The sequence below is a fragment of the Lepeophtheirus salmonis genome, chromosome 7 (assembly GCF_016086655.4).
Source record: "Lepeophtheirus salmonis chromosome 7, UVic_Lsal_1.4, whole genome shotgun sequence".
NCBI lineage: Eukaryota > Metazoa > Arthropoda > Copepoda > Siphonostomatoida > Caligidae > Lepeophtheirus > Lepeophtheirus salmonis.
The window spans coordinates 22,186,399-22,330,577 of record NC_052137.2 but is presented as its reverse complement, the minus strand read 5'-3'; the positions used below and the strand labels follow the sequence as shown (position 1 = coordinate 22,330,577).

General features: G+C 30.7%; 5 protein-coding genes and 2 long non-coding RNA genes across 9 annotated transcripts; 5 read left to right on the top strand and 2 right to left on the bottom strand.

The window, feature by feature from the left end:
* The first annotated feature begins 21,282 nt into the window (after nt 1-21,282).
* LOC121121267 (uncharacterized) lies at nt 21,283-24,291 on the top strand. The gene is made up of 3 exons (XR_005865377.2): nt 21,283-21,519; nt 23,276-23,353; nt 23,417-24,291. It is a non-coding gene; the product is annotated as an uncharacterized lncRNA (long non-coding RNA).
* Nucleotides 24,016-31,120, bottom strand: INPP5E (Inositol-3-phosphate synthase). 3 transcript variants are annotated; one of them, XR_005865376.2, is made up of 3 exons: nt 31,011-31,025; nt 30,507-30,950; nt 24,016-24,694 (listed from the first exon to the last, which is right to left on the bottom strand). XR_005865376.2 is itself a non-coding variant. In XM_040716163.2 (3 exons), exon 3 carries the CDS (start codon nt 27,487-27,489, stop codon nt 25,693-25,695), a length of 1,797 nt encoding a protein of 598 aa, XP_040572097.1. In that variant the 5' UTR covers nt 27,490-27,528; nt 30,507-30,928; nt 31,011-31,120; the 3' UTR covers nt 25,242-25,692. The 3 variants fall into 3 exon arrangements, 2 of the variants coding, with proteins under 2 accessions (XP_040572097.1, XP_040572096.1); XM_040716163.2 differs by lacking the exon at nt 24,016-24,694 and adding an exon at nt 25,242-27,528 and having other exon boundaries at nt 30,507-30,928; nt 31,011-31,120; XM_040716162.2 differs by lacking the exons at nt 24,016-24,694; nt 31,011-31,025 and adding an exon at nt 25,242-27,528 and having other exon boundaries at nt 30,507-30,931.
* A 256-nt stretch (nt 31,121-31,376) lies between these two features.
* On the top strand, nt 31,377-33,013 carry Mink (Mitotic spindle and nuclear protein). The gene has a single exon (XM_040716559.2). It carries the CDS (start codon nt 31,591-31,593, stop codon nt 32,836-32,838), a length of 1,248 nt encoding a protein of 415 aa, XP_040572493.1. The 5' UTR covers nt 31,377-31,590; the 3' UTR covers nt 32,839-33,013.
* Nucleotides 33,014-53,746: 20,733 nt separating this feature from the next.
* Nucleotides 53,747-58,559, top strand: LOC139905936 (uncharacterized). Its single transcript, XR_011781095.1, has 3 exons — nt 53,747-57,311; nt 57,366-57,551; nt 58,258-58,559. It is a non-coding gene; the product is annotated as an uncharacterized lncRNA (long non-coding RNA).
* Nucleotides 58,560-68,054: 9,495 nt separating this feature from the next.
* LOC121121850 (venom allergen 3 homolog) lies at nt 68,055-76,981 on the top strand. The gene is made up of 4 exons (XM_040716847.2): nt 68,055-68,275; nt 75,466-75,860; nt 75,925-76,141; nt 76,330-76,981. The coding sequence occupies exons 1-3, from the start codon at nt 68,147-68,149 to the stop codon at nt 76,064-76,066; spliced, it is 666 nt and encodes a 221-aa protein (XP_040572781.1). The 5' UTR covers nt 68,055-68,146; the 3' UTR covers nt 76,067-76,141; nt 76,330-76,981.
* Nucleotides 76,982-93,262: 16,281 nt separating this feature from the next.
* On the top strand, nt 93,263-96,360 carry LOC121121269 (uncharacterized). Its single transcript, XM_040716166.2, has 2 exons — nt 93,263-94,762; nt 94,833-96,360. Exons 1-2 carry the CDS (start codon nt 93,684-93,686, stop codon nt 95,554-95,556), a joined length of 1,803 nt encoding a protein of 600 aa, XP_040572100.1. The 5' UTR covers nt 93,263-93,683; the 3' UTR covers nt 95,557-96,360.
* On the bottom strand, nt 95,927-138,462 carry atk (artichoke). Its single transcript, XM_040716164.2, has 6 exons — nt 138,247-138,462; nt 130,081-130,288; nt 124,878-127,184; nt 98,816-98,969; nt 98,607-98,760; nt 95,927-98,550 (listed from the first exon to the last, which is right to left on the bottom strand). Exons 2-6 carry the CDS (start codon nt 130,212-130,214, stop codon nt 96,401-96,403), a joined length of 4,899 nt encoding a protein of 1,632 aa, XP_040572098.1. The 5' UTR covers nt 130,215-130,288; nt 138,247-138,462; the 3' UTR covers nt 95,927-96,400.
* Nucleotides 138,463-144,179: the final 5,717 nt, after the last annotated feature.

Here is a 144,179-nt window from a genome sequence, read left to right as displayed (position 1 = left end):
GTAAATTGCTCTGTTGACCTTGTTCGTAAGGTAAGGAGGCTCATTAAAAGTGGCGAGAACCTCTGCAGGAAGTGGAGGACACAACAATATTATCACTGAAAACTTCTGGAACGATATGAACTTTCAAATTGAAGCCTTGCCAACCATCAGCGCGATGCTTGTTGCAAAGATAGCCTCACTGATTGTTGACCTCCAAGCCTGCGTCCTCCTAATCACCGGACTGCTTACCACTGGGGGAATATGGGGCTTAATGGAGCCCTGCAATGTCCTCTATAAAAGAGTTGGCTCACATTTCCAATGACTACGTCATCAAGGTGTGCCGGGTCTTTAGGCTCAGACTGGAGGCCATAAAAAATAATTTTTGATATTTTAAGGTATAATTATAATAAAATAATCCCCTGATACGATGTAAATGTTGTTCTTGATGAAGTTGATTTAAATCGTACTATCAAAAACGGTAGGATTAGCTAACACACACTGTATAGTGTATACATTCGCAGGTGATTATTTTTAGAGTAAATACAAGGAAAATAGTGTTTGAACCCATTCATTCATTGATTTTCTGAAAAGTTTTGCTTTCAGTCGGCTCACTTCTCAATTTTTTTTAGTTATGCCATTCATTTTTGAGCTAAAAACAAACAATGATGCGGATATATCCATGCAATAATATAATGAATAAGTAAACAAAAAGAAACAACGTAAAAAATGTAATCATTAATAAATTTATTATCACTCATACATTAGGTATAATGGGAAGGTACAACAGTTTCTATACACTCATTGGCATTCAATGGTACGTGGTTCATGAAGTATTTGGGTAAAGCCCGGTATGGACATTGTAAGAATAAGTTATTGTTTAAGAAACTTGCTCCCAAGATGGTGTTAATCTTAGTGAAGAACCTTTTGATTCGACGAGAAAAGTAAATAAAATGAGAAAAAATTGAATAAAAAAGGTATGAGGGGCATTCCACGTCAAGTGTACACACCCTCACGGCAAGACCATCACCGATTTTGATGATTTTTGGTGAGCTGGCTTTTCTATATGAAATAAGAGAGTGTGTAAAATATTAGGGGTCTGTAACTCACCTGGGCCGTTCTAGACCCGCTCAAAGTTGAGCCTGATGCGTTGAACCTGTGTTGTTTAGAAGGCCATAATTCTGCTCATAATAGCTTGATTTCTACAAAAGTTACATTAAAAGATGCACAAGAGCACCAACTTTAACTTATCTTCAATTATAATCCTATTTTAATCACAAATAAAAGTTTGGGGCTCTGGTGCAGCCTTCAAAATGGCGCCCCTACCAAGCAGCATACCCGATTTTGTTTTAATTTTCGTAGAACATTTATCAGTATATGTTTTCAAACATATCTAAAATTCAGAGTGGGATATTAATGGAATCACTTCCAACAAGAGCATTACTTAGATTATTTAGAGCTGTTTTTATAGTATATTGGTATTATTGTTCTATATTTAAACTCGTATTATCTATATTATACATATTTTCTGTTCATTAATAAAATAAAATAAAATTCTCATTTGAGTATAATATGATTGAAAATTTATATATTTTATAAAATATCAATAAAAATAACACTATGATAATGATAAAGTCTATAAGTTAATATTCATAACAAAGAAATTACGTACTCAATGTACTTTAAACCCCCACACAGTTATATTACGCAGTAAATAATTGAAACATCGAAATGCATTATTGTACTTTAATTGATTCGTGCATTTTGAAGAAAACTATTAAGTCAGACACATTCTAAAATTGATATAACCAGCTGATAAAATGGCATCTGCAAATAAAAAAGATTTTCGAAAGTATTGTGCAGATCCTATAAAAGCACAGAAAAATAAGTATTACAGAACAGATCTTCGGGATGTTTCAAAGCCCCTTTTAGTGCAGTTTTCTTCGTTATTAATGACAGGTGATAGCCTTTGCACTGGATGCAGGAAAACACTCAATAAAACAGATTCTCCTATATCACCAACAGAAACAGAAATCAGTGTTTCTCCAATAGCAACAGGAATTGATAACATATTTACTAAGGATGAAATTTCGGCGAAAAATATTGAAATGGATGCTTTAAATCAGTCACTGACTCTTTTAGGGGAAAGTCCATTTGACCAACGAAAAGCTGATAAATCAAAAACCTATGCATTATCAAATCGAAAAAGAGTACAGGAATCCGTAAAAAGAAAACTGGACTTAGTCATTGGTTCTCCTGAAGAAAATAGATCGAATGTTCTATTATGTGAGGAATAATGCATGCCTGAAGGGATTAAAAGCCTAAAAGAAAACTATGAAGTTTCAAATAATAAACAGAAAATTCAGATCTTAACCATTTTCGCCAAGACTATCAGATTAATGATGCAGAATTTCAATTGCTCACAACGAAAGGGAGTTCAGGTTCGATGAAAGAGCATGTTGTCATCTCCTAATCCAAAGGAGGACAAGCCACTAGCACCTGATTTAATAAACAAAGTGGCCGAATTTTATCGTTCTGAGGATTCAAGTAAAGTGTTACCTGGTAAAAAAGATTATGTTGTAATGCGAGAGCGTATTGGCAAGACATAAAGGGTGATTCAAAACGAGCGGTTTATTTCCAGTAGGGATTTTTGGACAGGCGCGCGCGAGCTCTGTCAAATTCAAACGTCATTTTTACTCAGTATTGTTTTAGAATTCATCATGGAAAGATATACTCCACAACAACGTGTACAAATTGGTTCAATTGTAATATGAAAATCAGCGTTCTGTGAAAGAAGTTTTTCGCAAATTACGCCCAACTTATGGTCCACATAATCGACCTTCAGAATCCACAATTCCGAGAATAATCGAAAAATTAGAAAGAGCAGCAAATTGCTGGGATGTCCCGTCATCTGGTAGACCACGTACAGCTGGCACCGTATATGTACGTACGTATGACAGCGACTGTAGCCGAGAGTGTAGCCAACACGTTACTGTCAACGGCGAACGATATCGCGCCATGGTAACAGACTTTTTGGTACCTCAAATTGAAGCACATGGTCTCCACAATATTTGGTTTCAACAAGACGGTGCCTCTTGCCACACAGTGCGCGTAACAATGGACTTATTGGGACATCATTTTGGCCCCGTGAATTGGCCACCAAGATCGTGTGATATCACCCCTTTGGACTTTTTTCTTTGGGGCTACGTAAAAGCAAAAATCTTTGTGGATAAACCAGCGACGATTGAAGCATTGGAAGCAAATATTGAGCGAGTTATTCCTGAGATTCCGGTCACAATGCTCGATCGCGTCATCGAAAATTGGCGCAAAAGAATGGACCATTTAAAGGCAAGTTGTGGCCAACATATGAAGGGGATTTTCTAGAAATAATTGTAAAGGATTGTTTTTTCGGTTTATAATAAAGTTTTGACCATAATATAATATTTTATGTGTTTTATTTCTACAATCCAAAAACCACTTGTTTTGAATCACCCTTTACATACAAAAGCAATTAATTCTGAACGATTTAAGAGAACTATATCAGAGATTTAAAGATACAAGCCCAAATTTTAACATTGGATTTTCAAAATTCGCTTCCCTTCGACAACCAGAATGTGTTGTTCTTGCTGGTACTTGTGATACACACTCTGTATGTGTCTGTACTTTTCATCAAAACATTAAACTTATGATCATAGGATCGAGAATGGCCGAAATAACAACTTACCAAACGTAACGTCATGTTATTGCATCTATTTTATACAACCCTGCATTACCCTCGTGCAACTTTCGTACTTGTGATTCCTGCAAAAGTACTGAGGATCATGAAAGTATATTACTCAACAAATTTGAAAACAACGACATCGACGAGGTACAATTTCATCAGTGGGTATCCACTGATAGATGTGAATTAACTTCTACAGTACTTCCAATACAAGATTTTGTTGAGCGTTTCTTTGAAAAAGCAGTCAAGCTAGCAAAACACGACTTTATTGCAAAGGCCCAAAGCAATTTCTTAACAAAGAAGAAAGAAGAAATTACCGAGGAAGAAGTAGTGGCGATTGGTGACTTTTCATAAATTTAAAGTTTTATCTTGCGGATCAAGCATTTCATTGGAATAAAGCACAGGCAACAATACACCCTTGGGGCTACTACTATAAGAATAACAATATGTAAGCTATGTCACCACTCTTGCACTATTATCTCCGATAACAACCATCACAATGTTGTAGCCGAACATTTATACCAGAAACGACTTGTACATCATTTAAAGGAAAAATAGTCTCATATTAAAAAAATATATTACTTTTCCGACGGGTGTGCGGGCCAATATAAAAACTATAAAGCCTTCTTGAACTTCATGTTCAACCAAGAGGACTTTCAATTGTCTGTTGTGGGGCATTTCTTTGCCACAAGTCACGGTAAGGGACCTTCAGATGGTGTAGGTCGCACTATTAAAAGAGCAGGTACGAAAGAGAGCCTCTGACGTCCTTATAAAAATCAAATTACAAAGCCGAATGATTTATTCAAATATGAAAATGATTGACTCAACCACATTGTTATCTCATAAAATATATAAATTTTGAATTATTTTATACTTAAATAAGAATCTTATTTTATTTTTATTAATCAACAGAAAATATGTATAATATATATAATACGAGTTTAAATATAGAACAATAATACCAATATACAACTATAAAAACAGCTCTATTTACTCTAAATAATGCTCTTGTCCGAAGTGATTCCATTAGGATCCCACCCTGAATTTTGGATATATTTGAAAAGATATACTGATACATGTTCTACAAAAATTAAAACAAAATCGGGGTTGTTTCTTGGTAGGGGCGCCATTTTGAAGTCTGCACCAGAGCCCCAAACTTTTATTTTTGATTAAAATAAGATTATGATTCAATATAAATTAGAGTTTGTGTTCTTGTGTACCGTTTGACGTAATTTTTGTTAAAATCGAGCAACTATGAGCAGAATTCTGGCCTTCTAAACAACACTGGTCCAACGCATTAGGCCCAACTTTGAGCAAGCCTAGAACGGTCCAGCTGAATCACAGAACCTTAATATTTCACACACTCTGTTATTTCATATAGAAAGCCAGCTCACCAAAAATCATCAAAATCGGAGATGATTATGCCGTAAATTGCAAAAAAAAAGTATGTACACTTGACTCATGAATGACGTTGAATGATTTTTCCCCGGTATTTGTTCAATTTTTTTCCTGGTTCAGACGTTAAAATGAACAAAAGGGATGAACAGTACTCATTTTCAAACTCAACTTCCAAGTCTCCAAGATACTTTGAGACAAGTTTTATCAGTTATCATTTTTTTCTACCGCTCTAGGTAGACTTGACCTATGGAAGATGATCTAAATTCATTTCCATACCTCCTTAAGTGTCCAATATATAAAGTCATTCTCTTATATATGTAAGATTTATACTCATTACGTAATAGAATTGAGCATGCTTATCAATCTTATTTTCATCAAAATAGTGTTTCTGATATACCTTGTCTCTATGTATCTTGATTGCCTTTAACTCAAGACTTTTGAAGAAAGCATCATAAGCTTTCCTCAAGTTAATAAAAATGTAAGGATATTTATCATTCCTTAGAAATTTAAACAATACAGGGTACAAACGCCTAACTTTCTTTTTCCAAAAGACAATAAAAAAAGTTTTATACATCAGAAAAGTTTAAATTTTATTTCATAATGATAGGACATATTTAAAGTTTTGTTTTAAACACTTTAATAAATAATAATCAATATAATCGTTGTCCATACTCCGAATAAGCCGAACTTTTTTGTTTCTCTATAAATAACTTTTATATTCAGATGCGATTGAGGGGTAATTATTGTATACAAGAGGTACAAAATTTAATGGGCAACCTATTATTTTTTATAACTGTGGATTATTACTTGGAAAAAGTAATTATTTATTGGTATTTCTGCAATGGTATTAAAAATGTTAGCAATTTAGACAAACTGTACCTATTTAATATTTAGTATAACATTAAATATGATAGCATCAATTTTAGTTATCTAACATTATTATCAGTGGAGTAATTTACTTTCCAAGAATTTTTGCAAATTATTCTTAGTGGAAATGAGTTTAAAAAAATTGTTTTTTGTACATTAAAACTTGAAGCAACTAACTGATTTTATAAGTTGAGCCAATAAAAACTCAGGAGCTAATTTGCAATTAATTAAATTGTATAAAATATTTTGTAAAACCCTTTTTTGCCAATATTTATTTCCATCGGTAAATGCACGTGCCTCATTACTCCAACACATGATAGGAACGGTCTGTATTCCCAAGAAAAATGTAGAATTGTGTAGAATATAAAAATGAATTCATGTTGTTGCATTCTGTACTAAAGCTTATTTTTACTAGACATGAAAATCTGGTGTATTTTTTAGCTTGGACGTTGTTGTTTTTTTTGTTTTTTTTTAAATTTTTAGTATGAAAAAGAAATTTTCCTTTCTTTAGCTGTTGTCAAATTATTGTTTAACTCACTCCTGAGTAGTGAACTTCCTTTTCTTCTACATTCAATTATTTTCAAGACCTGATTGAAAATATATGTATTTCCATAAAAGACGGAGAATAACCTTCTTGATTTGTTGTTGAGTTATAATTGTAAGTCCTTGTCGGAATCAGAGTAGAATTGAGGATCCACATTGGAGTAATACTTAGCAGTTTCATTGTTTATTTCCTTCTCTGCTTAGTTACAGCTAAATCGGACTGATTGTATTAAACATCATGACAGCTAAGATGTTCCTCTCCAAAAAATTATTCAAATTGTAAAGGTTACCATGTTGATTTTCGGTCCTTTTTTTTAATATACCCAAAATACATATGATTTTGTTCACTAATTATTACTAGGGATGTAGCGATACCACAATTTAAGCTGATGCCGATTCAGCTTCCAATATCATCTTTATAGACAATCCCAATACTTATGTATAAATGTATTATATTAAAAAATAATAAAATGATTAATGTGAAGGCCATACTTGGATCTGTTCAAGTTTCAAAAGGTTATTTTTGTGTTTAGAATTTGCAATAACAAAAATAAATATGATTTTAGACCAAGAACGTATCATAAACTGAATTTTGTGTAAAAGTCTATTACTATTGCACTTCTTATGTGTCAAATAATTTTATCCGGAGCCCCTACGTGTAGGAAACCGTAGAATTAAACCGAGGTTATTCGATACTCTGATCCTCATCTTCCTTTATTGGTTGACCATTTGAAACAATAACATTTAAAAAATTAGAAAACTATGCTGTCTGTACATTAGATAAATGGTTATGCAAAGTATCGGTGGAATCGGTAGTATTGAGCCGATTCTAATATTTCAAAAAGCCCTATTCTTGCATTGGTAAACTTTTAATTAATACACAATATACATTATATAGATACAGACTGAAATTCAGAGCTATATTTATAAAACTTGAATTTGAATACTCCTTTTAAAAGAGTTGAGATAATTGAATTTCAATTATCAAAATAAGAAGTCCAAAAAATGAGAATAAAGAAAAAATGTGACGTATGGTTCAAATATCAAACCATACTCTCTGCATTTACCTTAGTGCAATGAAGAAGAAGAAAACATCCTCATAAACACCTTTTCTTCTTTTTTTTTTATCAACACACATACATACTTTGGAAATACAGTAGAAGTGTCACCTAAAGAAAAAGAAAAGAAGATTAGAGTAATAAGATTTTTCTTAATATTTTTTTACATTCAATTATTGTTCTTTATTCAAAGGAACTCTTCTCACATACCAATAGAGAAAGAAAATAACGAGGAAGAAAAGGGATAAAAAAAGGGTGAATTAACACTTACAAAGAAATACTTAAATTAAAATATTTCAAAAAGAATCTTTTGCCAAGAATTTCCCCCTTAATTTTTTATTACACTTTTTAACGTTTTCATTGAGTCTTTCAACAGTCATAAACCACAAAATAATACTAAAATTAGACATGTTTCACAATTTGAAAATTAATGGTGTGAATCCCAAACACCTCATGCAAGTTTTTACACACACGATCGAGTTGATTGTATAAATAGGGCTCCAATTCTACACCAGGCTGATAAAACCTTAATCCCTTTAATAAATGGTTGCGACACTATGGTAAAAATGAGGATTAAAGGATCCAAGTGACTAAATGAGACGAGACTTATAAATATAAAAAATGAAGCAATAAATATAATAAGGAGAATCGGAGATAGCTACATGGATATCTCAGCTCAAAAAGGTTCTAGACTATGGCCCAATTACGTGTCCATCTACAAAGAAAGCTGCTCATTTGCAGTTCTATAATAAAATCAGAGGTATAAATTATCTTACTAACATTGAAGCAGATAGAATTACCATTCCCAAAATCATACCAGTCGGAGGCAACCTTGTCATCCTAAAACTTGATGGTGTAAAAAAGAAGTGTTATAAATGCTTTAGTCTGGGGCATACCAAACCAATCTGCAACGCAAGAAGTGTGCAATCCTTTGCTTATAAAAGGATCCTAACTAATAAAATGAAAGAGCGACTTTCCAAGACAGCCACTGATTGGAATTATTATTCTCAAGAGAATACGACTCCCAAGGTCGTAGTGTCGAATGATGTACCCACTCAGAGAGAGAGAGAGAGTAAATGAAACGTTTGATCTCAGTTGCATTCAACATAATACCAACAATGAAGTTGAACTAAAATGCTCGGTATAGAATGTTGAAGAAGTCTCAACAAAAAGCTTGCTCTCAGTAGAAGGATTAAAGGCTGTACAATCCCAGTCAATCATACAAGAGAAAGCAATTGATTCCATTTCTGATTCTAAAAAACGCTACGCTATGACTAGAACAGATAGTACTGATAAATCGAAAAGAGAGGGTTCCGAAGTCTACCCCAAGTCCAAAACCACTCAATAAAAAAATATCAAAAATAACATCAAGTCCGGGTGAAACGTGAATGGAAGAAAACAGTGCCTCTGAAGATGCATCAGAAAGGGGCCTCTGCAGACATTTTATAAATAAAATGTATAGTATATATAGTAGAAAAAAAAGTCATTAAGTAAATTTTAATGACACTAACCCTCCTTGCTCTAAATGTAAGCTAACTAATCCTGCGTACACAGAAAGAATGACGTGTTTAGATCTCTATAATATCAACAGTTCCCTGTTGTAGTAATTCCCTGTTACTAAACAGCCAGCAGGTTGTTTCATACATTCGCCATTATACCTATAATAAAAATTAAGATTTCAGATAAAAAAGTACAAACCAAAATTGTGGACTTCTTTCCTGTCATAATTTCTGATGAATTAAAATTTAGCATGGATATTAACCGGATGATTTATCTGACTACCAGAGGATGTACAGATAGAAGATCCAGACACGCACTTATGAATCATTTGACGTAAATGGATCCTGACATCATTTGTCTTTCAGACATTAAATCGGAGAACTCTTCCTTGTGGAATAATAAAAGTTCTATTTGTTTACCCGAAAGGTCTTCTTTTTTTTTTTACAGGAAATGGTTCCAAAAAATAGTAGGAACTAAAAGAAAATACATTCTTAAAAAAAATCACCTCAAGTAATCAATAAAATGTTCTATTTACAAGGGAAAATATCGTTCATTTCATTAAATTTCAAAAAGGTTTTTTAAAACACGGAAAATATTAGCTATTTCTCATAATTATCGGGCTGTTATTGACTCTGTAGGGAAAAGAGAGAAACTGGGTGCAATTTTAACTAATGACTGTTAAAAATTTAATCCAGTTCGGCACTGATTTATTATGGTACATCAATCATTTCTATAGATGGAGAGGAGAGTAAACCAGTTACATTGAATAAAATCGGTAGGCAGCGATGTCCTTCGGCTTCATTTCTTTTTATTTCTGCTAATGAAGAGCTTTTAGTAGAGATGTCTAAAATGTGGGGCTGGTTTGTAGTTTTTTTTAAGGAAGATAAGCATCTCATTGACTCATATGTTGATGATGTTACTCTGACAGATGAAATAAATGAAGAGCTCAATTAATAAAGAGGCTGGAAGTAGTATTAAATTTCTCTGAAAAATTTAGGAAGAGATCCGGTCTGGAGTTAAATTTGAGTAAAACTGTTATTATCCCTATCGGTTCATTGAATCCTGCTCGAGATCTCAGAGTTGGAAGTTCCTGTATAAAAAAGAAGATTAATATATTAGGCATCACTTGGGGGAATAATGGTATCCACGAAGATAACAGCAAACAAATTAAGTGAACTGTACATCAAAAAATATACCTCTGGAGAAGGGTCTATTTACAAAAAAAAAAAAAAAAACTCTGCAGTACTCGTGTTATTCCTGTTGTAATTTATAAAGCTACAACAAGTTCTTTAGTTGCAGAAAGGCCGATTCTGGAGGAAGAGGTTTGGCTTGGAAGACTTTTTTTTACAAACTACATCAATGTCATAAAAAAACCAAAATATCATCTGGGGATGGCATAGCCCAGTTATCAAATATAAAGTAAACATTTTGTAGATTTGTCTGGCTATCCCTCGCTTGAAGGAAAATTACTGAGATCAGAATAAATAAAAGGCTTATGTTGCGAATCAATATCACCAACGATACTGTACTGTCTCAAGTTTGGGGTACTGCTCAACGAGTTATCTGGACTAAAGATCCTGTCTTTAATGACGACTCAACAGTAGAAATCGTTTGTAAAAATCCGAGTAAGAAGTTTTTCTTTCGGAAATTAAAGGATCCATTTATTTTGGAAGAGCATGTTATTAGCAACGTCATTTTAGCTAGACACGATATACACTCCTCAGATCTCTTCTATGACGGGAAATTCAATTTTCCTCTTCGGAGGACTTCAGGTCTCTATATTATGCCATGCTTATGGCATTTGAAAATGGCATTGTCTAATTTTGAAGGTGAGACAGATATACTATATGATTTACATAGAAGACGACTGAGTCTCCCTGAAAATTAGAAGAACAAAATAAGGTCATCGTTGAGCAGAATTAATGACAGGAAAAAAATCACAGTCAAATTAATTATTTTTGCTAATTTTTGTAAGATATTCAAGACACAGTCCCTGCCTTTGTAGATTAACCGTCTCTAACCATTCTAGAACAATTGGCAAAGTTAAACAAAAAAGATTTGATTGGAAGAAAGGAAAATTTTCATAAAGCAATTGTGCTTTTTGAAATTTCACATATGAAAAAAGGAGCTACATTGGAAACCAAAGCAATTGAATTTGCTCTGTTAAACTCAAAATCTGTGAGAAGGCTGACGTCGCATTAAGCCTATTGCTTTGGAAGGAGTGAGAGGCATAATTTTGGCCGTATCTGCAAGATATGTGGCCTTATTGCTGAAAATTTCGAACATAGGAACGTACATATACATGGTCAACAGCATCAGAAGTGATCAAGTATATTCCATCTGTAGCATCCAACAAGGGAAGAGTTTTTAAGAGACTAATAAAGAATTGTAGGAAAAGCTTGTCATCTTATTTTATCATTTCACTTTTATCTATTGCACTTATTTGGAGATTTTAGTTCATTTTAATGAATTTGTTCTACATGCAGTATAATGTATATTTATAGTAGATATGGTTCAACTGAGGGGCACTAAATTTAAACTATAATGTTTTTTATGTATCCATACGTAATTCTCCTGGACTTTATTATTATAATATTTATATTATGTTTTGTTTATATATTTATATTCATATGAAGAAACTGAATTTATATATATTAATCGAAAATAAAGTAAAAATAGGTTATATGCAAATAGCTATGACAAGGAACAAACTAAATCAAAATATTTTTTTTCATTTCAAATCAATTTATGTCATGAAATTTTTTTACTTTGTACTTTATTTGAAAGTTTAAAAAAAAAAACTCTAATATATAGAATCATTTTCACTTAAAACTAACATTCATTTTCTTTTGTGCATCGTGTGTCAGCAAATCGTACTGTTTTTGATACTAAGATTTAAATCAATTCTATTAAAATTGATCCATATTTTTTTTCGTAATTGATTTCAGATGCCCATAAACTTTAGTATTTTGATTTCCTTCACAATCACACACTATCATCAATTTATATATATTTATTTTTTAGCAGTGATTGATCTCTCTTCTCTACCCTCGTATTAGTGTTCTGATTTTCTTTTTAGGAGGAAAGGTTGTGAGATGCAATAAAAATTGCCATATATGTCAATAAATGACTACCCTCGAGCGAGCAACCCTCGTCATTTTATCCCATAGTATTTCACTCCCGAGCTAACTACCACACAAATCCTTTACCCGCATCATTATTATTGAGAAGTAGAGCTAGTAAACGATAGTAGTCAGAGTCATAAATGGATATTTTGTTTGCTAAGAGTAGTTGTTGGGTAATTATAGTTTGGAGTTCGAATCAAAAAGTAACAAGTAATTAAAAAACGCAAAAATGATAAATAAATATTTCATTGAGTCCATTTTTACTGCAATAACTCTTCTTTTTTAAATTTTCTTTTTCTTTAATGAATTATGACGTGTATGCATGAATAATGGCAATTTTAAAACATACTTAAATAATTAGAAATTATTTAATATTTTACTTGACTATTCTTATATTCTCACTTATAAGGAGCTCAATAAATATTCAATACTTTTCTATTTGGTTTCTCATATTAAGTTCTTTACTTACAATTATGATTTTTATAGAGTATATTTGATTGTTTAAGAAATTGTGACTGTTGAATATCCAATAAGAACTAACAATAAGTTTATTTTGATATGGGTTAATATTTATTAGATAAGTATCTTTTATTTATAATCAAATATTTGAAGTATGGGGGGCGGATATAATTAATGAAAATGAGCAAATTTAATTTTTTTCATACTTTTCTAGTGACTAAGTTTGCTTTAAAAAATTAAAAACGGCCGCTAAAACCCACCCCCTACCACGAAAATTACTTTTTTCACCATGAATGCGTTTTTTAATTGATTTTCAAAGTAATATAATATGAAGAAACTCGCAATTGTCGTTATCATGAACGCATTTTAGTACTTAAAACAATAGTCATATAATATTTTAAGCTAATAAAGTATAGTTTTCAGGTCAGAGATCACAGAAAAAGTAAATTTCCTCTAATTTTTTATTTTAAAGTGTGTACTAGGGTGACCTGTTAATTCGATTTCCTGATGTATTTTGATAAAAAAGTAATGTTTGTAAAGTTTCAAAAGGGCGTTTTTTACCACTATGGAATTAACTTTTTTTAACGACATTCTCTATTTGTAAAGAGATTCAGAAGTTTCAATTTTAAAGTTAGGTTTTTGAATTTCAAAAGTTTCATTAAAGTTCCTTTTCTCAAGTTATTCATAGGAGTGTAATCAATATTTTTAATTTTGAAGAGGAAAAAAAGATTGTATCCCTTCAAACCACTTTGGATACTCAAATGATCAAAAACACTGTATTAACTTCCAACACGAATAAAAAAGTATCAGGTCTAAATTTTGTTGCATGTGGCTAAAGTAATAGAAATGTAGTATATATAAATTCATTTCCATTTTTTCAGAAGCCATATTTATCATTGAAGGTTCAATATTAACCATTTGATAAAATATAACACTATTGGGCATGATTCAAAGTTATGGGTTCCAGTTGATTTATATTCAACTATCAATGTCCAGAAGAAAGGTAATAATCTCATTATAGTTCAAACTTCGTATGACGATCACCATCAAAGACCTTTGAAATTGTATTTAATGATGACATTACTTCATTTAAGAAATCCTATAATACATTTCTGAACTTATTTTGGTTAGATATGACGGTATGTTACATTCAAAACGCCTACCAGAGCTAATTCCTTTTTACATACCAACGTATATATTTTATTCAAATCTTAACATATACTGTAAATTTATATGAATTATAATATACATGAGCCAAGGTGGGCTTCATGTTTCGATAAATAACTGTTTTGAGACTAGAAAAGGAAAAACTCCTGTTGAGTGTGTTCTTTCTTCTTTTTTATTCATTCTTGTGATAATATCTAATAAAGTTTGCCGCTTACCTTAGTGTAATATTGAATATAATTAATTTTATTAATGATATCCCTTGGAAAAGTTATCCATCCGCATGGATTGGCTCATTCGGTGGTGGATCTCGCCTTATTTAGTGGAATGATCGTTCATTGTGCTGATGCTCCTTCCCAACAAGTTTTGTGATAGTGACTTCTGAACTTGTGAATTATTGTCTCTATGCTCAAAAATACATAAATTTATCTAGAACGTCTATGGAATAAAAGTATATTTATATGTATAATAATCATAAAAAGCCTGCTCCTTCATTGAAATTCTGAAGTAATTTTCTTCATAACTCAACTCTGCTTCGTCTCTTACTCTAACAAAAACTATTTAATTGGTAAGAGTCCATCAGTTTCCTGGATATATATAATGCAGAAATCAATTATCATTTGTCATTTTAAATTTGTTTGATTCTCTGAAAATAATTTCTATAAAAATATATAATTAATATTTTTATTAATAGTTTGTTTATCTGTATTTTTTTTTTTTTTTTTTTTTTTAATTTACCCATATTTATTTCACTTCTTACCACAAATATACGTTATAATACTTTAATTTATTAATCTACTAGTAATATATTGCCACGGGTAAAGTGACAGTCATTAGTTTTTTTAATTCTCATCGTATAACACATTATCATGTTTACGACTTTAAGGGAAGAAATTGAGGAGATTTCAATGTTAACAGATCTATCATATAGAAATAAAGAATATTGAGTAGAAAAACGTCATAGTCTATCCTTCAAAATTAAATTATCATAGGGAGCTGATTTTTTTAAAATAAGCTTTAATCAATCGTACCATATGTCTCCCTCACTCCCTCTCCTCACACTCGCTTGTATGACCAGTCCTATATATAAGAGAGGAATAACAATACAAAGCCTGCAATATTTCATTAATACAAGTACATTGTTGTTTCTTAGATGAAAAATATTAACATGACATACATCAGGGAGCACTATATATATCTTCACCCAATATACACGTTCAATGCTATATGCACAAGCCTACAGCATGTCATTAAAATGATAACGATGTGATTTCTTAATAATATTGGTTCATTTACCCTACACAAAAATGACCTATTGGGAAATATATAATATAAATAATTCATGAAATTCTACATTTTAAAAAAGAAATAAAAAAGAGACCGTTGGTCACTTCTTCCTTGACATTTCCCACTCTAATAGCATTTCCTTCTTTAAGGTCCATTTCTAGCTAACTCTCTTAATACTTTTTTCCCCTTATCTTTCTCTTTCTATTTGATACGATGTTTCTCTGTATAAATATAGGCAAATAATATATTATGATGTATGTATGTAGAACCAGAGAATGAGGTGTAATGATAGTCCCAGATAAACAGAGAAAGGAAGAAAAAAGAGTAAGTGAATCATACACTCTATTCTCAATTTAAACAAATAAATAAAGTTATGAGGCCTATCTCCAGGGAACCAAGATATATAGAGACAAGGTAGTACAGAGACGTTCCTTTCAGCCTACCAGTGCAGAAAAGGAAAAATGACGTCACCCAGGAGGTATTTAGTATTAAAAAATAATTTGTTTACTAAAGAAACTAAATATATTTATAAATACCCTTGAAAAATGTTATTAATAAAAATTAATTATTATAGCTACTTTTCTTAATATATTTTTTCTATTTACCTAATAAGAATTACATTCAATTAATATAATAATCAGGGATATATATCTTTCTTCCATTGAAATGATCGCAGTAGGATGGAGAACCTTGTTGATAAGATTTTACAACTAGAAGATTTACTATCTTCTATAGTATTGTTAATTCAATAGTGTAATAAGGTGGTTAAGGAATCAATAAGAATGGATGAATGTATAAATCTAAGTTCGGATTCAAATCGGGGATGGCATTGAATAATATTTTGAAGAATTAACAAGTGGAAATCTTATTCTACCATCGTTGAGCAATTCTTCCGAATTTAAATTATGAGCAGTTAAAATATCTCGTGTGATTGCGTGTTCTTTTAAAATTGAGGGGTCCTTTAAATTTCTAAAAAAGAACTTTTTATTTATATTTTGCCGAATTATATCAATGGTTGAGTCATTTCTAAATTCAGGGGGGAGCATCCAAATTATTCTCTGAGCTGAGTTCCAAACTAGAGAGATCAAAGATGTAATTTTGTTGGTCAGATTAGTCCCCATCATAAGTCAAATGTACAGTTCTCGGTTCGTTATACTTCTTCTCCATTCTACTGCTGGATTTCTTGAAATATCCACAAAAATTTTGGAGTAAATTTTCGGGACAATACGAAATAGTTGGGCTACTCCACCACCTATATGGGATTTAGGTATTTTCAAGGCTTCGATATAATTCTTATAAAAGAAACAATTAAGCCATTCTAAAATCTTCTTCTAAAATAGTTTTTTCAGCTAGTTGCGGACTTGATGCAGCCATATATAAAATTAAAGATATTACCAAATTGTTATAAAGGTCAACTCTTTTTTGAAGGTTGAATCTTTTCCAAAAAGAAATTATTTTGTTGACGGGGGTCCGAATTTCGTTCCAGTTATCTTCATGAATACCACTGCTATTCCATTTGATACCCAAAATTTCCACCATTTTTCTAACTTTGCAACTTCCGACTTTAAGATCCTCTTCAGGCTTCCAGGAGCCCAAAGGTAAAATAGAGGTCTTATTTTTATTCACAGCCAATCCTGTTTTTTCTTGAAACTTCCGAAAACAATTAAGTAAGACTTTTATTCTGGCAATTAGCTGAGACTCAGAATTCGCATATACAGTTAAAGTTACATCATCTGCACACAAATCAATAAGATGCTGAGATCCCTCAAAGCTAATCCCAAAGACTCTGCTCCTCTTTGTAACACCTAAAACGAGTTCTTCGATTGCAACTATGAAAAGAAGTGGAGCCGAGGGACATCCCTGACGACAGCTCTTTTCTAAGATGATTGGTTTGCTTTCCAACCCATCCAATGAGATCGTTGAAGTGCCGTTATGTAGCAGGGCACGAACGGGATTAAAAAAACGTTTCGGAAGTAACTTTTTTTACAGATCTAAGAATTTGCCTATGTGAAATAGAGTCGAAAGCTTTGCAGAAGTATATTACTATTTTGCTCCAAACTTCTTCTTACTTTCCACTGTGTCAATTGCAGCTTGAATATTGCGTGAAACATCGGAAATTTCCCTATTCTTTAAAAATCATTTTTGTTCAATGCCAATTTTTTTTTTTTGTTGAGAATTTGTTTCATCTGTTTAGCCAATACTCCAGAGAGAATCCTATATGATTCATTGAGAACCGTAATTGGTCTCCAATGGCTATAGTTTGTCCCATCTCCTTTTTTCGGAATCAATGCAATTCTTCCATTTGTTTGTGATTTGGGTAGTCGTCCAAACTTTTCCATAGAACGTCCAATTTTTAAAAGATACGGAACGAATTCATCACTAAAATTCGAATAGACTTTACCCGAGACTCCATCTGGACCACAGGCTTTATCATCATTATAATACTTTCCTATGAAGTTAGTTATCTTTGGAGAAGATATAATTCCCTTGGACAGTGAAAATTACATCAAAGAAACAATGAAAACTGTTAGGTAATCATATGGGACAGTTATTATAGCAAGAAGAAGAGATCTCTGATTTAATATCCTGAAGAGAAACGATGTCAGGATCCAATGACATCAAGTGATTTATTGCTGCATATATCGATCTTCTATCTTTACCCCCTCTTGTATTTAAAGAAATTATTCTATTGATGCCCATATTCAATTTTTATTCATTGGAAATTTTATTCGGAAAGAAGTCCACAATTTGGGTCTGTATTTTTTTGTTTGATAGCTTCATTTTATGTTATGTAAAAAATAACAGGATTTTTTAAAAGATTATGAAAGAAAAAAAATTATATGGTGGATCCTCCAGATCTGATAAAACTTGTTAGAAACAATTTACTTTCAAGTGGATTTCAACTTCAAACGGTGGAATTTTGGATTAAGAATTGTTTTGAACTGTACTTGGAGCACAATCTGTAGGAGACCTAACGCCACTTAATAAATTAAAGCCCTTTCACATTAATTGTCAAGGAAATGATCGTCAACGTGTTTACTTAGCTACTAAATTACTGAGTCATGAAGCTAAAGACTAAAGACTAATATAAAAGTTAAGACCTATTTTTAGTATTTTATATTTAAAAAAAACACACTTTAATTAAATTTTAACAGCTTCTATCAATTAAAAAAAAAAAGTTTTACTCGAAACACGGTTAAGGGTCAAATAAATAATTTGAAATGTATTTATAATACATTTGTCGTTTATTACAAAAAAACTACCATGCTTCCACTTTTCAAATCAGGGAATAGTTATCTTTCAATGGAGGATATTTAAAAATATTCACATGTCATTAGGTAAATTAAAAAAATCTATTAAGAGAATTAATAATATTAATAATTAATTTTTATTAATAAGTTTTTTCAACGCTGTTTATAAATATATTAAGTTTATTTAGTAACCAAATTATTTTTTAATACTAAATACCTACTTTGTGACCTCATTTTGCCTTAATTCTTCAAAAAATTTAATATTTGAAATTTAATTTAATTTTTCAATTTTTTTCTCAAAAAAATTAATTTTCTGTGAATAGCTACGGATTTTTAAAATTTTTCTCAAAAAAATTTAATATTTGAATTATTTTTCAAAAAAAAATCAATTTCTTGTGAACAACTGTAAATTTAGGAGAAAGAAATTAACATTTCAAATTTAATTTCTAAATTTTTTTGTGCATAGATATAAATTTTTGAAATTTTTTTATAAAGCTGTTGTTTTTTTAAAACATTTTGGGAAAAGCTGTGGATTTTTGAAATTTTTTGTAAAAACAGCGGGTTACAAAAATTGTGAATTTTTGTATTTTTTTGTTTATAACTATGGATTTTTGAAAAAAAAATTAATATTTTAAATATAATTTTCCAATTTTTTTATCAAAAATTTTAATTATTGGATTTTTTTGTCAAAAAAATCTAAAAACGTACCCTCTCTCCCACCTTTAAATATAATTGCGCGGACGTCTCTGCTTGTATCTTTATACAAGCATGAGACGTTTGTTTTAAAATAAGTTAAGTTTTTGAAGTACAAAAAGAAAGATATATATTTTCTGTGAAATACAATTTATACTTAATAAAAAGTGCATCTTAAAACTCTGGAAATTAAATTGACTGAGCTTTCCGCCGTTAGAAATGTCATTTTTGTTATAAACTAAACAAGAAGTAAAATTTTGTAAAATTCATTTTTTTTAAATATATTTTACTTAAAAATCACCAATAATGTTTGCTGTCGATGTTTGTTTGATGTATGATACCTTGACACAAGGTAATACGTATGATTTGAACCCAAAATTGGCTGCGTATACCTATTTATTATTTAAAGTAGTCAAACGGTCTACATACAGGTCATCTTCAACAAGTCCGACTGGATTTTGAGAAACCATAGGCTAGCAAGGCTGTTGAGACTTATATATCAGCAGCCTTAAAGATTTTCAAAATGCAATTTTTCCTTTTTTGAAACACAAAATGTCAAATGTCAAAAAATACATTAAACGAATTATTTTGAATAATATTTTCCCTATATTTTATTATCTAAGTGTCAAAATTACCGAGAACGATGAAGGTAAAGCGAAAAAGATAGGTGCGCGGACGACGGTACTACAGAAATATACTCCCTTCTATCAATGTTATTTTCCTTTATACTTACTCACTTTTTAATTACAAAGAAATATTATTATTTCCTAAAGAAAACATTAACTTAAATTTCTTATAATAGGATAATTTCTCAAATACTAAATTGAAAATCAGACTGATACACCTTTTTTATTATTCTACATATTTTCATAAACTTAAATAAATAAAAGCGTAAAAAGCCCAAAAAGGTTATACATATTTGTAATAAATTTTACTACCTATCCATTTATTTATCAAAAGACATTATTTTTAAAACTTTAAAACCGTCGCTTATTATATTTTAAGGTTTGAAGGAGATACTCTCTCTGCTTGGGATCTTTATTTATTATGTTTGCATAGTCAGCTATTATTTTTATTCCTCTCTCAGCACTCACCCTAATATTATACAGGGTTCGTCAGCAAAACATGGACTCAAGAGGTTCCTTTAGAAATACTTCTATATTTTTTATTTTCCTCGTGTATGAGGAAAATCCCAAGTTATCCTTAACCGTCCCGTGATGGTCCTAGTAGCCACAGGGAAGTAATTGGAATAGGCTATTTATCGATTTGGTCTGGTTTTCCTTGGTCTTCTTCTTTAAATTATACCCTCCACTTTCTGCTTTCCTGGAGAGGTATTCTACATCATTCTTTATATAGACCACCTTGAAAAAAGGATCTTGGACACTTCACAATATTCACTATCCTTGCCTTTTGCATGGACTTTTGACTTTGTGCTCACTCATGATGACGAAATGTTTATTATAGTTTGTTTGTTTTGTATGAACCATATAATAATGGGAGCCTAAGACTTTGATTTATGAATTTTAAAATCCTGATTTTTATATAGGCATATCTTTTACTATTTAAATCTAATTAATACTTATTTTTTCATAATAAATATGACAAAATAGATGATAGGACAAATGGACTTTTGAACTTATTTTATGTCATTCTAGTAATTTCTCAGTTCTTCGGCCCCATTTGTAGTGGGTACCCCTGATCCTCTGCTTACGGGTTTTTAGTATTATATGGCTGAACCAAAATGTCAAATAATAATCACTAGACCTTTCTATATTAATAAGAAAATATACATTAATCAACAGTTCACACTTTGCTGCCCGACCCTATATGATGATGTTATGGGCTCTTGAAGTCAATCTGATCTTAAATTCAGTATTACTAATAAAAAAATGCAACTCTGGACCAATAAGATTATCTAATAGATTTTTCCCGTTATAATATGAAAAATAGGTTTGTCTATTCTAAAGCTATCAAATTTTTTAGTCGAATGTAATTTTACAACTATATTCCTCTTTTGATCATCATCTAAAATATTGCTAAATAATGCGAATGGAACCAACTCCTGCGTCAAATACCACATGTGATTAAGAAGTTTTTTCATGATAACCCCTGCTAATTAATGTGTTCATTCTATCAAGCTGTTACATTGTATCTTTATCACATTTCATTCTCCCACTGAATAGGTATGATGTATTATATTTATATACCTCTCTAAGTATACCCAGGTTATGACTAAGACATGTGAAGATATACTCAAAGTGTCAGATAAATGTACAAATAAATAAATAATAAAGAATTGAGTACCGATCAAAAATATGTGTATCAAACTCATCATGTTATATTGGAAGGCCCTGTTTTAGATGATTTTCTTTTTAAATCCAGGAAATATAAATCATTCAAGATGGCTTACAACTGCCAATAGGATTCTACGTCTGTATGTTTCTGAAGAAAATCTTTCTGATAACTTTATCTGTCTGGTAAATTTTATAATGTATAATGTGAAAATTGTCGAAATCCTCGAGAGCATACATCTTTAAAAAATATAATTTTGTAACCTTCTAGATATTAGTGATCTTATTAATTATTTCACCCTATTCTGAAAATACAATCGTATTAGCAAGCAAAGGGTACTATAGTTTTTTAGGGATCTCTGTCAGCAGATATGTGGCCTATCAAACTTTCCAACATATAATTTTCTTTTTGATTTACACTCACGAGGATTTACACATTTTTTACATACATACCTATGTATAGACGATTTCACTATGTGGCTCACTATAAAGAAGAATTCATATGTAAAAGATGGGACCAGACAATATGTATTTATAGTCATTATTATAGAATAGACCTTACATTTCCATTTTTTTTAAATGCCTTAAAAAAAGGTTTGACTTTCATTGATTTTTGGTCAATTTAGTTTTAATATTTATTAAGGAATTTTCATAAAATAAACTAGCTAAGTATATATATTAATATTCCAGAGAAAAAAAAAATTGATTTTAAATCTACCAATCAATCAATTATTTTGAATATAAACAAAATAATTTATTTTTTTCATATTATTATATATTTTTACTTAAAAACTAAGTAATAATTCAAATTTTTTCCTCAGAATATTAGTACAATCTGTATTCAATGAAACCTAACCAGCTTATTTTATAAATGTGGGTATCAACTTGTGCGCAAAAATGCTGATGCATTGAGTAATATGCACTTGTAATAGTTTTAGCCTTTTCAAGGTGATCGATGAGGATTATTCCTTTCGAATTCAAATGACAGTTGCCATAATCTTTCCGGTCGATTCCTCGATTCAAACGAATGCCAAATAGAAATAAATAGACCGATCTGACTGAAAGGTGATTTGTGTTCTTCCCAGGAACAACTAAAGAGATTGGTTTTTCAAGAAATGCTACTAACTAAACATAACCTCGATACGTGCCAGTACGGCCATCTCTCGCACTTTGCACAGACATTTCAAACGACCTTCGTATTTGCAAGAGTTATTAGCTTGAGTCCAAAAATGACTATACTTTTCAATAATGGATGTTTTTTGTATTTAGAAGAAGAATATTGTAAATGTTTATATATTTAAACAACAAAGAATCGTATATTTGAATATTATGTATATTAGGGGAATATATCATGTCATATCCTTGTGTTATTAGAATTTTAAAAAAAACTTCAAAATAAATTGTCATTTACATTGGTGAACTTTTGCTATTTTTCATATTGGCAAAAAGGTACAAATAATAAGTTTACTTGGATTGATTCCCTAAAAAGGGCTTTTCTTCAGGATTGGCTTTACTATGATTGGGATCTAAAATGAAGATAAAATGCGGGCCTCTATATCTTATCTCATCTACAATGGTCTTTTATTTTAATGTTTTGTTAATTACAAGACTTGATCAATTATATTGATGACTATTTAAAAGCAAAAATTGACTAGATTGCGTTTACTTATTATGAATTACTCCGAAATACATATATATGTTAAATCTTTAAAAACGGACTGTGTAGGATGAGGTTTCATATAGAGTATTTACATTTCTGCAGAATGTTCTGAATCTATTTCGGAACAGTGGTACCCTGTCGGTTCTCATACTGACTGGGATCCTGTAATCCTGAAACCATTCCTTTAGGAACCTAATTAAGGACGGTGTGTTAGTATTTTTGAGTTGAGAAACCAAGCACCCTCCTGAATAACGAACTAATGCTATGTATTATTTTTTTTAGATTAATTGAGATCCAAAGATACAAATTCAAACAGACGAGAAGATAATGACTCCTGTATAACTTGTTTGGATTGAGAAGGTGATCGTTCTATACATTTAGAACATGATTAAACCATTTGTTTTATATCGTTATGAATGTTAGGCCAAAAATATAAGGATCGAACTCGTTATCTCGTTTTGCTAATGTCTGGGTTGAAAAGATGAAGCTCGGAGAGGATTTGTTTTAGGCAGTTCTGAAGTACTATTATCCGTTGACCATGAGTTATGCAGCATGGATTGTTGACTGCGAATTCTATTAGTTTAATCAACTTTTATAATGTGCCTCTTCCCCCTAATTTCAATCACTGTGAAAGTAAATGGAAGTAGAAAATAGTAAACCATCTTTTCTATAATTTATATATGTACATATCTGATTTTTTTTTTCAATTGACTTTCTTTTAAAAAATGAAGTTAACCTTCGTAGTTGATTTCAAGCCTATTAGTTACAAAAATGTGTTTTTTTAGCGCCTTGTCTCAGCTTGGTTCTAACTACAATTGTATACCAATGGAGACCAAATGTAATATATAATATTTTACCTATGAGAATGTTGGCGAAAAAAAAGGATTAGTAAAACACATAAAATAGTTAAAATATTATACGTATTTTTTTTAATAATAATAATCGAATCAAGACAGTGTGGTTATATAAAAGAGGTTACGTGGTTTTAAAAATAAATAGTATATGGGATGTAAAGCAATACATAGCTGAGCAGAATCATTTTATTTTTTTAAACTTTTAAAAGGTTTTTTTAATGAAATTATTAAATGCCTGAACACAAATATTTATAAATCCTATGGTTATATAATTGAGGTAACATTTTTTTTTTTTTTTAATAATTATTTTAGGTTATAAAACATTTAGGTGAACAAAGAGATATTATTCGACAGAAAACAAGATTAAATTAAATCAATTTTGCTAAGAACAGTTGCTTCCACATCACTCAAGGAATTCATATTTTCTTCATCATAATAATCATTTCCAGTGCCTACATTTTCATCAGAGGGTGGTTTAGTATCTTTAACGTCTATGTAAATTGATTTTATATGTTTTCCTGGAACAAGAACGAGACCAAGAAATTTGGAACCAGCGGCAGAATCTTCAACATACTCAGTGCATGCACTAAGAATAACATTGGCATCTCTATCTGTACATAAAAATGTTCCTTCAACATGTCTTCCGTCACTTAAATGAATAACAGTACTTTTTTTAAGCCAATTATTTAAGAGTTTACGTCCGTCTACCTCTTCTTCAGGCATTTTTATTTTTTACTTTCTCTTTTTCGTCTTGTATAAGTATAAATGATCCGCTTATAATAAAGGAGATACCAATCCACCAGCTGAGTTTTAGGGATTCGCCGAAAAGTATGTATCCAAACAAGCCCTAAAAATAAATAAATAGGTAAATATAACTCAAATTTACTTTCGCAAAGACTACTATAATTAATGCTTCAATATTTGAGATATACCGAGATAATATTGAATCAAGTTAAAACGGAATGTAACTTTCTAGCTTTTTAAAAGTAATAATATTCCAAGATTTAGTTTGGTGTATCATCAGATCATTGAAGTGACTTCTAATTTGAGATTATAATGATATTATAAATTTCCCAAAAATTAACCCAAATACATCCCAACAGCTATATATATATATAATGTTATAAGTATTTACCGTAATAAGAAAGTTAGTTGCACTATTGATAACTGCAACTTCTAGTGTTGTGGTGCTTAATCTTAAAGCAGAATTAAATGCTTTATACATAAAAATATGAACATAAGCTAGAAGACCAAATACAAGAAAATGTATTCCAGCTTGAATCTGAAAAATAAATGTGTAAAAGAATACTTGACAATTATTTCATACAACTAATAACATCTCGTGAAAACTCCTACGTTAGTCAACTTTCTAACAGAATTAATTCTGCATAATATACAGAAGTAGTTATAGTTCTTTATTAACAAACAAAAATTAAACTAAATTAGATACAATAAAGTTAATACAATTATTAAATTAAAGATATATTAAAACCCTTTTTTAATAAATACAATATAGCATAGATTGGTGATAATGCAATTTAAGACTTGATATCATGTAAATAAAAAATGCATTGACTTATTTATAGATAGATTTTATTCAAGAGCCAGACCAAACAACAAATACTCAGATACAGTGACGTTGGAAGCTCTTTTTTGAGAGGGGGGGCTTGAGCCTCTTCACAAGTTTCTGAAGCTCCCCCAAAACAAAAAATATTCTCACAGATATGTAAAAGAAACCTATTTATATAAGTAATTATATAACGGTGTTGATGATTTTAGAGTACTAAGCCCCCCACCAAAAAAAAAAAAAATGATGAAAGCTAGCAACCCCTCTGCTCGTCGATACTATTGCATATTGCACATTGGATTACTTGAGTATTTTCCATTTAATGAAGGTTGTAAAGCCTCAGATCTCCTTTTTAGACCTTCCAAATATACCTCTCGATCAAAAAGACCACCAGCCAGAGGAATTGAATCTTTACCGGGCCTAAGTTGAACTTCCCACATTCCCCAAACAGGTTTATGATCGGATGTACAAACTCCTTGTACACTATCGTAATACAAGGGTTTGATAGATGTGTTAGTGGCTTTAAAAAGAATTCGGTCGGTATATGCAGGTGTACGCTGCTTTGAGGACGTATCAAAATGATTTGTTCCTAGATCATACTTATAAGTAGGAGGAAATTTGATTCGAGACTCGTCAAAACCTTTGAAAATAATACGTGATTCTAATCTCAAATGATTCAATTGGTCATATTGTAGAACAGGTTCACCATCAAATATTTTTTGAATAACAACATCTCTAGATTCTTCCAATCTGAAATTTAAGTCTCCACACCAAAAAACAACATCAAAATTGTCTGTGAGAGTAGTGCCCCTTTTCCTGATAGGAAGGAATTTAGGAATATTAAGCATGGCATTTAATCTTTTGATATCATTAACACGGTCCTTCACATTTTCTTCGTGAGCTGTCAAATGTGAATTGATGAAAAGGAAGGATGTTCCAAAAACAATTAAAGCGACAGCAACTGCGCCTTTAGTCTTGAACTGAGCACCGGGCCTGGTATTAAAAGAATCCACATCCGGTAAAGAGCAAAACCAGATAAGATCACGCCGAATAAATATAGTGAGATGAAGTGTTCCTAAATAATGCGAAGTAAATAAAACGTGTGATGGGCCCAGAGTGTCTTGAAGCCGAATTTCCCATTCAGTCCGTTCAGCAAAGGTTTCCTGAGTACCAATTACTAATATATCAGGTACATATTCGATATTTTCGGGAAGTAAAAAATCTGCTAAATGCCTTGGTGGTGAAGCACCATTCATATTCCATGTTCCAACAAATATCCTCAAATGGCGATCAGGAAAAAATCGTTGCAGCTCTTCAACACCCAATAGAGATGTTCTTGAGACAGAACCTAGTAGAAAAGATCGCATGCGAGCTTGTGACGCTAAAACTTTACGACCAACTGGAGCACTAACTTTTTCATTTTCAACCATCAAATTTACCATGGATCTAGATTTAGCAATTGAAGAAGAAGTTAGATTTTGAAGTTGTTGGGGTTGATTTCCTGAAACTGTATTATAATCCATTCCTTTAGGAATTTTTAAAAACTCTGACGACTTAGGAGGGGTGCAGTAAATGGAAGGAACATCAGTTCCATCAGTTGTATCCTGATAATCATCGTCGTCATCATCATCAGAACTTTTGTCCCTTCTTCGAACAATAATAGGACGAGCATTAGGTATACTTATGGGTGGAGTTGAAGGCCCAGGTTCAGGGCTATTACTTCTTATCTTCTGAATGGTACGTAATCGAAAGGACTGACTTCTTTGGCAACCTCCAATTCGCTGTTTTATTTGTTCATCATCTACGAGGGACCTGGACAAATCCCCTGAAGATCCCATTTTTTTACAAGTATTCCGATAGTTGTGATCAAAAGACACCGGATTGGCCAGGTGAAGTGCACCTCCAGTGTATTTTAAAGAGTGATTTCTTGTCAAAGGAGAAGCAACAATTGGTTTGGATGCAGAAGTATTCCCACATAAAAGTGGAGGTGTAGATGCTCGTAGAGTACTTGAAGTAATAGCAGCTGATATATCAATTCCATCAATACTGCCACCATGAGGTTTCTTCTTCACCATTCCAATTCAAGAAAGTTTCGTGCAAGGAGAAGGACCTTTCTGACGTTAAAATATACAGAAAAAAATATATATAAAAATATTTTATTATCAGTGATACAATTATTATGTAGCTATAGTATATCAGTAATGATTGAATTAATATTTGGCAAAAAATATTTGAAGAAGCGCACGCTTTCCACAGGGGACGAAACGTAATGTACAAATAAAAAAATTAGAAAGCCGTTGGAGAAACATCTTCCTATTATCTTGCGTTTTCAAGACCTTTGAGATGTATTTTTTGTACAAAACAGAATACAATAAAAAAAGATAAATATTCTTAATAGTCTTTTAAAAATTCGAAGAGGAATATTTAGTTGAATTATTACTCAATACTTCTAGGCTCTTTCCATTTTATATCTACTTTAAATATTATTAATTTCTATCACTTTTTTAAAGCGGTAGCAAAATAACCAGAATAATCTAGTTTAAATACAAACTATGCAGATCGTGTGATCGAGAAGAACTTACTTCAAGTATTTGTTCTCCCACTTTCAAGAACAAAGAAGATGATATAGAGCTAAATAGTACTCTCATATCTCAGACACACATAAAAATTAAATTTTGGATAATTTCCAAACAAACAATTGGCATTATTCTATATTAACTCACAATAAATACAGAGTTAACGAGTATAATCATAGAAGACAATGAATCAAATGAATTTAAGCAATCATATAGCAAATTTAGGAATTCAAAAAATATTTATATCGACTGATGAGTTAAAAGCTTGTTGACACCCTTTTTTGTATGCCAACATATTCGTGAATAGAAAAAATACAACTTCAAAGTGTTGAATATTAAATTAAATAACATTTTATTTATAAATTTATTTTTTTTATTAAAGACTGCTAAGTGCAAAGAAAAATAATGTCTTGGAATTCCTACATACATTTTCTTTCACAAATCCATTACATAACTATGAATCATATTTTTTTTGAAAAGCAATATCCTCAATTGGAGGCGTTCTTTTACTTTATCAAATTGTACTATCATTTTGTGAGGTTTTTTTTATTACATTAGGTATTATAAAATAAGCCTCAAATATAATGTTGAGTAAAAAGAAAAAAATTAAATAATAAAAATTTGTAGCAACAAAGAAACACAACCTGAATCTTAAATATGGAACTTAAAATTCAGTTCACATTTCAATCAAGTCTTTAGTTTTTATGAAAGGTGAATCAATGCTGGTAGAAGACTATATATATATATTACTATCAAAGGAATAATTCACTTCCGGGAACTGCATTACATAAATTGTTGCTTTCTCCTTATGCTATGACATCAGGTAAAAATATAAATTAACATGTATAAAAATAGAATTATATTACTAAATCATTCGTTTCATAAAGATTTTAATACAATCCATTTAAATACACATATGCGGCACGTCAACAAAAAAAAAAAAAATGATTTTTCTCCAAACTGAGTGTATTCTTCAACTAATTAGCTATCGTCAAATTTTATGAACAAATTATTACTATTATTATTTACCCCTCGGAGAGAAAGCCAATTACACTTAAAATATTCAAAATGGACCGTCAAAATAAAAAATTGAGATATATTATATTTCAAAGGTCATATCGGGCAATATAAGCCTCTTAAATAAATAAAATGATACTTTACTATAGATAAAATTATTGGGTATCTCCACTCATCCCAGAAATTTGAATGCAAAGCCTATCATTGACTCAAATATGTCTGTGACGTGTTAGGGCGTATGTATATAAAAAGTAAAAAAATAAATTAGGATTTTATCATTTTCTAGATTTTTGTTAAAGATTGTTTGTATGTTGACGCACCACATATACAGAAGCAAATATCCATAGAATTTTGTCATAAATTAATCTTTTAAAATGAAAATAAATAAATCCCTATAGCTACGGTGTAAGTTTGCATTACAAGATAGGCCGTTTGAGAAATACTGTTCTTATGTAAGGGGTGGAGAAAGTAGGATTATATGGAATTTTGGGCTATGAATGTATCTTCTATGTAAATTGAAGAGTTCTTTTTTTTTAATAAATCGACTACGTCCCAAAATATATAAAATTCCAGAAACGCTTTTTAATAAACCCTAAATTATTGAGTAGCAAATGAAGAAGGTAAGAAGATACATTAATGAAATTTAAGGGGTAAGGACAAATATGAACTTTTGATCTATTGTGTGTTGGCCTATTAGTTATTCAACTTGAGCATTGCCAAACTAATTCTACTTTATATTTCCGCAAGAAAATACGAGATTGAATTGCTCGTCACTCGCTCCAATTCGTAACATGGAGTGTTTAAACACTGATCATGACATTCTAAATAAAAAAATATGTACAAAATTTATAAAATGGAATATAAAAACAAGAAAGAAACGTTTAAAGAATGTCAACAACTATAGCCAACTAGTGGCTCATATAAAAATAGAGGGATTGCTATCATTTTAAGTATTATGATTATGCATAGAAAGGTATGGTTTACAATTTTGCCCTACGTTATATTGTATCTTTCTATCTCGAAATTCGAGACCGCATATGTGGAAAGTTGAAATTTAATCATTGCAACCTTGTAATAATACGCAAATCATATATTATTGTAGTAGAAGTAACTAAACTCTTTCGAGTTATTCGGAGAATTAGCACTTTGGAGGATCTTGAAAATAGACGATAGGTCTCCTTATATGGAGTAGGTTGTCAGTTAGTTCGTCGCTTACGGAGTATCAGGAGGGATCACTGGCTTGTATCACGGCTCTTCTTCTATTTCTGAGTCGTAATGGCGAAGCCGTTTCTTCTTAGTCTCCAAGCAACAATAAATTAATTGTGTTCAACGCTTAGCGAAGTTCTTTCTTTGAAGAGGTTGCGATGATTGAATTTCAACTTTCTGCTGTGGCGGTCTTTAATTTCGAGATAAAAAGAGAAAATATGACGTGTGGACCAAATTGTAAGCCATACCCAGTAATTACATTGTAGTTATTAGAAAGAGCTTAGAATACTTACTGAAGTAGCATGGCAGAAAGATTCCGAACTTACAGATATGCAAATCTTTCTGACCAAGTCGTTATCATAGCAGATTTTTCCCAAAACACCTACAACAGCAGCTAAGAAACCAGAATTCACAGCATGGATCCAGAGCTCATTCTTATTTATCCATGAATCACAAGGAATTGTTTCCCTACTTTCCTTTCCATTCATTCAAAACTCTGACTTCCTTTAATGAAGAATAATGACAAGTGACAACCTAATTAATAATTATTGAAGATAAGTAGGCGCGTAGGATGGATGATATGAAATTGACAATTATCAATCATTCATAAACAGCTGCTATGACGTCATTGTTAGCATTCCCCAATGTTATTCTTATTTCCTTCTCTGATACGGCAATAATCACGCCTAGCTTTTTTATCTATTCGCAACCTCACCTGTCAAAATGGAAAGGAAAAGCTTGAAAAACATATCGGTTAATTATCATATACTTTGAATTGATAATTTTATATAAATTACCTCATATTAAAATCCAAATCCTAACACCCTTTTTAGAATGCATAATACGTAGAGTCAGCTGCTTTAAATTCAACAAGAGTCAATTAACTCATGAAATGAATGAAAACAACTAAAAGAAAATCTTTATCTATTTCAAGAAGGTGATTATGGTAATATGCGAGTAAAAGGAAATGCTAGTAACATGTTTATATAATATCCATTCTTCATACTCCTAGATGGCACAGCATTGGATTCTTTATAATTTATGCTAGTAAATGAATCATTCGTATACTGTATTTTTAAAGGGTATAAAACTGGGAAGAAGATAATTTCTCTAGCGATGTCAAAAGGGGGAAACGTTTGGTGGTACCCTTGTCTCCTTCCTTTGTTTAATAAAAAGCTTGAAAGGAGTGTAGCTGGCCACACCTGCCATTTCTTCTTCTTCTTTTTGTGTCTCTCTCTTTTTCTGTTTAGACTCATGAGTTGAAGATTTCAAATGAAAAAGGCGGTTTTGAATTGTGTGAGGCCTATGAATATTTTATTGAAGTATTAAGTATATTATTTATATGTGACACAAAGTATATATTGCGAAAGAAGAAAAATGGAAGCTTTGGGAGACAAAACGTATCGAGATCTTCAAAAATTGGCCAAAAATCATGGTATAAAAGCTAATCTCCCTAAGGCGTCCTTGATCCGGGAGATTGAGTCGTTGAAGGCTCCAAAAGGATCTTCTCCTCTTGCTCTGGTGAGTATGTCCAAGAAGCGCTTATCTGAGAGAGCAAGTGTTGGGAATTGGAAGGGGGACAGATGTTCCAGGACGGCAAGTCCGCCTTTGGACAGGACCTTCGAAATGAAATCCTGGAGTCCCGCGAAGGAGAAGGAGGTTTTAAATGAGAGTCAAAAGGAAAATGTGGGGAAAAGTGGAGTGAGAAAAGCTTCATGTTTTATGGACTATGTCTCCCTACGCCGAGAGAAGCGGCGCTCCATCCCCTCCTCCGATCGCCCACTCAACAACTCCTTTTTACTCACTCCCTTAAGCACGGAAAGAAATGAGAATACAAGAGGGACGCCTCTAAGAAGAGCAGCCCTCACCTCTGGGAGAAAGGAGAGAGGGAATCCCAATCCCATGGGAGTCTCCTCTCCGTCTTTATCTTCCACTTCAATTCAATCCAGAAAGAAAAAGGCCTCACGCATTCCACGAAGCAAAATGCCGGATTTTGCTAAATTACACGCAAAGGAATTTGATAAAATGCAAAATTTAGAAACGTATTTGAATAAGCGAAATAAAACTCCTTTTCGCCCCTGTCTATCAGAAAGTTCCAAAAAAGAACGTCCCAAATTATTAGAGAATACTAAAGTACCATTACAATTAGCAATGGGCCCTCAAGGCTCAACATCCAAGCCTTCAACAAAAAACGAAATAACCCCATCATTTGATTTTCAAGTCTCCACATTCAAACCTTCTACTAAAGATAAAATACCCCAATCCTTTGATTTTAAAGCTTCATCATTCAAGCCTTCTACGAAAGATAGGATACCCCCATCTTTTGAATTTGGGTCCACTAATAAAAATGCCCGTGTTTTTACATTTAATGCTACACCTAATAAGCCATTGTTGAATAGTTCTACTACAAAGAAAAATTTTGACATTAAACAAAGTCTGAATCAACCTCTAAAATACAAACCACATAAGGGGAAACTTAAAACTTGGGAAGAGAAAAGACAGGAACGAAAAACTGCATTTAAACCTCAAGCCAATGGAAAAAAAGGACATAAATCCATCGTGATCAAAGGTGTTCGTATGAATCGGAGGGCAGAGCTTCTTCTACAACGAAGAAGACAATCTTAAGTATCAAATATTATGTTCTATGTTTATATGTTCTTTATTAGTCATATCTGGCCCTTGTAAAAATATGAAATGAATATTTTAATGCTCATATCCGTAATGTGTATATTTACATATTTATATTAGTTATATTTGTATACAATGTTTTTTATTATAATAAATTTTAGTGCTTTAAAAATGATGGCTATTCTTGTATCCCATAGGTAACCCATCTAGGATATAATATTTAAAAAATACAAATCTTACAAAATTCTTATTAACTTTGTTCAAAATATTTCGAATTTATTTTAATTTTGCAAATCAGGGGGATAGAGAGCGGCATATCTGAAGATGCATTTTGGATGAGTTATGAGTTTTCCCTCGAGTCACGGGTAAAACCTAAGTGTTTTCTCTATGAATTAGACAAAAACTTGAGTCCAAAATTTATGCTCGCAATGTGTCGTACATTCCAATTAGATCTATGATCTAGAGAAACAAGTTTATAGATCGTTTTCATGTGACGTCACCTCGTTGATGTATGTCATTTTGGGAGCCCTAACACCAAGTTTTATAAGAATAAAAACCCTTTTTCATTAATATTAAGGAAACTAGTAGACTATTGGATGTTGAAATGGGATCATCAAATAAAAGGACTTAAAACTTACTTTCAATCATAAATCTAACCCTCCAATGCCTAGTTTTATTATATATTTGACCCCAAAATGTATTAAATATATGTTATTACATCGTTATACAATCTTATTTTTGTTATGAATCCCCGTTATTTTATTTTATTTGGATGACGTAGGGAATAATTTTTAATCATTAATGTACCTTTTTAGCGATTATATACTTGTATATATATTTTATTATTTTAGTAGTACGTACGTATTTTACATATTAATCCCTGACATATGTGAAATATATTAATCGGTGTATGATTGTACCTCCAATGCATTGGTCCATATATTATCTCCATATATAAATTTATCTATGATTCATGGAGATAAGCATCAGTTCCATTAAAAATATATTGATTATGACCCGACTATAACCTGACCTCGCAGAAAAAATCTTCGATATAAAAAGCGGACACCAAAACTTATGATTCAAAACAAAATTTCCATAATTTACGTTTCACAATCTTAATTTAAACTCTTGAATTAGGCTTATGATCACGATTCAAATAAGTTAAACTAAGTTTTAATTTAAGATGCGAAACATAAATTATGGAAATTTTGTTTTGAATCATAAGTTTTGGTGTCCGCTTTTTATATCGGAGATTTTTTTTCAGCGAGGCTCGATATAACGAAGTTTTTTATATCGAAATTTATTGGGATGGACTTCTTTACAGGTAGGATCGTTTAAGCGAGGATTAAATAATTTAAATTAGAACAGAACAATACCAATGATGATTGTTGACTAATGACGTCATTTCATAAGAAACTTTCAAATTAAATTTTTACATGAATATCTACATATTCTTAATTTTGTCGACGGTTTTATCCATACTTCTACACGTCATCGAATCCGTGTTTCGGGATTTAAAGAATTTATATTTCTGATAAATTGAAATTCATTCGTCTCCTGGATCACTTGTTATCCAAGAACTCCAAAAATACCCCCTCCTCTGAGTCTCTGACTGCATTCCCATCTATAATCACGACAATGTCTTCATTTTACTAAAAGGAATGATACACTTAAACCCCTTGAAGTTCTTCGACATTGTAGGGAAGTATATGAGTCAACTTTAAAAAAGAGGAGGCCTCAGAGTGGTGAAGAATGAGGGAGACTTATGTTTCATATGAGTCAAAGAAGAGGATATTTTGCGGTTCCTCATAGTGATAGTCATAGTGGGGAGGAATGAGGGAGACTTATGTTTCATCTGTGTTACATGAATCAACTCAATTAGTGAAATCAGAAATTGAATCCTTATTCTGTAATAGCTCTTGAAACTTATTTCAATCATTCAATCCAAGACCAAATATCGTCAATTTATTGGTATTTTATTGACTATGAACAGAATGCTAATTCATTAAATTAAGAAAAATGTTCAAGATATGATGTACTTCCATTTTACAAATTTGAACATTTACTTTCAGCGTATGATTTTGGTTTTTAGTGTATCGAGGCAAACAAATATATTCAATATTACTTGAATGAAGAATAAATTGTACGATGATCCTTACTGTTATACATGTGTTGATAAAGACGTTGGTATAAATACCTTTGATTTTACAAATCCATTACAAAAATGTTTATTACTTTTAGTTATATTTAGGTATATTCCAAGGTGAAAAATAAACAAAATATGGATCAGCATTAATTTAATCTTTTTTCCAAAATAAACTTACTGTAAATTTAAACGAAGAAGTCAATCAATTCAATGTAGATATTGAGCTTAATATGTTACACAAATCATTTTTAAACTATTTAACTTGTTTTTTGCATCTTTGATAATAATGAAACTTCATCGGTTATGATTGGATTGTTTGATACGTACAAGATCAAAGTCGACGCCATAAACTTAATATAGATTAAAGAAAGGTTTGTATTACTATTGATAATATAGATTACTTAAAAATATACAAATTAAATGTTCAATTAAATCACTGTTGTCATTAATTATCTATTCACATCTTAGGTTCGATCCATCCATTATCAGGAAAAATCTTTTATCATTTACCTATTCTATTTTGTTGGATGAGGTGATAGGATCGAATATATTTTAAATATTCAATAATAAAACATAAAGGATAATAAAAGGTAGATAGATAATAAAATAGCTTATAATAATTATTATCATTTCATTTTTTTCTTCTTTAATATAATTCATAACTTTTGAGAAAAATTAATGTAATAATATATTATTTTTTTATAAGATTAATATTTCTCAACAATTTATCATACAAAAATAAAGCGAAAATAGGCAAAATTCGCAAGTGTTATCTTCCAAATAAATATAATATCATTCCCAATTAGAATTTTAAAAAAAATGATACATATATCAAAGTGAGTTAAATTAGGCTTAAAACATAGATTAAGGTTGTTTGGGATTCGTAACTCCTTGGCTTTGTAAATGATTTATCAAATTTCTGATTGAATTTGTTTCAAAGTTGTAGAAACAATTCAAATCACGTACATACAAAGCATAAACTATGTGTTCTAGTCTAATGGAGGACTTCAATGATATTCTTGTTTGATATAGCATATAACTTTTTGGGGTAGCATTGACACTTGAAGCTTGTAGCTTCAACTAAACCACATCTTCAGAGGTCCAGAAGATTAGGAGAGAGTCTATTATGAAACTGAATTCTGTCAGCTGAGATCCAATCATTTTAGCTATCCTCCTAAGATTGCAAGTGAAGTATTCTCAAGAACTTGACAAATAGTTGTACCGACAGTTGTGCAGATAGTTGTCTCACGCTAAAGGATTTTCTTTCTTCTCATTATTACAGGATTTTGGTAGGAGACCGTTTACTAAAATTTACCATCACCATTTTTTAAAGGACTAAAACTCCTGAAATTTTAATTTTACAGAATTTTTTTCGTACAAAAATTATCCATCCATCGATGGAGAAAAGGATTATTTGATGTGTTTACTGTTGGCGTCAATAACTTTGTCAAGGCGGGACCGGAAGGAGGAGCAGGACGAGACGACGTTTGCGGTATTTACCTTGGCCCAGTACTTCACGATCGATTTCTTGAGGTCAGCCAAACTGTTATTGGGCCTCCAGCAGACTTACTTTTCTAACTCCTCCTAAAAGGAGTAGTCCATAGGGTTCAAATCGGGAGAGTTAGAGGGCTAAGTCTGCAGGGACCAGAAGTCGAAGTTTTCCTTTGAGCAAGTCGAAGTTCTTCTTGGCATTGTGAGTGAGGGCTGAGTCTGCTAGAAGATGAACCCGTTGGCCTCATAGTTGCCTTTAATCCATGTGATTACTTTGTACTTCAGCACCTTGCATTAATTGTCAGCGCCGACCTTCTCTTTTTCGTTGAAGAAGATCGGCAGCATCGGCATTAGTAAGTGCCGCTCAAAATTATTGAGCGAGAGCGGGAGCGCGCTCATTGTTTTGAATAACGAGCGATAGAGGGAGCATGCTCGCCATTGTAGAAGAGCGAAAAATTTGACAGTTAATGAATAATTTTAAAGATTACAAGAAGAGACGGTTAATGATATGTCTCATGAATACCTAGAATATTTTTTCAATTGCAGGTATATAGAAATATCATCTTTTGAACAGTACTGAATTCTGTAATTCATGAAAATTTCATTCAATTCTCTTGATGTTGAAGAAAGTTGTGTTGTTTATTGAAATATCATATTTTATTATATCACAGATTTTGTTGTAGGTTCTAACATTAACAGATTTAACACTATGAAAAAATAGCGTAAAATTCCGATGATAAATTGCTCATAACTTCCTTAAAATTGAAGCAAGAGACATCATTTTGGTATCAAAATGTCTTTTTTACCATTATCTATTAGATAAAACAGGGTTAAGAAGGAAAAATGCGATTGGATTTTTTTGTAACATACATACATTAAGAGTTGCCATGTTCAAATACTAGCGAAAAAATTAGAGCCGCTCATTTTTCATTGAGAGGAAGCGTGCTCAAAAAATTAGTAACTGAGCGGGAGCGTGCTCAGGATTTCTTGAGCGGAATAATGCTCTGCTTAGTTGTGTAGACCATGGGGACCTTTTCCTTCTTGATAGCTAAGAAGACGTCGTTTTAGCTGTTGTATCCCATGTTTACAGTCCACCTTCTGGTCGTTGAAGAAAAATACAGGACGACGCTTATCCTTGAAGAGGTTCAATAATTTGTAGCTTCTGGTCAACCGGACTTCCTTAATATTCGATGTCGAGATGTGTCTCTTAGGGTGCTTCTAGAAGGTCGACTTCAGGTCGGTCTTTACCACCCTCTGGACTGTCCGCGTGCTGACTCCGCGGTTTTTTGTGAGCACAGTCATCGGCGTCGCCGGGTTTGCCTCAATCTATAGTTTGTCGATTTTGTCGGTTCCGGTTATAGCGGTTCAAGAACCAAAACCGCTTGAGCTGCTAGACTGATAAGGGCACAACCTTGAATATCGCTTTAAGTTTGTTTTTTTCTGATTAATTATTTTTGACCAATTTTATTCTTCTTTTTTTTTAATGTAGCCCAATTTATTTAAACTGGCTATTTATATGTATACTGTACCATTTTTTGAAAATAAATCAAAAATTTTTGAAGAAATTAACCTCAAATAAATTGAAGATGAAATCACTTGGTCTTACAACTTGGTCTCTATTGACATCATTCTCAAAAACAAATCAATCTGTCGATGATTTCCTTTTTAGTTTATTGAAATTAATAAATCCTTTCCTAGTAAATAGAATAAGCAATATATCCACCAATATAATCTATATTATTATTAATAAAGCAAAGTTTGTTTCTCTCTAAGTATACATGTATGAATTTATGAAAACAGCACATTGGGTGCACTGTATACAGTATTCCATGATGTAAAGGCTTGTCTAGATAAATTAGGAATCAGCTTGAGGTCGCCCTTGCCTGCCAAAGCTTCCGGCGCCTGTTGTCAAGGTTATCAAGAGAGGAATATTAATAATTAAATGTCATTAAATGTAGAGTTCAAATAATTTAAAAAAATATGTTTTTACGCCATTTAGTTATTTTGTTAGAAGCCTTTAAAAATTTTCCCAATTAATCTGAACCACCTTGTATATCAATATCATAATTCATATACATTTACAGTATATGTTAAAATTAATTTTGTTTTTATTGGCGAGTATTCTAAAGACTAAAGTACTTATCAGTCATCCTACATATCAATTATTTCCTTCTTCAGGACAGAACACATATGAATTGTTATAAGTAGTGAGTAGTTACGTATGAGTGTGCTCATAAAAAATGGAGAGTAACACTGAGGATTTTTTGGGAAGATATCTTCTATATCATTAGAGCAAAATTTCTGTTTTAGCCGACGAGTAATTAATCAGGATAATGCCGGCTACACCGCTAGTAAATAATATTTTCTACGCTTAAAATTTCATTACAACCAAAGATATCAAAACGAAATTCAGCTTTATAATTTTGTATGATAATAGTAGGCCTTCTTATTTTATATCTTGAGTAAAAATGTATATTAAACCAAGAAAAACTGAATTAATAAACAAGGAAAAGGGAGGAAAATACATATGAACATAATGATGATAGGCATACATGTAAATCTAGTGTGTTTTTAACTGACCCTTTAATTTGTAATTGGTAGTATAAAGAAGAAATTTTCTTTTCCTTAGCAGTTGTCATTATTATTTAATTCTTGAGTAGTGAACTTCCTTTCATAAATAGATTCAAGTATATTCAAAACCTGTTTGAACATTCGTGTGTGCTCATAAAAGACGATTATTTGTTGCGGAGTTATAATTGTCAGTCCTTGTTGGACTCAGAGTAGAGTTGGGGGTCAACATTAGAGTAATTCTTGCAAATGTCCGTGTTTATATCCTTTTCTCCTTCTTCCTCTGTCACACCAGACTGTAGTTTATCAAAATGAAACGTCAATAGCATTAATCTTTCTCTCCTCTAAAACATTCTTCAAATTGTTTGGGTTACCAAGTTGATTTTTGGTTTCATTTTTTGAATATGCCCCATTCCACACTGGAGTTTCACTTTTGATGATAGGAAATACATCTGTATGTAAACAAAACAAAAAGTTCACCTTCATCTCTCTAGTACTCCATGGTTTTTTCAGAGACCCGTAAATACTCGATCAGCAAAATTTAGATCGTGATAGATCACTAATACTAATAGCCAAAGCGTTAGTCCGCTCAAAAAATCCTGAGCGCCCTCCCGCTCGTTTTAGTTTTCGGGGCCCCAGCTGGAACTTAGGGTACAACACACTAGGCGTATAAGATTTGTATCTAATAACATTTCCTGGGTCCGAATTTTCTAGCGACACCTCTTGTTTTATGTGCCTGTTAACAAACTGAGCCTGAATAAAATAGAACCGAGAACGAAGACCGGAACCATGGCCGATAAAGCTGATATGAGACCGAAACCGTTTAAATGAAAGATTGGAGACAAGGACGGATAGACTCGCTAACCTGAACCGGTCACAAACTTGTCTATTATATAACTGTTGCAACTGCAACATCCTTCATTAAGTATTTAAAAAAGAAATACACAATATGTACGATAAAGAAAGTTGATACTCCGAGTGCTTCAATATTGTATGAATATGAAATATTTACAAAAATAGGGAAAATAAAGCTTTTTGTTAAATATAACTAAGATATTGAACAATGAACACTTTTAATGATAACGTTATGCTTCATTTCAAGAAAAATGAAAAACAATGCACGTTTAGTAGACGAGAAAAGCAATTGAAAATATTATATTGACGTAACATAATGACTAAAAACAGCTGCCATACAAGTATTGTATAATATTATCCGTAGAGGTGTATAAAATATGTCTTAGAAATTAGGAGGGCTTTTTTTAGTTGGCAATTTGAAGTGACTTTTATTTTCGAAAGCTGCTATCATAATAATTAAGTTTTTGAAAAGGGAGACTCTAAGTATAAATCAATAACTAGGGTGTACGCTTATGAAAGAAGGATAGGGTTTACTCGGAGTAGAATTGGGGATCTGTATCGGAGTAATTCCAACCTTGCTATAACGAATTTTATTGCATTATATGACGTAGTTGAAATCTAATTTATTAACACCTCTTTTGCCCTAACATCACTACACCGGTTAAACATAATCTGAGACCAATGATTTTGAGCCCCAAGAAGTTGCTACCATACATGTTTACGTGCATCTTTTTGAATTTGGTTGATTTTACAATATATTCACTATGTTGTCTTAAAAAAAGTCTATATTTAAATAAAATTCCGTCAAAATCACTTAAATTTTTGGTACTTTTGTAAGAAAAAGTAATTTTGAAATTCCTATTTTGAGGCAACCCATGTTTGATTAGATCCTGTTTTTGACAGATCATCGAGGATTCTTAGCTTATCTTTGAGTGGAAGTATTTTTTGAGGGGAGTTCATGCATGATATGTATCCGTACTTTTTGAAAAGTAATGTGAAATGAATTTAAAAATAAACATACAGAACCCAAATGTTGGCCCAGCTTACGATTTGTACCTATAAAAGGGAAATTTCCTCATGGGAATCCTAAATTCTCCTGAATTCCTATTAATATAATACCAAAAAGGGGAAGAAAAAGTTTACTTTAAGTCTTATAACTGAATTTGACTGCAATTAGCAATAAAAATAAGGAATTAATGTCTGTGTAGAAAATTGCTCTATTACCTAGCCTAGAATGCACATTTCATTCATGTCTGTTCCATAATCGTATGATTTGTATATGATGTGCAGTCAGACATTTCCTGGAAAGTAATGAACGTATACATTAATGAATAATTGAACTCACAAAATCAGATCCATAATTTTTCACACTGTAATGGATTTATTTTAGGCAGCCTTAAAGATAATAATAATTATACCCATGATCAAGATTTTTTTTTTTAGTAATCTTTGGAAAAAATAGTCATAAAACGACCTCTTAGAAACAATAAGAAAATGAACAATAAAATGAACACCGTTCATTTTTTCCTCGTTCATTCAATTAAAAACGAACGGAAAGTGTGAACATTGTTCTTCTTTTTTTTTTTTTGCGTAATCTCCAAACTTGAATATATCAAAATCTTCTGGAATTGCCAAAGTATTACAAAAGTGGAATTGATTGTTTGGGATGAAATTACAACGTCAGACAGAGGGCATTTTGAAGCCATGGATGGATCATTACGTGACATTAGAAATAATGATACTCTCATATTGAATTAACTTTATGGTTAACTCCATGAAGGTTAGCAGATTTAGTAAATTTTCTACAATAAGGCGAATATTCCTATCCTTTCAGATCATCAATCTTGTAAATTAATACTTGATCTTCTTAGTGAAGACAGCAAATGACGTCAAATTCTAGCGTCTCGTCGGGGAAATCAAAATACCTTGACAAGGCTCGAGTCGGAAAAAGCACAACTAGACAAAACATTTTTCATATGGGTTAGTGATGCTACGCAAAAATATAATTGCAGAACATACCCTTGAATTCTTAAACAAATAGCAGTGCACGCTTGTCGTCATCATGTTGTAGAGATAATTTTAAATAATGTTTTTTATTGCCTGGAATTTGAGCCCTCAAAGTCACCTGAAGTCTCCTTAATAAAAGCCTCCGAAATAATTGGTAACTTCTCTGTTGTGAGGAGCATAGAAAATTGTCAATAATATACGATGCAGATGCTAAAAAAATACTTTTATCTTACAAAACATGTGTCTTGGATTCATTAGAAACAGTGACCTCATATTGTAGAGATGATTATAAGTAAATGGCACGACTATGCAAAGTTGCTCTCACTAGTGAAGAGATAACCAAAGAAGAGCTTTACAAACCAGGAGCAATGCATAAAGCCAGATGGATGTCTAAAATTATCTATTCAATAAAAATTTGTCTACTTGAAGAGCAAATTTCTTTAAATGGAAGTGTAGCTAGCAGTTATCAGTAGTCAAAACTCAATGCTGGAATGCAAAAAAGTCAATGCTCCTATTTCAATCAATGCTTTGGAAGCCTTTGATAGGAATTTATGGTACTTAACACCAGAAATGGTTGTTATGTCATTGTTTTGCGATAAAGTACCAATTTTAGAACTTTAGGCACTTACAGATGCTTTAATAGCTATTAAGCCAGTAAAGTTGCCGTGTGCTCAAATTCAGAGATATGGGTTTTACCTTTTTTTCTGAAGATAACGTCCAAAAAACAAAACATTAGCTAATTTAGTGAACGAGGACTCTTGGTTTACCACAAATCTTTTAGATTTAAATATAAGTTTTTTTAAAGAAAATATGTGTAGAAACGTGGGAGAAGAACAAAGATTTCAAGATGTCTAAGAAAATTGTTGAATGCATCAAAGTTATTAATGATCCATAAGAAACAGCTGTCAAGCTTGCCGCAGATTTTCTTCGATCTACGGAAAAAGAAAGATAGTATCAAAATATTTTTCAGGTTGGGGAACAAAATAGGAAAATAATTCCAAATTTAAGAAATCCATCAAAATACGATAAATTGGAAATACTTTAAACTTCATCCAGATCCATAATGTGGATATTCGGGGTTAAATCATACTAATATAAAAGGTTGCGTGGACAATACAATATAACTTCCACCACAATTGTTTTGACAACAAACAATAGTCATCATGGAACAAGCAAGAGAGATGTCATCCTCGAACTGGCTCGTGCGGGACACAAGCCTTCTGATATCTACAAGCTTCTTAATTACCCCAAGACCACGGTGTACCGGGTCTTCAATGCCTGGGAGGTTGAAGGGAAGGTCTGCCGCAAGGCCCACAACATGAGAAGTGACCGAATCCGCACTCCCCGCTTCCTTGAAGGCCTCCGGAAGTCCATCAAGGCTTCGCCGGGGATTTCCTTGTCCAGGTTGGCCAAGAACCGTGGAGTGAGCAAGCAGCTGGACTCCAAGGCCGTGAATGACCAAACAACGCATCCTCACGACATCCAGGAAGGCCACCAGGCTCACCAACGGTAAGCGTCTCCTCAATGACCTGAAGAGCCATGAAGGAAGAATCATCTTCTCCGACGAGAAGAACTGGACTGTCGACAGAAGCTACAACGTCCAGAATGGCAGGTGGCTTGCCAAGGACAAAGAAGAGGTCCCTGCGGTCTTCACCACAAAGTTCCCGGCCTCCGTGATGACCCTGGGTGTCATCTGCAGCACCGGTGAGGTGATGCCTCCTTTATTCTTCAATCCCAAGGAAAGGGTTAACGCGATAAGGTACTGCGAAGTCATGGAGGAGTTCGTCATCTCCTGGATGAAGGATACAGCCGCTGGGAGGGAGTTCATATTCCAACAAGACTCAGCGCCCGCACACATCGCCATGAGGACCACTAACCTCTTCAACTCCCACGACATCACTTTCTGGGATCGCAACACCTGGCCCTCCAACTCCCCCGACCTCAATCCGTGTAATTACTACTGGTAGGGGAAGTTGGAGAGGGAGGTGTGCAAGGTCAGCCACAAGAGCATCGCGGCGCTGAAGGGCTCCATTACGAGGGAGTGGAATGCTGTTGATTCCGCGGAAGTCATCAGGGCATGAAAATCTTTAGGGGCAGGATGGAGAAGATGGTGGCTCCTGAGGGAAGACATGTTGAATAAATTTATTGTTTAATATCATGTCTAACTTTTTCATATTAACAAATACACTCCAAATTCCATTAACTTCCAGTACTTAAATGAAATGTAAATATATTGTAATATAATAGATTTTCTCTCTTCTAATTTATTGTTTAGAAAGTATGCATGTATAAATTAGTTAATTCGTGTTTTTAGAATATATTATTTCTATAGGAAAACATGTAAAAAATTTATAACCTTAATAAACTAAGATTATAAAACGTATGATTTTTGTTGTTATACCATTAGTTTTTTTTGCAAATATCTTTGGTAAGAGAGACAAACATTTTTTACAAAAATCGTAAAACTTTAGGGGCTTGGCGGGCCCACAGGATGATCACCGATTTCGCTGATTTTTTGCATACATGTTTACATGATCAGGTCTCACATTTGAGAGAATAGACTATGAAAGGCTATGAAAAAGTTGAAAACAAGGGGCGTTTGATGCACCCTAATGTAAACGTTTAAGTGTCGTATATGTCGTGTACAAGATGGATCTTGTACAAGTTGCAACCAAAAAATTAAATTAATAATTTTAGATGAAGGATTTACAGTACTTGAGATGAGGATCATGCAATAATTGAATATTTCATATATTAATGATGTAATTTTTGACTACTTAAATACAGATTACTAAAATATAAGTATTATAAGGGGTGCATTATAAAGTTCAAATTCCTACAGTTATATTACTCATAGATACAAAATAACCATGTAATTTTAATAGATCAAAATGATCTATTAATAGTATCAACGTACAGTAGGTAATCAGAATGCTGAATCTTGCAATTAAATATTGTATTTTCAGACAAAGAAACAGCTTGCTTATATAAGTTGCAACTTGTACAGATATCACAACTTGTACACAATATATATATATATTACATATGTATAAATGACATCAAGAGAAGAATTGTTCTCACAAAAACCTTCATTTAACTATTTATATATGTATATCTGCCTCTACTCCAAAGACAAAAGTTTGGAACTGGGTATGGGCTGATATTTTTTATTTTGCATTCCCCTTAACAAGAAAATAACCATGAAACGTCCAAAAAAAATGGTCCTTCATGGACGCGTTTTGATTTGATAATCTGTAAAATGGTGAAAAAAAAGCAATTTTGATGTTATTTCTTTTAAATTATTGATTTGAATTCAGTTACAGGATTTTTATTTCATTAAGTATTATAGATTATACATATATTTTGCAAGAATATTTTTACAGTTATTCTCTAACTGGCCTCAAGGTATGAGTATTTTAGTTCCGACATGCTGCCAATAAATAAAAATTATCTTTCGGTACAGCGTATAACGCGCATTTATTTTGATTTTTCTCTTCATTTTTACTACTCAAATCTCGTTTTTGATGTAAAGTGTCTAATATATTATTATCAAATATACTTTAGTTGTTCATTTATGAATAATAAGATCCCCTTTTTTACCAATGTACAATTTTGGACTACGAAAACTGTAAATTAAACTTTTAAAAATACGACCTTATATTTATTATTCCTTAATTTCTATGGTTGATTTTTTTTTTATTTAAGCATATTTTTATTTTTATATTCCCTAAATTTAGTATGCTTTGTAATAAATTTCATCATTCATTGAATATATATTTACCTCTGCAAAGAAGTTGAACGGAGGTTTTGTTTTTTCCTCTGTTTCTTTGTAAATAACCAGGATTACACCAAAAATTACTTATAGATTTTGATCAAATTTAGTATGAAGATTATACATATATAGTTATAGTAAGAGGCCATCAAATTTTGATCACAGATTAAGGTCAAAGTTACACAAAGCGTAAAAAATGCATTTTCGACCATAACTTTCAAAACAAATTGAGATACATAACTCAATTTTAATTTTAAGTGGAGGTTTTGTTCTCCACCGAGTGCCCATTCTCATTCATTGTTGTGATTTGTTTATTATCATTATCAATTTCACATTTAATATCCCGGGAACGCCGGATATATTCAACTAGTAACAATATAAAGATATATTTTAATGGAAATAGTATGGCCAATTTTTTCAATTTGGTTGGCCTCATTATTATTAAATATATATAAAATATTGTTTACTTTGATCAAATGCCAACATGGCAAAAACTTTTTAATGTTCCCATGATTTTTCTATTTAAATCTATGTACATTGTTAATGGAATCATTGCTACTGCCAATTTTATACAAATATTAACTCTATCAGTGTCAACATAAAGTTCGTTCAACTTTAAATTCCGTTATGTGAAGTACATAGTCAGGTATGTAACATCAAAAACCTGCATACCATGAAGTACCTTTTTTGTGTCCTAAAATATCCAAACCATTTAACTAAAAGCAAAATCACAACAAAATGTCCATAAAATCACAAAAATGCTGAGGAATGTCGTAAATTCAAAAATAATATTTCTTGATAATTTTTACAAATATTGTAACAATATTATCTATCAACGAAGACACTTTTTAACCCACTGACTTAGTTTTAAAAATGAATTATTTCTAAATATATCTTACTTTTACACAAAGATGTTAATTTTGCACAAAAATACATTCGCATTTCTCTCTTCCTCGTAAAGCTACTAAAATATAACTTATTTAGCTAAATTTTTTATTCAATATGGTCTCTTTCACTAGCAATTACAAGCTCGACATAACGTCGAACCGATTGGTATTTCATGACAAAGAAGATCTTGCCCATGGAATACCACACTGTCATGATGGCAGTTCGGAGCAAAACCTAATTTGGATGAAAGGTGCGTAATATATTTTTCTCCGAGACACCACAAACTGCAAAGTCTAGGAGGATCATTTGAGGGCTGGAGGAGGCCCACATTGTTGGTGCAGAAGTTTTGGTTCTTCCTGGCTGTTTGGAAAGGACGCCAGTACACTGTATAAGTTTGCCTGCACGTCATACTTTCTCTTTCTATCTCAAAATTGGAGACAACCACAGCTGAAAGTTGAAAATCAATTATCAAAACCTTTTAATAACAAATAAATAACTTTGCTAAATGAAGATAGGCGAAAACTAAATTAATGGAGTAGGAGGAGATGGATTATGAGTCGATCTGTTGACTGAGGGTGAGGCCGGAGGAGATCACATCTCATTATGTTAAGTATTTTCAAATTCTGAGGGTTACCATGTTGATTTTTGGTTTCTTTTTTTTAACATGCCTTTTTTTTATATGAGTCACTTGCTTAGCTTTAGCTTCACGCACTCGTTGCTAGATTATTATTTTTCAGATCACGCAGTTCTAAAATATCAAGTGCTAACAGAAAGATAAGTTTTTCCCAGACAAATTTTGATATAAATATATGTCACACAATGCATGTTAATTAGTCAGAGCAGGGCCCTGAAGAGTTTTGTGAGAGTGAATTTCTCTATTCTATATATTATACTGATCTGTGATTTGAAAAATAAATCTTATTATCTTGTAATGAACTATAATACATTTAAATTTTATTATTTGTCATCATTAAAAGTCTACTTATTTATTCTTTAAAAATATATGATTTAGTCTAATTTTTGTCATGCCTGACTCAAATTTGATATTTTTAAGTATTGGAACCGTCCCTGGCGGCGGGGCAGTTGCTACAGTTAAAAAGTTGTATTCAAATGCAATTTATGGGAAAGTTATTTACTGATATAATCTTTAAATATTTTCAAAAAAAATAGTGAATGTATGTATGCACGTTGTGTTAAAATTCGATAAGTCCAAGTCAAACCAACTCTGAGTAATTGAGGAAATCCAAAAGTGTTGTAACTATGCTTGGTATGCTCTAATTATCGAATATAATCTTTTTGAACAAGAAGGGATTCAAAATCAAAATTTAGAAATGAGCAGATTTTGATAAAATATTTCTAATATTATGTTGAGTGGTGTATTGAATTTGTACAATATATGTGATGAATACAGAAGCGAATATTAATTTTTGAAATTAGCAAGTTCAAGCCATGACTCAATAACATAATTTAGAAATTTGCAAATGTAACTTTTTCTAAAATGTGGATAATTCACATATACAAATGTGAGTGTTCGAAACAGTACTATGGAATATTTAAAAACGACTCAAAAAATTATTTTATTTTACTGATTTAAATTTAACTAACTATGTTTAAGAGTAGAAATTCCTTATATCACATTTACAAGGTTTCATAGCCTGAAGGTGGACCACATGTGACATTCTCATGCAAATAGAGACATCTGTACAGCGAGCGGAGCCTGAGGCATAGACAATATAATATTGTCGTGTTTTGCCATTCAAGGGTGGCTAGTGGTGTAAATCTTGTGTGTTTTTTTAGCGGCCCATTTTTATAGGAATTTAATAATCTGAAGAATGAATTTTCTTTTCCTTAGCAGTTGGTATTATTATTTAATTCCTGAGTAGTGAATTTTCTGTCCTACTAGGTGTTATTATGTTCAAACCTGATTTAACATTCTTGTGTGGCAGTAAAAGACGGAAAGTAACATTTATGATATCTTGTGGAGTTATAACCGTAAGTTTGTCCTAGTTGGACTCAGAGTAGAATTGAAGATCGACATTAGAGTTATTATGGAAAATGGTTTTGTTTATTTCCTTCTCCCTTGTCACAGCTGATTGTTGCGGATCCTCCAAACCATTCTTCAAATGTTCAGGGTTATCACTTTGATTTTCGGTTTTAACATATCCAAAATAAACACGATCTTCATCATTTTCTATGTTAAAAAAAGGTTTAGATAATTTCAAATCCAATGTCCCACTAAAACCGATACTCCCTTCAAGTGATAGTTACTCATCCCTGAGAAAAACTATCAAAAGTAATTATTTACGTTAAGGAGTGTCGTGGAAACACAATTTTGAGATATCACGGGTACTGGGATCCCAAAAATCGTAATTCGGCAAAATAAGAGTTTGTATAAAATGGTTTTGACCACCTCTTTAGGCTGCAAAGATCTCTATATGAAATATATATATATATGCTGTAAAATAAAATAAAAATAAATTTATGTACTTCAGTTTCCATTTCTTTTTTAATATAAGATATTTGTTAAATTGAGTTCTTTTCGGACAATCAAGCAAGCAAACAAACAGAGAGAGGCACGGATAATCTTTGCGCACATTATCATATATAGTATTTAAGTGGAATGGAATGGATCTATAAAAACCTATTGTATATTTTTGTGATATATTGCAAATTAACATATACAGATTAGAGTGAAATTATAAATGGACATGTTTCATTTTTTTAAGGTCATTTTGTTGCCCTATACAATAAAGTACAATAAAAGGATAAATCAATTATTTATTGAATGGTTTTTAAAGTAGTTCAAAAATATTCAAAATACAGCAATTTAAAAATAGGGTAGGTGGCGTCGAGACCAAAACTTTTGAAGCCTCTAAATCATGAACTGGAGGACTCAAAAGGTTAAAATTTCGGATTTTTGAGTTGTTAACTAATATTAACATATGTGCCAAATTTGAAAAAAATGAAGACGGTGCTGTGAAAAATGTCCTTTTTTGATTGATTTCAATGGGAATAACCCAAAAGTATCAAATAAACATCAAAGATAAATATTACTATAAAAAGTTGGGTTGTTTCATACATCGAATTTAGAAATTGAAAAAAGTTTCTTGGGACTGTTAGTAATTTAAAAGTTGTAAAAATTTCCCTTATTCTGTAATTTGTAACTACAATTAAACAAATATAATATTAACATTATAGTAAATGGAAGGAAATTATCATTTGGCTATATGGGTATTTTTTTTTTTTTTTTCGAATGGTGAAGATTTTATTCCTCCAACGAAGCTTACAGTTATTAGGTTGATCAGTCCTGACTCCCCTGAAGCCTTCTCCCAAAAAGAAAAAATAGATTTTCTTAATAACAATGTTCAAAATGGCCCATGAATCTAAGGTTTATGTTCAAAATATTGACAGCAAGAATGTACATTAGAGCGTCTTTGTGAAATCAATTTCAAACAAACCAAAATCCGAGACATGAATATAGGTATTTGGATCGACGTCATTCATTATTTATTAACCTGTTGATACTTATTTTTCCTTTTCTTACTTTTCAAAGATATAAAATCATGAGTGTACTTAGTAAAGGAGGAGATGTGACTCCGCTAAAAAATTTTAACAAATTTCATAAAATAGATATATATAATTAATATTTGTTTTATTATAACAGTTAGCTAAGGAGTCAAATGGGACGAGTCCTAAAGGTCACGGACCGTTCATTCTAGTTAAAAACTTTTAATACTACGTTTTTGGTTACTCTGTTTGAGAAATTCCGCATCGAGGAGGACAACATGTGTTGTATTACAAACGAGATGTTGGAGAAAGAAGTTGAAGAGATATGGAGTGAAATAAAGCTGCCCGAGGATGAAAGAGAGAAGCAGAGAGACCGATTGGAAAGAGGTTTAGAGAATGGATTCTTGAGTAAAGATTTGGAAAAATTATTGGGTAAATTTGAAGAAAGAGTGACGAGTCTCAAGACTTTGAAGACAAAGTTGATTGAACACAGGAAGAAAGTTGAGATGTTGACTGTAGAAGAGCTAACCAAAGCACGAAAGGAGAACTTACTTGCAGTAAGAGAAGTAGAAGATTTGGAAGAGAGTTATGATGGCAAAGGTAAAAAATGTTGATTAGGAATCTCAGAGAAGTCGTGATCATAGTTCATAACTTAAAAGAGCTGAAAATTCAGCTTGAAATAGAAAAGATGAAGTTGGCAAATGAGAAATTTGTGGGAGACAAAGTGAGTCAGCCTAGTAACGATAAAGAAACGCCAAGATAGGATACAAGTTTGGAAATGGAATCTACACTAACAGATGAAGAAACGCCTATTGATTGAAATAATATAGAAATAATCGAAGAGAGAATGAGATCCAAAGCTGTACCACTGCTTGAAGAAGGTACTGACGATAATATTAGAGCTAATGATAGTGATGGTTTTAGACTCGGAGGAGAAGCATCTATGAGTTGTTGTTCAAATCATTCCCGTTTGGAAGAAGCATTTGTGAAAAATACAGAATTCCTAAATCATATGGTAAAGGAATTAGTAGACACGAAAAGGGAAGCAAAGAGTTCGGTGCATTAAGTAGCTGGATATAAACCTGAAAAGTTTTGTGGAAAACTTCGTTTTTAGAAACTTTAGAGGCAGCAAGTGTTACGAATCAAACGACTAAGCGAGCATTATTGATTCAGGCATTGCCTAATTCTTATCACGAGGAGATAAGAGTAAGCTCGACAATCAAAGATGCATTTGATAAATTTGAATGTACAATAATTGACCAGAATGTGCTGAGAGAAATAAGTGCAGAGTTTCATAAAATAAGAAGAATTGAAGATGGAAATAGTGAACAAATGAAGAGTTTAGCATTATCTATCAAGTGCTTTCGAGATCGGATGAGAAGAATTGGTCAAGCAGAATATGTTGATAAAGGTGTTTAGATAGAAGATGCTATAAGTCATAAATTACCTCAGATATTATCCGAATTATTTATAACAATGAAGAAGGGTTACAATGTAGATGAACTAGTCTTGTTTCTAAGGGAAAATGCGTATCCATTTAGGAAGAGAAACGATGTGAGAACTCAACATCACTCACTATCGTCTATGTTCAATAAATAAGCTGTGAAGATGAAGTATGATTGTGGCTGTGGCAATATCTGTTATGACCTAACGAAATGTAAGAAATTTGTTATATTATCTGTAAAAGAACGTCAGAATATCATAGCTAAAACAAGAGTTTGTTTTCGATGTCTGAAAGTTGGACATAAAAGGTCTATGTGTCCCAATTTTGTAAAATGTAATCTTTGTAACAGACACAATCATCACACTCTCCTTCATGTACCAATCAAAAAACATAATGAGATGGAAAAAACAAATGTTAGTACCCTACAGGTAAATTAAGTACCATTACCAGTGGTTATGATTGAAATTAAAGATCGGGATTGACTATGGAGGCAAGTTCGAGCGTTGATAGATTCTGGAAGTGATACAAGCCTTATAAGAAAAGATTTAGTGTTTCAATTGGCTTAACATGGAATACCTGGTAAGATTTGTTACGAGATTGCTGGAGGAAAGTTACATGAAGAAAAGAGGAGGAAGTATAATGTCATTGTTCGTTGTATGAACCAAAATCAAACAGAAAAGGCTTACAATCTGCGCTTGTTTTCTATAGGCAATACATGAAGGAAATCGCCAGAATTAGAAAAGGATTTTTTTATCAAATATCCATATTTAAAGTGTTTGTATGATAGAGTAGCTAAAGAAGGTGGAGCAATTGATATACTCATTGGTCAAGATTTTAAATATCTTCTGGAAGAATTGGGCCGAATAAAAAAATGAAATGAACCCTGTGCAATCAAGTATCCTCTAGGATGGGCTGTTGTTGGTAGAGTTAAGGAAGTCTCGACTAATTCTCTATTTTGTGTTAGAAGGAAAGTCAACGTTTTTAGAATAGATAGTGTAATTGATGAAGACGTAGACAATTTTAGGAAAATAATGTTAAATGATCAATCAGGAGTAAAACCTACTAAATTGTGTTTGTGTAGTGACAAGGAATTTGACGAGGAAGATATTAAATTAGTAAATGGTAACGTGGAAGCCTACCATGGAAAAAGAGTTTTCCGACAAAGCTTCCAAATTATAAGCGATGAAGTCACGTGAGAAACAACTGAAAAGGGATGAACATATGGAATTATTCAATGATCAGATAGATGAATCAGAGGAGAATGAATTTATACAAAAAGTAAAACCGAAAAACAACGAAAGTTTCTATTTAAATATCCGAGGAGTCCTAAAGACAACAAGTGAATCAACTCCCTTAAGAATTGTTTGTAACTCAGCAAAAGAAGTTTGGTCGGGATTCACTTATAATGATTGTTTCGAGAAAGGACCTGATTTGACGAATAGAGTATTTGAAGTTCTCATAAGATTTAGAAGAGACAAACTGGATTTCCATCTTCACATTTCAAAAATATTTAATCGTATTTTTGTTAAAGATGATGATAAAAAATATCTACGCATTGTATGGAGAAATGGAGATGAAAGAGCGAATCTGAAAATATACGAATTGACACGTCTGATATTTGGAGGCCTATTCCCGGACTTATCTCAAAGTGCCGTCAGATTTATTGCTGAAAAATATGCGAATGAGTACCCAGAAGCTAGAAGAGTCTTATTTGAAGATACTTATGTTTATGACATTGCTACATCCGTGGAAAGTGATGAGGTGGCTATTAAAATAATGATAGATGTAGACTGTGTTCTGCATTGTGGAGGTTTTAAAATAAAAAGATGGTATTCCAGTGCGTAAAGCTCAGGAGAATCATGTGTGGTAATTCCAGTTCTTGGACATGATTGGGACGTGGAGTCGGATTATATACGACTAGGAAGAAGAGAATGGCCAAATTCAATCAAAATATACAAGTGAACGATTTTGTCACCTATTGCTCGAATATGGGATCCCCTAGGAATAATTGCTCCTGTTTTGATTGAGTTGAGAATAGCTTTTCAATCGTTGTGGGTACAAGGAATAGATTGGGACACAGTTCTAAAAGAAAAAGAAGCAGAATTATGGAAGACAAAAATCAAATCACTAGAAATGTTGAAGGAAGTACAAATAATAAGATCCTTAGGTCCAAGAAATATAGTAGGAAGTCCTGAAATTCATGGATTTGCTGATGGAGGAGCTTATGGAGCTTGTGTGTTTGTTCGATGGAGACTGGGGGACTGAAGTTTTGAAGTCAGGTTTATAGCGGTGAAGTCTTACCTAACTACTATTCGAATCAAAAGTATACCTAGAATTGAACTTAATGGATTATTGATCATGACAAGACTGATGAAGTCTACTATAAACGCGTTACAATGGGAAACAGAAAAGGTTTATATGTGGAGTGATTCAAAGACGGCATTAAACTGGATTCGAAATGGTAAATACTCTTAAGGCTCATGTGCAAGCTCGTGTGTCAGAGATTCAAGATACTTTTTCGCCAGAATTTTTTTGTTTCGTTCCAAGAAAGCATAACCCGGCGGATGCTCTCACAAAACATATAACCGTTAATTATTTTAAAATTTGGCATCAAGGACCGTCGTTCCTCTACAGTGAAGACTGGGCAGAAGATCCCCAAGATATATATATGAATGTTCGTAACGATTTGTATGGATTTTGAAGAAGATGATAGCCTTAAGACTTTGTGAGTTAAGTTAGAAGACACACTTGTGTGGAAAGATCTTCTTAATAAAGTAAATAAAGAGGATAATATTGGAGTATAATTGAAGGTCGTTAGTGACCTTCAAGGGAATTTGGATATAAAGAATTTAGAAGGTTATGTCTGGTCTACGATGCAATAGACGAAGTTTATAGAGTGGGTTCGCGTCTGGAAAAAATAGATTGGATGAAAAAAGAACAAAAATCGCCTATGATTATTCCTGGAGGCATAGTTACAAAATGTATCGTACAACATCACCATGAGAAGGTTTATCACGGGGGATCAAGACGAACCCTTGCATCTATTTACATGATGGTTTGTGGATAATTGGAGTGTCACGTATAGTATGGAAAGTTAAAAATACTTGTATCGATTGTGGAATTTCAAATCGGCCCGCTATGGTTCAACAGATTGGGCAATCACCTGGTAGTCGTATGGCGAAAGAACAAACGCCGTTTGAATGTACATCCGTGGATCTTTTTGGACCTTTGTCGGTGAAAGTCTCTAGAAATTAAAGCATAGAAGAACAGGTAGTCATTTTCTCCTGTTTAACCTCTAGGGTCCTTTAGAATTGACTTATGATTTATGTGGTGGAGGAAAAGGGATGTCATCAGAAAAGTTCCTTTCAGCGTTCCGGAGGTTTGTGGGACTACGAGCAGGAGTAATGTATTCCGATCAGGGAAAGAATTTTGTTGGAGCTCACAAAGAAATTAAGAAAATATGTGATAATTGGAGTGAGTTGATGAAAAATAAAACAGTACGAACTAAGGATTTGGAGTGGAAGTGGAGCTACCTCTCGCTAGTCACATGAATGGACCTGTAGAAAGTTTAATAAAAAGTGTAAGAAAGGCTTTAAACGGAATTATGGATTATAAAAACGTAATGTAAACTCCATATGAAGGGTCTACAATATTGTACGAAATAATTTTTATGGTAAATTCGAGGCCATTATTTCCTATTAATTCAGCCAATCCTTTGGACGAAGCAGGTTTCATTACACCGTACAGCCTCTCATATGGGGAAGGAATAATAGTGGACCAACTAGATTAATCTAGTTATCTTCATAAGAGGTTCCAACTTATTAAAATAAAAACTGATATGTTCTGGAAATTATGGATACGATATATGCCTCCTCAGTTAATGTTGAGGACAAAATGGTTCCAAAAGACAGAAAATATTAACAAAGGTGATTATGTGATGGAAAAAAGTCTAAACCTGGTGGAATCATGCCTAAAGGTCTCTGGAAAGTGAGCATTGTAACAAAAACATATCCTGGAGAATACGGTTTAGTTAGAAAAGTGAGGATCAGGACATCAACGGGAGAATATGATCCCCTATTTCAAAATTATGTTTGTTAGCTGCAAGAAGGGAATTGGAAGAAGAAAAAACTTGAAGAAAGACTCTCTGTTTAATTGTTATTTATTTGTGTGAATTTGTTTTATTCGTATCGGTTTGGTCTTCAGTATTAATTTATATCAAGTGTATGACGTCATCTTGTACTGATTAATCAAATGCAGATGATTTATTTGAGGAGGACTGGATTGACGTCACTCATTGTTACAACAGTTAACTGAGGAGTCAAATGGGACGAATCCTAAAGATCACTGACCGTTCATTAGTTAGATTCACATGTAATATTTTTTTTGTGCGGTACGAATTCGAAGGACTACTTCCGGTCAAAGCTTCTGTCTAGTAATATAACTCCTCTAAAAATGATCAAAGTCGGATGGAAAAAATAATTATTCTAAAAATTTGGTATGAAAAGAAAAACTTATTTAATAAAATGTCAATGTACTGTAGTAAATATGGTACTATGTATTGCACGATGAGTGTAAATTCTAATTTTTGGCGACTAGAAAAATAAAGAGGAGTGGGCAAGCTATTTTTTTTAAGCCCCTGTGAAATACCCCGGAATGTTATGCCAAGTAAGCTAAATTTAATAAGATACCACCTGTATATTAAAAATCAACATCCGAATGGAGCAAGAATTTCAAGAAAATAACATCTTCAAGTCATTGCCTCTAATGTCAAAAGTATTTGGGAGAGGGCAAGAACACCTTCCAAGGACATCAAATACTTGAAGCAAAAAGTTGAAAAATTTGCAGAAGAGACCAAAGAAAGTGCAAAAATGATAAGTTTGCAAAGTTGATTGAGTGATAAACTCTTATATATTCTTATGTCTTGATGGCTGCAAAGATTTTTCAAAATGTCTACCGGATCTGAAAAGCCTAAAACTTTGTAGGAGTGTGATCGTAGAACTTGGAGCTAAATACCTAAATCATTTCTCACCTATTTCTGGTAAATCAGAGCATATAGCAAATGAATGGTTTCTAATAATAGCTGGATCTGAAAGTCTTGATTAAGATCAGAGCAATTGGCAGTGATGGGATCGCAGTTAATACAGGGCACAAAGATAGTAGTATTTAACTACTGGAACATAAATTAAATGCTCAATTACAATGGGTTATTTGTCTTCCTCATTTTAATGAATTTTCTTTCAAAAAGATTTATAAATTTTATGATGGAAAGTTTAGTGGACCAATAACCTTTAAAGGAGTATCAGGAACCCTTGTATGAAACTTTTCTTTCATACAAGGGTCAATTAAAATTTGAACAAATAAAAGCATGTGTTCTGAAAAATGAGTCTTAAAAGAACAAATTTAGCAGGGAACATAAGTACTTCATGGAAATATACTTAATTGTTCTATTTTGACCAGATTCGGTTGACAGCTTATCTATCAAAAAACATCCAGGGACGGTTCACAATGCCAAATGGGTCACTACAGCATCAACTATCTTGAGAATATACAACCACACAAGAAATCCATCAATAGAACTTACGAGATTGGTTGTCATAATTCTTAATAGTTGCTCATAAAGGAGTAAAGTACATCCAATTCTTCAAGATCCTACCCCTTGACCAAAGATTGTGAATGCCATCAAGTTCAAGAAGTTTGTAAATACTTATTTCCACAGAAGCTTTTGGAGTTTAGACGAAATCTGAGCTCAGTTGCTCCAGCTCGACCAATTGATTTTGAATACCACTATCGTAAGCAATAACGTATCATAATGGCATATATTTATTTTGTAATGTTTATTATAGGGAAATGTCGATGAAATGCTGATTTGAAGTCGCACAAATAAACACTCGATCAAATGAATTTCTCAAAGATTACACACACAGAAATAACCTCTCTGAAATGAATACACGCCAAATCGTCTAACAATCAGCTGATTTTGCGCCTTTTTATGTTTCGTTTTGGAGGAAAGGAGACGAGACACAATATAAGTAAAGATTTGCGTTTTAGAAAAAGTTACTTACTACCGAACCAAAAACAAATTAATTACGTCTCAGGCCGAGTCTCAACACTAACAACCCCAATGGATTCTTTATTACACAGAAATACGATTACAACGCGAAACCACTTTAAAGTACCTGAATAATATGTACAGAGGTTTCCGTAGGTGGTGGGCTGGAGGGGCTTTAGCCGACCTACCAAAAACGAATAATGATTTTTTTAATAGAAAATTTAATATTTGATTTTTTTTTTTTTCAAAAAATGTCAAATTCGATTTTTTTTCCTAAAACTTAATTTTTTTGTAAACAGTTTTGGATTTTTGAAAATACTCTCCAAAAAATTTGATTTTTTGGGAATAATTATGTATTTTTGAAATTAAAAAAAAAAAAAAATTACTTTTTGTGAACAGCTGTGGAGTTTTGTAATTTTTTGTAAACAGTAGATTTTTGAATCTTTTTCTTTATTTTCAAAAAAATGTAATTTTTTGTGAGCAGTTGTAGATTTTTCAAAAAATTGAATTTTTGGAATTTTTTTCAAAAAAAAAAAAATTCTACAACCAAGCATCTTTAAACATAATTCTGCGGACGATCCTGATGTATCAATAGCATAGAGAAAATAAACTTGTATTTAAGAGTATTCGAATTCAAATATCAATTTCTATTAAAAAGAAAATGAATGATTATTTATTTTCTTCAGAAAATATCGGAATTAAATCTATTTTATACAAGAGAAAGATAGAAGCTCGGCCAAAGTTTATCATTCCTTGCGTTCCCACGGCAACAACAAGTAATACGAGAATTTGATCGAGGAAACAAAGATAAGATGAAACAACGTCCCTTTGTTTTATATATTTTTATAAGCTCATTCCTCATATTTTTAAAATAAATGAATCTCACTCTGACTATTCTTGGATCAGCATCTACCAATCAATTACATATTATTATATATTTCCTTAAACTGCAAAAAACAAGTTAATTACAATCTATTTTAAAACTCAAGGCACTGCTTGAATTTCGTGACTCAATAATTATATTTAATGTCAACTCAAATAGTTAATAATAGTACATATCTATAAAAGAAGTACGTCCGAAGCTATAAATCTAATTGGTGGAATAATCACCACGTCATCAATTTTCTCCAATTTTGATTGGCTACAAAAATACTTTTAGGTCTGCTAGAGGTCCTGAGGTCCTGAGGGTCTCATAAATTTGATTAAAGGAAAAGATGACAACGAAAAATATGGAATAGTGACAATGTGGAATTAATAACACAATTCTTTTAGGCTGATATACAATCTACTGATACAGAAAGGAAAATTTTATTTTGTAGATGAAAAGTTGTCTAGATTCGGATTTTTCTTCAATCCGAAGTAAATAAAAACAACAATTTTTGAATACTTATGCGAATAAGTAAATTTTGAAAATTCCCATTATCAAGGCAACCAGTGTTTGATTGGATCCCGTTTTTGATAAATCATGGACTATTTTCAGCTTATCTTTCAGCAAAAGTATTTTTCCCGTAGTGATTGAAAATCAACGTGAAATTAATCTAAAAAGAAACACACAGAACAAAATTGTTATCGACAGCCTACGATTGGTACCCTTAAAAAGGATCCTTAATTCTCATGAATTCCTATTATTAATATATTACCAAAAAGGAGAAGAAATGGTTGAATTTATGAGGATTTTTTAGGTTGTGTTTGTTCAATCTGATGTATTTTATGTGATAAAAATGGGTATTTGAGAAAACGTTGGCTATAAGAGTATTTTTATTATATCTGAATGTCTTATACAAGTAGGCTATAAGGAAGCACTATTTATCGACACTTTGGACAAACATAATATATTTACATACATGCGAATAATGAACATTTTAATTTTTTAACCATAAATATAACCAAATAATTTTTTATCTACATTAGTTATCCTGTAATTTGAGTAGCTAATCGTCAACACATCATTTATCTTATAACATAAGGCCCTCAGCACATTACATTTCGTTTGCAACACAAAATTTAAGGCCAAATCTTTGTTCAATAATTTCGTTTATTGTAATAATCGACAATCACTAGTGAGGTAGAATGACTTATCCAGCTGTTGCAAGCAAACTGGTCTACAGATTACGCCCAAACTTAGCATCATACAGACAGTGCCGCCGACCTAAAAAAAAAATCCCTTCAGCGCAGGCAAATTAAATTAACAATTCCCTGTACTTTTTCGACAGAATGTATTCATTGTATGCATTCATTAAATGAGGAGTTTACGAACTACAATAAAAACGCAATTGTTTTCAAGGCGATTTTTGATCAAATTTGTCATCGTGAAAAAGAAAATAAAGAGTATATTTTCCATGGAATGACCCATAAACATGTAGAATGAAATATATAAAACATAAACCTATTAATTACTAACGGCAGTACCCTGCGATACCCGGAGTAATTAGACGTCTGCTAAAAGACAAAATTTTCTTTAATAATATAAAAGATAACACCCCATGAAATCTTCTGTGTTAATCTTCGTTTTTCACGAGCACTACGACACGTAACTGCTCAATACATATATCAATTCATGTGACGTTCTCTGTCCTAAAGAATGAAAGAAAAATAATAAGAGTTTGAGGGAAAAAAATGATATTATGGGATGACTGATCAGTAGTTTAATCTACAGAGCGCTCATTAACGAAAACAACAATCCAGTGACAAAAACAAAACACATGCAAGAGTTAATTCATTTTTACATACCAGCGTTTATATTTTATTCAAAGCTCTACATATACAGTAAATTTAGATGATTTATGATAAACAATATTAACAAAAACAAATAGAAAAAGAGCTACATATTTGATGTATTTCATTAATACGACTACATTGTTGTTTCTTAGATTAAAATATACTTATTATATACATCAGAGAGCACTATATACAGGGTACATCGTAACTTGTGATCATATACATATAGACAAACTTTGCTTTATTAATATAGAATCTACATTTTTATATTAATTTACACCAAAGATATGCAAGGATTCTTCTTTTAGAGGGAGATGTTAACACACCCATGACTGATTATATAATGAGTAAAAAAGAAGAAAGAGCACACACATCAAGCGTTTTTCCTTTTCTAATCGCTATACTCAGTTTTTTCTTTACATAGATCCCATCTTTAGTAATATTATTAATTTATTAATACTATAACGGCAACTTGCCTCATCGATCAGCAAATGGGTTCAAAATCAGGCAACTTAAAAATTAATATTACACCTAAAATATCATTAACTATGTTATGATATTGGTGTGAAAAATTGTAAACTATTTTGAAATTTGCAATATAAACCGATTAGTATTTTACTCCGGACTAGGATTTCCATTTATTCAAGGATGGTGCTATAAGTTTTTATAAATATCCTAGCCACATAAAATCAAGAACTTTCTATATTTTTCCTACAAAATATTACGTGTTTTAAGTTATACCTTGTTTTTTGATGGTTTCTATTCATAAACAAACAATTATCTCATCTTCAAAGATTTAACCAGCCTTGTGCCCATTTACCCTTTTTCTGTTCATTCGTTCATTTTTGTAAAAAAATTCAGTTCACCATTCATTTTTTTTTCGTTCAATTTTAAATTATTTATTTAATATTTATGAAGTATAGAAAGTCCAAACTACAAAATACTCATTAATATATAAAGCCCTTTTTGTTTCTGAATATTTATAAATGAGTCTCAGGAGCGTAGGTTACTAAAAGCAAAATAGGCAATGTCAGGGGTCCTGAAATATACCGGACCCAATATACAGGTAAAAAGGATGCTCTCAATTTTTATGAAATGGTATCCAATTTATTCCAATTGTTTTTTTTAGCACAATAAAATTGTCTCCTGGCAGTTTTTTTAGGGCAGCCTCATAAAGTGTCTAGTTGAATTACTTTTATTCCAGGCAACCTCTGATTTATTTTCAACAGCCTCCCTCCTTTATAAAACAGCTGAACATATATATACTTTTAAGAGTAACCTTATTTAATAGCAAGTGCGATCCATTACATAGACAATATAGACAAATACTAAGGGTGCTGTTCATTCAGGGAGTGCCATAATGGGTGCAAAGGAAAAAAGGTGAGCCACAACCTAACCCGACTTCCGGGTCGGCCTCAATTTTTCCAACGATTGGTCAATAAAGTACAAATTGTGTTGTTTGACATTTCATAGAAAGTAATCAATATACAAAGTAATTGAAAGTTGTACAGACAAAATCAAGTTTATAATTTTTGATATACATATAAAACTATATTTTAGCCACAATATAGGATAATAATTATACCCATATTCAAGAAAAAAAAATGTAGTAATCTTTGGAAAAAACAGTCAAAAAGCGACCCTTTATAGACAATATTAAAATGAACGTAAAAATGAACGCCGTTCATATTTTGTACCTGTTCATCGTTCGTTTTTTTCCTCATTCGTAGTTCATTCGTTCAAAAAATGAACGGAACGCGTGTATATCATTCGTTTTTCCGTTCAATATCCAAGCTTGGATTTAACCCTCCATTTTTAGAAAAGAAGGAATGTCTGATTTTGTAAATACATACCTAGTTCCTAAGTGGGTCATAGATAATCTTGAAAATAATGTTTCCTAAATAATTTTTAAAATATTGCAACGTAATGAAACAAAAAGACGAAACGAGTTGTTCAATAATAATACACAAAAGAAAAAATAAGAAGATTGCTGAATGAGTTCTGATTCAAAGTTAGATATTTAGGGGTCATTCTCCAGGAAAAAAAATAAAAAGATTTTTATATCAAGTACCTTCTACGTGATGCGTGTATTGAATACTATTTAGGCATACTATAAATCACTTATTCATTATTATGTTAATTGTTAAAAAAACATGTTCCTGAATATAATTGGACTATCAATATCCATATTTTGTCATGAAAAATAAATAGTTATGGGACGGTTAAAAAAAAGCTATGACTCTACATCCGAATCCTCTAGTTAGAGTGTAACATGTGCACTTGTAGATAGACCGATGTTTAGGGATGTTTTTTTTTGTTAGAGGGTAAGGAGAAGGTGGAGCAAGACATATGGTATTCCTGAATAAAGATCATTGATAATATCAGCTGCTTGTTCTATGATTTTAAAGGGAGAAAATTAATTACTGCTATAAAATTTTAAAATAGCGTTAGTCCAGGGAAAATATAATAATTATATTTAAACTAATTTTATTATGTATTTTTTAATAAATTTACATCAAAACTATGCAAGAATTCTTCTTTTAGAGGAAGATGTTAACACCCATCGAACTATTAAATAATGAACAAAATAGAAGAAAGAGCCCATGTTTTTCCTTTTTAACTCGCGCTCCTTAGTTTTTCTCAACACAAATCCCTTCTTTACCGATGTTACAACACTACTAGCGAGTCTAATGGATAAGCCGGTAGAATACAAAATAAACTAAATTACAATTGCTGTGCCGACCGCATGGGACAAGAACACGTTTTTTATATTGAGTTTATATTCAATTTGTTTTTTCAGTTTTTCGGCATATTTTTATCATAAACTATTTTATAAGAGCATTTATACAATTTTAAGAGTAAAGTCATATATGCAGCGGATGGTCGTTTCCTTTATCTTGAGGGGAGATATTTCATAAATATATTTTTTAATAACTTAGAAAAGTAATACATATGAATCGGGAAATTACACCTTATTTATCCGATGCCGAAAAAATGATGTTTAAATTATGAAATCCCGGGAAATATCTTTTTACTTTTTATATGTAGTAAAGTTTCATCATTCAAAACATTTTGGTGCTTCCTTGGGCACCATTTATTATTGAAACACTTACCGCACCCATTCAATGCATAAATCGTAAAAAACAAAACAACTTTAATCATTGAGGATTTAACGTCGAAGTATAAAGTGTAACCAAGGGTCTGTGTCCACATGAATTTCCAAAGAGTAACGATGAGGGGATTTGTTTAGGAGATATAAGTATAAGTCCCTGTTAGACTCAGAGTAAAAATGAGGATGGAAAACAGAGTAATTCCTGCCTATGATACGGAGATGAAACGTCATTCAGGCTTATCTGCTCTCCTCCAAACATTCTTCAAATTGTGAGGATTAACATTCTAATTTATGATTTATAAATCTAGGAATGTTCCATTAGAACATTAGTTCTTCAAGAATTGAACCCATTCTCATTTTTTGTGTTCATCCGTTTATTTTCTCAAAAGTTTGCACTCAGTCGCTCATTCTTTCATTTCTACACTACAAATGAGTTCATTTTTCTATTGTACTTGTTAATTTTCTTAACTAAAAAATTAATTCATCTAAGATTATTCCATATAGAAATATAATCAAATCATTATTGTTCTTCTCCGTATTATGTTAGATTGGGGAGGTGCTACAGCTTATAATAATAGTCAACCATTGGAGCTAGTTCATGAACTATGTATTCGTTCAATATTTTTTTAACAGAAAGCATGAACATCATTTACCACGCAGTCTCTAGGCCGCCCTATTCTTTTATTATTATACGTGATTCTAATCGAGAGCCTTTTAGGGATATTAAAAAAAAATCAAAATCAAAATGGTAACCCTGACAATTTGAAGAATGATTTGGAGGAGAACATTTTATTATATCAGCCATACGCAGCTGTGGTGAAGGGGAAAATGCAATAAAGAAAGACATAGGCAAGAATTACTCTGATATCAATCCTCAATTTTACTCTAAGTCCGACAAGGACTTACAATTATAACTCAGCTACAAATCCTCTAGGTTAAGCTCCATCTTTTATGAGCACAGACAAATATTCCGTCAGGTTTTGAATATAAATAAATGTTGTAGGAAAGGATTTAACCTACTGTGAAGTTAAGTAATAATGACAACACCTTAGGAAAAGAAAATTCATTCTTCAATTTCTCAACTAAAAAAAAAAAGGGACAAGCTACAAAATGCTCCTAATTTTCATCACTAATCAAAGGCAACTTCACAATGAATGAGGCCATGTTTATCTCTCTTAGTTCAATATCTTCAAGAAGCTTCAGCAAATTTGAAGACGATGTCAAATTGAGTTTGGTTTTTGTAAACCAGGAAATAAGAAGAGGTATTAGGGCCGGCTTTACCGAAGGCGAGATCTATGCAAAGATAAATGTCTGATGCCTTTTTTTTATATTTGAATTTTGTTTATTTGGAAAGTAATTTTGTGAGGAGTCGCTACTTTTTAACGTGAAAGTGGCTTACCTAGACAGAGTCATAGAATACTTTAATTTAATGATATAATGTTTTTTTTTAGAAAAAAAAACCAACATTTCTTTTGTAGATTTATTTATGTAATTTTATTAAATAATTCTACAATGTAAATAGCCCTTATTCTCTAAAATAAGGGCATGGTCTATAGTAAATGCTTACAAGTCATTATTCCTATAAAACTGGCACTTGGGGAAGGGTTTAGCTCATAAATTTCATTAATAAACCTAAACAGCAAGATTCAGTGCTATAATGTGACAGAAGATAATAATCTCAAAATCACATGAACTAGCATAGATAAAGTGGAGCTAACTAATGCCCTAAGATTGATAAAAACAAAATTGTCTTTGTAAATTTATTCAAATCACTACAGTAAGTGGCTTGTTAATACAAGGAGCCTAAAGTATTGAAAAGCTTCTACATTCGTGATAGTAATTCCATGTATGTACATATATGTTGTGTTGCGTAAAAGGAATTTTTACCTAATTCTATGTATCTTAATTATTACTTTTGGACAATAAACATTATTTGGAATAATTTAATTCTAGAGCTTGAATAAATTTTCAACATATAATTCGTCCATATTTTTGCCACCTTATAAATTCATTTAAATTGTTTGACAATTTTGAAGCGTAAAGCCATTTTTACGTAGGACACATTTTTAAATTCCTCCAAAAGTGTAACACATTTATAATTTGTGCTATAATTTAAGATTACTCACAATGACGAAAATATAATTTAGTTGAAATAAATAATCATTATTAAACATGAGTATACACATAACTACGTTTTTTGAATAAAAGAAGAGTTTAACTCGATAATTATTTCGCATCTATTTTATATGCAATGATCAATTATGGTAAATTATAATTTTAATGCAATTTGTCATTACACTATTTCAGGAAGATACACAAAATATTTTTTTTTTTTTGTAAATAAATAACTAAATTTTAAGCCGACAGGGAGATTCATCTAGGAGCCTGCAGAGAGGGCTGGGTTGACCATGAACAGGCCCTAGGGCAAAGATAAATGAATGCAATGTTTTTCTTTTTTAATTTAATTTCCAAAGAATTTAGTTTGTAGTTTTGTAAATGAACTATTTAAAAAAAAAAAAAAATACTATTTCATTTCCAAATAAATGGATTTTTTAAAAAAATATTTTTATAAAATCTAGCCTGTGTGGGGTCCCTATTTTTAAAATTAAGCGCGGGGCAAATTTCCATTTAACCTGTTCCTGACTGTAGAAGGTCCACCAATTATTGTCATGGTTATCAAGGTGCCAGATAATTTGTCTAGACGAATAAAGTAAATATAAAAGTTAGTTCGTTAACCACCAGGAAATAAAAAAAATCATACCATGTCTATCTTTGGTTTGCTTCTCTATTAAAGAGTCCTTGTACCAGAAAAGATTAAATACATCTGGAATACAATTACAACTATATCTGATAAAAATGAATAAGTATGATATGTTTTGACCCTTTTAGCAAACTAATCCTAAATGAAATGAAATTTTGTCTAAAAAAATATTTATAAACATCCCAACAATGAGTCTGTCCTCCATATAGGTATGAAGAAGTGATGATGAGAAAATATCTTGTACATAGGTAGAAACGGCACTTTTAGTTATGATGTTAATTTAAAATAAATAAAATTACAATTTATTCAATTTCATTGTTCTTTAATCAATCCTAATCCTTTACCTCGATTCCCTCTGGGGATAGTTGTTAGTGAAAAAATAAAATTTAAAAAAAATAAACAAGTACTTCGTTCTGAAATAAAAGTCATCAAAATATGACGTTTCCTCAAAAAAAGGGTAGATTGGAAAAAATAAAAGAGCCCCGCCTTCATTAGAAATGATTCGATCCTCGTTGGACAAAACTTGAAAAATTACAATATTCGAATTTTTCATTCTCCTTCTCTCCCGAATAATCTAACACCTCTCTATTCACAGTCTATCAACATCCTTAGTTGTTGATTACCTCTTGTGTGTCGAATGTTTATTTTTTGTTTCTATTTTATTCGTATATCATTGTATGATAGAAAAACCCAAACGTGTGAATATATGTATTATTTTAATTAGTTCTAATTTTATTTATGCTCCAATCAATTGACTATTTAAAATACAAAATCATGCAAAAACAATTCAAGTACTCGTAGGAGATAATCATCCAAATTAACAATTCCTGGATTAGAATTGTTCCGTTAGAATGATGTATATTGTTATAGTGGACTTGATGACCTTCGATAGATATGAGGTATTATTATAATAGTGAAGAGGTAAACAAAACAAAAGAAAAAAAACTTTTTGGTCTACTACAAAATAATTATTGCTAATAAAAATATCCAATATTGTGGAGATAATTGTTGGGAATTTTCATTCTATGTCATCAGTTAACAAGTTATTGAGGGATGCCATTGCTCTAAGAAGACATCAATCAAACAACAAAGGTACTAGTCGGAAATTCCATTCGTAATTCTGTTATTTATCTGTTAATTACACGAACAAAGTACAATTATATAGCATAAAAAAAGCTATTGGTTGATTAATTAAGCTGTAATTAACAAACCAAATAATATTCTCTCAAAGTCGGCGGAAATTCTTTTTGAAACAATTTGTACAGTTGAGTGTGTAAATGGAAGGAACCTGTAATGATTTCAATAGACAAAAAACCTTTGAATTATTTATCGATATTAAATGTATTATTCTTCTAAATTGGTAATCTTTTTTTTTATAGAGTCATGACACTAAACCAAATGTAGGTATAACAATATGTAACATGACTATTGATTAAAAAAAATATCAATGAGGTTTTTTTATTATATGTAACAACCAATTTTTCATTTTCTTCCTGATATAGATATGTTTGAAAATAAGAAAAAAAGTTTTTAGTAATGAGATGGTTATCGGAAATATTTCCTGACTTCTCATAATTGAAAGAATTCCCTTTACTTTTTAGACCATAAGTTATGGAGATACAAACCGAATGCTTTTGAATAAGTACCCTGGCTGTCAAGGGCGTTGTACTTATCCTCCTCCATCCTCTGCCTTTAGATCTTTGTACACATATTTATACCGTTTAGCTTCACAATTATTTACTCATCAAATACATGTTTACTATCATAAATACTGAGACTACCCTTGCGATGTACATCTGACGCATTCTCGTTACCGAACGCCGTCTCTCTCTCTCTCTCTTTCTTTAAATGCTATGAAAATATATATGGACCCAATTTCAATATATGCCTTCAGTTTGATTCCTTAGACTGGTTTCGACATCCAAGTACATGGATAAAAATAATAATCCAATAATACATAATAAAGGTTCAAACATAAATTAATATGATGATGAAAGTTTGGACAATGAGTTTAACACATGTTGTTATCATGGTTTCCTTTATTGTAAATAACGTGAATGGGAATAATTCATATTGCAGAATATCTCCACAGCACACAATGTGTCGATACCAAGTAAGAACCCTTTGATTACTCATTACTATATACATATATTATACAAATTTAAAACTTTTGAATCAATGAAATCCCTTAAAAAATGACATGCCACATTTTCACTAATTTTGCAGAATCATGCAGTAAGCTTTTATTTATTAACCACATATTATATTGATGAAAGTCCTTTTTATCTCCTAAATATCTAATAGTCAACTTACTCTCCAGGCAATGATTGTATTTTTGATTGTTTTGTGTGTATAATGTCATTTAAATGGATATGAGTTGTTAATCAGTATCTACTATAAACTGGAATGATGTAATTAGTGTTTGAGTTAACAATATCGGTGGTCAAATTAAGTTTGGTTAAATTATCTTCAGTGACTAGTTACATTTTTGACATTATAAGGATATAATTTTATAAATTGCCAGGTCGGAAATTCCAAAAGAGTCTTCATAATATTAATATCTATTTAATTCCATCCAATCCTGTCATGAACTATAATATAATCAAAACAACATTAACTAATAATCGTTAATTAAATAACATTGATTTATTATGGTATAATACCATTTCATCTATAATTTAATTTCTTATCAAAAATTTGAATTCAGGTTATATTATGTACTCACGTTTTTAATATATAATTGTGTAGTATCTTGTATTTTATGACTCATACCATAACAGGTTGTTTTAAATTTTCTTATACATCAAGTGCAAATAATATGTACTTCAATACTTAATTCATAGCATAACCTCTTTTTTTAGGGCCCTATAAAGAGAGTATATTGAATATATCTTAACTATTAGAAATAACTAGAAGAACCAATTGTAACAATTTAGTTACAAAATATACTTCATGGTATTAAAATAAAAAAATCTATGAATAAAGGTTTAGTCTAAAAAATAAATACTTAATCTATTTTTCACTACATACTTTATAATAAATGCTTTTATATATGGAGATTGTAGATCTTAATTTTATTTCTCTCATGAATTGAAAGAACAATTTGTTCCATTTATAAAAAGGTGTATAATTAAGGATGTGTTTAATATAATTTAATTAATTATGTTTGAAATTGGTATATACATTTCATTACTGGTTCTTTGGAGTCAACAAACTTATTAACTCAAGTGTAACTGTAATTCATTTAGGTGGATCATTAATTTTTGTTTTGTTTTATACTAAATATATATATTTTGAATAAACCAGGTCCACCAAAAATGTGAATTCGCAATCAAGGCATCTAGATCTAGTATGAGTAATTTGAGTAAATTGGCTATATTTGAAAATAAAATATTCCACAATTTATGAAAAGGGTAAGTGGGAAAAATAATTGATAATTTTTTCAACTTTTTTAACAAGAATTCTTTCTAATCGATCCTTGACTTTTACGGCCTTTGAGACCTTCCACCAGGAGGGTCTCACATCATTTGTTAATCTTATTTGTGAGTGACATTGAAGGCATCTCTTGGAGTTTATATTTATCTCATTACTGACCCCATTTAATTAGTAATTACACACTCATTAAGAATAATTCTTGCTGCACTTATATAAAATACACTTTTTTAAATTTAAAAAAACTCTCCATTTTTTATATTAATATACCATTTTCGTAAATAATAGAATCTCTTCTTGTCAATGATATCAAATTGGACTACTCATACAAGAGCTAGAAGCTTGGTTGAGAACTCAAATTTTTGGTGGCCTCTCTATTAAATAAATAGTTAGTTGATGTTGTTTAAGTTTTTTTGACCGCATTCCCCTCCAGTTCACTCTCGACCCGGTCCAGTTCAGTCTTGCATATCAGTCCTAAAAACTTATATAGATCGGTCCTTGATGACGTCACTCAACCGTTCAAAGACTGGACTGGACCAAGTAAATAAAGGCTAGTAGTATACTAGTTACTAAATAATACTAGTTAGTTATATTACATATTCCTAGAGCTCCTTTAATTCAAAATTAATTTAAATATTGAAAATATTATATATTGAATATATGTGTAAATATTGAAAAATGAAAATTGTGAAATGTTCTTTTACTTAAAGTAAGTATTTTCTCATTTTTTTCTCAAAGTACAGTAAATTAAAACTCTCGATAAATTGGAATTGCTATACTATATGTATGTATTTCCTGAAGATATTATTGTATTGCATTTATGTATATCTATTTATTTTTTGGCCTGCCTATAATTTTTTCAACTACAAAAGAATGACCTCACATGTTTAATAACACTGATGAGACATTCCTTAACTACTCATATTTTTAAATCTTAAAGACCACTTGAATGAATTTAAGGTTTGGGTAAAATTATCTAATGTCGTAAAAAAAAAAAAACAAGTTTGAAAATACAATGGTAATTATCTGATATTAGTGAATTAGTATTAGTTAACGAGTAGGATCTTGATCTTCATCTACTTATAGAATAAAAATAATTCAAAAATTGCTTAAGTTATCCTAGCAATAGGTCATATAATTGAAGTAAACAGTATATTATTCTATCTAAACATGGAGATAAATAAATATTAATTTTTACAGCTATCTATTTGTAAACGTCCAAGAGATGCTGATTAATAAAGAATATTAGACCAAAGATCCATCTTTAAAAAAAAAAAGAAAGATGATATAGATCTCTCCTCTTATAAATTTTTGTCAAATACAAATGTATATATCAAAAATTGATTTATCAACTGCTAAGACCCTCAGCGTAGAGGCTAAACATCCCTGTAGATCAAACAATAAATAATGCTTCTTCTTCGTTCATATCCAATCATGGTATTTCATGTTTATGAATTAAAGCAAAAGAGGAACTCTGCATTCGGTAAATCTATGAATTTGTCTCAAAACAACTAGCCAATGATTAAATAAATCCTTTTAAAAAAAAAAAAATTGTATTCTAGACATTATCCTGTGCTATAAGGAGCGTTGTTTTGTTTCCTTTTTTCGGTTCAGTTCAGTCTTAAGACCGATCCTATCAGTCATTGGGAGGATTGAACTGTACCGAACTGAGAGTGAACTAGACGGGACTAGAGTATTCAGTTCTAAATAAGGACTGACACAACACTAGTTGTAAGGGAGCGTCAGCTAGGATTGCAATGCTACAGAATCCCTAAACATAGTGAATTCCGAACTATTTTATACCTTCATTTATTTCTAATCTTGTGTACTGACCTTGGAATTTTGAGTTCTGCCACTGACAATGGCCTTTTCATAATTGAGCCCAATAAAGAAATTTATGTATCATTGTGAAATATAAATCTTTAGTATTCCTTGATACTTTATTAAGAGCATCCACTGAAATTGTGCATTAGAAATGGAATTCGAATGAGGGTATTGTTTATAAATGTCAAGGGTCCTTTTAAATTTATGTATATTTACTGTACTGTAAATTCATAGATTCACAACGCTATCAGTTTAATTTAATATTTATTGATTATAGATTTAATTCTGACATTTTAACTACCATCACCATGATAAAACAGGATTTAAGTCTGACAAAATGTGGGTGTCAATAACAGTACACATACATTTTTTAAATATTACATACTTTGATAAAATAATTGCAAAGTATTAAATGACGCTCTTTTTTGCTTCTTATATCTTACATACTATTATAGCCCCATGAAGGACTCAAAGTTAAGTTAATCCTCTATGTCATCAAATTAGTATTAGGATTCCCTTGTGCAAACTATCATGTAAGTCAGTATGCACCTACATAAAATATGGATGTTACTCATCTATTCAATTTGCATATAGATTCATTATGTTCATGTCTTGATTACGATGTATGCATGATTATTTGATACTTGAATCTTAAAAGTACATGCCTATTAGACATTCTAAGCTTAACAAAAAGAACACGGCCTTATCTCACTCATTATTTTTTTGCTTCTTTTACTCTTGTCAGTATTCTGAGCGTTGCTTTGTTGAATTCGAATAAGCTCTTATTAAGCTCACAACCATTTACAAGAATAATTATTAAATAATATTTCGATAGTTGGAAGGAATGACCTAACTACCAATTCTTTTTGAGCCCCCTACCTGTTTCTTTTTGGAGGAAAGGTTCTGAGGTACAATGAAGGCAAGGACGTGCAAAATATCTTAGTTAGCTATTTCTTTACAAATTATACCTAATTGCAAGGGGTATTAACGGTCAATCTGTTCAATAAGCTAAAGAGTTATACACAAACTCAAGTCAATAACCAAGTAAATGGTTTGAGTCATAATTCTGATATTGTGAATGAAATTAATTATTTTATTTTGTCCGAGTATAACGTTACTGAAACTTGAGTGTACAAGTGGTTATAAGGCAACTACTAGGCATGTAGAGAGTAATGTTATCCATTAATACATATATTTTTTGGAGGGTAAATGATGGCATAAGATTTGCGTATGACCTCAACAACAAATTCTTCCTAACAAAAACTGGTTTTATTCGTTTTTAGCTTGTGCAATTCATTTACTTTAACAGTCATGCCTCTTTTACGAGTTTTTCATGCTATGAACAAACCTGCGTAAATATTTGACGACAATGTTTAGAAGCCTCATTTAAATAATTTTATGCTGCGGAAAACATGAAGAAATAAAATTCCCTTTTGCGGTACTTGCTATCTTTCTAAGTAGGTAAACGTTTTCCCGAAGGATAATTGGAACCTGATATCACTGCTCACATCTTGGTATGTACATAATATGTACTTTGAAAGTATAACAGGAAGGAGAAGAGTCACTACATAATATTATATTGTATGTACTGACTAAATGCCCCTCATACCTTCAGTTTTAGGTACAGCAAGCGTGACCACAATTATATCTACCCTTCATGTATAGTAATACGAGTACCTATAAAGAGGAAGTTGATTACTGCAAAAATTATGCACCTACACTCTTGCTAATATTACTATCCCTTGTAACATTGTGTATACTCCTGGATAGTATGATTTTGACGAGCAGTTTTCCTTGTGTCAAACTTTTTTAAAAGAAATGTTCTGACATGTTCCAATATCATGCAAGTCCCTAAAATGATGTTTAAAATCATTGCCTTTTATGCAATCTCTTCATTTGCATTTAGATTTGGATGCTTTCTGGTTCTAGTTAACTTTGTCGAGTACATTTTCCCCCGCTGGTAATTTTAGATCAAGGAGATTTTGCTGCATGTCATATTCGCTGCATTTTTATGTTTTTATATTATCGTTTCGAACTTAAATGAAAATTGTATCTTGATTAGATTAATTATATAACTAAGAAAAGAAGGAAAATAATATTAATAGGATTGATAGGATCCTCTATCAACCATTGATTAATTAATTTTATGGTAGGCCCTGACTTTTTCTTTGATTTTAAATTCTATATATTCATTCAATCCATCTTTTTTTAAATATTATCCCAAAAAAGGAAGAGTTCCCACGTCATGTTGATATAAAATTACAACTAGACTACGACAAATATTAGATATATTATTAACCTTGTACAATTATAAAGCTATATCACGGCGTTATCTTACTAACAAAAAAATGCCTTATGTATTTTGTTGTCAGCTGTCGATTCTCTCGTCTTCTTTTATACGTTATGGCTATTTCATAATGAATTCTTTTCCATAAATTCACAATGTAATTAGTTGTTCTATACATTTGCTCCGTTTTCAAAAGAACAGGAATAGAATTTCCTGTTGATCCATCGTCGTTTATATAATATCCCTATATAGTGTGGCCATTTAATTATTTCTATGAACAAATTTTGCCTATTTCTTCTTGGAAATAATATAATAACTTATCATAACTACTCTTTTAATCAAATATTACTAAGGAATATTATAATAGAGTATGGAATCAAATATGTCAATGTAAAATCAATTTAGATTTTAATAATATTTAATTTATTTTAAAAATGGGGAAGAAATGATATGACAGTGATAGTCTGAGAGTTATAAGAGATATATAGCAGTTGGTATGATTGACTTATTCGGCTAACTACAAAAAACGGGACTTTTTTCTGTTTCTTTTTAGAGAAAAGGTTGTGTGATACAATAAAGATAAGGACGTGATATATAGCTTGCTAATTGTACAAAGTTGATACGAGTTTGATGTTTCTCGCCACATCAGCTTGTGCTTCTTCAGATAGTATTGAAACCATAAATGTATGACTATAACTCATTGACTAAATTCATTTTTTTTTATTATTTGACAATTATATTTCTTTTTTCTTCTTCTTGTAGCTATATAATTAATCTGATCCAGATACAACATTAAAGTTCGAATTGATAGTATAAAAACATAAAAAGGCGGCTAATATGTCATGTGGCGAAAATGTTCGTGTCAAAAGTAACGGTCACGGTTAATTCTATTTCATCAATGTAGTGGTCATACACCTATCATTACATTGTAGTAGAGATATGCAACATTATCTTTCTACAACATCATTTTAAATGCGTTACTATAATGAAGTTAGATATAGCCCAATTATTCCACTCCTTTTGGTACAATATATAATTTTTCACAGGGCAAAAAAAAAAAAAAAAAAAAAAAAAAAAAAAAAAATGTTGAACTGATTAAAAATGACTAATAAAAAAAGATCACTCCCTACATATGTTCCTGTACATAATATGTAGTCTACCTATGTAGTCATAGGTAAAGCTGGCCCCAAATCGTCTATCAAAACTAATAATAATAAATTCATTTATATTTTGCAAGTAATATTATGTACGTGAAAAGGATTCATTTTGCTTAACTCAAAACAGGTTATACATAATAGTTATGATATCATTAAATAGGCAACTAACAAAACAATTATTATTATATTTATCGAACTGTATACTTAGTTAGTTATAGCTACCCAATAATACCCATTTGAATGCATATTTATTAATAGAATAAACTCTACACATCTCGACAGACATTCTATAATATTTGCATTTGCATCAAATTAAACTTAAAATATGCTATTCAATTCATTGTTCTAAATAGTTATTGTAGATAATTAGGATGCTACTACCAATAATGGGTAAGCAGCCGGATTATGTACATATATATATATTATTATTATTTTATTTTTTTGGGAGAGGGGTCTTTGCAATTCTTTTGAAAAAAAAAAAATTCAATACATATATTTTTTTTAACTTTTAACATTTTTTGGAAAAAAATGAGAATTTTTCTCCTAAACACATTGTTCAAGCCACTCCATTTACTTAATTCCTAATGTGTATTATTTGAATAGGGAATAAATTCTAAATGTGGGAATGTGATTTCCCGTGAAGTAATGAGTCAAGCTGAAAGGAATGAAATCGTTAATTTACACAATCAAGCTCGTTCGAAAGTAGCACTTGGAAAAGAAACTCGTGGACGGAATGGGCCTCAACCACCAGCAGCAAATATGTTTGAATTGGTTTGGGATAATGAATTAGCAAATGTGGCTCAGCGATGGGCGGATCAATGTCGATTTGGACATGATTCAAATCGTGATGTAGATCGCTTTCGAGTGGGTCAAAATGTTCATATATCCTACGAAACTGGATCTTTTATTGATCCTAATCATGTAGATTGGAGAAAGGCAGTCGTCTCATTTTATGATGAAGTTGCACTTTTAGACAATAAAAATGTACAGAGCTATAAGTATGGAAGGCATAAATCAATCTATTGATTTGTAACTTTTTTCTTTTATATAAAAAATAATTAGATTTGATCATTCAACCGGACATTATACGCAAATGGTTTGGTCATCTACCAATAAGATTGGATGTGGAAAGATTGTTTATAGAAAGGGAAAACTCTTAACAAATATTTGGTTTGTAATTATGGAGCAGCAGGAAACATATTGAATACACCTATGTACAGGATAGGATCAGCATGCTCTGCATGCCCTTTTGGTTGTGCTGGAAAAGGGCTTTGCTCAGGTAATTCATTATGATTATAGAAAATATTTATTTTGTCACAGACAATCGGTTACAAGTCTGTGACAAAATAAATGTAACAAAGAGTCCACATTTTTATTTAGTTGAAATTTGTTGTGTGACAAAAAATCTTTGTAGAACTGATTTTCAGTATACTTTTTCTAAATCTTTTTCATCTATTTCTCTTGTAGCTCCAAGAGGAAATATGATGAGTGGCGGAGGCTTCAACTCCAAACCAGCAAATAACTTATTCACAAATAATAATAAACCCATCGTTCCTACTCTTAACTTTAATTTCCCTAATCATTTCAACCCTCAAAATCTTCCTCAATTACAATCTCCTATTACCTCATTGATTTCTTCTGGATCGCCGCATATCACTTCTAACAATAATCCCTCAATGAGCAATATCTCACCTAGCAGCACTTCACTTAATCGACCCTTGAGGCCTCAAAGTGGATTTAACCCTTTCATGGGACTAACAAATGCCTTTAAAAAGCCAAGCCAAACATTTTTACGCCCTCAAAGCCCGTTTGGAGGAATGATAGGATTTCTGAATTTAAATAATATGCCCTTCAATTTTGGAAACATTCGCTTCCCTTGAAGAAGGCAAATTCAATATTTATAATCCTTTGTATTTATATAGACTGATCCAAACCTAGAGGATTATAAGGTTAATGATCAGCTTCAATCGAATGATCTCTTTTTGTATGTATGTACATATATATTTAAACCATTTATGCTCCATTGATTTCAACTGGAATAAGTATAAGTATTTTATTGCTCTAAATAAAATGTATTTATATTTCTTTGTTAATAAAGTTGTATTTATAAGCTATAAAATATTATGGTACATGTTCTAATGATACATTGAATGAATTTGAGGAAACTTGTATTTTGAAGATGGAGGAGAACGAATATCTCAATTTCAAATTAAAAATTCAAGGGCCTTAGACACGTCGATGAGTATGTTTTGCCATGGAATCCAGCATGCATATTGTTTCGGAATTCCAGGTCACTACATTGGTAGAAGTCTCAGAGGAACGTGAGATATAATTATTTGCTACACAATTAATAAATGATGAGGAATAATATCCAACAATGAAATAGATTTGTTGCCCCTAGTTGAATCTTTCTGCACAATGCACTTATCATTTACAGTTAGTTTATATGTTAATAACTTTTTTCAGGTAATAAGAACTTTTATTTGTCCTGCAAGTCCACTCAGTTTTGATCATCTCAAGGTTGGTTGAATAAGGAGTAAAAAGAATTCATATTTATACATAATGATTGTCATTTGTGATGTGATACATCAGCATACGCCCAATTGCCAAAAGGAAAGGCAAGATAATTTATTTCCTTAATTTAGGGGTGTCCGCAGGATTATATATATATATTTATTTTTTGTTGGGGTGTTTTACAAAAAACAATATTTTTTTGGAAAAAAATTTCAATTATTAAATTTTTTGAAAAAAAAATTCAAAAATCCACAGGTAATTACGAAAAAAAATATTTTTTATAAAAAAATTTCAAAATTGTAACTACTTTTTTGCATAATTTGCCTGATTGACCATTTTTTAAAGAAAAAAATCTTTATTTATTAATTCGCGTAGTTTGTTTTTGCTCCTGACCAAAAAAATTAGTAAAAAGCAAAATTCCTTAATTTGTGCAGATGTAATTACGTATCCTCTAGATTCACCACATGAATGCAATAAATAATGCAGTATACACACATAGAGGTACATATACACTAACAAACAAGGGATAAGTTTGGATATTTTCATAGCTTTTCGAGCAATGAGATCGATAATGATTTGTACATATAAAAAATTATAAACCACTAGAAGAATACATATAACTAAAATATTTTATCAAATTATGTTAGGCTTATCTATAATATTCCAACTATTTACAATGCCCCATTCAATTTTGATATTTTAATTTCATCAGTAGTGTAATCTTTCAAAGAAGTTTTTTGGTCTTCAACTCCAGGATACGAAAGAAATGTTCTTTTCTCGAGAAACAGACAATCTTTGATTTAATAATATAGAAGCTAACTCCACAAGACATCCTCACTGCAACTCACCACTTTTCATGATCACACTCGCACGTAGTTACTCAAATCTTAAACATTCCCTTCCCAAGAATAAAAGAATAATAATAAAAGCTTTAGAAAATAAACATTGTTCAGGTTGCCAACACGAAACACGGAATTGTTTTTGGATCCATTGTTATGGATCCTATTTTGTCACAAAATAAGGAACAAATTGTCATGAAATTTTGACAGCTGTCTTTTGAAGGTTGGTACTAACTGAAAATGAGGTAAATTAAAAAAGCGCCATCTATGTGTGAAGCACTGGACTTTTCAGCTCATGTGTTAAATTTTACGGTCTTTTTTTATCTCTTTTCGAAAAAAAATAATAAATAGAAATTAACAATAAAGATTGCTATTTCCTAAGAGTTTTTCCTCTTTTTTTTCGACCAAACTGGATCAACATTTTTTGGACTGACACTAATGTCGACCATACCGTAAGTAGAACTTGATGTCCGTTCAGAGACTTGAATAACTCAGATTTTTTTTTGTGGTTCCACACTTTTTACTTCAATGCACAAGACCTAGGGCAAGTGTCTCTTCCTAAAACCAGCCTGGACTAACACAAGACTAGAATTAGACCGTTCATTAGTGACATTTTCATGAGAATAAAAATTGAAAGGCTAGAGCTGAAAAAAAAAAAATTACATTCTGATTCATAACAGATTTTGCTCAATGTAATACTGCCGATTTAGACATTAATCAAAGTCTGAATTGGCCTTAGTTTTCTTTGCCACTTCTATTCTTCTCATGCAAGAGTTAAATCTCTTTATTTGTTTGTATAATTTCTTTGGTCATCATCTTTATAATACGATATTGATGTATTGTATGCTTATGAGATTAGTATCAATATCTTCTGCATTAAGAGATTAAAATTTTAATATTCAACCTATTGTTGTGCCTAGAAGAAATAACGGATTTTGGAGATCAAAATAAAGATAATCTTTCAAATTATGTGCAAAGAATAGTTGCAAAAAACTGCGACACCAAGCTGAAAAAATTAATTTATTTATTAAATCCTTGTATTGTAAATTATATGACGGTAGATTCATAATTTGAGGATATAACGATATGGTCATTCTATCGAAAATGTATACTTATTTTATTTTTTCATCCGATTTGAATCAAATTTGCTATGTTAAATAAATTATTTTTGGGGAAACTCACAAATAAAACTCCTTTTCATGCTAAATTTAATGAAAAAAAACCATGTGTTTTGGATTGTAGTTTGTAAACCACTCATCTGATGGATGCACATCATATATGATTTTAAAGCTATTGAGTTATTCAACAAAAAAAAATTTTTTACTCTGTTTTCAAAAGGCATGGTTGACCTTGGCCATATTATTTTTTACCTTAAATATCAGACACATCATATCCTCTGATTTTGCGAAAATAAATTATCAGAACAAGTTCTTACTTTTGAAAAAAGAATAAACCCCACCTTTTATAGGACATATAACAAATCTACAAAAATACTATATAAATGAAGCAATGATTTTTATAAATCCCCTCATTACTCTTAATAGGACATGAGCAAACAAAAAATATATATCATTTGTAAGGTGGTGTGACTTTTTGTAGCTTATATAAGTATACACTGCTGGAGGGCGCTGGTGTCTCCTCTATGTGATAATGTTCATTCAAGGAATTGTATTATTTTGTCCCAATTTCTCTGTTGCCTTATTTAAAAAAAAAAAAAACTAATACATATAAGTTAAAATAAGTTTCTGATAGATTTTCCCCTCTATGGGATATGACATGGGTTCTATAATTAAATGGTTAAAATTTTAAGGGAATATAAAACTTGCATAATTTAAAGTCAAAAATAGTTTACAATTTTTTTCTTAACAAAAATATAATATAAGTTTTGTTAGCTAACTCTGTTTATTCTTTTTTTACCTGCCTATAAATTCATTGGTTTAAGATGTATTGCTCATTAAATATTTATAAAAATGCTAATTTCTTCATCTGTAAGGCCTCAGAAATCAGTTTTGAATTGATTTCCATATTCAAAGTTTCATTTCTGAGCTGGTTTATGTAATCAATAGAGTAACTCATACTAAATTTTAGTCCAATCCGTTTCTTGGTAAAAATGTGTTTCTCATTTCCCATCTTATATTGAACTACAGTAGACACTTAATAGAGCGCAAACTGCAACTATGGTTATTTTTCCTAAACTGATTTTTTCACTACATATATGAAGCATATTTATTCAGCCAATTATATTGGTTTAACGACTACCAATTGATAATGACACCAATTTGAGCTCTGTACCTAAATATGTTCGAAAGTTATGGTTGATTATGCATTTTTTAATTAACATTTTATGTTACCTTGACCTCTTACTGTAACCACTAACCATACATAATCTTTGTACCAAATATGATAAAAATCGATCTGTAACTTTTGCCGTAATCCTGGTGAATAACAAACAAACAAAAGATGCAAATACATAACCTCGTTTCAACTTAGTTGCGGAGATAAAAATCTTTAGATATTTATATAAGGCTGTAGAAAAGACGGAACTTCAAACTATTCTAAGCAGGTTCTACTCATAATAGAAGATAACTCTCATTTATTTGCAAAATCACTGTAAAAATCTTAAAAAATGCATTTTTGACCAAATTAACATTTCATAGTATGAGAGTATAATAAATTACAACTTTGGAAACAATGAAGAAAAGTTCGAAGTGCAGATTTTATTATTTTTTGAGGAGAAATGATTTTATATTTTATCAATTTTTTAATGGAAATTATATAATATATAAAGCTTGAGCAGAATCAAAATGAAATAAATAGCGTGCAAAACCTCCCCTAAAAGTAAATTGAGTCATGAATCTCAATTTGTTTTGAAAGTTATGATCAAATATGCATTTTTACGTTTTGTGATAGCGTGACTCTAACATCTCAAAATTTAATGGGCTCTTACTGTGACTATAAATAATCTTCGTACCAAGTTTGATCGAAATCGATCGGTAACTTGTGCCGTAATCCTAGTTACTAACAAACAAATAAACACACAAACTAACAAATAGAGCCAAAGATAAAGATGGCGGAGATAAAAATAATTAAAGACTAGGAATTATTACCTTAAATATATGGGGGAAAGTAAAAAATAAGGATGAACAATTATTCAATATCCACATTTATAATAAAAATCTATCTATGTTAAAAAGCTTCTATCATTGAGTAATCAAATAAAATAAAATTGACCTTCCTTTTCAAAGTACCATAAATAACTTTTCTTGTGGATTCAGGAAGCGAGGCAAGTTTGTATGTATTTTAAGATTTTGAACTGAGTAATCAACAATTGAAAATGTACCATACTATTATACTTCAATATCTTCCTCGTGCAAATTTTACCATCTGCTTCTAAATACAGTGATCACGAATTAAATATTAATCTGGGTGGTACAAAGTATTATTTTATGAAAAAGTGTGATTTTTTTTTGTCAATCTATTAATAGAATTTGTTTATTATTGCTTATTAGATAATCCTTATTTGATAAAAAAAAAAAAAAAAAACGATTTGTGTCAATGATCCCGGAAAAATATTTTTTTAAAATGATGTGTAAAATATCATGTATCACATCAGATGTAGTAGCATTGAAAGTCATTAAAATCATTTCATGACTTAAGTTGTCTACACGGTAAAGAACATATTATAAGTTTGGGATGATATGTATATCAATTTAGAGATTCAATTATTTGGCCTGTGGTGTCAAACATAATAGAGATTTAGTAAGGTTAGGACTGGTCCCAGGGATGGGTACCCCCAATGGATTATTAGAGTAAGAAAAAATAGGAAATCAGTCGGAAAATCCAACACTCACTTTAACATCTATAGCTCAATCAATTTTTATTTAATTATGCTCAAATTTTATGTGTAGATTATTTCAGGCATATTAAGCACAAAAAAATTAATTTTTACCTGTAGAATTAATTAAAGCAGAGCAATAACTGAAGGGTTCTAAGAAAGGCTACTTAATTACGGAAAGTAAGGTAGGAATGGAAGAGTTTGTAAATGAGACAATTGCATTGAAGGTACAATTATACACTGAATAGTATATTTGTTAGGAAATGCTAATGATGAAAATCCAATGTAGAATGATCATGCAAAAAAAAAGTAACCGAAAATCAAGATGGAAAGAAGAAGAAAAGTATATAGACACGGACATTTGCTAGAATTACTCCAAAAGGAAACATAATTATGACTCCACAACAAATTATAATTAGGGCTTTATGAGGACACACGAATGTTTAATGAGGTTTTGAATATACTTGAATCTATTTAGGAAAGGATGTTCACCTCTCAGGAACTAAATAATAATGGCAAACGCAAAGGAAAAGAAAATTCATTCTTTAGACTACCAATTAAAAAAACAACAACAGCGGGCCAGCTAAAAAATACACCGGATTTTCATCACTAGGGATTACCATTTAAAAGAAAGTAAAATATATATACAAGTTGACACTATCACTAAAAGGTACATTGATTGCAAAAAACGAATATCTACATACATTATATAAATATAAGTAAATCAACAATGGTGATAGATAACAATACAACTCAAAATTAGCTAGCAGATATTTCCTACACAAATTTTAAGGCATATGGTGGAGTAAAGTTGAAAATAAAAATTATATTTTCGTAAATTACTTAAATGTACTAAAAAAATACTATGATAAAAATTAATTTGGGAATCAAAACCAACAGCAATTATAGTTATTCAATGTAAATAAGTGTCATATTGTAAAACAAAATACATATTTCATTAATAAAATTTAAAAATCACAAACAATAAGACTTTTTTCTTAAGGCTAGAATAAACTTTATTCAATTTTGTCAAGTTTAAGTATCTATATCTCACGGATTAATTAATCAAATAACTATTAAATCTATTTACTGTCTATATGCTGTTAAAAAAATTGGCTAATTTGAAACATTTAAATATAAAATTTGTGTCTTCCAGATGTAGGAACGTACCAATTTTTATTTATTTAATCTTGAGTAACTACAAGTTGTGTCAGTTTTGTATTTGAATTTGTTTTAAATTTTTTTATTATAATACATAAAATATTTTTTACTTTTAAGAAATGTTGGATCTTGTTCTATTTATTAAAAAAAATTCAAAATATGTATTTAATTTTTTAAATTTTTTTTCTCAAAAATCTATAGTATTCAAAAAATCTTAAATTTTTTTGGGGAAAAAAAAAATGAATAATGTAATTTTTTGGAATTCAAAATTGAAAAATTAAATTTTTGGAAAAAAATTCAAAAATCCGTAGTTATACACAGAAAATTACATTTTTTGGGGAAAAAGTTGCAAATATTAAGGTTTTTGGAAAAAATTGTAGCTATTTACCGAATCTTAAATTTTTGGGGAATTAAAATGAAAAATTTAATTTTTTGGAAAAAAAAATTCAAAAATTATATTTCAAATATTGAATATTTTGAAAAAAAAAATCAAAAGCGCAATGTCAATCTTACAATCGATAAAGTTTACTCCGCAGAAAGAGTCGAGTTGGTTAGAGCTAAGTTCTTGGGCTAAACAACTAAAAGGGTTCTTACATTTATCAACAAATCCGTTGGAGGAAACTACATGGGTTTGGTAGTACTTATACAGGTCCGGATTAAGCGCTGAATTCCTCTACAACAAATGAATGATGAAAATCCTCTATCAAATCGGATTTATAGTTGTGACCGTATTAGTTGATAACTACAGTCAACAGGAAGTTCTTCATTCATTTTCTTAATGTTGCTGAGCTCCAGACTTCAATTACTCACTCACAAATCATCAATAGAAATGTTCATCTCATCTTCGACCCTGTACACAATTGTAAAAATATTTATTACTGCTTTCAAAGGCAAGAATACTTCAGCATTTCCCTGAATTGTCTAGGAGTTAAATCATAATTTCTCCCTAACTTTGCTCATATCAAAAAAATCCACCATAAAGAGTCAAAAAAGAGCTCAGAAACTACAATCGAAGCCATAGTTGATACTGTGTGTGATCAAGGTCACAAATGGGCAAGCATTCTTGGAAAGATTTATCAAATCCTCTTCAACGTGATAGGCAAAAATTTGGTTTATAAACTCAATGACAATATCTGACTGGAAGGCAGAAAAATATCATCTGAAAACAAGCTCAAATCTAGAAAGGATGCCAAACTTTAATTTTATAATGTTTAAGTTATGAACATTAATTTTTCTGGTGTGTGCATCTATTTTTGAAATAATAATAATTAATGTAAAACTAATAACTAAAAATAATAATAAATAATGTAAACTATATATGTGTGTGATAGATTGCAGCTTGTTTAGTCCTGAATTCTAATTAATTGTCCTATTATGAATCAAATAATCAAAAAAATAGTTAATAGAAGTTGTTGTACATACATAAAACTATAATTTAAAATAAACAAAAATATTTTTACCCAATCCTAGACAAAAATTTATGATTTGTTTGAATGAAAAAATACGCTAATATTATGTCCATAGAAATAAAAAATTAAATATCACATTGATGGTTAATGCTCCAAATACCATTTTGTCGAATGATAGATGAAATATTTTGTTTTAGTAATTTATATTTAAAAATAACCTATTTAAAAAAAAAAGAAGTTAATTTTATACTTGTTAGTTATTTTAACCTTGAAAAATATCACCCTTATTTTGGAAAAAAGCCAAAATCAGCACAACTATGAGCCAATTTGGACACTAATTTAAATTATTTAATTCAATCATGGATGGATAAAGAACTTCTTTTATAATATCTTGGCAATACAAAATTAAATCAATGAATAGATAATAATAGTAAACATTAATGATAATTGCCTCCACGACCTTTTCATTCAAAATTATAATACGTCATAATTAGTATGTACGTCATACATAAAGTTATTGTATTTTTATAAAAGTATATATTTGTATTGTGTAATCACTTAATGTTTTCTTTCCTCATAATAATAAATTTGATTGATTTACTGCCCCCCCAAAAAAACTGAGATGAAATGCTGCGACGACAGAGCCCTTAAGAAATATATACAGCGTTCGGAAGCAAAACGTGGACTGTTAATAAAGACAAATTATGTCATTAAAATAAAGAGGTTTGATAATTTTCCCTTGCATATTCCGAGTCCCTGTTCTTTCTGCATAAGTAAACAATAATAACATTTCTCAAATCTTTTATCATGAGTGATCAAGAAGCAAAAAGGCAGAGAACATCGGACCTTCTGGATGCCAAAATTGAGGTGGCAGAGATTATGGAAATTGTGAAGTGTTCCAGGAGCCTCATTTTCAAGGTGATCAAGATGGAAAAGGATAAAAAAGACTTCTCAAGGAAAGAACGAAGTGGGGGACACAGCTTTAAAAGCGATTCTGAGTGTCTGGGGGACCTGAAGAAGAAGATCAAGGAGGACCCCCCAAAATCCATGAATCGCCTCTCTAACGAGTTTAATGTGGACGAGGGGGAAATTAGGAGGGCTGTGAAAGAGGAATTGGTGATTTCCTGTTACACAAGGATCCCACGCTACCTGTTGACGAACCCTCTGAAGGAAAGGAGACTGCAGGGGTGCAAGAAAGTTCGTGCGTGGATCAAGGCAAATGAATTCAAAGTAAAAAAAATTCTCTCACGAGAAGAGGTTTACCGTGGACCAGCTCTACAACCTTTCAGAACAACCGTTGGCTTTGGGGATCACCAGAGGAGGTCAAGGGGGTGTTCCGTACAAAACATCCAGTCCAAACAATGGTCCTGGAAGTGGCAGCGTCCAACGGCAAGAATATGCCTTATAATTAAAACTACTTGAATGTAAATTTATTGATATAGACACCAATAATATTTTTTAACATAGTTTCTTCGTAAATATATATATTTTTTAAAACTTGAAATAATTAGAAACTCTATAACAACTTCTATGATTAATTATAACGAAAAGTGCACCGCATTTTGTGCTCCTTCAATTTATATAATATCACAACTAGGGTTGCCAACCGTTCTTTGAAATACAGAATTGTCCCATATTTAGAAAAAAACACCCAATTTTTAACGTAATACTGTGAGTTTTAAAAAATGGTCAATGAAAGACACCTGGAAAATTAATTTGAGACATAAATATGTTTCCAATTTTTCTACAAAGTTTCTATAGATGCACTATTTTTATATGGATACTTACTATCTATTGATTTACATTAATGCGCATATATAGTTTTATGTAAGTAAGACAGGTGTCTGTTTAAGAAAGATTCTTATTTTATTCAGTTGATTTTGTATATTATTAAAGTGAATTGCTTGCTGGATAAACAATTTGCTTTCCATGTGTTCATGTCACACAAAAATATGTATATAATTCAATTCAGGATCAAATAGTTAAATAATCGAAAAAATTGGCGCACATATTTTTAATTCAATAGAGATGATGAAATATATGAAATTATTACACCGATTTTGACCCAAATATGACTGTTTAGAACTATTCAATAATATTAATGGATAACAAATTATTGGATCATATATTTCTGGGAAAAACAATATTCCTGCTCAATTTGCTCTAAATATGTTATATACAACTAAATGTATGTATAAGCAGATATTACTACAAATATTATAACCAATATTAGACAGTGTTGCATCAGATTTAGACAGAGTATAAAACTTTACAAAATTTATCAAATGAAATTAAAAAATATATATACTATATACATAATGCATGTAGTTTCGACTCGACTCTTTGGGCAATCAAGTATAAAAGGGGTGTCCCCAGGTTATATACATTTTTTGTGTGTGTGGGGGGGGGCTTAATTTTTTGATTTAAAAAAAAAAAAATAAAATTTGTAATATTAAATTTTTGGAGAATAATTTCAAAAATCCTCAGCTGTGAACAAAATATTTGTAATATTAAATTTTTAGGAGAAAAATTTCAAAGATCCATAGTTTTTCCCACAAAATTTAGTTTTTTGGAAAAAATTTGAATTATTTAAGTTGTTGGGAAAAAAAATTGAAAAAATTATATTTGTTGGAAAAAAAATTTGAAAAATTAAGAAAAAATTAAATATTAAAATTTGAAAAATTAAGTTAAGTTTCAATTCTTTCAATAAAAAAATATTAAAATTTGAAAAATTAAGTTAAGTTTCAATTCTTTCAATAAAATCCAAATATTAAAATTTGAAAAATTAAATTTTTGGAGAATAATTTCAAAAATCCTCAGCTGTGTACAAAAAATTTGTAATATAAAATTTTTAGGAGAAAAATTTCAAAGATCCATAGTTTTTCCAACAAAATTTATTTTTTTGGTAAATATTTGAATTATTTAAGTTGTTGGAAAAAAAAATTGAAAAATTATATTTGTTGGAAAAAAAATTTGAAAAATTATATTTGTTAGAAAAAAAAATTGAAAAATTAAGTTAAGTTTCAATTTTTTCAATAAAATCCAAAAATTAAAATTTGAAAAATTAAATTATATTTCAATTTTTTTTAATAAAATCCAATAATTATAATTTTTGGAAAATTAAATTTGTTGGAAAAAAAATTTCAAATATTGTATTGTTTTGATTTTTTTTTTTTAGTTGGCCCCATTTTGACATCCAATAGTTCCTTATTATATATAAAAAGTTGTTTTTATTATTATAAAACTTGGTAGTTTAGCCCCTCCTTTCCTCAATGGCCGATATCAACAATGCTGACGTCATGTGAAGACGCTTCATTGATATATAATAAAGTGCATTTCACTGACATCATACATTTTATGATGAAGGAGACGCCATTTTGGGCTTCAATATATAAAATGGAAAAAAATCGAATAAGTTTTTATGAAGCTTCATCAAGTGGCTTCAATAATAAAATGCTTAAAATCCGCATGAAACACTACTTGATGAAATGATAAACACTGACATTTAAATTTAATTAAATAAATATCTACTAAAAATCCATAAAAAATGACTAAATTTGTACAACTTTTTTTTTTGATTGATTAGAGAGAAGAAAAGTAAAATAATGCAGATTTTTTCCATTGTAATATTTAATTTTTAACTACCATATCGAAATAAGATTGAATAACGATGTAAGAAAATAATTTTAATACATTTTAGGGTCAGATATATAATAAAACTAGGCAATAGAGAGATAAAATTTTGATCGACAATAAGGTTTAAGTCTTTTTATTTGTTGATTTTATTTTGACATCCCTTAATTGACCATTTTCCTTGATATTCATGAAAAAATGCTTGTTCATAAAACTTGGTTGTTTAGGCCTCCAAAATGGCTGACATCAACAATGATGACATCATGTAAAAATACTCTATGTCCTTGATAAATGTTCAAGTCAATGAGTTCTACTAATATTTGGGTTAATGAAGGCTTAATCACTTAACCCCATGATTGGGGGAAGTGCATTTTTCTTTTGGCAAAACCTAATTGACTTTGTACAACATGAAACCCACTACAATTGATATATCTTCCACAATGACAACATTTTTAAACTGAAAGAAAAAAGTTTTTGATTATAAAAACTTGCGCAGAGTAAGTGTTTCAACCTAAGACTGCTACAGATATTACCTATAACATTTTCTACAATTCAGTTTAAAAAAAATTACATAAAATGAAGTTTTGATTGAACATTGGATAAATTAAAGTTAGGATTAATCTTTCTTGGCAAAGAATATACAATATATATATGTATGTAGTAAATTTTTAATATATCGAAAGAATGATGACTAATTAATATTATAGTAAACATTATTGTGTACGTATCATTTTCATTTCTTCACTGATTATTATTGTTTAATTTTGTTTTATATACTAATAGCATAATTACTATGTATCTTTCAAGGGCTAAATCTAAGTTTTTCATCATTACAAGTATTTTTTAATATTTTATTTTAAATTATCAAATGTACATACAACAGTATTTGGTATATTTTTTGAATAAATGATAATCCAAAAATAAAAATGAAAACAAAATAATGATACTGCAATTATTTATTGAATACATATAACATAAAGTGATGATTTTTATAGAGACAACTCCATTTCGCCAATGATATCATATCTAGAATTATTTTATTAATTTATATTAAACAAACTATAATTTGAAAAGATTTTATTAAGTGTTCCAGAAATGGTTCGTAATCCAATGACTGTTTAACAAAATGATGGGGAATATCCTAAAAAATATTTTCTATCATATACATTGTAAAATTTAATTTTCTATGCTAGCATTTCAATGACTATTCAAGAAAAAAGATGTAAGGTTATTAGAAGGAAATGATAATTTATGAACTAAGCTTACTGGAAGCGCTGCATTCAATTCGGTCAGCAAGATGAGCGAATATGACACCAGTCCACTAGCTACATCTTAGTATGCTGTAAAAAACACATTCTGACTGGGATGAATGTGAAAAAGTCAATAATATGACCTTTTCACATTCATAGCAGACTGAATGTATTTTTCCCAGTACAGTACTAATTATGCTATTATTATATATATAAAATAATTAATAACACTCAGTGAAGAAATAAAAATGGCAGAGACAAAATACTTTCTATTATAATATTAGTAATATTAATCAATTAGTCTTCATTCATCAGGTCGATCCTATCTCTTCCTTAATTCGATAATGAAGATTTACGTTATATATATAGTACATCCTTTACTAAAAAGATGACTCATGACTGTAATTAATAAAATCTTCGATCTAAATTTAATTTTTGGAATTTTTTAAATTTACTCTTAAAAAATGTGAAAAGTAATATCTGTAGCACTCACAGGTTGAAACAAATACTCTAGTCAAGGTTTTTTTATCAAAAACTTTTTTATTTCAGTACAAAAATTTTGTCATTGTGGAAGAGATATTAATTGTAGCACGTGATTTCACGTGCTTCCTCTGATGCTGATAAATTAACAGTGTAAATTCAATTAGGTTTTGCTCATAATCTAGGGCATTTCCATTTAATTTTTAACTATCAAAATACTTCCCTCTAGATGAAGTTGAGTAACTGATCCTTGTTCCACCCCAGAACTCATTGTCTAAGTACATTGTACTACAAAAATTGCGGAACTTTTTTCTAACTCACTAAACCTCACAGTTATTATATATTTTGGACAAATGCAACATTTTGAATATAAAATTTAAAAACATTTTAAATTGTGAATTAAATTGCACAAAAATTTGACTACAATGTTGCTAAAAATATTCGAACATTGCTCATCATTTAAGTAAGTTTCCTTTGATTCCTAAACCATTTATATATCAAATAGGTTTAATGATACATTTACTTATATGAAATATTAATTCAATTTTGATTTTAGTGAATTAGAACTTAGTTAGTAAATAGATTGTAGTGAATCTATTCAATATTAATAATAATATCGTACAATACAATTATACAAGCAAATTTTTATAAAGATTGAAGAACATTATCAATGAAATAAATCATCCTTATTCAATTTTTTAACACTTTTTTACTCTTTAGTTTTTATATAAGTTATCTTAGTATCTTTTCGAATATAATCATTTATTTCAGAAACTAGTTGTTTTGTCATTCAATTGAAAATTAGACTGAAATATAAAACAATCAATCATCACAACCAACGTCAAGAATTTATAGCAAATATAATTCTTCCGCTATTACTTTTAAAATATTATAATTAGTGAATTATTCTTTTGGATATTTTTGTTGCAGATGTAATTTTTTAATTTATGAAAATATTGAATAACAAAACGTAGACACTAAGAACAGTAAGTACTATATTGAATTTCTTCAGACTTCGATACCATGTAACTACTACAGCATTCTGGAGCGAAACAAAGGCACTTATGAATTAACCTTTGACTAATGAAAGTAGTTAACAAAAAATCTTAGCTATATATTTAGAAGTATACAATTGGAATAAATGAAAATCGTAGTAAATGATTCAATTATCAAATATATTATAAGGCAAGTTAAAAGGTAAGACAAAATAAAAATATAAACTTAAATCCATGAAGCACATATATAAATACATATTTGCATTACATCATTATTTGCACTTGATAAATAAGAAAATAATTTTAATTGTTAAAGTCATATTAATATGCTTTACAATTGTGAAGGAACATAATCTATTATTTAGTGTCAATGAATATGAAAAATAATAGTTCTTGTATACAGTTTTGTTACATCCTAAGCATTTAGTGTGATCCTTAATTTTTTATTTGAATATTGATGTGGAGATCCTAAATCCTCAAGATCGAATTATATTTAAATATAGGGACAAGTGATTTATTCATTCATAAAATGATAAATATGTTAATATATTATCGGTGATCTTATAACTTTAGTAGCATTATATTAGAAAATATGAATTTCGTTTAACATATTTTAAAAGTAAGTGAGTAGGAAGTCATTTTTTGAATTACTAAACAAGATTTACCTACAATACATCAAAGTGTAAAAAAATCAGTATAGTGCTTACTTTTCTGAGTGTTTACGTGTCAATATTTTCATAGATTATAAAAATTCTATCTTCAACAAAAAAATCCAAAAGAATATTTTCACGAATTATAATATTTTAAAACTGATAGCAGAAGAGCTATATTTGCTAAAAATTCTTGACGTTGAATGTGATGAAGAACATCATTTTGATCGTTTTATATTTTGGTCAAATTTTTAATTGGATGACAAAAACTAGTTTCTGAAGTAAATGATAATATTCAAAAAGATATAAAAATAAAAACTAAAGAGTAAAAAAGGGTAAACATTGAATAGTGAGGAATGTAATGATGAATTATTCTATTATGAATATTGATAATGTTCTTCTACCTATATAAAATTTTACTTGTCTAATTGTATTGTACAATATTATTATTTTAATATTGAATAAACTCACTACAATCTACTCTACTCTTATTTACAATTATATAAAGCTATCAATGAAGTAAAATACTCCCTACCATATCTCCTCTCGCACGCTTTCTCTTCATTTAAGGTAATTATTCATTGGATAATTATAACTTCATTGAGGATATGTACATTGGAATATTCTAATAATAAATGCTATTGTTTCTATAGAATAAAATAGAACCATTCTTTAAATGCAATTAAACTGCATTGTTTATCTTTTAAAAGTATACTGTAATTTTTCCCAAGAGTACGTAGATTTATATCACTATATACTACATATTTTTAGGCAAGTTCGTATTAAATTTATATATAATGAAATTAATAAATAATATGTATATTAGATTCGTCTTTTCTGACATATTTTCACCACTTCATAAACATTTTTATCTAGTTTTCGGCGGCTCTATCATGATTAGAATGCGTGTTTTCTTGAGAACGAATGTATTTTATTATTAATAAGACATACTTATTACATTTGGCAATTAAATCCTTCCCCATGCTCTGACAAAAATATACATTTCAGCAGGGATAGTAGTTTAGTCATCATCCTTGATCATTCTTCAAGGATAATTACTATATTATTCATCTAATACAATAAAATTGCTCAAAACGAGTATTCAAATTTTTGACAGACTGAATTTGAAAAAATCTGCTTTAAATTTCTTCATAAAATTGAAGTGAATTAATTCATACAGATGCTATACAGTTAACCCATTTTGAAGGGATGAGTATTCTCCAGAAAATACGTTTCAGCATAGTAACTATCCTTGGAGACAGAAGCAGGTGACTTTCTTTCTTCAAAGTTTATGATGCAATATTAAGGTGGAAAGAGAGAATTTAAAGAGCACGAGAAGGAGAGGAGTACCGAGCTATTATGAGTAGACGATGGCCATCTAGTTCAAAAACAGCTCACACATGACGATGCATGATTAATGATAAAAAATTGCTTACTGCAACTTATGTAATAATAATACATGCAAGTATGAAACTTTAAAACTTTGACTTCCTTTAGCAATGATCCAATGGTGTTATTTTTACTTCATCTAATGTATGTAGTTTATTAAAGTAAGGAGATGAGAGACTCTGCTGAGACAAATATGAGAAAGCATTTTTCTTTGGATGATGAAAAAAGGGGAAAAGGTTCAATCCGTGATAAGTAGTTTAGCAGTTAGCTACTACAACCTTCAGAATTGCTTCCGTTCAAGTGTTAGTTTTTATTCTACTTTTAAGTTTGCATATTTTAAGATTATTAATTAGTATTTCAAATAAACTATAATGACCAAAACTTTGTTTAAAATATTCATCTGGTTATAATAAGTTACATACATAGCCTATCTACAGACTATTATTACTAAGCCTACAAAAAATGTTGTCCAAATTGAGTAAAGATTCATGTATCCTACTCATACAGTATGATGTAAAGAAAGGATCAGGGTATGGAAGCAGACATGTACAAAATATACTTACGAGCACGCGACGGAGACAGTAAATACGACTTATCCAGCTTGAAGAATGTAAGGGAAATCCTTAGAAAGTCGCCGGCCTAAAAAAAGAGGGTAAAAGGGTAAAAATGCGGAGTGATTTAAGAAATAATCAGTCAGAATTAGTTCGAGAAGAGGGATCATCGCATCGGGGTGCTAATTTTACTCATTTTATACAGAAATTGGGTGGCTGGTTTATCATATTTTGGAGAAATTTGATTAGGATGATTACAACTCGTCCTATGATGATGATGATAAGTCCCAGTACAGTAGTAAACCATCATAGGACCGCTCTTTCGGCCTTAGATCAGCTTGAAGAATATGGAATAAAAGAAGATAAAACTCGTTTACAATCTGTCATGGAGTCGTCCTCAGTGAGAGAAGAAAACTTTAAAACCACAGGATTAATTGGAACATCTTTTCCTCCCTTAATTCCTCATACACATCATCAACGTTGCAGCAGCCAGCAGAACTCTGCGTCTCTACTGACTTGTTCCTCTTTTAATGCTAAACATCACTCTGAATCTGATTTAACTGGCATTGGAATATTGAACGAGCGAAGTCCGGGTGAAGATTTCATCATCTCGAGTACTAAGCCTTCGGAACAAATTCCATCAAAAGAAGTGACTGTACCTGAAATTAAAACATCCATGGAAGCCTCAGAAGAAACTGTATTTACCATGGACGAAGATGAGCCAACTTCAGAGAATACATTTACACTTTATTCAGAAAATGACAAGTGTGTCATCACTGATAATGATGTTTGCAAGTTCTTGTTGGGCTTGGAGGAAGAAAAGACTTTTGACAAAATATCTTGGGATAATAAACCTCAAGAAAGTGATGATTCCACTTCAAGTTCATCAACTTCTTCTCCAATTAATATGTCGGTAACGAGTTCAAAATTTGAGGGCACCTTACCCACGATTAAAGCTTCTCCGGGCTCATCATCTTCTTCTGTCAATCCGAATATTGAGATAAAAAATAATGAAGAGGAATTTACACCTCTACAAAAAAAAATCATAGATGAGCATCCTCCTACAAAGCCTCAACCTCCCAAAAAGTTTTTAGTGGTAAATGATAATAAAGGTGGAAAACTCCGAAGGGCTATTAGCTTGAAAGTTTGCACATCCATGGAAGACAAAACAGATAATCAAAAGAAAATTGTTAGGTAAGGAGATATTTCAAGTCTTGAGTTCAATTTATTACAAAATTGATATTTTTATTTTTTAATTCTTCAGATTTGCTGATGTTTTGGGTTTGGATTTGGAAAATACTAGGACATATATAAACGGTATCCCGACAGTTCCAAAAAGTGCATATCTGTACTTAAGAGATGTGGAGTTAAGCGATACAGAGAGTGATACTTCAAGTCGGGGAATCGGTGGATATACGTCGTTTTCATCTTTTAGACCAGCTCGATCCATAACTCCTCCCTCTGGCTCTACAAGATCTCCAGAACAGATAGTAGCTAAATCTGGACTTGCTCCTCAATTCACACAGCCTGGAGCGAAAAATAATTTTCAATCAGTTGTCAACAGTCTAAATGTATGCCTTGAATGTGCATATGTGTCAGTCAATGGCAGTTCATTGAGTGGAGTAGTTGCTGTCAAAAATATTAGTTATGAGAAGAGTGTAACTATTCGTTTCACAATTGATGATTGGCATTCATTCATGGACTCTGATGCAAAATACTTCAGCTCTTGTTCTGTAGATGGAGTAGATAAATTTTCATTTGACATTAATTTCCCGTCTCCCATTTCTCTTAATCAGCGCCTTCAGTTTTGCATTAAATACAATGTTCCCAATGGAGAGTTTTGGGATAATAACTTTGGAGCCAATTACATTTTTAAATCTTTGACCAAATTTGATCAAGTTTCATTATCTAAGAAGCCTGTTCAGCAATCAGAAAGAGTTTCTCAATCCCCTAGTTGCTCAGAAGATCCCTGGCATCATTTTGTTTGACTATGAATCTGATTCTTTGTTTTTTTTTAAAACAATTATGACCACAAATAATATAGTAAATGACTTTTTCAGTATGTGATTCACAATTGACTTCCTTTTTAGTTAAGGAACTGTGATGGGTCCTTTTCTTTTTATTAATCATTCAAAACGTTCACATATTATTTTGAATTACCTGATTTTCAAAACGATTTGATCTATTTTTTTAATACCTGTATTGGTTATAGCATGAATTTCTAGATTATTTATATATAACTACATTCTTACATACTATATTTAATTACATTGAGGTGCTTCAAAATTATAAAGTCAATAATTATATTCAATGATTTTACTGTGAATTTGATATCAAATTTTATTTATTTTTGTCTGAGTCCCACTATTTGCTCAGGAGTTTTATTCTGAGGCTACTTAAAACTATTTTTATTCCAATATTTATTCTTACTATTATCTATTTTATATATAATTACTATTAAATATATGTTGATGTATTTATTTTACTAACTTTATAGTCGATTTTAAAGATGAATTACTCATTACAACTCCAAAAATTATTATATTTTACTGTTAAGCAATATATTTCATAAGTTACAACACAATCTATTGATATAAAACTATATATCCATACGTATATATATTTATTTATTTTTATAGTTCATTGTCTTGTAAATACAATATAATGTATATTGTAATATTTTACAAACAAGTGAGTTTATTTAAAACTACATATTAATATATAGTTCCAGAAGAGATTAATAAAAAAATAGTTAAATTGAAATACATATTATTAGAACACTTAATTATCAACTCCTGTAGCTCCTGTCTTCTTCTTTTAATTTTGTTATACTCAATGGAAAACATATACTCGACTCAGGACTATGAACACAGAGAAGACAAGCACCACAGAAACAGACGACTTGCATAGAAATCCCTCACTCAGTGAAGCCTGCTGCCTTACAATTTTGGGATCAACATATGGATTTCTATCTTCCCCATTAAAATACCAATTAATCGCCTCTGTTTCTGGATCATCTAAGTCTAATGCTGTCCTTGCTGTTGGATCGAACGTATCTGGGTGAAAGGGGTAGGATGTAGTTGAGGATGTGGATAGTAAAGAGCTCGTAGGGATTCCACGACTTCTGCTCAAAACACCATTCCTAGTTTCAACAGATGCTAAGCTCTTCTTGTTGTCAAAGTTGTGACTTCCATCTATGTAGGAAATGATAGTAGAAGCTATAGGCGGAGCAATGACTTTAGTCGTTGTGGTTGTTGTTGTAGTGGTGGCCGTCGTTGTAGTGGTGGTCGTCGTTGTTGTCGTTGTCGTTATGGTAGTAGTCAGGAGGGTTGAAGAAATTGAAGTAAAAAGGGTTGTAGTCGTTCCATTTGTCGAAGAATCTTCCTTCTCTTCATCATAGTATTCATAGTAATATTCGTATTCATAGTCAGCTGTCTCATTACTTGCTTGAGTAGTGCTTGACAGAACTGAGGCCAAAGTAGAGGGAGCCTTTATCGTTGTTGGACTTGCAAATAATTTTGTGGTTGTCGTAGTTGTAGGAGTTGTTTTTACATTATCTTGAAGTTTAGAAAGGTTTGAAGCTATTTCCTTGGAGTACACTTTCACTTCTTGATTCCTTACATTAGAATTGTCTTCAAAATCCTTTTCTGTGACTGTTAAAGGCCTATTCAATATTATTTTATGATTGATGGTTGGTACGGGTGAGGGCGGCCTTACAATACTCATAGTTGTGTATGAGGTACTACTGAATTTTGGTTTTTGGTCAGGCACATAGATAGGAGTCACCAAGGATGGGCGATGAATGTTATATTCGGGATAATGAGTTGTAGTTGTTGTAGGCATTGCTGGCCCAATAGTGTATAATGGGTCAACAGAGTTAGGCTTGAATAAGGGGCGAAACCCATTTATCCCTTCAGATGCAGCAAAACTCATGGGCTCCGGTTTATAGCTTTGTATTGGCTTTTTTTCTCTATGTATTGGTCTGACTGCTTCATACATCGACTTATGCACCAGTGTATGCGGATTTGTGAAATGAGGTTCAAATTTTAAAGCAGGAGATTTTGGAGGTGACTTGTAAAAGGATTTCAAAGGAATTATTGGATTTGGAGGTTTTATGTAATTTAATCCTTCCTTAGGATTACTTTTAGGTTTCGATATTTCTTTTTTGTATCTAGATAAAGAATCCACCCAAATGGGAAACTCAAGATCATCTGGGCCTCTTGTGTGATCAACTTTTTTCTTTTTCACTTGTTTTGAAGCATCTCCTTTTCTTCCAACAGGTAGAAGAAAGCTATTTCCAACTTGTGAGGGTTTTAAATCAAAGCTAAGACTCACCGGGGGTAACTTTGGAAGTGACGGCAAAGTAAAGCCGAAGATTGAAAATCCTTCTGTGGTTGTGGAAGTTGTCGAGGGTGTAGAGGATAGTAGATGGGATGATATTGTCCCTTGTTTATTATCTCCAGCATAAATAGTGGGTGTGTCCCCTGGCTTAGAGTCAGCAGAACCAAGAGCTAAATTAATTTCTTGTACTTTTGATACTACTGGTTTTGTCTCTGGTTGAAAATTTCCAGTTCTATTCTTAATCATATTCCCATCCTCGTCATAGTACACATAGTAGTATTCGTAATCTACTTCCTCATTGACATCTTGGAAGTCTGGATTTTCTGAATCCTTATTGATATTTGCTTTATGGGTTGAAGTGATTGGGGAGTCAGTAGAAACGAGGGCAGCATCCTCATTTTCAATGACAGTTTGTCTTACAGGGTTTTTTAAAGGTACACCCAGACATGCATCCCTTATAATTAAGTTAGAATCTCCATTGTTGAGTCTTTCACATTTAAATCGAGATGTACGAAGTGTTTTTAAGGGACTACCTGAGACTGATTTCGGAAAATAGCAGCGTGGATGATCTTTTACCACTTTTTCTTCTCTTATCCAATTTTTTAACCACAGTGTGTCACAGTCACATGTAATGGGATTTCCTGAAATAATTTTGAAAGCTAGTAAAAAATAAAAAGTTTTTGATAAACTATCATACCTGCAATCCTAAAAGATGAAATTTGATTTTTAAGAGAGGAAAATGAATCTATGTTAATTCTTGAAAGACGGTTATTTTGTAAGTCCAGACTAGATAATGATATCACATCATTAAAAACATTTTTCCCAACTTCACACACGTTATTATCATTGAGCTAATAATTAGAAACAAAATTATATAATTGTATAATGTCTAACAATATCACTTACCAAAAGTTCAGTTAACCATTTCATATTATCAAAGGTACCGTCGTCAATACGCCTTATGTCATTGAAACTTAAATCAATGGTTTCCAATGTTTCCAAGCCCAGAAATCCGGATCGTGGAAGCTCCTGAATCAAATTTAGGCTCATATTCAAATATCTGCGTTTTGTAGAAGTAAAATTTGTATATAATTAGTATTTATTAGTAAAAATACTATCAAATAAATGAAATGGTTAAAATTTATTGAAGTTATCATTTAAAGTGGGCATATTTTGATGTAAAAAAAAAAGAATATGTGGCCCGATCCAAGGTTAATGTTAACCTTGGCCCGATCAATGACGGCTCTAACATTGTGAAATATATAGAATTTAAATATAAATAGGAGGGCATCTGCAGGGGATGTAGCACCTCCCAAGCTAAAGATTATTTTTGTTTTTCACTAGAAAATTTAATATTTGATTTATTTTTTCATTAAATTTATTTAATTTTTCAAATTCTTTTCCAAAAAATGAAATCTTCTGGAAAAGCTATGGATTTTTGAAATTTTTTTAAGTAAAATTATTTAATTTCTATAATAATTTATTTTTATTTGAATACATATGGATTTTTGAAATTTTTCTCCGAAAAATTTAATATTTGAAAATTTTATCCAAAAAATTTAATATGTGCAATATAATTTTGGAATTTTTTTTCAAAAAATTTTATAAATGAAATTTAATTTTTAAATTTTTTTATGAGCAGCTGTGGATTTTTGAAATATTGCTTTAAAAAAAATCCAAAAACCAAGCCCTTTCCAAAATATAATCCCTCAAACGCCGTTGAATAGAATATTAATACATTTTGATTTGATTGTCTCAGTTTTTTCAAGTAAAAAAATGATTTTGATGTTGCTATATTTTCCCTGTAACTTATTTATTTTTGCATATTTTTGCAATTTGGAAAATTATGGGAAAAATTATTAATGAATGGGACAAAAAGTACATAAATAGAACATTTAAAAGAGATTCAAGAAATTTTTCACTACAATTTGTGTGCTTCATATGTTTCGAAGTGTTAAGAGTTATTATTTTTTCATTTTATACGATCACTGGTTATTTCAATACTTAATTTATCACACTAAGTTGTTTTAATAGTACTGTGAAGGATTATTACTGAATTATAGATTGAACATAAAAAAATTCAAGTTTAACAACGAATAACTTTTTTTTTACCAAAATGATTTGTGATGTTTTTTATTCAATTTATATTTGACATTTTCTGCTCAAGTTTTATGCCTTGAGCCCTGGACACATAAGGGCCGTTTAAGAGACTTATCAAGTACAAACTGTCCATTTCTCACTCTGTAATTTTGACGAAATTTTTTTGATACTTAATGTGCAATTTACAGTTCTTCCAAAGGCTTAATATAAATAATTTGTTGATTTAAATCGTAGATAATTCGTAGGGAAATACTAATGTAATCCCTTCTATATTATAAGAAAAATCATTCTAGCTGGCTTTTGAGGCCCACAGAGTAAATATCACGAAGTTTGAACAAATATATACGTATTGAATCTAAATTATTCAAATTTATGGAAACATAATAACAACAAAGAAAAGATAATAAAAGATAAAACTGGCCTCATTGGAGCAAAAAATGTAGGCATTTACGTAGTGCAGTAATATATTTTAATTTAAATCTCTTAAAATGCTCCAAATATGTCAATAAAAAGTAGTGATGGGACGATTAATCGGAATCGGGAATCGGAGAATTGGGTATTTTTTCTGGAATTGGGAAAATAATGTTTATTTTGCAATTCCGATCCTTATTTATAACTGGTATTTTAATATTTATTACTGTTCTAAGTTATGATAAAAATGAAAAAAAGCGAAAATGTAGACATTTTTGCTTTTTACTAAAAAAATTTAATTTGCCAAAATTTTTTCCCAAAAAATAATTTTAACAATGTATTTTTGAAATGCATCTCCAAAAAATTAAATATCTGCATTTTTTTAATATTTTTACAAAAAAAAAATTTTTTAAAGTACAATCAAGGATTTTAAAAATTATTTTCCAAAAAAATTATATTTTTGAGAACAGGTACAGATTTTTGAATTTTATCCAAAAAAAATCACTTTTTGTGAATAGTTGTGGATTTTGTAAAAAATTTAAATACCAAAGTGTATGTTTTGTTTTTTTCGAAAATTTTAATATTAGAAATTTTTTCAATATTTACCAACACCTAGCTCCCCCAAATATAATACCGTGGAGGTTCTGATACTAAAATGGTATTTTTAGCTATTATTTAAAATCTTAAAGATTTGGAATCGGCATTTGAATTTTTTTGGAATCGTTTTGGATCACTGATATAAAGATTTCAAGTAATAAAGTACGTAAATAATATTTCAAAATTCACCATATTAGTTATAATATATTATTTCTATTATTTCTATTAATAAAGCATAGTTTGTCTGTCTACCTGTATGAAAACCAATCAAGGGATGCACTCTATGTATAGCATCAACATTTTGATCTACGAAATAATCGTACTAGAATAGAACATGTATACAGGGATAACATTGTATATAGTGATCCCTCACCTACATCATATATGTACATATTGTTGTCTAAGAAATACCAATGTAGTCGTATGAATGCAATATTGCAGGCCTCGACATGTAGCATCGTATATGGAGTAACATTTATGTTTATTATAATTCATATACATTTAAAGTATATGTTAAGATTTGAATAAAATATAAACGCAGTTATTTAAAAATGAATTAACTCTCGGAGTCGTTTTGTATTTAGCATACAAGGAGCACTGGTTTGTTTATTTTAGTTATTGTGCGCTCGAGAGACTAAAATACTCATAATTATTTTTATCATATAAACTGCATGCGGCGAAAATCATTACACTTGGTTTTTGCTACATAAATCAAAGTTTTTGTGAATGCATTAAAATTGTTCCTGTCAAATACTAAAAAAACAAGATCTTCCTAAGTGTCTTAGAAGCCGAGAAAATGCCATCTGAACGTGACCAACGAATTTCGGTCTGTGCACTTTGGCAAGAAAGCAACGGAGGAGAAGTTATTACCATGTGTCCAGACCAACTACCTGGACATGAATCTGGTGTTCCAGTAGAATGGTACGACTGCATGCACGTTCAAAAAGGTACAGAAGTGGTTGAAGGACTACTTGCCTTTCTGGCCAAAGAAAATGTGGCCCCCTACTCACCAGATGCCAATCCATCAGACTTCACTTTTTGGGTGCATGTTGACTCCAAGGCCTTAACCATCCGTCACCCAAATATCAACAACCTTAAGGACACTGTCAACCATCGCATGTCTGAGGACTACAAGTGTAAATATTTTTCCCCACACCTGATATATATATTTTTCAAACTCTTATTAATTCTTTCATTCTTCACGAGAGAACATGTCATATGAACCGATACCATTATATTGATTAGTTACGAGTGGATGTATTCATGAAAAACGTAGAGTAACACTGAGGATTTCTTGCAAAGTTATCTTCAGGGGCGTCCAGCAGTGGGCTGTAGGGGCTGTAACCCCCTTCTAAATTTTAAAGTTTTAGTTTTCCAAGTTTTTTCCCAAAAATTTAATTTTTTTTTTTGTAATAACTGTAGAATTTGGAAATTTTTCCCAAAAATTTAATTTTTTTTTTTGTAATAACTGTGGATTTTGAAATTTTTTTCCTAAAAATTAATATTCAAACTTTTATTTTTAGAAATTATTTTACAAGAATTTTAATATTATTTGATTTTTTTTAAAACAAGCAACCCAAAATATAATCCTGCTGTTCTTCTACATTATTAAAGCAAAATTTGTGTTTTATCCGACGCTTAATTACTCCAGGCAATGCCGGCTACTACTTCTAGTTTATAATAAGGATTATGTCGTTAAAAAAAGAAAGAGAAAGAAGTGATGACAAGACATTATGTATTCGATTACCAAATTTAAAAAAAATAAAATGATGTTCCTTCAGACAAAATATTAAAATGTACCAAATCTGTCATTCCAAAACTAATACCTTTGACAATCAACTTAACCTATTAACGCCGAGAAATCATTTTTTAAATGTTTGAGTATGCATTTTTATCTATTTCTCTAATGTGAATGTAAATATGAGAGATATGTTGTGTACAAGTTGTAACTTGTATACAACATATGTACATATATGTATGTATATATGAATACGTATGTTAAATATTTTAAAAAGGAATAGATTTTAGGTGAACGTATTGTGTTGTATGTGTGTTAGTTACTATGCGTCCCATAATCCTTGTGTTAAAATCTGTGACTCTTTTTGTCTTAGTTTGAATGTACATTGACGCCAGAAAGGCGGTTGCCGATTAAAAATTTCATTTATATATTTATACATAAATATATCCTATGACATGATTTGCAATGGCCTCCTGCCTATTATGATGAAACTAAATGTAAGAAAGGGTGAGTTGATACTATTTACATCCACACTTAACTTTCTACTTAGGTAAATAATTGCAAGGGCGTCTGTAAAATAATAATTTTTTTGTTCGGGGGTTGTTTTTGGATTTGGATTTTTTGAAAAAATCTAAAGACTAAAATTAAAAAAAAAAAAAAAAATTAGTTTAAAATATTTTTCTAAATATTAAATTTCTTGGAAAAAAGTTTCAAAATATTAAATTTTGCGGAATTTTTTTTTCAAAAATCCTTAATTAATCTCAAAAGATTTCAAAAATTCATAGCTATTCTTAAAATATTAAATTTTTTGGAAAACATTTTTAGAAACGCTTTTCCATTCACAAAAGATTTCAAAAATCCATAGCTGCTCACTAAAACTTAAATTTTTTCGAAAAAGATAAAAAAATCCATAGCTGTTGACAAAAAAATTAAATTTTTTGGAAAAAATGAATTGTAATTTTTTTTCTCCTTCTCTTTTTATCAAAATTTCGTGTCTTTATCTCTCTTGTTTTGCATAACATTCCAAAGTTCATCCTCGTATGTATGTGTTAATGCAAGCAAATAAGAAAAATATTTAAAGAGCGGAGTATTTGTAATGTCTATTTATATTTGTAATATAATATTTTATTTTTTTAAATGAAATCCCCAATGTTTAGTTATTTACATGGTAGGGCAGCAAAACAGACTCGAGGGATGGAACATAGAAATACATCAATAATTTTTATTTTCAATAATAGGCAAAAAAATAAAGTTAACTAAACATGTAGACAAGGTTTTTGCAAAACTTTTTCCCATCAATATGGCAACTTTCATTATCAATCACAGCCTTTATACGTCGCCTGAAGGCCATGCAGGAGTTGAAGACAAACTCCTCTGACAGGTTGTTACCATGGGGAACTTCAGTGAGTCCACATTTGGATGTGAGTTCCTGTTGGTTTCCCTCTCCATTGTGCCAATATAGAAAAGTTCAGTGAGTTCAAATCCGGTGAGGAAGGGGGTCATATCTCTTTGGACCAATATAGAGCCATGTTATCTACACATAACTTTTGTCACTTGGCGGACGTGTGAGAGGGGGCTATCCTGATTCCACTCGTAGTTACCCTCCGGTAGTTGGTCTTCAGCCATCACAAGATGGTGTACCTAAGCACTTTATATTAGGCCTCCTGGCTAATTTTCTGTCCAGCCTTGAAAAAGAACAGAGACATATTCATTCCATCAGAGGCCACAAAACTGAGGACCATTGTTTAGGTCTGATATTTGGTGTGGTAAATCCCTTGGACTTCTTCTTTTGTTTCTGCAAGCCAGCAGTCGTTCTGCGGGCTGTGGAATTGATCAACTGTGAATATCTTCTTGCTCGAGAAAATTTCCATAATTTACCCATTTCCCTTGATCCATGTGAGGATTTTCTGGCACCTCTCGAGACTTCTGGCTTTCATGCCATGCCAGAAGGTAGCGTGGGTTCCTTGTGAAAGAAACTAATCCTGAGTTGTATTTTATAAGCATCCTAATGGTACTAAGAGCTACAGAGAAGGCAATGGCGAGGTGATCCATCGACTTAATGGGATCTTCCTTTATATTCTTCTACAAACTGAACAAGATCTAGGACTGATCCAACACTTCTTTACTGTTATAAGTCATTGAAACCATGATTTTCATTGATTACATCACTAGCTGATATCTATAACTAGCAGAGGGTGACTGCGTTGCAGGTATGAATAGGGGGGAGGGGGATAGAAACAAAGAATGAAGGTAGCAGAAGAGAGGGGAGAGACAGAGAGAAGGAGAGAGATATAGAAAGAGAAAAGGGGAAGGAGGTGTTATTTCGGTCAAAAACGGTCTTTTAATGACTTCGGAGACACCAAAAAATATCATCGGAACATGCTTGTTTATTTTATCCGCCTGCTTGCTAAATTTAAGAACGATCTGTTCGACGGTTTTGGGTTCCATTTGTAATAACAGAAAAAAAAGACTTATAGATATATATAAGATTATGTCATTTAGCAAAGATTCTTTAATAGGACAGCCTTTGCGTCCGATTCAAACGCTTCCTAAATGCTTAGGACGGGGTTGAGAGGGACATTAAATTTTTGGGATAATAAAAATCCCAAGTAAAAGTAATTTAATGAAAATATGAGTAGGAGAAAAAACAGTAGAAATCTCAATTTTAACGTTAATTGAAGGAGCATATGAACATTTAGAATCCTTCTCAGGCACCTTATATTTTTTAAGTTTTTGGTAGATTAAAATCTATGCAACCACAAAAATACAATATTTGCCCTATAGTTTCAAAATGATATTGATACAAGACATTTGAAAATGGGCAATTTTGGGGCAAAAATACCCATTTTTTATCTGAAATTTTGTGGATAGTCTTTCCTTGATATTTTCCAGTTGAGAATATCTAAGTGCAGTAAAAAAAAACAGAAACATAAAATTCACATACTAAATATAAGAAATTCTATATTGCACGATGAATTGTTGAATTATAATTAGCCATTCTTAAGCTAATTATACAATTCTCAACAATTATTGACTAAAAAGTTTTTGATATATTTGAAATAAGTTTTGAAATATTAAAAAGTAATCCGATAAACATATATATCTATAATAAAGAAATGACAATTTGTGTATGTCTTTAAGAAAAGTGAAAGTACTTCCTAAAAAAAAAATGTTTGAGTGAAATTATTCAAATATATTAAGAAAAAAAAAACAAAAAAAAACTGGATTCTTAATGTATCACACATAGATATCATGCATTTAACATATACATATCATTTTGATTGTACAGAATGAAAAACACCATTCTTGTCTACTATATATCCTGCCCATATGTATAAAGAATTTGAGTAATATTAGATTGATCAAGTCTTATATAATATTAATAGTTATTGTTATATGTTGTACATATCCGTTAGAAATTCAAATACATAACTATATACATTGGATTACTCTTGATATTAACTACATATTTTCAGAAAACTTTTGCCATAAAATAGCTGTATATTGTAGGCGGATTACCACAACTATCGTACGTGTACACATGCAAGAGATCTCGAGGTTTCATTGCAGAATATCTGGCGAGCTATCAAAGAGTGGGGGGAAGGAGCCTTGTAAGAGTGGCCATTTTTGACCCCAACAATGAAAGAAACCCATCTCTTCCATTGAAAGACACTTTTGACTTAACCTTTTGCGTTATTTTGAACTCTTTTTTCCCCCTTTTGGTCCGCCTACTGCCATGATGCCAACAGCTTTTGAGTGCATGTCAAAGGGAAGGACTGGAGTGTCCGTCATCCAAAAACCAAGGGCCTCAATGCCACTGCCAGTCAACACTGGAACTCTATAACAGATGCAGCGGTTGCCAGACCTTCCCCCACCACCTGAAAGCCATCATTGCCGCTAAGGATAGCTAAATTAACGACTAAGACAGTTCAGACACACATCTATTTATAGTATTAATTTTGTTTAAATTCTATAGTTAATTAATAAATTATGTCTTATTGAAGTCTAAAATCCAAAGTCTTCAGATTTTGTTGGATCACTATATATTTAAAAAAAAAAGATATTTATTTTTCCACGCAGAGCATTAGACTATGCACTGCAGAGCCCCATTTGGGAATCACAGGTGTAGAGGAATACAATTGAAAATAAACGCAGATAAAATTAATTCCTCTAGGTTTAACATCATATGAGCCAGACCTTAGGATAATGTTTAATAAATTGTTTATATGCATGTTAAAATATGTGAAATAAATTAGTCCTACTCTGTTCATTCTACCACCAACTAGTCCTAGTTTTAGGGAGGGGGCATAGAAGTACTTGCTTCAAGTCAAGCCTGAACTGTATATAATGTTTTAAAAAAAACATATACATAGTGCGTACATTGTTTAACAACCAACTTTCAAAGTTCAAAAACTTTGTTGGACTCAGTGTTTGTCCTCCAAACTCACCAGACCTCGACCTATTGGACTTATTTTTATGGTGTGATATTGAGAAACACGCCAACAAATCCTCCTGTAACACAAAATTCGAGCTGATGTACAGGATCTGGGAAGAATTCGGGAATCTACAAAAAAAGGCCTACTCCCATTTCCGAGGTCGAGTCGAGGCTGATATTGGTGGCAAGGGCGATTATATTTAATAATAATAATTTTTTTATTATTCAGCTTTTATTTGGAATTGGTTTTTATTGGATGTTTAATTTAGGAGAAAATCCATTTTAAAAAAAATCGGGTTTTTTTGTTTTATTTCAAATATACTATATAGTCTATACCAGTTTTCCCCAAAGTGGGGATCGTGGCATGATTTCTAAAAAAAAAAAATTGCTTTGGATTATACATATTTTTTTTTAGTTAGGACGTAACATTTTTACGGCAAAATAGAGATGGAAATTATTTTTTAGGATTTCTTTTTAAAAAAAAATCATTCGGCTCAAATTATGCAGCTGAGGAAAAATTTAAATTTTGAAATTTTATCAAAAATTCACAAAATCAAGTAATTCATATCCATAAAATGCACTCAAAATTTTATATTCATATTTAAATGAGAAGGGTAGGGGTCGTACATTGTTTAGCCACATATTTTAAGGTGGTTCAAACTCAAAAAAAGTTTGGAAACCACTAGTTCCAAACCAACAGTTCGCATCAGTTCATAGACTTCACCTCCCTCGACGATTTCATTTTGAACCGGTGTATTTTTAGCAAAAAAAAAAAAAAAAGGCTCATTATATTTTTAAGCTTTGTTTTTAAATTTTTTTGGAAAAAAAAAATTTGAATGTTAAATTGTTTGGAAAAAAATTTCTAAAATCCATAGCTATTTTCAAAAAAAAAATTGTAGAAAAATTATAAGAATTTAAAGCTGTTTAAAAAAAATAAAAATCTACAGCTATTGCAAAAGAAAAAATCGACAGCTGTTAACAAAAATCAAATTTTTAGGAACAATATCAAATATTAAACTTTCAGGAAAAAAAATCTAATATTAAATTTTTTTGAGAAATTTTTTCTATATTCATAGTTTCAGATGCAATATTGGGCAATATCCACATTGCTTCTATAATTATCACAATTAAAAGCAAAATGAAACTATTTAAAAAAGTTTATCCAATTTTTCAAGATTTAATCCAATAAATTGATAATATATACATGTCTCCTAATCATATAGATATTCCTATATTTAGATACTACTGAAGCTGGTGATAGGTTAATTAATTAATCACGTTCTATCAGGGTGCCACGGATCTTTTAAGATTTATTTTATAATTATCTTATTTGAGTAATATAAATGTGTATATAAACTGTAATCCTAAAATTGTATAACCGTTCTAAATAAATATTGTCAGTAATGGGTTGATATTAAAAATGATCCTCCCTCCCAAGGACAAGAATAAACATAATTTCGTATTCATTTAATTTTTTTTTATCCCCATGTAAACAATTTATCTGGTCTTGTTGGACGTAAAGAAAAACTATCGAATATCTAATTAAATTTCCACCATAACCATGCACATTATATGCTTAAAAACCATTTTATAGAATAAAAATACATTGCAAGTGATTCTTAATCTTTAAAAAAACTTCACTGGGACACTTATATTCAAATTACTAAATCTTCTAGACAATATGTTTACAGTAGAGTAAGTTGTAACGAGTTTAATTTGTATCGTTGTAAGGGTAAAAAATAACATGCTTGATATTCATGATGAATATATTTATATTTAAAAAAAAATGTAAGTAAACTCACGAGATATTGAACATGGAGCTAAAAGTTTATATAAAGATTAGTTCACAACAAGAATTTTTCATGAAATAATAAAAAATATTGAATATATTTTTGTTTTTGTTTTTTATAGTCGTCTTGACGAAATTGGTAGAAAAAAACTTGTTACAAATGCAATGAAATTGTTATGTTTAAAAACAGTAGACAGTTAATGAGGTTCTGCATCAACTCATTTGAATTAATTTCCTTCCATCTCGATATCCTTCTCAGTTCTATTTCTGAAAGAAGTACTGGGCTTCTTGACAAGACTTTTAATATTTTTCCCATCTCTTCCTTAAGGAAATTTACCAAAGAGGTCTTTATGAGTATGAGGACGTCTTTTGATGTGATATTCCAGAATCCCACACAAAATAGTAAATAGGATTAATATCTGAATGAATAGGTGGCCACAGCTCCCTCTCAACCATACCGTACAGTTATCTTTCAGCCGCAGGAGTAATTTTTTCTTTGTGCTCTCCAGGACCTTTCTCCTATCTACGGGTCTCAAAAGCAAAGATGTGAATTGAGATACTTCCATATTTTGGATATTTTGCCTTTCTTGGTTACCAAAATCTGATAACGGCGGATCTGACTTCCTGTTTACTGAATGAGTTATATATATAGCTTTTCTACCCATCCTGACAAGCTAAAAATTGTTATTGGATTTCCACTATTTGTCATCTTGCACCAATTTATACACTGGAACCTGTAGCTAGAGTTGTAATTCTTAAGCATTTACTTGTGTAAAATCTTTAAATAGTATTTTTAACTTTTTAAAGCTACTATCGCTATTTTTTATTCGTAAGGTGATAACACTCATGGTAATGCATGCATGAGAGTGAGTAACACAAAAAAATTTCTGGGGAATTTATGAGTCCTTGTTGGAGTCAAAGCAAGGTGAATAGAAATACAAAGTTAGACAATCATATAATCGGGCTTGCTAGAATATTCCATTTGATGTAGTGCACCGACTGCTGGGCAAGACAGGCAGATTTTGACAAAATACGCCAACACTTATTGTCTATGACGTCACTTTTGCTAGAATTTTCAATTTAATGTATCGTATTTTAAAATATAGGAGGTTTCTCAAGGAGCGATTTTAAGCTGTATATTAACGAACGAGTTATTTGTAAGATTATTATTAACATTTTTTTTTTGTTTTTAAGGGGCCTTTTGAATATTTTTTATCCATTTTATTAATCCCTAATTGGACAAATAAACATTAAAAGGTGACAACGGACAATAATTTATCTCGATAATTTTCTTGTAGAAAAATATATTTTATGTATCACATTTTGTATACACAATATTTTTAATATAAAAATTCTGGAAACAAAGACAAATAATTGACAAAAAATGTTTTCTTTTCTGCAAATTTGACTCTAACATTTTAATCAGAGGTGTGTAGTACGAGAGTCATGGGTTTAATTAATAACTTTTATAGCAGGGTTGTAAATTTTAAACATTTTTGGTATACAAAAATAATAACATGGTAACCTTGATAATTTAAAGAATATTTTGAGGAGAGCTGCTCAGTTGTCATGATGTTTTATTAATTAGATTAGCTGCAAGCAGTCATAAGTGGAAGGAAATAAACACGAGTCCCACAAGTCTTATAAAAAATACTTTTGTTAATTATGAAAATGTTCCCAACTATTTAACTTTACCAAAAAAATGAAGTTTATTTACAAGAAAGTTGTTAACATTTATAATCATTCAAAAATATAAAATAATATATTTCGTTTTTTTTAATTATACGAAATTGAAGCCTCATATTTTTTTTAAGTTTGAAAGGGTTTCAGCACAGTTCATTAGACTAAATTGTATTCAAACTTGTGGAATCATACTTTTATATTTGCAATAATAACTTTTATTTTCTTCAAGTATAAAATGCATTCATATAATTTAGTTTAAATTGGGAGTAAATATTTTAATATTTACTAACATAAGTAAACACTTGAGGAACAGTAGTATAATTAAGTTACATAAATATTATCATAATTTTTTATAGGTAGACAGTTGCTAAATAAACTACCAAGATTAAAAGATCTAGAAACATTTTCTGTCTTCTAGTTTTGTTTGTAGGAAAGAAGAAAATAACTTCATTCATGACTCTTTTTTTTTTTTTGTCTTCCTGTTTAGTTTTAAAATCGGAAAGAGTCCATTAGAAGAGATGAATAAGGCCGTAAAATAATGGAAAATATGTTAAAAACATTAATTTCCCAAATAATATCAACATGGAGGAACAACCTTTGGAGAAAGAAAGTGTCACAAAAATGAATCAAGAAATGAAAATACTCATAAAAAATCCACATCAGCTTGAGGAACACTTTGATTTTAAAGAATTTGCAAATGGGAAGAAAAGGGCAGTTTTTAAGTCATTGTGCTGTACAGAAATGCAGGATAAGATAAAATATTCAATGTCAAACGAAATGGATCGAAAAAATTCTTTAAAAGAAATCTTAGAACTTGTGAAACAAATTGATATGACATTGGAGCGGGTCAAGTTAGTGGGAATGAATAACTGGAAGTTTATGGACCAAAAAGTTATTTTTCGAATACTTTTTTTTCGTTATCTTATAAGGGAATTTGATGGGATGCAGTCTTTAGTTCGATTGCACTGAATACCTTATTTAAGCAACCCTAGAGAGGAAATCTTTAATATTTGTAAATAATAGGCATCTATTAGCATGAATCTGTAGACTTTTCGAGAGTATTCAATCATCAGTCGTCTCTTCTTTATTTTATTTGTAGTACTTGAGAGCGGGTTTGGTGAGACGCTCTCAGGAGTTCCGCAAGCCCCTCCGTCTACTGACTAGCTAGACTGTAATTACAGAAGAGACTATTTTAATTGTTGTTAACCAAGAAGAAATTTGATAAGGCCTCCCTCATATTGAAAGAGTTTTTTTTTTAATTAAAAGTGTTGCGACAACAGACGTGGATGATGAATCTCTCGACGAAATCATTGAACTTCAGCAGAGCCAGCTTCAACAGCAACTCTTCAGAACAACAAGACTGCCAACGTTTTGCTGTCAGCAAATCATACTATACCCTCTTTTTGTAAAGAAAGCCCTGGATATATCCATACCGTTTGTAACAACATATATTTGTGATAAATTCATTTCGAGGATGGTACACATAAAAACGAAGAATAGGAACATACTCTGTTGCGAAAACAAAATGAGAGTGGCACTTGCCAAGGTAAAGCCCCGCATTTCTGAACCTGTGTCTGAAAGGAAACAGCAAAAGACACATTATTTGGAGCTAATATGTATTGATTTATGTTTTTGTGTGAAATTCATATTTTGTCGTTCTTGTTCTCGGAAAATAGTGGTTAATTTTGTGCACCAATAAAATATATACTTATGTTCTGAAGAAGCCATATTTTTACGATCACGAAGGGATTAACTAAATGCACTAATGAAGCTCGCAGGGTTCAGTACCTCCAATAAGGTTAAGAGCCACTGGATCAGTCGATTCAACTCTTCATCAATAAACTTTTAATCTTATTTTGGGGAGCGCCATGATTTTTTGTAGTCAGCTGTTAGATTAGAGAATAGTGATATTAATAGCTGAAGTCCCGGTGCAGAGGGTCATAGGAGATCTGTACCCAACAAAAGGGAAATTAATCTGAGAATGTAGTCCCAGGAAGGATATCTTCGCAATGATCTTTCCTTTTATTTTCAATTGATTAAATTAGAGTGTTTAGTGAAATACGGGGCAAAGCTATTGAATAGCGTCACCCATTAGTAGTAGTTCCAAAATTAAATGGGAAAGTTAGTTATTTTCTTGCTTTACAAAAAGCGAATAATCAAGTTTATTGACCAATTCATCCTATGAAGACTCCAAGATATGTTGTTTTGAGCGTACCTACAAAGGACATATTTTTTATAACAATGGATGAAAACAAGGCATTGACAACTGGAAATAAATAAAAAGTCAATACATTGGACTTGTTTTATGTCTTCTTTGGGAATACACGTTTATAATAGAGCACCAATGGGTTTTGTTGCGACTGCACGAGGCATATTGCTTGCGTGGAGATGACATTTTGGAGGATTTACCCGACACATTTAGAGTTTTCGATGATGTTTTAACGATATCAAGGGATTTGGAAGACCATGTTTCTAAAGTTGGAAGGATTTTGGAAAAATACCAAGAGAAGAAGATTACTTTAAATCCTGATAAATTTATATTTGCTCAACCGAGAGTAAAATTATGTGGGTATTACGTATCTAAAGAAGGCACACGAAAGTTGACCCTGTTAAATTGAGTGAAGTTAGTGAATTTCTAAATCCAAAAAATGGGAAGGATCTTAGGAGTTCTTTGGGATTAGTCAATCAATCAAAGATAAGTGAAGCAGCGGGACCTATAACAAGATAATCATTATCATCAAAAGTGGAGAGTTCAAAAGAATTTGAACTAAAAAGGGAGATGTTGGGATTCTAGTACTTTAATTAACAGGTTGGAACGTTGCTCTCTCTAGCACAAGGTACTTGACAGATGAATCATTATTAATATGGGATTCACGATGACGTTGTATATTGTTATATTGTGAACATAACATAATAATCAGTCATTATCATTATTAGATAGTCCTAAACATAACATAAATCACTTAAAATTATCTTACGAACATGGACACCATAAAAAAGCACACTAGATTTTGGACTGAATTGTGATAAAAGCAGCTCTAATATGTCCAGAATTTGGTGCTATAGTGTTGAAACACACACATTCAAAAGACAGAATTTACATCTATTTAAAAATTTAGAGAGTGTATTCAGCAAAGATTTCAACTGATGGGCAATCCATTCTGAAGAGTTTCCAAAACCTTGAACATCATGAGAACTAGATGTTTTATAACGTTTTATTCTTTTAGTCTCTTTTTCAATTTGTTGTTCTTTTCTATGGTTCCTACTTAACCTTAGCCGGTCAACGGCACCGGATAACTAAAATTCTCTATCTTCGTCGTTATTCTTCTTCTCTATTTCATCTTGTGTACATATATCTCAAATGTCTTGTCGAGCCCCTTATGCTCAAATGTCAATTTTTCGAATACATTTTGACTTGCACTACAAGTCACTAGTATTTGACGCGATTTTTGACTGGCACTAAGCAAATCGAGCATTCCTTTGCAGCACTGTTTTTTGAAATTATAGGAATATTAGCTTTGGTATAGAAAGATTTAAGCTAAATAAGGACAGTACTGCCAGATTCCAATTGCGTTGCTGAATTACTTTCCTTTGCCAACCTCTTTCTATATGTACCACAAAATACATCTCAGAGCCTGACGGAATGCTAGAAGGCAAGCTTTGGCCACTCTTCTATCATAACAGCATTACCTAAACCAAAGATTCCACCTGCAGATCTAGTCTTTGTAGTTCCCATTGTAACATTTGGAAATATACTAAACTTATATCACAGATTCTTAAGGTTTATTGTAAAATACTACGCAGTAAATTTACAGACTATTAAATAGGGAAATAATTCTTTGTTTGGTGAATCTAATTGCACGCGTAGTTATCTTTTGTATTATTGAGCTTCAACAGAACTTAGCAAACTACTTCCAAATGTAGTGAGTCGTCTGGAAATGACGCTAGTAGGATTTTTTCTCTCAAAAAAAGTATGGAATGGATTTGTATTTTTCAACCAATTTCTTTTAATAAATTTAGGGTCCCAGAAGAATAAAAATAAAAACATATGGTGCCCCTAATGTAATTTTCTTTTCATAAATGTGGTGCATCAACATACAAGCAATAATGAAAGTATTCATACTGATTCAATAAGCCTGTGAAATAGCGTAAATTATTCAGAGATTTCGGTATTGCTTAAATTACAATAGTTTTTGATAACGTAATAATAATATCTTTACGAGTCGAAGGATTCCAGTGGAGTCTAGGATTTAATAATGAAGAGAGGGTTTGAGCCGATAATCACATAATTTGGCAATATTTATTGAAAAAAACTCATCATTTTTATATCATTTGAGATTCGAAGTCGATATTAAAGAGTGAGAAGCTCTTCACTTTAGTATACTTCAACTTACAACTTGAAATACTAAAAAATAATACAAAAGCCTTGACTGTTTTCGTTCCTCTTTTTCTAATGCCTTCCAATATTTCCAATGAATCCTCTGAACCTGTTACTTCAACTACATTTATAGTATAATTTATGACTATTGAGCATTCAGATTTCCCTATGAATGTAAAGTGTTGAAAGTGATTCAATAAATCTGTTTTAATTTTTGAACATATAATTTTTTTTTTAATTTAAAACATCAGGATCAAAATAATAGTGATTCAGCTATTTTTTAATGTTTTATATATGAACTTTTTATCCGAATGTTTAAGTGTTTTTTTTTTAATGCAAAATGTAGAAAATCTTCGTTTTCGCGCCTTTTTTATTTAAATATTGTTTATATTATGAACCCCCAATACTTGGTACTTGGGGTCCTCATAGAAAACCTCCCATTTAGTTCATTCTTTGCATAAACTATTGGAGGACTGAGTCTCACATTTGAGAGAATGTGTAACAAAATCCAAGAAAATTTTGAAGATTATTGTAGTACCTGCCAATGTACGGATAAAATAGGTGTCGGCTAAAAGACAAATTTTTCTTTAATAATATAGATGATAACTACCTCATTGTTCCTCTCCATTTTTCATAAGTACACTCACAAGTAACTACTCAATACATATATCAATTCATATGATGTGTTTCGTCCTCAAGAATGAAATGATAATAATAAGAGTTTCAGAAAAAAAAAAAAAAAATTTGGGAGGATTGATGGGTAAGGTTGTGCCCTTATTTTGTCTATCAGCTCAAGTGGTTCCAGTTCTTGAACCGCTAGAACCGGAACCGACAAAGTCGAACCAAGACCGCAATATATTGCTTATCGGTCTCGGTTCTTTTGCCTTTTGTTTCTATATAGAATATTTAAAGAAAATACAATATATAGTGTAAAAATAAATTAGCTTTAATAAATAAGTCAATTTTCTGAGTTTTTTATTGTTCAATTGTAGCGTTTTCCAATGATTTTTTTTTTTTTACATCGCCAGGGTGATACAGTTGTATCTGAGTATTAAATTACTAAAGGCTTCTTAGGGATCTGGTAAAATGATTTTAAGCAACACAAGTTGTTAGTAAAAGAGGGAAGGGGTGGGTTAGATTATGGATACGGGTTCGCTACTAAGCTTGTTTGGGCCTTATAATATGATAACTATAATATTTCCTTAGACTGGGCTTCCCAAACTTTACAATACCGAGACCCTCCATCCTTAACACATTTTTAGATGAGGCCCCCTTTATACGAAACATGTGTACTGTGTTTGTGTTGACTGAAAACAATCCTCAGTTCTCCATCTTCCCCTCCCCCTCCCATCACTGCCCCACTTTGAAAACTATCGTCTTAAGCAACCTTAGTTTTAAGGGCCCCTTCTGGAATTTGGGGTACTACGTATGAGGTAACTGCCGCCTTGTTTGTGTCTAATATAATTTCCTGGCCCCGAATTTTCTAGAGGCGCCCCTTGTTTATTGCTGAGCCTGTATAAAAAAGAACCGAGACCAAAACCGTTGAAATGAAAAAACTGAGACCGGAACCGATAGAACCGCTGATCCTGAACCAGGAACAACCTTGTTGAAGAGTACTTTAGTCTTAAGAGCGCTCACTAATAAAAACAAAGAAAAGAAAAGTATTTATCATGAATTATGATATGCATACATGTAAATCCGATGTGTTTTTTAGCTGGCCCGTTAATTTGTAATTGCTAGTTTAAAGAAGCAATTTTATTTTCCTAAGCAGTTGTCATTATTATTTAATTCCTGAGTAGTGAACATCCTTTTCTAAATAGATTCAATTATATTCAAAACCTGGTTGAACGTTCGTGTGTCCTCATAAAAGACGGAGTGTAACCCTCAGGATTTGTTGCGGAGTTATAATTGTAAGTCTTTGTTGGACTTAGAGTAGAATTGGGGATTAAAATTGGAGTAATTCAAGCAAATGTCCTATTTTATATTCTTTTTTCCTTCCTCTCTTGTCACAGCTGATTGTAGCTGATCTAATGAAAAGTGATGAGCATTATTCTTTGCCCTCTTCCAAAACATTATTCAAATTTTAAGGGTTAGTATATTGATTTTCAGTTTCTTTTTTTTTAACATGCCTATTCCACACCGGAGTAACACCTTTGATAGTATACATGAGGGACCTATAAAATAAAAAAAAACATAAACGAGTGCTCTTTTTATATGCACTCGATTGCCATATTTCGTTGATACGACTACATGTTTATTCTTATATCATTATTTATGTGATTTACATCAGGTAGTACTATCTAAATACTGTGCACCCTTTTTACACGTTCCATGCTAAATGTACAATCAGGCAATATTTCACTAATACGACTACATTTTTATTTCTTAGATCAAAATATGATTATGATATACACCATGAAGTACGATATGCAAGTACACACGGTGACTTGTCATATATTCATACATACAGAAAGACAAACTTTGCTTTAGATTATCTCTGTAGAAAAATAGAAGATTCCTTGATCCAAGCATCCTAAAATCCTCACTTTCTCCAATATCCACCGTACTATTCAAAAAAAATATAAAAAGTATTGTCCCATAGTCCTTAGAAACAATTTTCTCTTCAGAGTTCATGAGAGGTGGAGAGGTAAGACTTGTCATGTCAAGTATTATATTAATTCCCGCGTAATGACGTCAACATAGAATGAACGTCATAAAATAAATATACTGAGTGATATTTTGGAGAAAAGGAAAAAAGCGAGCGAGGGATTTATAAAGAGCTCGCTTGGGAACCTCTCTTCTGGATCTGATTACTTATCTACCGGTTTTTCTTTTTTCTTTTCCTCCTTCATTATTTTAACATATAATATTTCAAAATCTTAGATTGACTTGTTTGTATTTTTATAATTATAATTTGGACATTGTCTGTTTTCTGTATTGGATTAAAAACTGGTATGATTTTTGACTGTTGTGATATGTGTAAATAAAAAAATAATATAAATTTTAACATAGCATAAAACTTCTATTAGCAAATGATTAATAACTTTTCTTTCATCAATATTTTCGCTTCATCACATGTTGCGCCCTCATTAACTCTTTTGTGCATTCCATCGACCTTCTTTAGCCGTTTTTTGGAACAGCTAGTTTACTTTTCTGTATTCTTTTCCAATCATCTATCAATTTTTTTTCTCATCCTCCAAACATCCTGTTTTCCTCTGTCGAAGAGCAGATGTGGTGTGAGTCATCAATATTCTACATTGAACATTGATTCTTCTCATTATGAGGTCCTCCTACATTATTTGTCGTACTAATATCAGCTTTTTCCTTAGTTTTCAATGACAGTGAGGGAGACATAACCATCTTTGTTTTGCCCAAAGTCTTGTTTTGTTCCAAATTTATGTCCTTTTTCTCGCTGTTCAACTCGACCATCTTTGGTACCAATTTATACAAATGTTCTTTTCGAGTTAATCTGGATAATTTATATTTTCTGGAACAAAAGTTTCTACGAATACATATTTATATCCTACCATAGTACCAAAATGTGTCAGTGGCGTAGTTAGGGCCTTAGAACAAGGAGACGCGGGGACCTATTGATGTCCTATAAATGCATTTTTATAATGTTTTTACATAAATACTAAATGGTAGGAGTGGAGATTAAGTGTTTGTATTTTTATAATTATAATTTGGACATTGTCTTTTAGTTTTAACTATCATGTTTATCAGATAAAATTCCGATGGCTTCAATAAATTTCGGTGCAGTTATTGGACTATTTGATTTCTCTACGTAGTATTTATTTAATTGCTACATCATTTTACTCTGCAGTGACGTCATCACTACGATAACATACTACATACAAAGTATAAAATAATCCGGGAAACATTGTTATCAGAGTTTTTGTATTATTATAAATATACCAATCGAACTCGGCAATTATGCAAATTCAATTATAATTATGAATAGCCTACTTTCTGAATTAATTAATAATTTTATTTATTTCAGTAACACACTTTATGCATCAAACGAGTCGTTCAAGTATAAAAAAAAGTTTACTAAACAAACTGTTAGCGTCGGTCATACTCTTGAGGCCAGTTATGATATATCTTTATTCATTGCTAAACGTGGAACAAATCAAACTAAAGGAGAGGATTTAATAAAACCATCAATATCAGTATTTCTCAAAACAGTCATGGAAAAAGAGGACAAGGTTGTTAAAGCCATGTCACTCCGTAACAATACTGTTACTAGAAGAATAGATGAATTGGGCGAATACATTGAAGCACAACTTGTCGAAAGGTTAAAATCTAGAAATTTCTCACTACAAATGGATGAATCTACCCCGAGAGATAGTGAAATTGTATTGTTAGCATATGCAAGATATATTGATAAAGACGAATTTGCTGAAGAAATGCTATTCTGCAAATCATTAGAAACCCCCACTTCTGCTGCTGATATATATGGTAAACTAACTAATTACTTACACATCAATAATATGCCAATGGAAAACATAATATCTTGTGGGGCAGATGGTGCTCCTGTTATGATGGGCAAGAAAAAAGGCTGCTTTAAATTGATGAAAGATGATAATCCAGAAATGATTCTTGTGCACTGTGTTATTCATAGAGAGAACTTAGTGGGCAAAAATATATCCTCTTAATGAGGTACTACGCTCAGTTATAAAATGTATTAATGTTATTAAAGCTAATGCAAAATGTGAGCGTCTATTTAAGCAATTTTGAGAATATGAAAATGGAGACTATGTGAGACTTTTACTTCACACTGACTTAAGGTGGCTTTCAAAGGGGAATTGCTTCAAAAGATTCATGGTTTTATATCATATTCTTAGTGTCTTTTTAAGTGACAAGCCTGAAATGAAACACCTGCTAACCATTGATGGTAAAACATTTGTGAGTTATTTGACAGATATTTTTGAGAAATTGAATATGTTTAATAAACAACTCCAAGGATAAAATAGAACTCTTGTGGATGCACAGACAAAGATATTTGGTTTTGTTACATTTATTGAGGTATGTCAAGAAAACATTTCTCACAAACTTTTTGACCAGTTTCATTGACTAAACAAATGTGAAGTGACTGATAATACTGCACTTGTCATTGTGGATCATTTGAAAATAATTGCCTCTTATTTTAAAGAACAATTTTCTGATTTAAAAAAAATCAAATTTCCAACATGGGTGATGCAGCCAATGCTAGTAAATATATTTGATGGCTCGATGCAGTACCAAGAAGAACTCTCAGAAATGCAGAATGACATCTCAGTTAAAACTTTATTTAATATAAAAGGAGAGATGACATGGCTTTGTGATGAGCCAGACACCAAATCCTCACATTCAACCATCTTTGCAAGAAAATTCTTGTTACCCTTTCCATTTTCATATTTAGCTGAATGTGGTTTTAGTGCTGTCAATGATCTGCTATTGAAAAAAAGGAATCAACTGGATATCAATTAACGAGAAGACTTGAGAATTAAGTTGACTAAATTGGAGCATAATATAAAATCTCTCTGACAAAGGCATGATGCACAAGGATCTCACTAACCTACATAATTAGATGGGCTCAATTTTTATTTTTTATTAGTTCAATAATTAAAATGATTAAAGTATACCAGAATAAATTTCAGTCAAATATTTCTACATCTGATTTGAGTTCTTTATTATATCTTTATTTATTTAGCTGTTCTATCGTTTTATATTCTTCTCTTCATGGATGCTATGTTCTTTGCAATTTTCTTTAGAGACAAGTTATTGGCTTTTTAAGGTTCCTTACCGTGAATAACAGTTAATTTTTAAACACCGTGTATCAAATATCCCGGGGCATCAACATTGCAGAAATGCATTGGTGGGGCTTGGGTTAAACTATGTTGAGAACCACTGCTTTAAATCAATATTAGAAGACATTACTTCACTTCAGTACTGAAAATAAAAAAAGGACAACCTGTCTTCCTTTTTTTTCTTACTAATTATCCTATTTATATAAATTTATAATGTAAATATTGTATTTATATTCTAACATACACATATGCAGACACAGTTAGAAGTAAATCTGTCAAATTCTACTGCGTAGTTTATAAAAAAATATTTTGTTTTAGGCAAGCATCATGAAAAGAATTAGAAATTGTTGAAATAATTATGTATTTATATTTGAATGTATTCTATAATAGATTCGGTTACTAAATTGAAATTAAATCTCGAAGTTTTCTGTTATTATTTTAAATTCAAAACTGTGTTTGAACAACTCAAATTTAGTGATATGAAGGACCTCAATTATCCATCTCTGGACGATAGACTAGAAGAGAAAAAAGAATATATCCTTCAGCTCATGAGAATGTATACAATTTTTACATCCCTAATAATAGTATTCCAAGAAATAGAAAATACCCTCACGAGCATCTATTGTTTGATACAATAAGTTTTTGTGGAAAATAAACAAAACCTGCTTGAATATTATTTAAATTTTGGTGGGTATAAACACCATGCCTGAGAGAAAGCTATGGAAAATATGGGTTTCTTCAGAGACGACAAATCTGTTGACATAAATAGTGATGAAAACCGTGTGTATTTTGAGGATGTTAAAAAAAGTTAAAAAAAGAAAAAGAAACCAAAACAAAACATGGTAGCCCTAACAATTTGAAGAATGTTTTGGAAGAAAGCACCTATAACCTGCTATGCCTCCAATGTCAATCCTCATTTCTACTCTGAGTCCAACAAGGACTTACAATTACAACTCTGCAACAAATCCTCAAGGTTAGTCTCCGTTTTTTATGAGCACCATAATCAGGTTTTGAATGTAATTGTATCTATTTAGGAAAGGAAGTTCACATCTCAGGAATTAATTAATAATGACAACTGCTAAGGAAAAGAAAACTCATTCTTCAGATTAGCAATTCCAAAAAAGAAAAAAAACCGGGGCAGCTAAAAAATACAAACGATTTACATCACTACGTAAAAACTGCAGTGATCCTACCTCACTGATATGTTATGACTTTCCAAACAGGAAATAAAATTAGTTAGATCCTTTATATTAATTTGAAGTAAGAAAAATTAATCTATTTGAAAAGCATGCGTATACATTTGAGTTCAGACAAAATAGTGCGATCCTCAAAATAACACTAAATGAAATCATCTGACGAATAAGACCGCAGTAGCTCAGCCTCAGAATTGTTTCAGAATTATTGCCATTGAACGTAGGTTAAGCCACTAAATACTGTTTGTCCGAGTGCTCCCTTTGGAGGGGCCTCCTAATATTCCATTTGAATTATTTTTCTTGAGTTGTGGAGCATTTTTGCACAACTTCAAATTGCGAGTAAAGAAAGTCAGATCCTTAACTATTTTTTGGTTAATTTCGTTTCTTTTCTGAGGCTTGTTTTCTTGATCCTTCTCTTACCAACATATACTTTAAAAAAAATCTTTTCTTATTGAATTAAACTGTGATAAATGTCAATCGAGGTTTTGACCATAAAATAATATCCACAGATTTAATTAGCTTTTTAGAGACATTTTTTTTAGATTTACAAACTCTTGTTTATACTCAAATCCCTGATTGATACGTGAATGATGCTTAAATATATTACATTGTGAATTCTAGTATTGTTATTCACTTTCTTGAACAAAGACATTAATACGTAATAACTAATGAAGCTTATCCATCTATGATTTTTAATTGGTGGATATTTTTAATCTTTGGGAAGTTTAAAAATATATAATATCATGTGATATCATTTGTTACTAATGAAAGTAAACCCTTTCTTGCAGATTTTCTTGAAAGGAGTATGAAACATGAAAAGGTATGCTTTCTACATTTGCAACAAAATACTTTTTGCGTCTCAAGTCAACTAAATAGCTAGTTTTCTTCTTTTTAAAAGAAAGTGACGACTTTTAACACTTTCATTGCATTAAGAAATTTTTTTGAACATAATAATTGATATTTTATTTTATTGTTCTCTCAAAATGATAGCCCCAACACATCAACAAATCAGAACTACTATTATAAACGTTGATTTCTTAAACTTTAACTAACATTGTACAAAGAAGATATAAATTAGCTAAAAGTTAATTTTCAGCCATTTTTTTAAGGGAAAGGTTGAGAGAAACATACAATGTAGATTATTATTACGTCATGTGTTTATTTTTATTATATAAGCATTTTTAAATTATGCCATTAAAACAAGTGAGATTATTCTCTTAGTTTGAACGAATGTCAGACACCTTAGACTTTAAAATATATTATCTACCATAATTTGTTATTGGAAATTTGGATTCTTACAACATATAGACTCCGAATTTGAAAGGAGCAAATCGTTTACAAATTGAAGATTTTGAACTAAAAGTACTCTGGATTAATTATTATGTGTCCTATATCTTGCAAGAAGGCCTTAAAAGGCTCGATATTTTGCTTACTTTCGTAATTTTTTCCCCATCAGTAAATAAATAAATGCTGTAAAATTAAATAATGATTAAGTTATGAAAAACTGTGCTTTGATTTGATGTATTTTTGATAAAAATGAATTTGCTATTTTTTTTTATCCCTCAATTCAAGGAAGGAATTTGATGTGGAGAATGAGGTACACTTTCTTAATAGTGTTTGATTTAAACATGTACGGAGCAAATATTTCAAAAAGATATACAAAAAAAATATATTTGCTAAAGATTATATTCGTGCATAATAAAGCATACGAGGTGTGTTCAAGCAGTAATGTAACTATTCAAATTTTGCAGGCAACATATATTTGGTATGCTACTTTTTTTTATGTTAGTACATTAAAAAAATAACATATATTCATTGTTTAAAGCTTTATAATATGTTTAGTTTGTTTTGTAAGAGGAAAAATGGTTAGAAATATTTTGTTTTTAGGGTGATTTTTTGCTATTGAAAAACATGGATCAAATAATTTGCATAAAATTGTGTGTAAAACTATCAAAGTTAGTGTTTCCAAAAACACTGGTGAAACTGTTCTGAGTAAAAAAATATGATTATAAGTGGTACAGACTCTACCAAGGTGGCTAGGAAAATGACGAGCCTGGCTTTGTACGCCCAAGCAAGTTGAAAACAACCTTGAACCAGTAGATAAAATTGTTTTTGAAAATAGTTGAATGATTATCAGATAAGTTGTTGAGGATAATGATATATGAGTTGTCTCGTGCCATGAAATTCTTTCGAATGTCAAAGAAATTTGTTTTGAAACTGCTTAATTTTAACACAAAAAAAATAAAAAATAATCATCGCATGAGTTTTGCAAATGAGCTGTTGACAATTGTCAATGATTATCCTGATTTGCTCAAAGGGTCATAACTGTTGACGAATCAAGAGAATATGGTTATGATATCAAAACCAACGCCGAATCGTTCAAATGGAAGAGCCCAGTACCTATAACAAAAAATCATCGAACACGCAAAATACTTCTAACCATTATGCCTCTCACAAACAAACTAAACATATTATATATCCTTAAATAACAAATATATGTTCTTTTTTGAATTCACTAACGGGGAAAAATCAAAAAATCTAGCATACCAAGTTTACGTTGCCCGCAAAACTTGGAAATTCACCTTACTTTTTTAACACACCTCGTAGAACCTACACAGAATATAAGTATCAAAATGATATTATTTGTAGAATCATTTCAAAATGTTTATTTCAAGAAAAAAACAAAAATATTTAAAATCATAGCAATATCAAATTGAATGTATTCTTGATTCATTCAGTTAAAAAAAAAGTAATGATTGAGGTTTTTTATTATTTAACTTACTTCTATATACATATTTACTTTAAAAGTTAAATTGTAAATATATTATATTGTACATAGATTAAACAAGCCTTACCTGACTGATGGTATTCGTTTAAAAGCTCTTTCATTGATGTTGACGATTAAGTTTTGATCCAAACAAAGTTTTTTCAAGGAATATAAATCTTCAAAAGAGTTATCCTCCAAAGATTTGATTAAATTATCATTTATATATAAAGACTCTAAGGAGGGCAAGTCAGTAAATGTTTTTGTTTTAATGGTCTGTAGTCCATTTTTAGTAAATGAGAGTTTGTCTAATTTCCATAATCTGTCAAAAGCACCTGGAACAATTTCAACGATGGAATTATGATCAAGTTTTAGGGACAAAATAGATGGAAGGTCTGAAAAAGTTCCTTTTTCAATTATGGGTAAGTGATTGTAACTAAGATCCAAGTATTTTAGTGCTGGCATATCTTTGAATGCCTCTGATATTTCTCTGATGGTGTTATTAGATACATCCAACGTTGAGAGCCGTTTCAATGATGTAAATGTCTTTTGAGGAAGTACAGTTATGTAATTATCACTTAAATTTAATTTAATGAGATTTGAAAGGGGATTCAGAGCTACTCCTACTGTACTTATGATATTCAAACTAAGATCCAAATGTTTTAGCGAATGTAAATGTTGAAATGTATCATTATCAATAATTTCAATGCGATTATCATGCAATTGGATGGACTCCAAAGATGTGAGTTTTAAGAAGGATTGGGATGTTAGCTTATCAAGAGAATTACGAATGAATAACAGTTTCTTTAGGTTCTTCAATTTATTGATGAGATCATCAGGAAACTTTCTTACAAAATTAGATGTAAGATCTAAATGTTTCACTCGATTATCAAGGGAGAGTAAAGACGAAGGCAAATTCTGGAGCTGATTATTAGAGAGGGATATATATTCCAACTTGTTTTGGGACGCTAATAGGTTTGAAGAAAGAAAAGTGAGTTCATTAAAACTCATATCCAACTCGTAAAGTTCTTTCAAGTTACTGAACATACTTGGATCCAATTCCTTTATATTATTGTATGATACATTTAGATAATCCAAATTTGAAACTCCCTTAAAGGCATCTTTATCAATTAAGGTGATTCCATTGTTACTTATGTCGAGTCTGCGTAGCAAAGGCAAGTTCTTCAGGATTTTCTCATTAATTTGCCTCAATTTATTATCTGAAATTTTTAAAATTTTCAAATTCTCTAAGTTAAATATTGGAGATGCAGTTTGATCCACATTTAGTTTATTATGACTTAAATCCAGTTCACTCAGTGAAGGCATGTCTGCCAAACCTTCCGTTGAAATTTGAGAAATTTGATTCCCTGATAAGAAAAGCCTTTCTAATTTTGGATAGCTTCTGAATACTCCAAAAGGAATATCTCGAATTTCATTTTCACTTAATTCCAAATATCGCAAGCTTGGTAAAGTATCCATTAAAAAGTTGATATCGCTCAAGGATTGAATTTTATTGCGATTTAAGAATAATTTTTCGATATTTGATGAATCCACAAAGGCATCACTCATAAAGCGCTCAATACGATTTCGACTTAAATTAATGATTTTTAAAGATTTTAAATTAACAAATGATCTTTTTCCAAGTTCATAAATACTATTGTAACTCAAATCGATGTATCTCAATTGAGGGATTTGAGAAAAACTTCCCTGTTTTACTTCTGTTAAGAGATTGTATGATATATCCAAATGCTCTAGTGATTGTACATATCCCATGGCCCTACCAATAATTCCAGCATCGTTTATAGCATTCCCTTTTAAATTGATTTCAGTTAGATAATGGGAGTAGCTAAACGCTCTAGGATGTATCCATGAAATGGCATTATCGCTAAAGTTTGCAAGGGCTAGACTATGAAGACTCTCAAGGAGGCCAACCTCAATTCGACGAATATTTGATCTAGAAACATGAAGGTATTTAAGTGTAGGGAGATTCTGCAGAGATTGAGAGTTTAAATTTCTAACATTGCTTCCGTCAAGTTTGAACAATTTTAAATTGCTCAGACCAGCAATTCGTGGAATATCTATTATTTTGGAGTTTTCAATACTAAAAACTTCTAATTTGTGAAGATAATCCACGGATTCAAGAGGAAAGTTCTTCAGATTTGGCTCTTTAATGTAAAGCTCCGTTATAAAATCTTCAATCCCAGCAAATGCATTTCTGTCAATGGAATGAAGGCGATTATTTTTTATGAATAATCGATTGACATTGATTGATCCAAAGGCTCGTGATGGAAGATTTAAAATTGTATTGTCCTCTAAAATCAAAACATCTATTGAGTCCACGTTTTTTCTTATATTTGTTAAAGCCTCAGTTATCCTTTCTATCATACTATTTGTACATCTGAAATGAAAATATAAATGTATTTACTCAGATACTTATGCCTTAAAATACTATTTGAAATTATTAGTCCTGAATATCACATGCTTCATTTTATTCTTATATAATATTTTCCCTCTCTTGGTATGTATATCTATTATGCTTTAATTTGTCAACAACATGTTTATAAAAATACGAAAGTGTTTAAAGCTGGAAAGAAAAACTCGAACTTTGTAAGACATTTGAGAGTTTGAATTTTTCGATTAGATAACTTAGATGTAATGAATAAATACTAATCAAATACATTTTATATGAAATATGTTTAAATTGAGGCTCATCTCTCTGTTTTTAAAATATTAATTACTTATTACAATTAGTCAAATAATTGACGAAATTATATTTAATTTCGAAACATTTTCCTTCAATCTTACATTGCTTATTTATTAAGAAAATTAAAAGCTAAATAGAAAAAATCAATCAAAACCGACCTTTTTTTTTTACTGTAAAACTTTTGAAGTTGTAAGGATTATTGCTTAGTTTTAGTTATAATATAAAGCAATTGAAAAAATATTCGCAAAAAATATTAGCTTCCATAAAATGATGTCTTCATTTTACATGATTTTTGTAGGAATAGACACATTTTCTAGGAAATGTGTACAAGATAACTTAATTGATGTTTTATTTTTGAATGCTGAATTGTTTTTTTATTACCCTAAATTTTCATACTTATTTCATTTAAAAATATAGCTTTGAATCGAAATGATACTCAAAAAACATGATTTTAAAAAAAGGCTTTAACCTACCTTGATTGAAAATTTTAATGGTAATTTTCGTGTTCTATAGCTTAAATAACAAAAATAAATGTATGTTTTAGGCGGCGGGCGAAAATGCTATTGTATTGTATTATGCACCTAACTGATCCTTCTATTATACACAATTTATAATTAATTGCATGCCAACATTAAATAACCCCTGATAAAAATGGCCAAGAGAAGAAAAACACCAATTGTTCATAAAAAAATCAGAAAATGTCCCTTAAATAATAATTAATAGAGCCTGGCACTTTGTATGGGTGGGTTGACATTTGACATTACAAATACTATAAATAGATTATAAATCTATTTCAGTTTTTTTTAAATACAAAAGAGTAATTTAATATTTGTTAGCCATATAAGTAAATTAATAACTCTTCTTTTATGGAGAAATATTTAAATTATAATGCAATGATTTATTATAGTTCGAATAAGTGAGAGAAAAAACGTTATGGATCAGGTATTATCAGCCTATATACACTATGTACTCCTTAGTGTACTGCGCTACTGATAAAGATCCTTATATTATCATTTTTGTATAAAAAAAGTAATATTGTGGTCCCTATTCAAAACCTCATACATTTTTAGTAAAATACCATTTTAAATCATTTAATTCATTGTCTATGTAATATATTTTTCGATGAATTATGCCAGAACCCTCCGTATTGTTTGATAAACCATTTTAGCTTCTGTTTTTAATGTTATATTCTGTCATTTGTTTAGCGATATGAAAAATATCGCTTGTTTGTACATGTTTATCATTGCTCGTTTGTACATGTTTATCATCGCTCGTTTAAAAATGCTGTATTTTCACTACCTGGCTATTATGTATATTTTTTAATATTGTCTAATACGTTTTCAGGTATAAAGCTAAGAAGTCTTCTAGGAAACTTTGCGGAACAGAAACTTAAAGCGGGTTATAAAATATATTGTATTTGGATTTTGTTATTTATGATTCCAATTCATGTTACTCCAATGTTAAAGGATAAATTGTTTAATCTTTTGCCACGAATTGTGGTGATTAAGGTTTCATAAATTAATAACTGATTCCAATCATTATGAAGATGCTTCGGTAGTTTGTTCAACATCTATTAGAACTATATTAACAAAGTCCGTTGCTAATACAAAAATAAAGTTTATTTTGTTGTCAGCTGTCGATGTTTTTTTGTAAAAATCAAAAATTAAATTCCAAATTTTTCTGAAAAAAAAATCAAAAGTCAACAACTGTTCAAAAAAATAAAATTTCAAAAACCATATATCAAATTTTGAATATCAATTACTTGGATTTTTTTTTTGTATTAACCTTGAAAATCCATAACTCTTTTCAAAAATTTTTTTAATTTTCAAAAATTTGACCATTTTCAGTGATGCTTATAAAAAATAGTTTAGAGTATGATTTTTGATTTTCATTGATATAAAAGAGAATCAATAAAAAGATAAAACAAAAGTTTTTTTTTGGAAACAACAACAGGGGGGATTAAAATTTGAAAAAAATATTATTAATTTGTGGATTACCTCACTTAACCGGTTGATATATCCTGTTCTAGTTCCTGCCCTAGTCATCATTCAGGGAATTAGAAATATGTATTAAAATCTTTTTTGACAAAAACGAAACATTCTTATAAAAATAGACCTAAATTAATTTCAAATATGTTGTAACAAGTCCTTGACCACCCTATTTGTACGTTGGTTCAGAGGGATACTTCGGTACTGAGGACTTAAAGATGTTTACTTTTATTTACTATCATCTCTTTCTTTTTTATGCAAAAACTATTCATTCATTTTTAAATGAATGAATTTTCCCTATACTAATAATATTTTTAAAGTTAGCACTAATGTCGTGTTGTTGTTGTTGTGTTTTTTTTGTGAATAATACGACTTTAAGCATAATTTTAAATTTTGAGAAAGAAAATTGCAGATTTTTGCTTAACTGTAACATCGCAATATATTTTATTTATAGGGAATGGCGCCGTAATTCTTACATGTGCTTCTTCATTGTAATTTTTTCTTTATAATTTTTATAAATTAAGTGTTATTGCCAGCTGAACATATATATGCATCTCCTCTGTAAATGTATGTTAAAAATGTAAGTATCATAAAGCATTTACCTAACTTGAATCGATGGACCACGAGTTCGACATTGACATGGGGCTATTTCATCAGGCCTCGGACACTTTTCTTGACCTTGAGAATGGGAATATCCAAGCATGAACAAGGAAAGGAATCCAATTAATTGACGCATCACTTTTGTTAAAGCTTATGTAATAAACAATTGTTATTTGAGTTGAGTATGATGAGATCCAACGTCTTTCATACCTACAATGAATAAAAATAATACTTATTGAATTAGATCTAAGCTAAACCATGGAGTCAATTTGCCATTTTAAAAATACAAGGTTAAAAAGACATTACATATATATCTTGACCTTAAATATTTCAAACATCATCATCCTGTGATCTTGATCAAAGTTAAGCCAATCTCTCACTGTAGAAAAAAAAATTTCGAGTCCTTAGGACTGATGAATGGTGTAAAAGACTATATACATATTGTTTGGCGAGACCGAAATTGTTGTAATTAAAATATTTATTTTACATAATTGACCTTGGAAACACCGTTCTTTTGCTATAAATAATGGTGTTTTCCATTTTTTACAATAAAAAACTGAGAAAATCATTTCAGAGTCTGAATTTCTTTATTTTTAAGTTTTAACATTACATCCTCTACTTGGAAAGGAACATTTTCTCTGAGAAAGGATAAGAATATTCAACTCTCTTGCTGATCTTTCTCGGTGGAGTTCCGTGGAACACGATGAAGGGTCCTCTCTGGTGGACTGGAAAGGAAAACTCCTCTGTGCCCAGGGGTTACTTATATATCATTTTTGAATATGAAAAGTAGGTCAAAGATTTATTAAATGCCTGTACTCATGACTATGAAAATAGATGTAGCTAGTATTATCCATGCAGATGCTGATACGGATAAATGCAAGTATCCTCAAGGATCTGGTAGAGTTACATTTAACAATAATATTTCCTATATGAAGGCAGTCACTACTGCATTTATTAAAATTAAAGTTCCCAAGTTCACTAAAAAGGTTCAAGTAGATCCGTATATAGAAAACAAACTATGTTCTACTTGTGGACTTCGCAAGGGACCTTACTTTAGTCTTGATCCATCTTGTTTCATATCCATACTTTTGTCGACATTATGGAATCGAAATGAGTCAACTCAATTCTCTTATGAGAAATATCAAACCGAATAATCCAATGTAAACTGTAAATGGGTGAATCCATGATTCACCCATTGGCTCTAATTTTTTCTCCTATGGGGTACATTTTTTTATTTTCAATGTTTGAATGTTATAGACTATGTTGTTGTTTCATGAGAATGAATCATTTTTGATGACATTGTCCGTTATATTTCATCTTAAAATCTTGTCTCTTAAAATATAGTAATGTTTTGAAGGTTTGGAGCAAGGCCGTTACTATAATTTTTGAAGGGGGAGGGGTAATTTCTTTTCTTCAAATTTTCCGTATTCTAACATTCATCGTACTCTAAAATGTAATGACTTTTTTAAGAAAATAAAATGAGAGATCTTTTATCCAAATATACTTTTTTAGAAAAGGCCGGATCCTTCATATAGCTTTTTTTAGTAAATTACGCCCATATTTTTTTATTGACGTTTTTATAGAGAGTAATATTTATCTTTCTACTTTTAAAAGCAATTTTAATGATAAAATACTTTCCCATTTGCTCCGACTCAAAATGTGGGATGGGCATTATTTTATGAAAGGGAGGGTCTCACTCCCACCCCAGGGGTGAAAACCGTAGCCAGGTATGAGGTCAACAAGGTATGGGCCTCACTCTTTTTTTTCTTCAGAGATTCGTAATTTAGTTGTGTGATTTGGTTATATTTAATGAATATTAATTTTATTTGAATGGAACTACACTAAAACCAATAAATCTACATACCATTCCGTTACACAAGTTCAAAATTCCAACTATATTCTTTAAAAATATGGTAGTGTTCTAATTTATCACAATATTTAAAATATACAAAAATTATGGATTGGAAATTGCAAGTGTTGGATTGGTCTAACAAAACTAAACAGACTGCAGTCACATCAGTTCGGTCTTAACAAAATTTATCAAACCTAGTCCTTATTGGTCTTTTATGGTAACTACAATACCTGAAATGGCGTAGTTACTAAGTCATTTTTGTTGTTCAACATAGCCTCTTTCAAAGAGATAGTATACCTAAAGTTTAAAGCAAAAAGTGTATAGTTAGAACTTATTATTATTGATTCCAGCCATCAATCATTATTTACTTCGTTTTCATATGATTCAATCCTACGAAGGAGTGAAAATATTATAAAGATAGCTAGGACTGAAGGGCCGACGTATCGGTCCATAGAACTGTTGAATGTTAAAAAGAACCGATAAAAAAAGACTGGAGAGAGGGGGAGACTGATTAGGAAATCAGCCCTAGTACCAATCTAACATTAAAAAACGATGATATAAACTATAACCCTCCTGTGTGACTTGTAATAATATATAAATACATTTTAAAAAAAAGGAATTTCTAATCTCTCTTGAATCACTTAAATATTTTTTGCTCTTAAAAATAATCCAGGACCTCATTAATTTGTTACCATTCCTATAGAGAATTGTTGAATGAGAGTTAGGATAAAAAATATTACAAAGATACTTCATACAAAGACGGACTAATTATAAGGTGTTCCAGCTGAGTAAGATCCTTATATAGTTTGTCGTGAAAGTGTCATTGAAGTTGCGACATATTCCGACCTTATATCTCATGCTATGATACATATTAACAATGGCGTGTCAAAAGTAATTTACGCAAATAGAGAGATTTTGATTAGGTAATAATTAGAAATAAATATCTTAGACAATATTTCCATCACATATTATGTAGATTAGAGTATTGATTTGAATGTATACAGCATCTGATTTGTGAATACGAATAAACTTAAATAAAATACTATCCTTGATACACTGCAGTTGTTCCCGTACTAATTTATCAGATTCAGAAATATATTTTCATATGTAGTTTCTAGGCATGTTTTAATGTACACACAATATGTGTAAAATAAAATATTTATAATTGCTGATAAATATAGACACATGCTGTATATAGACATGTAGTTTTATAAAGCTTTCATTTCAAGCGTGACGAATGATTTTATTGTCAATTTATTTAATGGTTACCAACTAATGGGAATAATCTTTTTCTTTTCATAGTAAGGATGGGATTTGATCCTTGAAACTTTCTTTCACTTTTTAATACCAAAATTAAATAAACATAACAAATTATTATGTACTTCCGTTTCCTGGTATTTTAATTTTTAAGCTATGCTCTTTCTTATTCCCTTATCACCACGCATCGTAATTATCAATAATATTAGCCTTGAATCCTTTATATATATACTTTTGCTACTGTGCGTATATAAGTTTATACATATAGATATATTTATTTATAGTTAGTTACTAGAATAATTAACGATCCTTATCCCTTAATACAAGATAGCATGCACATATTGCGTATATATAGCTATAAACTAAATTGTAGCTATTATCTATTTGTTTGAAAGAACGAGTTTTCAGACTCTGTTTTCAAGGAAATCCTACCAAATTTGTAAAACATGTTCTGCTTTAGTTATTATGTTTAAAAAGGTCATTGAGAAAAAAAATGTTATAAATACAATTCATGGTGCCAGGGATTTGTCCTTGTTCTCTGACGCATTCTGCAATAATATATAAAAGGACGCAAACTCTAGCCATGTGTCACACAGGGACACACATCACCGATTGTCTCTTTTTTATTGGGGGTAAACATGAATTATCTCATGAATCATTTTAAATTACTTGATGGATGAGCTAAAGACAACTATTTTTCCAATAGTTGGAGGAATACTTGTTTTTTCAAATTTAAAAAAAAAGTGACAATTAACTCTATTTTTTTTTTGCATGTAAATGCTGATTTTTTAAATGAAAGGATCTTAAAATGAAAACCGTTCAAAATAGAAACTTGGGCAAATTTCGATCAATGTAGTGTAATGTTCAGCCGCGTCCGAAGGATTATATATTTATATAATATTGGTTTATTAAAAAATTTGAAAAAAATTTCAAAAATTCATATCTATTCACAAAAAATTTCATATATGTATTACATTTTTTGAAAAAAAAAAATTAAATAGTAAATTTTTTCAAAAATTTTTAGAAATCCACAACTTTTCAAAAGTTATCAATTTTTTGGAAAAAAAATCAAATATTACATTTTTTGCTCTACTGCATATGGCGAATAAAAAATCTAGTAGAAGCAAAGGGGGGGGGGGCTACAACTCTCTAGCACACCCTCTGGGGACGCCCCTGACGCTGTTAATTAAAGAAATGTTAATATTGATTGACATTAAACTATTCAATTATTACAAACTATTAACTATAACGAAAATATATGATTTTTCAAACTTTGGCCTTTTCTTCAAATCAGAGGGTGACTACAAGTGTTGAGACTCGGTCCAAGATTGAATTGTTTTATGCCTCAGACTTCAATGATTTTTCTAGAACGATTAGTACAGATATTTTGGTCCAAACCGCAATTTCAGAGCATAGAACTAACATTAATCATTTCAAATAGTGTAGCCATTTTCTCTCCCGTTCAGATTTATGTACAAATAGGATTTATGGAACACATTTAACCTCATATGACGTCATTCCTCACAATTTTGAAAAATCCATGCCATCATTAACAATTCATTTAAATAATCGGTCTCGACCAAATTCTATAAATGAGACCGATTTAGACCAAACTTTTCATTGAAACAAGTCCCATTTGAGCTTCTTTGAAGGACTTAATTGTTCGGTGTGCTTAAAATCATAGCTCACTCAGACCGATCTATGATTTTCAGATCAACAACACCCAACATTAGTAGCTATCAGACAATATATCAATCAATATTTGAACGCAACATTTAATTTTGCAGCTTAATTAATAATATATTTGTGTATTTTTCATGTTCAAAAGTAATCACAATCCCACATACACAGTGCAAAATTAGTTGTACCTATAAATTTAAAATACAAAAAAAATCCAAAGTAAATGGAAATTCGTAATAAGCGCATTAGGTACACGTATATTAGTGAGTAAATTTGATTTTTGTATTGTTGAGGACAAAGAATAATTTATTTTGACGGAAAAAGTATAGATAAAAACAAATATCCAATGTCATTTAACTTAGGTTCCATCATCCTACATTTTTGTAACATATATATGTGTAAAGAAATATAAAATGGAGCATATTTGAAATCTGTTTCAAAGATATGCTAACTTGCATATATTTCAAAATACATGTATCCTCATGTGATAATAAATTAATGTTGGACAATTGGTTGTATAGCAAGCAGCATAAACATTTACATTGCAAAAGATTGTCCTTAAACATTTTTTGCCTTTACTTTTTTGCATGCACGACTGAGAGAGCGTTTCTATCTTTTCATTTCTATATAATCTCTAGGCGACATACTTAATTGTATGTATATATACATAAGTATCTTTGATAACACTCACTTTTAATAACAATGTACTTTATGTATTTATGTACATAAGGTATGTACTGCCTTCTTTCACCAACAAGAACAAAAGGAAAAGAAACTTTCACTTGTTTCACTTGTACGTGCAAACAGACATTTCTGCTAAGATCTTAGTTTAAAATAATATATATTAGTTACGTCTGAAGAAGAATATTTGTGCACTTTCTTTTCGAATTCCCTACTTATTATAGTCTTTTTTCATGCCTCCCTATATTTTCAGGCATTTAAGTTCATGCTCTGCATCTGCAGTATTGAAGTATCATGATACTCCATAATACTTCAATACTGCAGATTTATGTTGACTGTACAAGATTATTTTATAAATATAAATGTATTTTTGGTGTCATGTCACATGGAGTCCAAAATGGTCGAAGAGATTCGTCTGAAATTTAGCAAGCAGACTTATTATATAGGCAAGCATGTTCCTATGATACTTTTGGGGGCCTCCGAGGTCCTAAAGAGCCTGTTTTGGACCGAAACAAAAGCGCATTTCCTTTTCGTTCTCTCTTTCTATATCTCTCTCCTTCTTTGTCCCTTCCCTCTTCTCTCTCTGTCCCTATATTCATCCCTCTCAATATCTCTTTTCTTCTACGTTCATTCTTTGTTTCTGTTCAGCCCTGTAACGCGGGCCTCTGTATAAATGAAACTATTTATATATGTAATATGATATTGATAATTTTTGGGGCCCAGCCAACGCCCCTGTCCATGATTATTCAATGCTGTAGATTTTTATTGACTTCGGAGGGAAGAAGAACATATAATAAACCCTCAACTCTTTTTTGTTCCTCATAAACAATATACCAAAATAAACAGTTTTTTTTTACATAATACTCAACAAAAATGTGTGTTTTTTATATCTGCAATAATTTTGTTTGTAGATAAAATTATTTTCAAGCAAAAAAATGAATAAGAGTAGGGTACATAGGTGTTCAAATGACAAGGATAATTTATAGTATAGATACATTATATAAAATGTTCGATATATTTGATACTAGTGGTAGTACCGGCATTATCCGGAGTTATTAGGAGGTGACCAACGCACAAACTTTGCTTTAAAATATAGAAGATGACTCCCAACAAATACTTGGTGTCACTCTCTGTTTTTTTATTAGAAAACTCACACTTTCCTACTCACTCAATTACGTTATCTTCTCAAAAATAAAATAATAATAATGACAGCTTGAGATTTAAAAAAAAAGATATTTTGATGAACCAGGTTATTTTCTTTAATTTTATATAAAGTACTTCCGCCTTTTTTTTCTTTTTTAATATGAGTTGAACTAAATGCTTGCGAGATTTAATTCATTTTATCAAGTATCCCCTGTATATAATAATTCTTTTTTTCTTTATACTGTATTGGTACAGAATATACATCAAGGAGTACTATATACAGTGCACCCGGTGACTGATTTTTCATACATTCATACAGATACACTATTCCTTTATTATTACAAATTTGATTAATTTTTGAATTTTAATATTTACACTTACAGAGGGGGATTTATTTTTTGAATTTATTCTTTTAAAAATCAAAAAAATTTGTAGAAAAAAAATGGAAAAATTAAACATTTTGGAAAAATTTAGAAAATTAAACTTTAAATATTTGACTTAAAAACAAGTTCAAATATTAAATTATTTGGAACTTTTTTTTTAAATCTACAGCTATTCACTAAAAATTTTTTTTTGGGAAAATAAATTATAAAATCCATAATAATTATCAAAAATTTCATTTTTTTTGAAAAAAAAATTCAAAAAATTAATTTTTTTGGAAAAATGTTTCAAAAATCCACAGCTTTTCACTAATACAAAAATTGAAATTTTAAAAAGCAAAAATTTTTTTTTTGGGGGATATATACAACCCCTGTGGACAAAATGTCCCTTGAAAGACCTAATTTATGTAAAATTCAGTATTGAGCAAAGTGCAAAATAAGTAAAAAATAGTTTTAAAATATAGGAATATCCCAAACTAGTGGCCAGGAATCTAAGTAGGCAATTGTCCCTCTGGAATGAATATTTGATTGGAAAACAAAAGTTAAAGCTACTCAAAACAGATAAGAATTAGTATTCATGTTGTAATTTTTAAAAAAAGGATGGAAATATCTTGTATAAAAACACAAATTGTAAAATAACCAAGGAGTATATCATTTAAAAAAATTGAAACTTGTAATCTAGTAACGTCCAAATATATTCTAGTTAGGGTGTAATTAAATGAAGGTGTGAAATTTATTTCATAATAGAAATATAAAATTATCATTTCCAATAACAGTTTTTCATTAGTTTTTTAAAGACTTTTCTAAAATTGTAGCGTAGGAGACCTCAAATTTACACATAGTCTCCCCTGTGAAAGTCATAATACACAATTACTCTCCCAAATATATTATTTTTGGATCTAAATGTTTCATTTTATTAAAAGTGTTTTTCTATGACAAATGGAATTTTATAAAAATACAGACTGATCGATTCCATACTAAATAGAGTATCTATTTTTTTTATTAATGAGAACCAAAAACAACACTCGAAAGTCAAAATAAAAAAAGTAATTCAGCCTAGAATTATTCTCTAAATTTTTTTACACATTTATAATATAGGTAATATTAAAAATTGGAATATTATTTGAAAATGTATGTAGATGCAATTATTTGTATATTAATTACTCATAACTTACCTCTGATTCAATTAAAAGTTTGTCAGCATGCCTTGAAATATATTTAGACATATGTATGTTAATGTGAGCACATAATCAAAGAAATCAATGTATCAAGACACGTTGGTTTACATATCACGATTATAATTAAAGTTTTATAGAGTTTATAAATGTTTTATATTACTATTTATAGTTAGAAGTGGATACTATTATTGAAAACAATACATACAATGACTGAAATATTTATTTACAGCGTATAATATGAACCCCATCGGCCATCCATTCACGTGGTTTAAGGTGAAAGAGCGCGAAACATCAGAATAATGGCATTGTGTATAGTCATAATTCATAACATGACTGTGATATGGAATACTTACATACAAGTAGGACATATGTATATGGATTAAGCGGAAGGATTTTCTTAGTATAAATATTAATTAATATATTTTTAAATTATAACTATGATTGTACATTGATGACATTTTATGCACTTTGAATGTTTTATGGTTATAAATATGAAATTTTCTCTTGGACATATCAGCAGAGTGAAGGTTATTGTCGTCAAGGCCTCAGTGCATACATGTACATAGAATTTGATGTTATAGATGTGATATGTAAAGGAATCAGATTATGACGACTGCTAATGAGAAGAAGGGAGAATTGGGAGCAAAATTAGTGTTGAACAACCCCCTTGAATCTTATTACAATCCTTTGTAATCCTTATAATACTTTTGTGTCAGATTTTTCTTAACTCTGATTGAATGCTTTTCAATTTAACTTGAATCTGTTAGGCGTCATCGGTCAAGGCTGTCATGTACTCTACAACCTATTTTGAAGAAATAAAAAAAAATTGTATTTAAATTGAATCAAAAAGTTGCCCTCGCCTCTAAAAATTCCCAGCAATTTTTTGAAAATTCAATCCTTGGACACAGTCTTTTATCAAAGCTAATTTGTCATTTTCACCGGAAACTATTATAAATCTTAAAAGTAGAAGGAAAACTCATTTTTGACTATTTAAATATACTTTCTGGGGACAAAATAATATAAAAAAGTATTTTAAAACAATTTCTGAAAAAAAGGGAACATACGTTAGAGTAAAAGAACCCGGATTTTCCATTTATGGAAAAAATACGTGGTCGTGATGATGAGATGCTGAAGATCTAGCCAACTTCCAATTTGCCCCAACTACTAATGTGGACGTTGAACGGTCTTTAGGTATGTTTGAATCTACTAATACTGATTGAATGCAAAAATTACGAAAAGAAAATCTTTCTAAAATCTTGATTTGCAAGATTTATCAATAGATAATGAGAAATATAAAACAAAACTAGATAACTAACATAACTGTTATTCAAATGTATTTTTCTTTAAATACATATTCCTGAATTTAAAAAGAAAATTGTTCTTTTTTTTTCTCATTTTGACCAAATAAATCGTACCAAATTCATAATTCTACTGATAATTAAATGAACAATAGTCAAGTAGTAAATAAGGTTTACGTAATTGGCTAACTATTAGCTATTTTGCACCTATTAACTTTATCTTTTTGGAAGGAAGGATGATAAATTTATTTGTATAATCAATATTTGTCAAATTAAATTAAAACCACAAAACTTAGAATTTTGAACATTTTCATTACTCCTAATAGAATTATGTAAACATATTAACGTTTTTTTTATTTACAAGAAGTAACTTGTTACTAAAGCTAAAGTAAGAAACAGCTCTTAACAAATGTATACATAGCTCGAAGATTAAATCTGCACCCTTACTCGTATTTACGAAAAAACCAAAAAAAAATACGGAAAAATTTAATTTTTTTATTTCAAATTATAACAAAATGATTGTATGTGATTTGTCTTACTGGATATAATTGCCCTTAGCCTTGATCAGGGGCTTTGAAGCAGGAGTAGACCTTGATGGATGTGAAGTGCTCCTTGATAGCGCCCAGCAGACTTACCTTAGTTGTGTGGGGACGTCTATTAGTGAGTGCCTCAAGCTACCCCTAGACACAATAATATATCAGATTAAGATCAAGGCTGCTTGGGGGCCAAGATCTAGTCAATTTGCATTTTGTAAGACTAGCATTTAAGATCCTCGTTAACATATGCCTTAATCCATATGTATTTTCCCTTACTTCTAGTTCCTTTCCAACTGAGACGAAGGATCTGATTAGGGACCGATTAATGATTGTGCACCTTCTTCTCAATTAACTCTGACCTTTCTGAAGTACTCTTGTTACCACTGCCACCTCTAAATAGTACTTCAGGTGTTCTTCGAATCCTCTAGTTTATTTCTGGTTTCCTTGATGTAACGCATTATCAGCTCAGTGGTGTTACGGATGTCATAGTTACTGATTTGTCCATGGTTATTAATTAGACACATAACTAGGATCCATCTCCGTTTATTTTCCGTGAACTGAATTTCCGGCCTTCTCAGAGTATAGTTCTTCCATTGTTACGTAATGAGACTTAATTAATGTTGTTTTTTTTTGTCTGGAAATTACTCAGAATTTAAAAGAAAATGATATACCTATGACATTTGGTTCTCTGGGGATCCAAAGAGGGGCCAGATTTCATCTTCGAGCTCTGTATAGTAGGATAAATAGAGCCATAATTATTATTTAGTAGTTTTGTCGCCTTTTTGAAATTGGATCATGAGATTTCTGAACATAATTAGGGCTTCCATGTATAAATAGATCAGATGGCCTTAACATATTCATGTATCATTTACAACATACTTGGATATATATGTACAAAACATTATTTAGGCATATTTTTCATTTGATTCGAAACATTATGCAATGGAATCAAGTGAAAGTTGTTAAATGATCACTTACATCTTACATGCACTTGCTACACTTTTTGTATTTGCTGATGTTTTCATCATATAATCATAAATTCAATATAAACAGTGAATGATTAAGATGAAACAATAATATATTGACAAGTTTATAATCTGAATATAACATATTATTGTTTGTTTATTTGGTGAATTACTTTAAGGCGTAATTATAAGGCATCTACAATAGTGGGGTATGTTTTTTAACTTTTTTCGAATTTCGATAACAGGTAGTTCGGAAAAGTTTTTATGAAGTGAGATACTTCCCTACTCAAAACTTCATTGCTCCACGACATCATCTTTAGGTGGCACATCATGGTAAAAGTTTGAAAGGAGACAAAAGTTATTTATTTTACCAATAAAGATTGAAACACAGTATTAATCAGTTTTTTTGCATTCATTAACTGCTATAAACAATATTCTAACGTATATAAAAAAACATTTATGATGTTTTTTTTTTATAAAGCTTCTCTGTAGAACAGCCATAATAAATGTTTTTTATATACGTTAGAATATCATAAGAAAATTTTGATTTTTCTTTTTTGAAAATGTAGAAAAGAAAAAAAATATGCACGCTATGCGCGGATCATCAAACTACCCCAAATTTTTTCTCTTTTTTTTTTGTTCAATGGAACACTTTTTAACAGTTAAAAAATGTTTAATCAAAATTATTTTATGCAAAATAACTAAAAATGAATTCTTAGTATCTATATTCACAAAGTATAGAGTGTTTGTCTTTTTTCATTATTTGATCCAAATGTGGGACCTAAACATAACTAATAAAATAATGAAATTTTGCATAGGCATACTCTATGACAACTTCTCCTAGCTATCTGTGATCGAAATTCGACCAAAGTGTTCTAATCTACAACACTTTTTAGTTGAGAAAAAGTGTCTAAAAAGGGGACAATAGATAAACGTTTCATTTCTTAAAATTTTAAACATATCATTATTTATGTTTTGACATTTATTTTTGTTTCCTTTAATTCATGTGATAAATATTAAAATAATTGACAATATAGTCAATACATTCAAATCAAGTTTTATATTCAAGTATTTCAAATTTGAGATGCACCTAATTTTTTTGCATTTGTTATCTTGGCGCCGAATCTAAGAACTAGTTTATTCTTTTCCAAGCTATACCCCTGGTCGTTGTTGTTGAAGGGGAGGGGAAAAAGAAAAATGACTAGATATGCACTGCTTCCTTACTTGTTCTAACATTTTTCTGGTCTCAATAACAAATAATGTAGGGTACGCTTTTTTTTGAGGGGGTGGAGATTGGTTTTTTTTCCCCACAGCGAATAACCATTTTTTCATAAAGGAAAATCGAAAATTGTCTTAAGGGGGTAGGGGGGCTAATCCAGTCCACCCCCTGTGGACGCTCATGTTGAGTCTTATGGAATTTTTATTTATTTAATATTATACATTATTATCTGTATATATATATAAAATAGAGTTTGTGTGTGCGTCATTTATATGTGCCAATACCGTTGAATCTAGGAGGCTGAAATCTATCATGGGTGCCCCTTTTAAACTTGGTCGGATTAACTCGTGGTGGATAATGTTTTTTTTTGTTGGGGGAGGAGCTCAAAAAACATTTTCAGATATAAATCAAAAACTGACTGACATCTCAAAAACAACATTACAAATAACTACGTTTTCTAAACTTTTTTTAAATCAAAAAAAGTTATGGACAAATAAGAAATCAGAGAAAAATTGCAGATTTGTTTTTTTCATGTGCAAAAAAAATGGATTTTTAAGGCAATATAAGGTTCGTAGATAAATAAAGTTTGTAGGAATTTGTATGCAGATTTTTTTGCATATAAATTTAATAATAAAACATGATGTTAAACTGAAATATCTGTTATTTTCTGAAAAATTATGTTTTTTTTTTTTCCTATTTCCTATTTTTTGCATAGTTAGTGTACAATGTTTTGTTCAAATTTTTCTCGCAAATTTCAACTTGGTAATTTTTTGATTAAAATAAAAGATAGACTTCTCATCTATATAATTTTTTTGATGCGTATATGTTGGTTTGTTATTTGAAGTCATAAAACTTTTTTTTAAATTCAAAATAATATAATACTTGTTACCAATGTACAATAAACATTAACCGTTTAAATTGAGATATTATAAATTTTTACTAACTTTATACGTCAATGCTAATAAGTAATATCTTTATGGATTTTAAAATAAAAAATAAGAGACAACTTTTTTTTTTTTAAAGAAAATCTATCAATATTTTCTAAATATACATGTTTGAGTTTGGAACGGACCAATGGATTATGTATTTTTAAGGATTTTACATACTTAAGTTACTCATATGCATCCAAAATTTATTTTTTTGGGTATTTCCTCTTCTCCAAACAAGGTTTATCTTAAATCACAAAACTTCTTGATTTTGAAATGAATAATTGTTGAGGTTTGGAGATTATAATATGTAAATCTATACACCAATTTTTTTACTCGCCCCTCCCTTTCAAAGAGGATTAAAAACAAGTAATTTTCTATTAAAAACTCTAAGAGATAGGAAAGGAGTTGTTTTGGCTATTAGTGTGCCTCCATCGGAGAAGTAATCCATGATATTGATCAATTTTTGCTATTTTCCAAAGAATTTAATACTTGAAATTTGTTTCCAAAAAAATTAATTTTTTGTAAAAAGATATGGATTTTTGAAATTTTTTTCCAAAAGTTTTAATTTTTATAATTTTTTACAAAAAATTATAAAAACCAAGCAGCTGATGGAGACTAAATAGGGATTTGAGTTATTTATCAAAAAGAGATTGGCGTTTTAAACAATAACTATACGAATAACTACGTTTTCTAAATTTATTCAAAATAAAAAAAGTTATGGACAAAAAAAGAAACTGGTGAGAAAAGCAATTTTGTTTATTTCAGGTATGCAAAAAAAGGAAGTTCCAATGGAATATGGGATTAGTAAATTGAATTAAGTTTGTAGAAATTTGTCTGGAGATAGGTTTGCTTATAAATTTGCTAATTAAAAATTGATGCTTAATCGAAATATCTGTCATTTTCTGAATAATTTTTCAATTTTTTTCATTTTTTCTCTCTTTTTCCTTATATTTTTCATCAAACGTCAATATTTAATATTTAAA

Bases quoted from the DNA above. Each gene is read 5' to 3' on its own strand.
- Mink (XM_040716559.2), top strand. From the start codon at position 31,591: ATGGAAGCTTTGGGAGACAAAACGTATCGAGATCTTCAAAAATTGGCC.
- LOC121121850 (XM_040716847.2), top strand. From the start codon at position 68,147: ATGATGATGAAAGTTTGGACAATGAGTTTAACACATGTTGTTATCATG. The intron at 68,276-75,465 runs GTAAGAACCCTT...TTATTTGAATAG, and splicing joins ACACAATGTGTCGATACCAA to GGAATAAATTCTAAATGTGG. The intron at 75,861-75,924 runs GTATGGAAGGCA...AAAAATAATTAG, and splicing joins AAAAATGTACAGAGCTATAA to ATTTGATCATTCAACCGGAC.
- INPP5E (XM_040716163.2), bottom strand. From the start codon at position 27,489: ATGGTGAAGAAGAAACCTCATGGTGGCAGTATTGATGGAATTGATATA.
- LOC121121269 (XM_040716166.2), top strand. From the start codon at position 93,684: ATGCGGAGTGATTTAAGAAATAATCAGTCAGAATTAGTTCGAGAAGAG. The intron at 94,763-94,832 runs GTAAGGAGATAT...TTAATTCTTCAG, and splicing joins AATCAAAAGAAAATTGTTAG to ATTTGCTGATGTTTTGGGTT.
- atk (XM_040716164.2), bottom strand. From the start codon at position 130,214: ATGCGTCAATTAATTGGATTCCTTTCCTTGTTCATGCTTGGATATTCC. The intron at 127,185-130,080 runs GTAAATGCTTTA...TTTTCATTTCAG, and splicing joins GGTCCATCGATTCAAGTTAG to ATGTACAAATAGTATGATAG. The intron at 98,551-98,606 runs GTATGATAGTTT...AAATTATTTCAG, and splicing joins TTCATCTTTTAGGATTGCAG to GAAATCCCATTACATGTGAC.